The 144,179-nt window shown below is 43.2% G+C and overlaps 6 protein-coding genes across 10 annotated transcripts in view; 1 reads left to right on the plus strand and 5 right to left on the minus strand.

Moving 5' to 3' along the window:
• Positions 1 to 8,689: 8,689 nt before the first annotated feature.
• Positions 8,690 to 20,742, minus strand: LOC112264126 (jupiter microtubule associated homolog 1). Its single transcript, XM_024440713.2, has 5 exons — positions 20,563 to 20,742; positions 18,982 to 19,124; positions 10,636 to 10,736; positions 10,423 to 10,450; positions 8,690 to 10,120 (listed from the first exon to the last, which is right to left on the minus strand). The coding sequence occupies exons 1-5, from the start codon at positions 20,616 to 20,618 to the stop codon at positions 9,993 to 9,995; spliced, it is 456 nt and encodes a 151-aa protein (XP_024296481.1). The 5' UTR covers positions 20,619 to 20,742; the 3' UTR covers positions 8,690 to 9,992.
• Positions 20,743 to 22,358: 1,616 nt separating this feature from the next.
• LOC112264117 (small ubiquitin-related modifier 2) lies at positions 22,359 to 24,775 on the minus strand. The gene is made up of 4 exons (XM_024440706.2): positions 24,534 to 24,775; positions 23,798 to 23,929; positions 23,380 to 23,451; positions 22,359 to 23,024 (listed from the first exon to the last, which is right to left on the minus strand). The coding sequence occupies exons 1-4, from the start codon at positions 24,552 to 24,554 to the stop codon at positions 22,959 to 22,961; spliced, it is 291 nt and encodes a 96-aa protein (XP_024296474.1). The 5' UTR covers positions 24,555 to 24,775; the 3' UTR covers positions 22,359 to 22,958.
• A 187-nt stretch (positions 24,776 to 24,962) lies between these two features.
• LOC112264107 (ADP-ribosylation factor-binding protein GGA3) lies at positions 24,963 to 32,589 on the minus strand. Its single transcript, XM_024440703.2, has 17 exons — positions 32,475 to 32,589; positions 31,763 to 31,847; positions 31,486 to 31,561; positions 31,293 to 31,391; positions 31,057 to 31,180; positions 30,850 to 30,953; positions 30,396 to 30,476; positions 30,110 to 30,247; positions 29,795 to 29,876; positions 29,562 to 29,681; positions 29,132 to 29,368; positions 28,846 to 28,907; positions 28,459 to 28,694; positions 27,934 to 28,229; positions 27,623 to 27,792; positions 26,909 to 27,019; positions 24,963 to 26,563 (listed from the first exon to the last, which is right to left on the minus strand). Exons 1-17 carry the CDS (start codon positions 32,512 to 32,514, stop codon positions 26,453 to 26,455), a joined length of 2,172 nt encoding a protein of 723 aa, XP_024296471.1. The 5' UTR covers positions 32,515 to 32,589; the 3' UTR covers positions 24,963 to 26,452.
• Positions 32,590 to 42,283: 9,694 nt separating this feature from the next.
• On the minus strand, positions 42,284 to 89,361 carry LOC112264096 (growth factor receptor-bound protein 2). Its single transcript, XM_042303422.1, has 5 exons — positions 88,927 to 89,361; positions 55,928 to 56,025; positions 50,273 to 50,395; positions 48,829 to 48,997; positions 42,284 to 45,728 (listed from the first exon to the last, which is right to left on the minus strand). The coding sequence occupies exons 1-5, from the start codon at positions 89,002 to 89,004 to the stop codon at positions 45,543 to 45,545; spliced, it is 654 nt and encodes a 217-aa protein (XP_042159356.1). The 5' UTR covers positions 89,005 to 89,361; the 3' UTR covers positions 42,284 to 45,542.
• Positions 89,362 to 100,579: 11,218 nt separating this feature from the next.
• LOC112222308 (melanin-concentrating hormone receptor 1-like) lies at positions 100,580 to 108,529 on the plus strand. The gene is made up of 2 exons (XM_024385081.1): positions 100,580 to 100,595; positions 106,550 to 108,529. The coding sequence occupies exons 1-2, from the start codon at positions 100,580 to 100,582 to the stop codon at positions 107,572 to 107,574; spliced, it is 1,041 nt and encodes a 346-aa protein (XP_024240849.1). The 3' UTR covers positions 107,575 to 108,529.
• Positions 108,530 to 127,276: 18,747 nt separating this feature from the next.
• usp43a (ubiquitin specific peptidase 43a) overlaps positions 127,277 to 144,179 on the minus strand; it is a 116,112-nt gene continuing 99,209 nt past the window's right edge. The window contains exons 10-18 of one of the 5 annotated variants that reach the window (XR_006079596.1): positions 138,129 to 138,206; positions 137,830 to 137,959; positions 136,204 to 136,323; positions 135,831 to 136,089; positions 135,412 to 135,570; positions 134,826 to 135,032; positions 130,536 to 132,000; positions 127,909 to 127,994; positions 127,277 to 127,685 (exon numbers count right to left, since the gene is read on the minus strand). Coding sequence is in view for 1 of the 5 variants with exons in the window: in XM_042303430.1 (XP_042159364.1) it covers positions 130,781 to 132,000; positions 134,826 to 135,032; positions 135,412 to 135,570; positions 135,831 to 136,089; positions 136,204 to 136,323; positions 137,830 to 137,959; positions 138,129 to 138,206 (2,173 nt within the window). In the remaining 4 variants the exon portion in view is untranslated. Of the gene's footprint in view, positions 127,995 to 128,850; positions 132,001 to 134,825; positions 135,033 to 135,411; positions 135,571 to 135,830; positions 136,090 to 136,203; positions 136,324 to 137,829; positions 137,960 to 138,128; positions 138,207 to 144,179 lie in introns of those variants that run through there. The other 4 variants (XR_006079599.1, XR_006079597.1, XR_006079595.1 and 1 more) reach the window with 4 other exon arrangements.

Consider the following 144,179-nt stretch of genomic DNA (forward strand, 5'->3'; position numbering starts at 1 on the left):
TCAACTGTACTATCCACCACTGCGACCTGTATGCTCTCGTTGGCTGGCCCTCACTACATATCCGTCGCCAAATCCACTGGCTCCAGGTCATCTATAAGTCTTTGCTAGGTAAAGCTCCACCTTATCTCAGCTTACTGGTCACCATAGCAACACCCACCCGTAGCACGCGCTCCAGCAGGTATATTGCACTGGTCATCCCCAAAGCCAACACTTCCTCTAGCCGCCTTTCCTTCCAGTACTCTGCTGCCAATGACTGGAACGAATTGCAAAAATCTCTGAAGCTGGAGTCTTATATCTCCCTCTCTAACTTTAAGCATCAGCTGTCTGACTAGCTTACTGAGAACTGTACCTGTACACAACCAATCTGTAAATAGCACACCCGACTACCTCATCCTCATAGTATTACTTACCCTCTTGCTCTTCTGCACCCCAGTATCTCTACTTGCACATCATCATTTGCTCATCTATCACTCCAGTATTAATGCTAAATTGTAATTATTTTTGCCTCTATGGCCAATTTTTAGCCTACCTACCTACTCTTTTTGCACACACTGTACATAGCTTTTTCTATTTATTTATATTTTTCTTTTCTCTTGTGTTATAGACTGTACCTTTGTTTATGTGTAACTGTGTTGTTCTTTTTGTCGCACTGCTTTAACTTGGCCAGGTCGCAGTTGTAAATGACAACTTGTTCTCAACTGGCCTACCTGGTTAAATAAACTTGAAATAAATAAATAAAATGTGGTAATAACATAGACAGAAACAAGCCTATATACACATACACTAAATATTCAACAGTTCAACATAGCCGCAGGAAGTAAGGAGCAGCACTCCCTGATAAATAAATACAAATATTTTTTATTGAAAATGACTGCACTAGGCCTTTATTATTCCTCTATGAGAGGAGAACAATACTAATCAGCAAGAACACATCAAAAATACATTAAACTGTCCTCACCAGCCCTCCCCATGTCAAGAGGAGATTGTTTAATTTTATTTAACCTTTATTTACCTAGCCAAGCCAGTTAAGAACAAATTCTTATTTACAATGACGGCCTACCCCGGCGAAATCCAGACGACACTGGGCCAATTGTGCGCTGCCCTATGGGACTCCCAATCACGGCCGGATGTGATACAGAAATTAAGGGAAAAAGGGTAAGTGAAAACACAACAAAGGATTATTACAACTAAATAAAAGCAAAGTGAAAGTGAAAATCCTCAACAAGGAATGCCCATTGTTTAACTTTGAGGAAATGTCAACATGGGAAATTCCAGATTTATCACCCACCCACACACACACACACACACACACACACACACAGTCTGAAGCCATCATTTCCCCCTGGCGTTGGATTCTTCGTGGCTGTTGGAGGAGGACTGGGCAGCACCTCAGTGGGGCAAAGGGCTCTCCACCAGTTTGATTCTCATTTATTGCCAGCGAATTGTCTGGCTAATCACCAAGTGATAGAGAGCTACATTCTAATCTACGGACGTCTATTGTCAAACGTGATAACGTTTAAGATGCTTGATAGTGTTATAAACAGCCAAATACCGCATCTAATGAAGGAGAATGAAACTAAAACTGCTTAGCTTGGCTATTTCATGGATTGACCCTCACATGGGGTTGAAAGTTATGACCTAGAAAGGAAAGTTTGGAGGAAGAGTGAGAGTTGAATTGGAATCACTCCAATTCAACACCCAGCCTGGGGACAAGCCAAAAACCACTCAGTCTCCCCACCTGACCTTTCAGACAGCATGCCGAACTCCCCTACTCAACAGCTGCTAATCAGACAAGTCAGTTGAATTTATTGTATCATACATCATCGTATTACTTATCATACGCAATCAATATCACTATCAACGGAAAACAAAGAGACAAGCAGCATCAATAGGTTTCAGATAAAGAGTCCATTGATGTCTATAGAGCAGTCAGTGTAATGTAATGAACTGATTTAATGACTCCACCACAATGAGATCCTCTTGAAAGCTGTTTTTAAGGACTCAAAGCACCGACTGGGTTGGTGCAGGGTGCTTTGACTGCTTTTGTTCCACATCTGGCAAACAGAGACAACGTTAAGGCACAAGCACCCCAAATTTAAAAAAAAACACAGCATTGTGGATGTCTGAGGGAATCACTTCCCCCAAAAAAGTATATTTTGAGGACATTTGTGGCAGTTGTGGTACGGCACCCGGTAGTTCTGCTAGCTTATTATCCCCCACACAACTAGCTCGCCAAAACTCGCTGGAGCAATTATAAGTCTTCAAACATTTACAGGCCGGGTGGACTCAATGACAACTGATCATAGGGATGGACGAACAGCTCTGCTCCCACAAGGATGTGGCTGTGGTCTCCCGTCCTCCCACTTCACCAGGTACACAAGGCCTCATTAGTGGTGCGTGGGTAAAACCACCGGGGAAGACAAGCCAGGAAATAAAATAACCATTTTACAACCTGTGTTGTGATAATTGTGTTGTTTGCTCTATAACCACGGCTAAGGGCTGTTCATATGCCTTGACACCATGATATATAGGCCTAAAGGCCGAGACAATGAGAAGGCACAGTGGCAGAATAAATTCAACCACACCTTTGTTTCATCACAAAACCGGAGAGCAAAGACCTGTCTGGTGAAGTCCACAATGCATTTTGCATGTAAACAAACATTTAGGAGGGCCGGGTGTCTCCGGGTTTTCGCACCTCCCTTGTACTTGATGAATTAAGGTCACTAATTAGTAAGGAACTCCCCTCACCTGGTTGTCTTGGTCTTGACTGAAAGAAAAAAAGAAAAACCTGCAGACACTGGGCCCTCCATGGATTTAGTTTTACACCCCTGACTTAGCATGGTCAAGCAAGTTAATGCTTCTGATATTTTCCAACTACTAAACTACCATTGATTTAGAACCACGGAGAGTTACTGCAAATCGAAACGAAAGCAGGGACTGCCTCCACTATTCCAGCATAATTTCAACTTCAACATTTCAATATATGTGTGTGTGTGTGTATGTGTGTGTGTGTGTGTGTGTGTGTGTGTGTGTGTGTGTGTGTGTGTGTGTGAGAGAGTGCGTGCATGCAAGTAGAAAAAAAACGTATCTACTCACCCGATTTGTAGAGCAGGGGTGTCGAACTCATTCCATGGAGGGCCTAGTGCCTGCAGGTCATGTTTTATTCCTTTTAATTAACACTTAGACATCCAGGTGAGGGGAGTTCTTTACTATTTAGCTAGGACAACTAGATGCAGAAATGTATTTGTTTTCTGTAAATGACGTTCTGCTTTTGATGTGATGTGATTGGTGTGAAGCCAAATGACACTTTTGTAGGTGCGCCAGGACAATTCACAGCTGAGCTCACTCAGTTTAGCTCAACGCTGATTGGCTATTATTATAATATTTTTTTATTATCAAGGGAGGCCATATGCTCGCTGGATTCCCTTGCATTCAATGCTAAGGGTGGCAACAATGGATTTATATATTTTCTTTTTGAAAATATTCCACTTTCTTTCCTGCTCGAGGGACACAATCTCTCTACCGGTCCCCCATCGCCACCGTCTATTCTAAGACTGCCATCGTTGAAGTTGTTTGTGGTGAGGTCAAAATAAGGGTTATTGTACAAAACAAAGTCATTAACGATTGGATCATCTCTAACCAATCAGATTATCAAAGCCAAGGATGAATTTCTGGCTCTTGCCCAACCTACCGGTTTCTGGGACCAATCAGAACCGTTAGAATGTGTTTGTGTTCTAGAAATAGTTGGGGAGGTACTCAGCTCCAAACTCATGGTGAAGCGTTTGGCCGAAGCAAGGAGTTTTGGTCGCCAGGCAAATCAATCTAGTCTGATGAAGCTAGTCATTTCCATTGAGGGCAACCTCACCCCCAGGCTATTTGGGGAGGAAGTCTGTGTCTGTTGTGCAAGACTACATTACAGTTTTTCCCAATTGCTGAAACACAATTTTGCAAACTAGGCTGGTTTTATCAAAATACTTAACACAATTCACAAAACCACACACCCAAACTGCAAAATACCTCATATATCCTGCAAAATGAAGCACTGCAACCAAAACTACATATAGCATTATCAAAATCAAACATTTGCATGAAATGGCACACACTTCATTCATATAACCAGATTCATATAACCAGAGCCACAACGCCTCGTCCACATCACAGCTGGGTCTGGCCACAACGCCTCGTCCACATCACAGGCAATATCTGCCCTTGCCAGACATTGAGGGAAGAAGTGCCTCGAGTGCCTTATCGATCCCTGAATCGCACCCACATCCATCTCATCACATGCCTCTTCCATAGCCTGCACAAGAGGCATGCTCACAAAGGGCTGCCGGTTGTATACCTTCCACCGCCGTGCCGAAAATAACTCTTCTATGGGGTTCAGAAATGGTGAGTATGGTGGGAGGTATTGCACGAGAAATGGTGGGTGGTCAGCAAACCAGTTTTGGACTGGGGCTGCACGATGAAAGCTCACGTTGTACAACGTACCGGGTTCTTTGATGATCTGCATCATTCATACGCTCTGGTGGTATGAGAATGTTGTGGAGTCTGTCCAGAAACGTGAGAATATGGGCTGTGTTGTATGGTCCAAGGTTGGCATGACAGTGGAGGACACCATGCGTATTGGAGATGGCAGCGCACATTGTGATGTTCCCTCCACGTTGGCCAGGAACATCTATAATGGCTCTGTGGCCAATGACGTTTCTCCCCTTTCTTCTGGTCTTTGCTAGGTTGAACCCAGCCTCATCTATAAAGATGAACTCATGTGGGATTGAGCATCCATTTCCAGTACTCCCTGAAAACAAAGAACAAAAGCAGTCAATATGGTGTTATCCAGTACACTGGGAAACAATGTTGCGTGTAGTGTACTGCAGTCAATATTGTACTTACATCCACATATGCTCGTCTGACCTCTTTGTTTCTTTGAGAGTTTCTCTCAAACGGCACCTTATAAAGTTGTTTCATTCTGATTTGGTTTCGCGTGAGAATGCGAGCCAATGTGGACAGACTGACTCGTTGAATGTTGTTGAATATGGTGTTGTCTTGGATGATGTGGCTTTGAATTTCTCGTAATCTGTTTTCATTATTTTCCAAAACCAAGTTTACAATGTTAGCTTCCTGTACCCCGGTGAACATTTGGCCCCTTCCTCCACCATGGTTGCGTCTCTCAGTCCTTTAGAAAAACAAAAAAACAAAAATATAGGGCTTGGACAATGCAGCCTAAAGATATTTCCCACACAGTAGAGTAAATTCTACAGGAAATTTGTGCAGTTAGTGTATGACATCAGCAATTCATGAAGTAAACAGGTGTCACCCAACTGATACACTATGACATGGGGTGTACTACATAGTGTGAAAGGAATTTTGGTTACATACCTGTACTCCAGTCTAAATGTCCAGATGACACAGGCGACAGTAAAACGGCTCAAGTTGGGCTGCACTCTCTGTCCAGCCTCTCGCATTGTGAGCCCATGGTTGATGACATGATCAACTAAGGTTGCTCTGATTTCATTTGAAAGTTGTCTTCTTTGGCCATGAACTCCTTTAGCAGCTCTACCCCTACCTCTCACTCTTCCTCCCCCTCTCATTCTCAACCTCCCTCTTCCTCTTCCTCTCTCTGTAACGGCTTCCATTGTTGTTGTAAAACAAAAGGTGCTCACCTGTGGTCTTTTCATAGTGCTTACTTCCTGATTGAAGTGGTAACATTGAACCATTGAGGTATTTGGCCAGGTGGCACATGTATTGGCCAATTAGCTCATGTCGTGTCATTTTGAATGGCTGTGTTTTGAAATGGCAAACATGTGACTTTATGTCATATTGTTGTGTCTTATGCAGAGAACTGTGTGAAGTGCATTTAAAAAGTGCCATTTTGTATTGCAAAATGTGTGTAAAGCAGAAAATGTGTTTCGACTTTTGGAGCCTTGAGAAGAGGTTTTGCTCTCTGTGTCAGTTTAAATAATTGTGCTATCTATGCATGTCATTTTAGTGTGTTAGCAATTGGAAAAAACTGTAAGACCACTCCCTTTCAATGCCCTCTTGACCCCTGTCATTATGATGGTCTGGTTAGCGGACACACCGACTGACTGGAGCTAATCTATGCTGACACACTAAATGCTTTGAAATCATGTTAGAGATGTGCTCCAGCTGGCTTCACTAGCTCTTCCGGCAGTGAGTGAAACCACCTTTAAAGGAAAAAATCTGATGGTTACCATAGAGACCAAGCATGAGGATTTTTATACCACAAAATAATCTTTGAACTGGAAGCTTCTCTGCTCTTAAGAGATTACCCTCCAAGATTTTTTACCCACTGTGTTTGCATAAATGTAACCCAGGTTGCAGACTCACTTAATCGACTGTCACCAGAAGACATTTTAGGTTCCCCAGCCTACACAAGCTCATTGGCCAGCAGGACTATGACCACAGCACTAGATGCCAGGGGCTTGATCAGACACAAAGTGATTCTGTCAACAACAAAAAGGGGAGAGAAAAAGGGGAAAGGAAAGGGAGATGCCTAGTCAGTTGTACAAGTGAGTGCCTTCAACTGAAATGGGTATCAGAACAATGGAGTCGGAGAGGGAGGAAGAGGAGGACGGTATGGAACAAACGGGTGGTAGGCTATTCAAAACATTTGAGGCAGTCCGACCATGACTGAAAAGGAATGTTGCAAAGACATGCCACCACTTTCACTTGTCATTTTGCAGTCAATACATACAGTAGTATCAAAGTCAACGTAATTAAGCAATCATTTTTTAAATTTTACCTTTATTTAACTAGGCAAGTCAGTTAAGAACAAATTCTTATTTACAATTACAACCTAGGAACAGTGGGTTAACTGCCTTGTTCAGGGGCAGAATGACAGATTTTTACCTTGTCAGCTTGTGTTTTCGATCTAGCAACCTTTCGGTTACTGGACTAACGCTCAAACCACTAGGCTACCTGCCGCCCCGTGGCGGCTAGGGGGTGTGGTATATAGCCGATATACCACGGCTAAGGGCTGTTCTTAAGCACAACGCACTGCAGAGTGCCTGGATATAGCCCGTAGCCATGGAATATCGGCTATATAGTGCATTCAGAGCCCTGGACTTTTTCCACATTTTGTTAGGTTACAATCTTGATTAAATTGTCCCCCCCTCATCAATCTACACACAATTATACCCCATAATGACAAAACAAAAACAGTTGACATATTTTCTAACTTATAAAAAATAAACAAATATCACATTTATATAAGTATTCAGACCCTTTACTCTGTACTTTGTTGAAGCACCTTTGGCAGCGATTACAGCCTTGAGTCTTCTTGGGTATGACGCTACAAGCTTGGCACACCTGTATTTGGGGAGTTTCTCCCATTCTTCTCTGCAGATCCTCTCAAGCTCTGTCAGGCTGGATGGGGTGCGTTGCTGCACAGCTATTTTCAGCTCTGTCCAGAGATGTTCGATTGGGTTCAAGTCCTGGCTCTGGCTGGGCCACACAAGGACATTGAGACTTGTCCCGAAGCCACCCCTGCATTATTTTGACTGTGTGCTTAGGGTCGTTGTCCTGTTGGAAGGTAAACCATCGCCCCAGTCTGAGGTCCTGAACAGGTTCTCTCTGTACTTTGCTACATTCATCTTTGCCTCAATCCTGACTAGTCTCCCAGTTTCTGCCTCTGAAGAACAGCATTCTGCCACCACCATTCTTCACCGTAGGGGATGGTGCCAGGTTTCCTCCAGACGTGAAGCTTGGCATTCAGGCCAAAGAGTTGAATCTTGGCTTCATCAGAACAGAGTCTTGTTTCTCATGGTCAGTCTTTAGGTGCCTTTTGGCAAACGCCAAGCAGGCTGTCATGTCTTTTACTGCCCACTCTACCATAAAGGCCTGATGGGGGGAGTGCCGCAGAGATGGGAAAACCTTCCAGAAGAACAACCATCTCCACAGAGGAACTCTTGAGCGCTGTCAGAGTGACCATCGGGTTCTTAGTCCCTCCCTGACCAAGGCCCTTCTCCCCCGATTGCTGTTTGGACAGTCGGCCAGCTCTAGGAAGAGTCTTGGTGGTTCCAAACTTCCATTTAAGAATATTGGAGACCACTGTGTTCTTGGGGACATTCTATGCTGCAGAAATTTGGTACCCTTCCCCAGATCTGTGCCTCGACACATTCCTGTCTCGGAGCTCTACAGACAATTCCATCGACCTAATGCCTTAGTGCATGTCAGAGCAAAAACTGTCAACTGTGGGATCTTATGTAGACCGGTGTGTGCCTTTCCAACTCATGTCCAATCAATTGACTTTACCTGCACCTGAGATACATTTCAAGTCTCTGAATATGTAAATAGAAAAAAGGTACTTCTGTATTTTAAATACATTTGCAGAAATGTATAAAACCTATTTTTGCTGTGTCATTATTGGATGTTGTGTGTAGATTGAAGAGGATTTTTTTATTTACCCCTTTGAGAATAAGGCTGTAACAATTTCGGAAAAAAATCTAAATGTCTGAATACTTTCCGAAGGCACTGTACCACAAACCCCGAAGTGCCTTATGGCGGTTACTGTATAAACTGGTTACAAATGTAATTAGAGCAGTAAAAATATGTTTGCTGTCAGCCAATCAGTATTCAGGGCTCGAACCACCCAGTTCAAAAATGTATATAGGTCATTGAATAACGACACAGCCAACTGCGCCATTACCTTCAGAAATAAAAGACAGCCATGTATGGTCAAAAGTGACATTTAATTTGCGCCAATATTCATTGCGACTTTTACAGTGATAAAACAAACCTGCATGAATTTGGATGAACAAGTAACGGTCATGTAGCCCAGCTGACCGTTCAACATCTGCAGAACAGCACTTCAACATGAATTCACTAAAGCCATGTGTGCAATTTCATTTAAATTACATTTGAACAAAATTGACCTGTGTGTTATATATGTATGTATGCATGCATGTATGTGTAAATACATAGAACCACAGGTTTTCCCTGTACAAGGCAGACAGTAAAATAGGCATCAGACCTGTAAGAGAGACCATGACAGAAGTTTGAACAAGAACTGAGCAATTTGCTTACCGTACCAAATTGTCCAACATTGAGAATTTAAAAAAAAAAAAAAGAAAAGTAAAATGAGAACTAGGCAGAGCTGTCATAAGGTCACTTGTCATTCTATCAGATGGAGTACCACACACAAACAGGCATACTTTAGCTGTTGAGAAAGTTTCCCTTCCAAAAAATAAATAAAATCAGATACAATAAAATGTCATCTTGTTCTCCATTTCATGACATTAGAAAGCCCATTTTCTGGACATATTCACTGAATTTAGTCTTCAGAAATAATGACACCGGGGTTTGAGTAAACTGTTTGGATCCCCTGTGTGGATTTGAGTTTCCATAGAAATGTTCAAGTCCCAAACTTCATGCAACACTAGATCATGTACCCCAACAATGAATTAATATGACTCAATAAAGTCCAGTATAACCTTCAATTAAAATGAAACGTTCACAGTAAAACTTTTAGTTCCTTTTTTAATAGATTTTTATTTTTTTTAAACAAAAGGCTTCACCAAAATGTTTTGGTTGAGTCGGACTTGGAACAAACCAGGCGTGCATGCAGTTTTTACCAGACAATGAACACGGTGCAAAAGCAACAACTTCATATTAAATCCATTTGAGTATTTTTTGTTTTTTGTTTAAACCTTATCGATCGCGCATCAGAACTTTGCCATTGACACCGGATGGAGTGAGGGACAACTTAAACCTCATGCCCTTTGGCCAGAGGGCCTGTGACTACAGCACTACATATGCCAAGGGCTTGGATCAGGTACATAAAGTGCTTCTGTCAAAAAAAACATACAAAAATTAAAAAAGAGGGGGTATCAAAACAATGGACTCAGGGAGGGAGGAGAGGAAGAGGACGGGACGAAATTCCTGGACTCACAGATGAACAGGTGGAGATTCTTCTTTTAAAAAAGAGAAAAGGACAGCAGAGTTCTGAGAAAGAGAGATAGAGAAGGAGAGGGACCTCAACCGAGGATGAGGCTGGACTTTCCCCCTGGGGGGTTCCTGCGGCCTGATGTCATCCCAGCGGCGGGCTGAGAGGCCTCATTCCTCTGCTCTGGGGCAGGAATGACCTCAACCTCCACAGCGTTATCTAAACATGGGTAAGGAGACAGGATAACATGCCTGCCACTCAAACATTTAAAGATGTAATACTGCCACTTGAAGCTTTTAAAAACATCTGGTAATAAAAACAAAATCGATAGACAGAAACTACAAATGTTCAACATTTCAACACTACATACCATACTAAAAATCATATTTTTCCCTATAATTTAACTAGCATTGTGAATAAAATGAACCTTCTTAGAAGTTTACAGACATGAATATGTAGTCTTAATCTGGACAACTTGTTTAACAGTGGAAGTTAGCAAGAATCATTAAAATAGTCCTTACCAGCATTTCCCACGTCATTGTCTCCAGTCTAAGAGGAGATGAAGGGACAAAAAGGTAAGTGATTAGAAAACACAACAGAAAGGAGTAGGCCAAATACATGAAAGTGAAAGAAAATCCTCAATAAGGAATGCCCATTGTTTAACTTTGAGGAAACGTCAACATGGGAAATTCCAGATTTATCACCCCCACACACACAGCGTTGCGCCATCTCACCCCGGCGTTGGAGTCCTCGTGGTTGTTGGAGGAAGATTGGGCAGCACATCTCCTCAGTGGGGCTGAGGGCTCTCCACACAGCACTCCGGTGGGCTTCCCACCTGTAGATACACAGAATTGACACAGTTTGAGTCTCAATCCCTGGGAATTGCCTGGCTAATCACCAAGTGATTGAGGGCTTACATTCTAATTTAAGAACATCTCATGCCAGAAGTGATAACGTTTCAGATACTTGATAGAGTTATAAGCAGCCAAACACCTAATCAAGTAGAATGAAACTAAAACTGCTTAGCTCTGCCATTTCATGGATTGTTTTTAATTGCTAAATCACAAGGGGTTGTAAGTTATGACCTAGAAAGGAAAGTTTGGAGGAAGAGTGAGAGTTGAATTGGAAACACTCCAATTCAACACCCAGCCTGGGGACAAGCCAAAAACCATTCAGTCTCCCCACCTGACCTTTCAGACAGCATGCCGAACTCCCCTACTCAACAGCTGCTAATCAGACAAGTCAGTTGGATTTATACACTGAACAAAAATATCAAACGGCAAGAGATTTTACTGAGTCGGAGTTAAGAAAATCCATCAATTGAAATAAATTCATTAGGCTCTAATCTATGGATTTCACATGACTGGGAATACAGATACGAGTGTTGGTCACAGATATCTTTGTTAAAAAAAAAAGAATTAAAAAAAAAAAAGGTTAGGGGCATGGATCAGAAAACCAGTCAGTATATGTTGCGACCACCATTTGCCTCATGCAGTACGACATCAGTCGCATAGCGTTGACCAGGCTGTTGATTGTGACCTGAAACGGGAGCATTCACTGCAGGCAACGCAGAGATCCTCATGAATATTCCAGAATGGCTCAGACTCAGCCCTGCTGGGATTCAGTGTAGGAAGGAAGATCAATAGTGGAAGAGCTAATGTAATGACTATGGATTGGAGTTAAATTGGCCATTTCCTACACACGGTGACAGCTTTTCTTATAAGCTGTGTGAAGCGAACATGAATCACAGCATCATACATGAACACAATCTGCCCTCTTGTGGAGGAAGTTGCAACTTGCATCTCCATAGATTGTCTCCAGGTTCGATGAAGTTGAATTTAAGACCTTCTTAAAATGCCACTTGGAATGAAATTTAATATCAATTGTGAGGTCTGCGCACACCTGCTGATATTCCACTCCAGAAATGAGCCAGTTGGCAAAAAGTTGTATATTTAGGGCTGGCTCTTAAAGTGGAACTGACAGAGTTAACTCATTTACAAATGTGACTAGACAACCATAATTTACATTAAAAAAATATCAAATACCCAGGTCATGCTACAAAACCAAACTGAGGTTTTAAAAATAGGTTATATTTTACCCCCCAAAAAATACATGATGCAAAGTGAGGCATTGTTGACAATAGATGGGATGCAGTTGAATGCATGGTTAATATAATTCACCAATACATTTCTTGGTAGTCCAAATAATTCCATCAGGTTGTAAATACCATCAGGTACCTTGCTTGTTTCAGTGACTATTTTTGGGGGGGAAAACCCCCCCAAAAAACTGACAGACAATGTAACTAATACTGGGAATGTTAAAACAAATCAAACTAGCAAGGGCAATGATCAAGTCAGTCATATCCATCAAATGTATTTATAAAGCCTCTTTTACATCAGCCGATGTCACAAAGTGCTGTACAGAAACCCAGCATAAAATCCCAAACAGCAAGCAATGCAGAAGCACAGTGGATGAAACCTAGAGGAAGAAGGCTATGAGGGGTGGCCAGTCCTCTTCTGACTGTGCCGGGTAGAGATTATAACAGTACATGGGCAAGATGTTCAAACAGTCAGATGACCAGCAGGGTCAAATAATAATCAGTGGTTGTAGAGGGCGCAACAGGTTTCATCTGTGAGCGTTGCAAAATAAAATGTACATGTTATTCAATAATTTCATCCAAACTCCTCAAGCGCATCAGACTCCTGCATAGCCAGGTGTTAAAATAGAAGAACTTGGTTCTATTTTAGCCATTTGACGCGCTGCATGTCCCGCCTCTCCCATCTACTCATTGGTTATTACGAGCATTTACCCACGTGTCATTGAAAGATGGAGGTCCACACTCCAGTCGGTGATGGTAATGCACCTTAAAGTTGGTTGCCAACCACCATCAAAATTCTATAAATACAAATAAAATGTTTTTAATCAAACCTATGCATTTCAGGTAAAATAACAACCCATGTTAATCTCCCAGGACAAATTAGCAAGCAAGTTCAGGGATGCAAACTAGTGAGGGCCCAAAAAGGATACCTTTTGGCAAAAAAAAAAAAAAAAAAAAAAAAGTGACTAGTTTGCATCCCCGAGCAACAGCTAGCTAAAATGTTTAATATGCATTTCAACCCCAAAATAAATATACTTGGTTTTGGCATTTTAACCTGGGTGTCATGAACGCATTTGGTAGGGATAGACAATCAACATGCACGAGCGGAGCCAGTTTGGTCATCCAGACAGAAAGTCAGGCAACCAGTAGGCCTAGGTTACAGAAAAACAAACATTAAAAAGCAATCGCGAAAGTTGGTTCCATACTGCAATTAGCTGGAAACAAAGTTGTCAAAAACTAGCAGTTTCATGTGAGATGAAAATAGCTGTTCAAAATTTTGAAAAAGGGTAGATCTAATATGCATCTAGCATTGGTTGGTAATATGACTAGGATTGTGCCTTTGGCCAGAAGACAATGAAAGAAAGTTAACAAAATAATTGCCTCCACAGATAGTCTGATTTTGGCAAGGCTACTTTGGAGCAAGGCAAAGCGCGTAGTAAAACTGTTCAGGTGTGCAACAACTATGATTTCAAAATGCATACTGCCTCCAGCTCATTGCAAAGTGGTGTGTGACACACTGATGAAGACTGCCTTCAGTTGCCTTTATACACTGCTCAAAAAAATTAAGGGAACACTAAAATAACACATCCTAGATCTGAATGAATGAAATATTCTTATTAAATACTTTTTTCTTTACATAGTTGAATGTGCTGACAACAAAATCACACAAAAATGATCAATGGAAATCAAATGTATCAACCCATGGAGGTCTGGATTTGGAGTGACACTCAAAATTAAAGTGGAAAACCACACTACAGGCTGATCCAACTTTGATATAATGTCCTTAAAACAAGTCAAAATGAGGCTCAATAGTGTGTGTGGCCTCCACGTGCCTGTATGACCTCCCTACAACGCCTGGGCATGCTCCTGATGAGGTGGCGGATGGTCTCCTGAGGGATCTCCTCCCAGACCTGGACTAAAGCATCCGCCAACTCCTGGACAGTCTGTGGTGCAACGTGGCGTTGGTGGATGGGGCGAGACATGATGTCCCAGATGTGCTCAATTGGATTCAGGTCTGGGGAACGGGCGGGCCAGTCCATAGCAGCAATGTCTTCCTATTGCAGGAACTGCTGACACACTCCAGCCACATGAGATCTAGCATTGTCTTGCATTAGGAGGGGTCTCAAGGGGTCTGAGGATCTCATCTCGGTACCTAATGGCAGTCAGGCTACCACTGGCGAGCACATGGAGGGCTGTGCGGCCCCCCAAAGAAATGCCACCCCACACCATGACTGACCCACCGCCAAACCGGTCATGCTGGAGGATGTTGCAGGCAGCAGAACGTTCTCCACGGCGTCTCCGGACGTCTCACGTCTGTCACATGTGCTCAGTGTGAACCTGCTTTCACCTGTGAAGAGCACAGGGCGCCAGTGGCGAATTTGCCAATCTTGGTGTTCTCTGGCAAATGCCAAACGTCCTGCACGGTGTTGGGCTGTCTTGCTAATTGCCTATAATTTCTACCTGTTGTCTATTCCATTTGCACAACAGCATGTGATATTTATTGTCAATCAGTGTTGCTTCCTAAGTGGACATTTTGATTACACAGAAGTGTGATTGACTTGGAGTTACATTGTGTTTAAGTGTTCCCTTTACACTGCTCAAAAAAATATATATTTACGCTCAGTGTGTCGTCTTGATCGCTGGTGAAAAGTTTGTTTCTGTTGGAGTTTCGTCCACTCTAACTTGGTTAGAGGGGATGGTTCAGAGTGACATTCATTCATTTGTTATAGAATGGATGTTTCGGCGGTTGCCGTTCTTCGCATTCAATGATACCGAATTCATAGCTGCAGACTAGTAATTTATATCAAACACTTGTTCTTATTCTGTCAGTATTGATAGTCTAGGAGTTTAACCACGTGGTATGGTTAAAAGATTCAGCAATGGTCTACAACCTTAGTCCTCTCCTAATGGAGAAAAACATGGTCTGGTGATATTTTCACGAAGTTGGGTTTTATTCGGAATTGCAGAAAAGGGGCTGTCCCAGGATGCCTGACCCTAACTGGGCTCAGGGGCGGTCCTCTGATTTAGTTCAAATCAAAAAGGAATTGTATTTTCCTTCATTAAACAGTCCAAAATCATGTTACACAATTTTACAAACAGTATTATGCTCACTCATTCATCTTATACAACAATTAGATGTAAACCTCATATCTGAGGCTATTATATAACAGCGTTATGGTAATGTGGCCACACAGTCTCCCATGAGCTTCCCCAAGTTGTAACAAACGGGCCAGTTTGTTTGAGCTAAGCTGGATTCTTCACCGATCTTTTAAACTTTCTCCGGAACATGAAATTTGGTCGTACCTCAAGTTCTGTGAGGTGGAAGAAATTCCTTTGTTCTCTATGAAAATTTCCTCTGCCTCTTATACTGTGTGGCAGGGTCTTCTCAGGAATTTACGACCTCTCTGACCACAGCAGCCTAGTTGAAGGAGGCAGGGAGAGGGGGATGGGGCTTGCTGTACCCAAAGAGGGCAACGTCATCACACGACATGCGTGTGATAGACACATAACGAAAACACACGCACCAATTGAATTCACTAAATTATGCAAATTAACCTATAGACTGATAAGCATGACAAGTCAAATGCATTTACATTGACTGGTATTTTTTCCTCTCCCAGACTATTGGCCAGTGCTAATTTTATGCATTAATTAATGTCTACATTCCTTTTTGCCACATTTATTCTTAGACAACTTAATGCACACTTTTAAATTGTATTATGTGAGCTAAACAAATAAAATGTATAATATATACATTTATTAATAATGTTACCGTCCCCACGACATCCATGCCACCACCACAGAAAAATATTGGCAGTAGAACGGCCTTACAGAACAGCTCAGTGACTTACGTGGCACATTTCCAACAAGTCAGTTCATCAAATTTCTGCCCTGGTCAACTGTATGTGCTGTTATTGTGAAGTGGAACCGTCTAGGAGCAATAGCGGCTCAGCCGCAAAGTGGTAGGCCACACAAGCTCACAGATCCAGACTTTTGAAGTGCATACAAATCTTCTGTCCTCGGTTGCTTCACTATAGAGTTCCAAACTGCCTCTGAAAGCAACGTCAGCACAAGAACTGTTCATCGGGGCTTCATGAAATGGGTTCCCATGGCCAAGCAGCCGCACACAAGCCAAAGATCACCATGCACAATACCAAGGTTCTGCTGGAGTGGTGTAAAGCTCTCCGCCATCAGACTCTGGAGCAGTGGAAACGCGTTCTTTGGAGTGATAAATCAAGCTTCACCATCTGGCAGTCCGACAGAAGAATCTGGGTTTGGCAGATGCCAGGAGAACGCAACCTGCCCGAATGCATAGTGCCAACTGTAAAGTTTGGTGGAGGAGGAATAATGATCTGAGGCTGTTTTTCATGGTTCGGGCTCGGCTCCTTAGTTCCAGTGAAGGGAAATCTTAATGCTATAGCATACAATGACATTCTAGAAGATTCTGTGTTTCCAACTTTGTGGCCACAGTTTGCGGAAGGTCTTTCCCTGTTTCAGCATGACAATGCGCCCATGCACAAAGCAAGGTCCATACAGAACGAGATCCGTGTGGAAGAACTTGACTGGCCTGCACAGAGCCCTGACCTCAATCCCATCGAACACCTTTAGGATGAATTGGAATGCCGACGGTGAGCCAGGCCTAATCGGCCAGCTTCAGTGACCGACCTGACGAATGCTTGTGGCTGAATGGAAGCAAGTCCCCGAAGCAATGTTCCAACATGTAGTGGAAAGCCTTCCCAGCAAAAGGGGGGGGACCAACTCCACATTAATGCCAATGAGTTAGGAAAAAGCAGTTTGACGAGCAGGTGTCCACATACTTTTGGTCATCTGTACTTTCATTGCAGGAAGAAGGTTAATGCGCATCACTGTTGACCAAATATTGGCTCTAACCAGGATAGAAAGAGGAGTGGAAGACAACTGAGCAAGAGGACAGGTACATTAGAGCATCTAGTTTGAGAAATAGACATCTCACAAGTCCTCAACTGGCAGCCTCATTAAATAGTACCCGCAAAACACCAGTCTCAATGTCAACAGGGATGCTGGGGTCACCGCTTGACAATTTCTAACATGGAATAGCCTTCATTACTCAGGACAAGAATAGACTGACGAGTTTCAGAAGAAAGGTCTTTGTTTCTGGACATTTTGAGCCTGTAATCAAACCCACAAATACTGATGCTCCAGATACTCAACTAGCCTAAAGGCGGCCAGTTTTATTGCTTCTTTAAATCAGAACAGTTTTCAGCTGTGCTAAAATAATTGCAAAAGGGTTTTCTAATAAAATTAGCCTTAAAATTATAAAAACTTGGATTAGCTAACAACGTGCCTTTGGATCACAGGAGTGATGGTTGCTGATAATGGGCCTCTGTACGCCTATGTAGATATTCCATTACATTTTTTTTTTACGTTTCCAGCTACAATATTCATTTACAACATTAACAATGTCTACAGTATTTCTGATCAATTTGTTATTTTAAAATGGACAACAAGTTGTTTTTTCTTTTTTAATTAGCTTTTCTTTCAAACAAAGACATTTCTAAGTGACCGCAAACTTTTTAATGGTGGCGTAAATGTTATGGCTTTTCAATCTCTGCCATACTCTGGATTCAGAGCCATTTAATAGAAAGAGGGTTTTCTTTAATAGCTTCTCTAAATGTCAAACAAGTAAAGTGTGGTGTACCGCAGGGCAGCTCTTTAGGCCCTCTACTCTTTTCTATTTTTACCAATGACCTGCCACTGGCATTAAAACAAAGCATGTTTGTCCATGTATATCTATATGGTTGAATCATAAGTGTCAGCAGCCACAGCTAACGAAGTACTGAAACCCTTAACAGAGTTGTGACAGTTTTGGAAAGGGTGGCCAGTAATAAACTGGTCCTGAACATCTAAAACTAAGAGCATTGTATTTGGTACAAATGATTCCCTAAGTTCTAGACCTCAGCTGAATCTGGTAATGAATGGTGTGGCTGTTGAACAAGTTGAGACTAAATTACTTTGCGTTACCTTTCATTGTAAACGGTCATGGTCAAAACATATAGATTCAAATGGTTATAAAGATGGGGAGAGGGTTGGCCGTAATAAAGAGATGCTCTGCTTTTTTCACACCGCACTCCAAAAAGCAAGTCCTGCAGGCTCTAGTTTTGTCTCATCTTGATTATTGTCGTCGAGTGATGCAAGGAAAGACCTAGTTAAGCGGCACGTCTTGCTCTTCATTATAGTCGAAGGTATAATTCTTATGAGAAACATTGTGTTGAAAATCCCAAATTGTTTGCATAGTCAGCTCTGACACACACTTACCCCACTAGACATGCCACCAGGGGTATTTTCACAGTCCCCAAAATCAGAACAAATGCAAGAAAAGTCACAGTATTACATAGAGCCATTTTATTGCATTGAACTCTATTCCATCTCATATTGCTCAAATGTACAGCAAACCTGGTTTAAAAAAACTGATAAAGCAACACCTCACAGCACCTCTTCCATATTTTACCTAGATAGTGTGTATGTATTGATATGTACGCTACACGTGCCTTTTAAAAAATATTGATGAAGTTCTGTCCATGAGCTGTTCTTGTCTATTAATGTTCTGTATTGTCATATTTCATGTGGACCCAGGATAAGTAGCTGCGGATTTTGCAACAGCTAATGGGGATCCTAAAAAAATAACAAAAAATGTATAGGAAATCTTGTTCTCTGGCAACGGCCCGACTCGCACATGACGTGCACACATGGTTGGATAGCTTTAGAAAAAGTGCACCTCCAGTATTATTTGATAAAATAGTAATAACTGCAACAATTAAGCAGTGGCACTATAATGGAAACACTGTAGTCATCTCAGTTGCATTTAAGAATCTGAGATAAATGAATTTAAGATTTAAAGACTAAGGACCCGCACTGAGAAGTTTTGATAAATTACATAGGCTACATACAGCTAGAGGCACAGTATAAGTATTACACAAGAGGCTGAGGTAGGGTGATGGGTTACCAGGTGGGTTGTTCCTCCGATGAGCGTGTGGGTCATCTGGTTCAGCGAAGATGTTGGAGGCCATCTTGTTTTTGCGATTGGGGGGCTTTTCCTCATCATTGCCAAAAGAGATGTTGGAGGCTCCTCCAGGGGGGCGCAGGACCCTAAGAGACAAAGCAATGAGAAAAGTATTGAGAAAAATAAAATAACTAGCCTAACTTGTATACTTCTTACTGGTATAGCCTTAAACTAGGATTTGTACCCTCTAAGAGTTCCTACTGAAGAAAAAATAATAATAAATACACACCTGTCTGAAATTTCGCACAGGACAAAGGGCATCATCCCCAGGCTATTTTGGGAGGAAGTCTGTGTCTGGTGCGCAACACTACATTAGAGCCTTCCTGACTACTGTCATTATGGTGGTCTGGTTAGCTGACACATTGACTAGAGCTAATCTATGCTGACACACAAAATGCTTTGAATTCATGTTAGAGATGGGCTCCTGCTGGCGCCACTATCTCTTCCTGCAGTGAGTGAACCCACCTTTAAGCCGAGGACTTAGAAGAGGATGAAAAATGGGTGTGACAAAACCATGGAGACCAAATGTGAGGATTTTTAAAGCATGAAAGAATCTTTGAAATGGCAGCTTCTCTGCATTGAGATAATGATTTTAAAAAAACAATACCTTCTGCTATGATTAACAATTAAATATATATTTTTGATTTACATGCCTTGTGCTTGCATAAATGTAAACCAGGTGAAAGCTCACTTGATCGATTTTTACGATAACAGACATTTTAGGTTCCCCCATCCCACTTGCCCCAGAGGCACACTACAACCAGCGGGTCATAAAATATCCAGATGTCATTGTAGCCAGTTGTCTCTGTATGTGGGGCAGCTGCTTCGGCCTGATATCAACCTTAATCAAGCCGGCTAAACCAACCAGATGTAAAATAATTTAAGTCTGATTAGCATAGTTGGTTTTGCAAATCAGTAACTAGCTAGCCGAATAGCTGGTTAGTGAATATTTAATTTGAGCAAATCTGGTTATGGAAGAGGGCTGCATGGTCGTGATTGGCAAAGTGGATACTACTAACGTTAGTCGGATAGAAAAATCATCTTCCACAGGGGGCCCCACCCAACCATAAAATGAACTGTTATTGATTTGCTAGCCAACGACAAGTTTCATGCTAGCAGTCTGGCTCTAGTGTCATGCACCCTGCATTGAATAAAAGAAGCAAATGTTGATTCCTTTGAAGGCAATCAGTTAGAACCATTAGCATGCTTTTACACACCTACGAGTACGTCGTTAGCTAGCTACATTCACTAGCTAAATGCTAGCAAGCTAACGTTAGTTAGCCTGTTCCACATACAAAGAGGCAAATGTCAACGGTGGTTGTGTCCACAGACGCATTTAACGTGAAATACATCCGCTCACAAATAATTTAAAAAGCCATTAATACGAACAGGTTAAGAAAGGTGTCTATTGTTTGACAACTAGCTAGTTAAAGGTTAGCTAGCTAACTTAGCTGTCTAGAGGAGGGCTGCATCATTTGACATTTGGCTGAAAATGCAAGGCTCTTGACATGTCATGAGGCTTACCTGGAGCTGCTTTTTGCTCCGGCTTCCATGCCTGAATATATAGTTGTCGTCGTCATTTTGTGAGAGGCTGGTAGGAGTTAATAAGCTATTGCAAATAACAAGACGATTTTAGACCAATATTTCACCACCTCAGACTCGTTTTACTCCACCCGGTACAAGCAAAATGATCAATCGGATTTAAAAAAAAAAAACGTGAAGAGGGCGTTTCCATGGTTGAATTGCCACCCACAAAAGGACGATTCGTTCTTCTGATTGGTTCCTGACTCATAAATCATGCATTTGATTGGAGAATCGGTGTACGACCTGCGCGCTCAAGGAAAAGCAAACCGTCCTTAGCAACAAACAAAAAATAATCCATATGATGTCTGAATCTAGAGATTTTATAACCCTCCTTTCTGTACAATCAAACATTTTGAGATAAATATTTTCCTGACAAATACTTCTGTTTTTACCCCCCATACAGAATCAGTCAGTTGATACAACAGAGAACAATAATGAAAAATCTGACTATATGATTCAGACAGGTCACCTAGAATGCATTTACACAGGCAGCCCAATTCTGATCTATATTCCACTAATTGGTATTTTGACCAATCATATCAGATCTTTTTCAGAACTGATCTGATTGGTCAAAATACCAATTAGCAAAAAAATATATCAGAATTGGGCTTCCTGTGTAAACGGATGGTTGATCATCATCATTATGTCGCAACTTGGATTTTTGCACATTTATTAAAAATAAAAAACATAAATATCTCTTTTACATAAGTATTCAGACCCTTACTATGAGACTCAAAATTGAGCTCAGGTGCATCCTGTTTCCATTGATCATCCTTGAGCTGTTTCTACAACTTGATTGGAGTCCAACTGGGGTAAATGCAATTTATTGGACATGATTTGGAAAGGCACTCACCTGTCTGAGGTCCCACAGTTGACAGTGCATGTCAGAGCAAAAACCAAGCCATGAGGTCAAAGGAATTGTCCGTAAAGCTCAGAGACTGGATTGTGTCGAGGTACAGATCTGGGGAAGGGTACCAAAATATTTTTGCAGCATTGAAGGTCCCCAAGAACACAGTGGCCTACATCATTCTTCAATGGAAGAAGTTTGGAACCACCAAGACTCTTCCTAGAGCTAGTTGCCTGTCCAAACTGAGCAATTGGGGAAGAAGTGCCTTGGTCAGGGAGGTGACCAAGAATTTGATGGTAACTCTGATAGAGCTCCAGAGTACCTCTGTGGAGATAAGAGAATGTTCTAGGACAACCATCTCTGCAGCACTCCACCAATCAGGCAGTTATGGTAGAATGCCAGATGGAAGCCACTCCTCAGTAAAAGGCACATGATAGCCTGCTTGGAGTTTGTCTAAAAGGCACCTGAAGACTGACCATAAGAAATTATTCTCTGGTCGGATGAAACCAAGATTGAACTCTTTGGCCCAAATGCCATGCGTCATGTCTGGAGGAAATCAGACAGAGCTTGAGAGGATCTGCAGAGAATGGGAGAAACTCCCCAAATGCAGTTGTGCCAAGCTTGTAGCGTCATACCCAAGAAGGCTCGAGGCTGTAATTGCTACTAAAGGTGCTTCAACAAAGTAAAGGATCTGAATACTTATGTAAATGTAATCAGTGTTTATATAAACTTGCAAAAATGTCAAACTATTTTTGCGTCATCATTATGGGGTATTGTGTGTAGCTTGAGGGGGGATAGCCTTATTCTAAAATGTATAAAATTAACAAAATGTGGATAAAGTTAAGGGGTCTTAACTTTCCAAAGGCACTGTATATATGACAGAGACATATTTAAAAAAGAATCAATTTATTTAACAATAACATGTGAGTCGATTTAAATGCAGGCTTATTGGAGAACATCAATACAAGTTGCATCGCAAACAACTTCTACAATTATTAAAAAGAAAGAATCCATCTCTGAAAACAGAAGTCTGACCAGCAATTGTCAAAACGGGTGAATTAGATGTAAAGAACTTACACACCTTCCAAAAGACATTGTCCAGAATTGTAGGCTTTGATTGCTGGATTAGTTCAGCACATGAAACAGGATCTGACAATGGGTACTCTCACTCAGATGTTTTTGTACAGAATAAACTCAATAATATACAACCGTATGTTATGTGAATGTCAGAATGAATGGTATTGACGTGTAGAACTAGGTATGCTGAACCCCAAATTGACCCAACTCCTGTATACCTGAAAGGATTGGAAGTACGGCTATAACACAGCAAGTCATATTAACATATTGGTCAAACCTATCCAATCTTTTCAGATTGGCATTAAGTGCCTAGGGATAGGAGTTAGAAGCAGAGTTTCAGAAAATACATTATTAGGGAACGTAGAGGCGAGCTGACAGGGGAGGTAGGGGTGTTGGTGGGGAACATAGGCCCCTAGTGAAGAAAACCTCCCGTTTGCTGCTGGAACACATCAATTGTGTCTTCATCTTCCATTTCCAACTGACAAAACAAAAGTCATAGTCAAGATCAGTTATAGCATCAGCAATTTATGTTTTTTTCTACCCGTGTAAACATTCTTCGTGGGCAGAATAAAACATGTTTTTCAAATATATTTTGGGGGGGTATTTTGAAGTTTTATTGACAGGTTCAGATCAGAATGTTAAATGGAGAGCCAGATGAGAGGATTATAGGAGAGGAAGTAAGGGATTGAACCTCTGCCTCCAGGGGCCCTATGTGGTCCTGGAGGCAGACCCCGCCACAGGATAAATCCATTTGCCAATGAACAGTCAACTCAAACATATAAGAGGAACCAAGGATTTGATCCAACAATAACAAACCTTGTCGACCAACTTACTTGTGCTGGTGTGTCTGTCTCGTTGATGGGTTGACCATCAAACCGGAACCGGATTTGCCTAATCGTCAGGCCCTGTGGAAAGGCATCACAAGACACAAAAATTTGAACTGCAAATACGCAATTCTTCAATCAAGGGAACTTGTGCATGGCAATAAAACCCTCAGTCTGAGTGCATGTATACAGGTCGTCAGGTAGCGAGTACCACTTCCTCCCGATTCGGCTTATACCTTGCGCGAACTCGGGAGCTCTGCCTTGTTAGCACACGTGACCTCCCTCCTGAAGCGTATTACCAGACCGCGCCACATGGAAAGCTAGCTACTCCCTATCGCAAGTGGGGATACTTCAGGCTGAGGAGTAAGTTTCACACATCCCCATGTCCTACACATGCATGTTTGTTAGTCAATGGATGTTGCCTTACCTGTCTTTCGCAATATGCTTTCATGAGTTTGCTGAGAGGTGTGTGCCTTTTGATCTTGAACTGCACCACTGAGCCGTCTTGTCCTGCCACCTTCAAGTTGATGTGGTCATTGTTCTCCGTCTTTACTCCTTCCTAAAAACAAATAAAACATTATATGATTAGAGAAGGGAGTGGATATTTGGTACATTCTCTAGTAACTAAACTATCCCTCACATTAAACTAAGTTTCAAATCACGGATTATGATATTTGGATAGACATTATTGTGAAGTGCAATGTTCTGCACGGAATACTCCCGATTCATAACAATTACAACAAGCTAATTGATCATGTTAGCATGCTAACAACTGTATGTAGCTAGCTGCCATACTGTTATTTGGGCACGGGCCCTCGACGTTAGCTAGCTAGCCATCTAGGTTGCATCCGCGCATCATGACAAGAAAACACATGAATATGAATTACATTTAAATTAGAAAATTAAACTGATTTTGACTGACAAAACATGAATAAATCACAAAAGCCACATTGTTACTGATATTATTCGCTAGCTAACTACACGCTAGCAGTTAGCCTAGGCAAGCGGTCCAGACCGATTCAGAAATATTTCCTACTAAATCAACCGGTTAAGTAAATTAGCTGCTCTAAACCCCAAACCTTTTCAGAATATCATACAGGCCAACATAACGAGAATACAACTTCACTGTCTATATTGCGAATAAAATACGTTTCATTGCTCACCTTGGGTTTTTCGTCTGCCATGGCTGCTACACTTCAGCGACTTTGCGCTTTCTCCACGAAGCTTGGGCAGGAGCGCGACTTCCATCTGCGCCAGTTTGGAGAGCAGTCTGTGCTGCTCTTTTTCCATGACGATACATTTCTGAGCACTCACAGTGTGTGCACAGTGTTACATTTCTGAGCACTCACAGTGTGTGCACAGTGTTACATTTCTGAGCATTCACAGTGTGTGTGCAGTGTTACATTTCTGAGCATGCACAGTGTGTGTGCCCAGTGTTGCTTGTTGGTGTGAAACTAAACTTAAAAATACAAAAGTAAAATGACATGTTCCAGGAGGTTTGATTATTTATAGGCGTTTCCTCGCCGGAAATCAACGTCTGTATGGGCGCAAGTGGGTTAGGGCAGGCATATGAACATACCATACAGCATGTGGCAATTCTTTAAAATTAAGACTTTAATTCTTCATGCGGTAAAACAGTTCTTCGAAAATACATATACAGTACTCACTTCTGTTCAATCCCATTAAATAACCACACATTTAATGCACATTAATTAATTTGCCAATCTCTAAAATGGACAATAAATAGAACAACAATTTATATTAAAGTTTGGAAGAGTACTCCTCTCATTGTAACACTGGTACTGATAACAGAAAATGGCTTCATAACGCAGACAGGCAGAATAGATATAGATAGTCAGACACTCCTGTTACATACAAGTACATTGCAAGGGACAACCATAAGCCCTATTTTGAGATACCGATTCATGTCCTATTGTACCACTGCAGGCAAAGCACCTTCCCCATAGGCTGTTTGAATGGGGATGCAAGGGTTAAGCTGTCGCAGATAGAAATGTAATGTATAGAGCTGACAAGCTTCCCTATTCAAACAAGCTTCCCTATTCTACTCAATACAGGTCTATCTGAAAGTGCTGCGATATTTCACCCTCCTGGATAAGCCCCAGGTTTCTACAAACTAATATTAAATTGTTACCAAGCCATTCAAAGTTAAGTATGCAGGGAAGAATTTCAGCAGTAAACTGATCTCAAAACAGAAGACAGAGCTTGCTTAACTAACACCATCTCTGGAAACCAATACTTTCATGACAAGCACCTAAAAATAAATAAATAAATAAATACTTAAAGATTCACAGTCACACAACTTGGCAGGCCACCACCTCCCATAACTGAAACATGTCAAAATAGCACTAATAGAAATATATAGGTAGAAATAGAAAATTCTCACCTGACCAGATAAATAGCACTCCCAAAATACAAATAATTATTTTGAATATATTCAAAGACCTTCTCAACAACATTATGCAAGTGTTCAGCATTTAGCTGTCTGTACTGTCAGTTATCTGCTCCATCATTTTCTACTTGAGGTATCGTATTTGGAATAAAGTGAAAGGGGGCAGGTGGAAAAGAGATACATGTATGCTACTAGTCTATGGCTTCTTTTCCATTAACTGTGACAATCGGGAGATTTTCCCTGTCCAATTACTGGTAGTTCATTGTAAAAGTCTTGTGTAAGTGCCAGATATATATCATGTGATAACTTCCACTCTTATCACATGCTAGGCTGGCTCTTCTTGACCGTTTAAAGTTAAATTTCCAAGTGTATATGACTGCTCTAAAATCAAACATTGTAAGTCTGTATGGCATTTCTAAAGTGCAGCAATTCTGTAACAATTCCATTCAGAGAAGATTGGGTTTGAAGTATATATAAATAAACATGACACCTAACAGAAGGACAATGTAACGAATGGCATAATGATAATAGCGCTTAATAACTTACTAGTATATGAAACATTCGCAAATACATTGATTCTCCCCCAAATAGTCTTTGTAGCGTCAACTGACTCAAGCTGTCCCCACCATGTGTTGCTGTATTGTCCCTGGCACCATTTTGGGGTTAGGGGGGCTATAGAGCCCCCCATATCTCGGCTGGGGGGAACTGGTCCACCTCCCCAGTCTCTGTGCACTGCTGCTCTCCCAGTGTGAACGTCAGCTTGTATCTCATCCGGACCTTCTCCTGAGAGAGAGAGAGAGAGAGACACACACACACACACACACACACACACACAGGCACAGAGTAAGCATGCCAGTTTAGCTTGCTGGTTAGCATTGTAGCATAATTTTGACTTCAAACTAAAGCACACAAATGATCCAGGTGATATGAGACATGGGTAGGTGATGTAAGGAATCATAAAGACCAAGTAACAAAGGATGGAATAATGGATCCTGAACCTTAGCAGGGATCACACAGACAAAAAACACATCTGCTAAGTGGAATATCTTATTATACCATAACCACATTTTCAACTCATGCAAATATCAGATTAATAACTCTCATTGACTACACTAGGAGGACTCTCACCATTAGTGGGTTGGCCAGCAGCATGACTTGAGTGATGGCGGCGGGGGGAAAGATGGGGTTAAAAGGCGCCAGGTCAGTTCCCGAGGGCGGTTGTAGTCTCACCTTCATCGACTGGCAAGGGGGAAGGAATGAATGGGGGGGGTTTATCAGTGACAGTTTGAAGACGGGCTTCGGTTCATATATATTAACTCACAAATATTATAGTTTGAACAAACTTCACTGCCTGTCTGAAGCAGTACCTCACTGAACATATCTCACTTGTCAGGAGTGTGAGGATTCAAGTATGCTACAAGAATGATGCTCATGAGTTCTTTTAATCAACTACAGCAGGCAGCGTTGGTTTTAATTGGCCCCCCAGGTTCTGAGCAAACTTTTTTTTCTCCATTGTTGGACATAAAATACTGTCAAAACACCAGGAAATCAGCTCCAAGTGATTTTAATGTTGGGAATCTGTTCCTCATTATTCCCACACACAAGAGAGATATGTGATCATAAACAAATGTAAGCAAGGTTTTAAAATATATCTTCTTGCAGTCAATTTGCAGTCTACAAATGATTTGTAATTATGTCCTGGCTCTGACCATCCGCTCGAGATAATAATTAGTCCACGGCTGAATCTAGTTGATTATCCCTGTACTACAGTGTAAGTACAGACCACAGTGTAATTGAATAGGTTGCAACAGCGCGAGTGTCCACTGTCCAAGTCAACCTTACCTTGGGTACAGCAGCCTGTAGGACCATGTTCCTGACGGGAAGAGGTGCCGTGTTCAGCATGGACACCACCATCACCAGCACGTCCGGCCGGCCCGGCGGACAGTCGGTGGCAAAGTGCAGGAGAACGCGGACCCCGTCTTTATCATAGGCCGTCACAGGACACAGCTTGCCTTAAACATCACAGAATGACAGAGAGAGGAAGAAAACACTCAGTATCTGCACTTCCAGCCACTGTACTGAGCCATCTGTGTTGACCAGACTACAATACCCAGAAACTCCTGAAGGCAGGCTAAGGTCTTCCTGGGACTCACTTGGCTTGATGGCTTCTAGGGGGACGTGGACGTTACTTAGGGAGATCTCAGGGAACTTGGCTGGGCTGGCCTGCCCCAGCGGGAGAATCAGGATGGGGGACAGGGAGCGGAGAAGGGGGCTGTCATCAGCTTGGGTCTTAGGGGACAAGGTAGGGGCTGCAGCAGCAGCAGCCGGTAGGATACCCAGAGGGAGAGGGCTGGATCTGGAGGCGGGGATCCCAATTCTCGGGGAGGCAGTGGCACCCATAGCCTCACCCATCCCAAACAGGTCGCCAGTGTTGATCACACCAGGCATGCTATGGTAGATGATGACAGATGGATGGACATTAGACCTGCACTCTGTACCGCCCATCCCTACTGCATACACTCAAAAGAATAGATCAAGCAATAACGCCATTTGGTGGCATTTAAATATTACTTCAGTTATCCACTTTCAAGCCTCCACAGTTACATGGTGTGGTACATGCTAGCTAGCATCTAGCCTTCACAGGAACATAAAGTATGATTGGTAGTAGAGATGAGCACCTCTTGGGGCTACCCAAATCCAACATGTCCAGGTCCTGCAGACTGTGGTTCAGGGAGGCGGAGACTGCCTGGGCAGCAGCACTGGGGTAGGGGAAGGAGGCCGCCACTGAGGATTGTGGGGCGGCTGTCTTAGAAACAGGCTCTGTTGTAGAAGCTCCTAACTGGTCCGTAGAAGCTGCAGAGAATACAGTAGCTGGGAGGGCGCTGCCAAACAGGTCCAAAACTGGGTTGGGAGCCTGGAAGAGAAGGGGTTTAACATCACATTAAACAATGTGTGTCAAGCTGACATAGTTAAGATCAATATTTCCAGGAAGGATAAATATTTCTACCAGATAAATGCTTCTGAAAGTACTGACTGGTTAGGACACTTGAAAATGGCCATTTTACCTGCAAAAATGTCCTCCACGGATTATTCAAGTCATCTTTTGCAGGAACTGGGTCATTAAGTCCTGAAACAAACAAACAGTCAATATATCAGTCAATTTATTCTCCTATTCTATTAAGAAAACCCACATTTCCCGGAAGAGGGAGAGACTTTGGCAATATATGTGGGGATTAGGTGAGTCTACTATGTGAATTCAATGTCAAAAACATGAATCACAAAGACATACACAAGTCTAATGCTTTCTTATCAGATCCAATACAAAAGGTGTTGATACAGGATGTGCTGTACCTAGAGAGAGGAGCTCCTTGTCCAGTAGAGACAGTGCAGCAGAGGGTTTTCTGGGACTGGGGTCCTCCATGGCAGGGCAGGCCTGAAGATCCTGGAGGGGGGCAGACCCGTACAGCAGGTCGGCTGGGATGAAGTCTGCGTGCTGGGCTAGAGGAGGATCCTCTGGTGGGGAGGGGCTCTGGAGGTCCAGACCAGCCAGGTCTACCAGGATCTCAGAATGGTTGCTGTCTTTGGTACCTGGCCAGGGATGGAAAGAGACAAAGATTAGGGTGAAACAGTCCAAGATGGTAAATACAATAATACACCAATGTGATCTCAGATGAAGGGGGGGTTTATTATTTTGTAAAGAATCCCCAGACCTGGGCCCCAGAAAGGAAAAAATGGATAATCCCTGGTAGAAAATCAAATCTGTGAACCGTCATGTTCTTACATTGTGTAGTAGTTGACAGTCCAAGTGGCTCCATCTCTCCATTGACAGTCTGTCCCTCCACAATCCTCTTATAGGAGTTGATGACACGGGACAGGTCATCACTGGCCTGCAATATGTCACCTGGGGGTCACGAGAGGTCAAAGGTCACAAAGGATCAATCAATATGACCAATGATGGGAGGGATTTGACTATTTTGGACAATAAGATGGCAGGCCTCATGGAGTGTTGGTTACCTAAGCTGCTGTCATTGTCCTCTGTCTCTGTGGCCAGCTTGAACACAGTCCCCCTCAACTTGTCACAGTCACCGTAAAGCTCCTGAAATGAAAAAACAACACCAATAATAATATTATGTGATGACAACACATTTCATATATGCTTCCAAAGTGTATTAATGTGCTTTTAACAACAAAATATTTTAAAGAAAACTTTCATTGTCCTGGAAGCAATTTCGTTTTATTTTCCAAAGTTAGACACTTTTTATAGATTATCTCCAATTTTATGAAGGGAAGAGTCTACAATAGTGATAGTGAAGTAAGATGTGGACCAACTTTGATAAGCTCCTTGTCTCCGTCCGTTGATTGGTCCCTGCTGAAGTGACTGAGCATCTCGTTGAGCAGTTTAACACTGTTGTTGACCTCCTCCAGGGTGCTGCTGCGCTTCGACGCTCTCTGCAGCCTCACCTCATCCTGAAACACAGCACACACCTGCCTTAAACCCACTGGGATACAGTGACTGACAGAGGGCCGGATTCAATCACTTGTCATCATTATGGTCGTCGTCATGTTTGTGTAGCAGCTCTGTTTACACAACTACTGCCTAACAACTACTGCTAACCTCTTTGACCATGTTTTTGATGAGGCGGTTGGCCTCCTGTAGATCCTCAGGCTTTTTGCTCTTCAGAAGCTCGGCCAGTCGCTACAGAGAGAGATAATAATAAGTCAGTCTCTAGTACTCTAGTCTGTTTCCCACAGTAGGGTCCAGTCACAGCAGCCAATCCCTGTGACAGATCCCAGGGCTTGAGAAAACATCTTTGATCATAGATCAACTTGAAGCTCAGAAATGCAAACATGCCAGGACCAATGAGAGAGGGTGAGATAGTCAGCTGGGTTTTATAGTGTAATTGTTATAGATTATGGCTATGTCATTACAATCTAGCCTATGCTATTTACATCCCAAAGACAGAAATCAAACATTTTTTTGAAAGATTAACACGTTCTTCACAAAGTGAATTTATAGCGACCGTATACAAAGATCTTCCATCAAACATCATAAGAAGGAAGGATCTCACCTTGCTCTTCTCCTCGTTCTCAAACACAGGGTTCTTGGGCCGGGAGGAGGGCGACGGCATCAGTGTCTTATCCAGAGGAAGCTCAGGGTCAACTGTGACAATACCTGAAAAAAGGCAACAGTTAGAAGTGACATGGCGACTTTACAGTATTGGCTAAAAACCAATGAAAACCTGAAATAGGGTCATTTTAAAATGCTGAAATCCTACCTTGTTTCTTCAGCATTTGATAAGCATCACTGATCTTGGCCTCATTGGGTAAAGAGAGTGTCCAGCTGAAGAGCATATCTACCACTCTCTTCTTCACCACCTCTGACACTCTGTCACCTAGATACTGGAACAGGAACAGGGTTAATCTGGATGGATTTCATTTTAACAAAGCAACAAATTACATACAGAACTATGGGATTAAAGAAAATAGAAAACATCTGATATTATCTACATACTTTAGGTGACACCACTTTGATGAGTTCATTTAGAAACCTAAATTTCCCAACTTCATTGTGGAACCTTTTCCCGCAGTTCTTCATGCAAGCTTCTAAAACCTGCAACAGTGAGAAGTCAATGTTAAAGCTCCAAGAATTATAGGCCTAGTGATAAATGACAAATACTCAATGTAAGAGTGGGATGTTTACGCACCATCAAAGCCTGTATCGCCTCCCATTCTTGTGGGGACTGGATTTTATGGGCTAACAATCTCACAGCAATCTGTGGGCTGAAATTAAAATCATATACTATCAGAACAAATCTCAAACAATTTAAGGATTCAACAGTTCCAAATGAGCCTGATTTGAGGTTATGCTGTTGACAACAGTAAAAAGTTACAACCATTGTTACATCTTCAGAAAACCTTATTACAATGAAATTAATACCTTAACATTACGTTACTTGAAGAGCATAGAAAAAGCATCCATACCCTTCCAATTCCTTGTTGATTTGGTCACAGAATCCTATAATGTACTCCCAGTCTTCCTGCCTGTTGGATGGGTTGGTGGCTTTGTCTGTAGGGGGTCACATGAATATCTATCTCTGACTGAGTTTTCAGAGGCTCCTTTATAAAAACTGCTGATGGCTGACATCTGAATGTGATGAATGTCAAACATGTCATGAAAGTTACAGCACATTCGTCTTGACGCAAGTACAGCAAGATCTAGTCGAATGCAGGCAGCCCTTGCAGTAAATTAGGTAGCTAGGTTGGCAGTTAGCTAGTCACAGAGTTGTGTAGTCTGCTGGTGAGTGATTTGTAAACAACTACAGTAGTTGCTAAGTTATCTAGCTAGCAAACTAACTCCAAAAATCTTGACAACTAGCAAAAAAAAAAAAGCTTAGTTAGCTAGCTACCTAACAAGAGTCAAATGGTCGCATTCAGTGTACATTGTGAACATGAACTGTTGTTGCCAAAACATGTTGATAGCTGGCTAACGTTAGCTCATTGCAAGCCACCTTTCATGACCCAAACATTGACTCAAAACACGAATAAATGAACATAGCCATTGTTGCCCTTTGTATAAAATATACAATCTAGCTGGCACTGGTGATGTAGTTGTGAATTGCCAATTTGTGAATTGCCAATTTAAAACGACGCATGAAGAAGTACGTATAATTTAATTTCCAAGCATGTAACTCACTGAGCCACGACTCCAGCGACTCCCCTTCCGCATCCGCCATATTCACTGCGGAGACACCAATGGGCCAATTCGATTATGCTGAGCCGCGGGGCACCGGTCGTGAACGGGAAAAAGTGGTGAGGGAGGAGCACATTCTCAAATCGAACAGTAATCTGCTGCGATTGGTCACGTTATCTACGTCATGGTGCATACAACATCTTCTTTCCTTACAATGTTAGAATTTTCAAACGAGTTATTATTGGTAAGGCAGATAAAACGCTTTTATTGAAAGCAATCACCTTTGAATGTGAAAACAGAATCCTACTCATTACTCCACGTGCTTAATAATGACACTTTTGTTTTGAGCCCCTTTAGCTGGGGCTTTGAAAGGGGCACCTGGCTCAAACCCAGGAGGCAGCCCGATGTTATGATAATTTGTTGGTACAGATGGTTTGTTTAGCCTACATAGCAGGTTAGGATAATTAACGTAGCATGTTAGGAAAATGTACATAGCAGGTTGGGGGAATGAATGTAGCAGGTTAATAGAACTAAACTAGTGGATTACTTGTGATAATTAACATAGCAGGTTAGGAGAAATAAAGAAGCAGGTTAGGTGAATTAACCTGGCAGATTAGGAGAATACAATCAAATTGTATTCGTCACATACGCTGAATACAACATGAATTTACCGTGAAATGCTTACTTTTGAGCCCTTAACCAACAATGCAGTTTTTTAAAAGTAAGTAAGAAAATGCAACCGGTCAGGATGCTCTCGATGGTGCAGCTGTAGAACTTTTATAGGATCGGAGGTTCCATGCCAAATCTTTTCATCCTCCTGAGGGGGAATAGGCATTGTCATGCCATCTTCACAACTGTCTTGGTGTGTTTGGACCATGATAGGTCCTTAGTGATGTGGACACTAAGGAACTTGAAGCTCTCGACCCGCTCCACTACAGCCTCGTCGATGTGAATGGGGGTTTGCTCTGCCCTCCTTTTCCTGTAGTTCACGATCAGCTCCTTTGCCTTGCTCACATTGAGGGAGAGGTTTTTGTCCTGGCACCACATTGCCAGGTCTCTGACCTCCTCCCTACAGGCTGTCTCATCATCGTCTGTGATCAGGCCTACCACCGCCGTGTCCTCGGCAAAACTTAATACTGGTGTTGGAGTCGTGTGTGGCCACGCAGTCGTGGGTTAACAGGGAGTACAAGAAGAGACTAAATACGCACTCCTGAGGGGCCCCGTGTTAAGGGTCAGTGTGGCAGATGTGTTGCTGACTACCCTCACCACCTGGGGGTGACCTGTCAGGAAGTCCAGGATCCAGTTGCAGAGGGAGTTGTTCAGTCCCAGGGTCCTTAGTTTAGTGATGAGATTGGAGGGCACTATGGTGTTGAACGCTAAGCTGTAGTCAATGAACAGCATTCTCACATAGGTGTTCCTTTTGTCCATGTGGGAAAGGGCAGTGTGGTGTGCAAGAGATTGCGTCATCTGTTGATCTGGGGAGGTTATGTGAATTTAAGTGGGTTCAGGGTTTCTGGGATGATGATGTTGATGTGAGCCATGACCAGCCTTTCAAAGCATTTTATGGCTACAGATGTGAGTGTTTACGAGGCAGTTAGGTAAAAGGGTTAGGTTTAGCTACAATCAGGGGGTTTGTTTTATCTCGCCCGGGCGCCTGAGTAGGTGTGTTTTGCACCAGGTGAAAGTTGATTGCATTAGTTTTGGAACCAGGCTGCCTCCTGGGCAGTGAGCCATGTGCCCTGCTTAAAGCACATGGCAAAGTAATCTCAAAACCAAGTGATATATGGGCACGTGGAGCAATGAGTAGATTCTGTTTTTTCACATGCAAAAGTGATTGCTTTTGAGCTTTATCTACCTTCCCATTTAAAATGAGTTAGAAAATTCTGCCATTTATTTTATTGAAAAAATTGATGATGCACCATTCTTCATTGTTGACAAAATGACAGAGCGGCACATATTACTATTCTATTTGAGAAGGGCAGCCGCGCTCCTCCCTCCCCGCTTTCGCCCGATGACGTAACGGGCTTTTGCCTGATGCCCCGTGGCTCAGCATAATCGAATCCACCCAGTGACAGAACGACGAAGTAGTCAGAAGCCAATAGAAAGAGAAGCTAGAGAGGGATTTGGTTTCCCTGTCGGGCCGCCGTCAGACCCTTCTCCTTTTGGCCGCTGACGTCACGGCCATGGACTGGTGCACAATATAATAACTGTATATGATAACTGTATATGAGGAAAAAACCAAAGACCTGCGGAGACACCGCGTGACTGCGACGAAAATGACATGTCTTTGGACCAAATTTCTCACGCTTTCACCCACTGGGCTGTAGAATGACGATAAATCATTGAAGGGGTTCTATTGATCTGGTTTGGGCGCCTGAGTAGGCATAGTTAGCACCGGGTGAAAAGTGATTGTACTTTTCTGACCAATGGCAAAGTTGGCTCAAAACAAAAGTGAGATAGGTTAAGCACATGGAGTAATGCGTAGGATTGTGTGTTTTCACATGCAAAAAGCGATTCCTTTTGATAAAACGACTTATCTGCAATCCCAATGAAAAGTAATTTGAAAATGTACAAGAGATGTATGTTTCTGAACGATGGATCGTGCGGCAGATTGCTGTACGATTTGAGCAGCGTGCGCCTCCCTCACGGATTCGACCGGTCACGTGGACGGGTCATAGACCGGTGCACCCCGTGCCTGTTTAATAGACTCCCCTCATTATAATGAAATAGTGATAGAGACTATTGTTTTTATGTTATGTTGCACCTACCCCACATTTTCCAGGAATATTCTTATCATGTTACTGAATGTATCCAGAGTATTTTCAGATTTTGTTATCAACAAATGCGGCAAAAGGTACAGTAAATGTAAAATGCACATAAAAGCAACAGTGTAACGTTTGGATTCAGTCCTGTGTCAGGCGAACTGTTGTGTCTTCCAACTTTGGTCTAATAATTGTCCCATAATCTCCAAACTTCCCTTTCAATTGCTTCCATGCTTTTCATATTGTTTCTGTAAGAAACATTTCAATTTAGCCCTATCTATATAGGCCAACTCCTGCAGTTGTGAAAAGGGTTCATGGTTCCAAGACATTTGATGTGACATGTGCATTAATAGCATATAATCGAAGATGAAAAATGTGAATGACCACAGACCAAAAAACCTGTCAGTCAGAATAACCAGTACTATGCTTTAAATGTCCATAAACACTAAGATAGTTAGAACATTTAACATACAACAAAAAATACTTGCTTGCCCAGAAATCTTGCTCCCCTAAAAATGTGAGCTGTACCTAAATGATATACACATAAATTGTCTTCCATGTTGATGGTGGTTATATGTTCAAATACACACTTATAACAGACACCTTTTATATTTGAAATTAAAGGAAATGTAGGCTCAATTACATACTAATTATTAGACAGACAGTGCGAGAGAGACCGGAAAGCCAGGAGGAGTGTCCATGCCAGAAAGACAGCGGCCCGACTTGGATGCGACAACACAAAAACATGGGATCCCAGGGCCAGCATCCCAGACCGCCACACCACGCCAGGCCATTCAAACCAGGGGTGGGAAAAAGTTAGTCAGATGACAACATGTGTGCCAGATCTCATTCAGTTCTGGACACATGTTGATGGGAACTTGCTACTGGAGAATCCTGAAGTTTTTCACCCGTTCAATGGCACGTTCAACATGAATCTGTAGGTGAGCAATGCAACGGGTGTCACACACCTCTGGAGCAGTGAACTGAGACTTCCCCCTCACAAATGGTGCTACAGAGACACGGACTCCTTTGGAAACAAGTAAGTCCTGAATGCCAAAACTCCGATCCGCCAGTACCTTTTCCCCTGCTTTCAGCATGTCCAGTAAATCCACTTCGCTCAAAGACCCCCCCTCCCCCATACAGATCAGACATGTACACAACAGAGCCATGAGGTGCAATGCACACTAAGGCCTTGGTCATGTTAGGGTTCTTGTAGTTGAACCAGGTGCAGGACTATGCAGCAAGCCTGGATGGCTTTCAATGAAAACATCTGTGCAGTCTACTATGACTCGACAGTTCTGGTATGCTGTCTTGCCTGCGACAGGCATACGCTTCTGTACAAACCGCCGACTGGGCAGCTGCTTGAAACGATGATGCATGATATTGCACCAAAACGCCAAAGCAGTCAGCAATGGTCCCTCATTAAAAGTCTGACTCAGAGACGAATGAGGGCCAGGAACAGTTCATCCATGGGACTGAGCTTTCTGTGTCTCTCCAACTCTTGGCCATCTTTTGCCGGCTTCCCTTTGAAAAGAGAGCCCCAGTAGTGCAGCTGGCCATTTCGCTTTGGTCGGAGGAAGTCGTGTAAGGTCAGAAAGGTCATGTAATCCATCAGTCCGGTGTAAAACCATATATCACCAGCACTTCCCTGGAAGGAGAAGGTTTTCCTGTGCAGCTACCTCTGGAGATCTTTGATTTTGGCTTCAGCCTTCTCCAGCCTTCTCTAGCTCGGCAGTATCTATACAGTTTCCCTCCTCATTCTTCTCACGAGTTCCCTCATGGACGCAACCATCTCTGCTACCTGACAAATAACCAGAATTTGCAATTAGTCACCCGTATGTACTTTATTGTTTATGTATTACTGATAGAGCTGGAGGCAGATACCTTAACATCATTGGGAGGCTAGCTGCAGAAGCTTGCAAGGCAACTGCTAAGCCATCAGGTGATGTATCAGGAAAGGGATTGAAATATTGAGGAGTGGTGGGCCCTAGCTCCATCTGTGAGCTCCATAATATAGAAGGATATACAATTACCATAACACACACTACCCAGATGCATATTAGGAAGGAGCTCAACAGTCAGCAAGGTTCAGCTCTCAATGTGTCACTCCCTTTACTGGTGCATATTGGTCCACTGCACAACCCTAATATACAGTACCAGTCAAAAGTTTGGACACACCAACTCATTCAAGGGTTTTGTCTTTATTTTTTACTATTTTCTACATTGTATAATATTAGTGAATACATCAAAACTATGAAGTAATGGAATCATGTAGTAACCAAAAAAGTGTTAAATCCAAATATATTTATATTTGAGATTCTTAAAAGTAGCAACCCTTTGCCTTGATGACAGCTTTGCACACTCTTGGCATTCTCTCAACCAGCTTCACCTGAAATGCTTTTCCAACAGTCTTGAAGGAGTTCCCACATATGCTGAGCACTTGTTGGCTGCTTTTCCTTTACTCTGTGGTCCAACTCATCCCAAACCATCTCAATTGGGTTGAGGTCGGGTGATTGTGGAGGCCATGTCACTCCATCACTCTCCTTCTTGGTCAAAAATCCCTTACACAGCCTGGAGGTGTGTTGGGTCATTGTCCTGTTGAAAAACAAATGATAGTCCCACTAAGCGCAAACCTGATGGGATGGCGTATCGCTGCAGAATGCTGTGGTAGCCATGCTGGTTAAGTGTGCCTTGAATTCTAAATACATCACCTACAGTGTCACTAGCAAAGCACCCCCACACCATCACACCTCCTCCTCCATGCTTCACAGTGGGAACCACACACGCGGAGATCATCCGTTCACCTACTCAGCGTCTCACAAAGACACTGTGGTTGGAACCAAAAATCAAACATTTGGACTCATCAGACTAAAGGACAGATTTCCACCGGTCTAATGTCCATTGCTCGTATTTCTTAACCCCAGCAAATCTCTTCTTATTATTGGTGTCCTTTAGTAGTGGTTTCTTTGCAGCAATTTGACCATGAAGGCCTGATTTATTTGGGCTGCAATTTCTGAGGATGTTGACTCCAATGAACTTATCCTCTGCAGAAGAGGTAACAATGGGTCTTCCTTTTCTGTGGCAGTCCTCATGAGAGCCAGTTTCATCATAGCACTTCATGGTTTTTGCGACTGCACTTGAAGAAACTTTCAAAGTTATTGAAATGATCCGGATTGACTGACCATGTCTTAAAGTAACTATTATTCTACAATGTAGACTGTTGTTTCTCTTTGTTTATTTGAGCTGTTCTTGACATAATATTGACTTGGTCTTTTACCAATAGGGCTATCTTCTATTTACCACCCCTACCTTGTCACAACACAACTGATTGGCTCAAACGCATTAAGAAGTAAAGAAATTCCACAAATTAACTTTTAACAAGGCACACCTGTGTCACGTCCTGACCGTAGGTCCTTTTTTATGTCTCTATTTTAGTTTGGTCAGGGCGTGAGTTGGGGTGGGCATTCTGTTTTCTATTTCTATGTGTTTGGCCTGGTATGGTTCTCAATCAGAGGCAGCTGGCAATCGTTGTCTCTGATTGAGAACCATACTTAGGCAGCCTGTTTTCCCACTATGGGTGTGGGTAGTTATTTTCTGTTTAGTGTTTTTGTTGCACCTTACAGAACTGTTTCGTTTTTGTCGTGTTTTCTCCTTTGTTATTTTTGTGTTCAGTTTAATAAATATAACATGAACACTTACCACGCTGCGCATTGGTCCAATCCATCCTATTCCTCCTCAGAAGAGGAAGACAATCGTTATAACCTGTTAATTGAAATGCATTCCAGGTGACTACCTCATGAAGCTGGTTGAGAGAATGCCAAGCGTGTGCAAAGCTGTCATCAAAGCAAAGGGTGGCTTCTTTGAAGAATCTCAAATATAAAATATATTTTTATTTGTTTAACACTTTTTTGGTTACTACATGATTCCATATGTGTTATTTCATAGTCTTTATATCTTCACTCTTATTCTACAATGTAGAAAATAGAAAAAATATAGAAAAACCCTGCAATGAGTAGGTGTTTTTACCCGTACTGTATATATATTTGTATATATTTGTGTTATTCAGATTTTTTTCATGGGGTGCTACTGCACCCTCAGCACCCGTTCTTCCCGCCAATTGATGCTTGCGAGCATTGCACATGCGGTGTGTCTTCTCGAGAGATAGGGTGCAGTGTTTTTGGGGGGCGGGGGGGCGCACAAAAACACAACTGTTATCTTTTTACAGTTTTTAGAATAGGTTTCACTTTTTCTGTAGTCGCTGTGGTTGGTGTTCTGTTGTTTTTGTACTGTAATTATGTTGTACTGCCAGCAGATGGCGGGAATAACACAGTATATAATCTATAACCACCTGCCTCACTAGAAAGAGCCAGAGTACCAAAGCCTCACAAGAGCAAAACGCTAGATAGAGCCATTGGGTCATTCATTATGCAAGTATTACATGGGTGCAATGATGCAAGATAAACAGCATGTCACACTATAGTTGACTACTAGAGCACTGGGCTAGACCAGTTAACCTCTTCTTCTTCATTCACTTCTCTCCTGTCTAGGTGAGTAACCTCCCAGGGATCCTCCTCCCTGTGAACACTCTGATGGGAGTGTGTGAAAGAACAGCACAGTCTAACAGACACAGATCAAAACCTCAGATTAGAGCAGGCCGGGGTACAAGAAACCAGTGTGAGGCAGCGGAAGGGGTTTTGCATGTGTTTCAGACAGGAAGATCATGTCAGGGAGAAGTGGCTCCTTCACCCCACACACTGACTTTGATCTGGAGATGGGTCGTACATATGACAGACGGCAGGATGGGTATGAGACAACCCCTCCCAACCCAGAGAGAGACCATCTCTATTACATACACTCCAGGTAAAGGCAGTGGCGTGTATTCACGGATGCCAAGTGAAGCCAGGCTTCCCCCAATAAATGTACCAGGAAAAAAACATACAAAATAATGTATCTTTTGTCTCACTGTGTTTCATCAATTTCATTAAATTTTCAAAAGGCTAAATGTAATGTTTCTCACTGGAGAAAGCATCCAAACGAAAGAAACAGCACATCTCTGTCTCAGTATGTGTAGCGTATCTATCTGATGCTGTCTGGTCAAAAAGAGTATGCCATTTTTGCTGCCAGTAGAATTGAATTCAAGGGATGCCAGCGAGCATTTGGCCTCCCTTGATAATTTTTCAAAAGAATTACAGCCAATCAGCATTGAGCTAAACTGAGCGAGCTTAGCTGTGATTTGTCCTGATGCACCAAAAGAAAGTGTCAAGGAAAGCCAGTTTGGATTTGGATTCAGACCAATCACACCAGAAGCCAAACGTCATTGACAGAAAAAAACGAGAATTTTTGCATCTCGTGTTGTTTTCCCCCGGAAGCTAGCTAGCTAAAATCAGCCCTTTTCTAAACTAGCCATGGATGGAGGTAGGGATTTGGACTTGTGGTTTTACTTCTCGATACTGGCCAATGATTATAACGCGATTCTGTTCCAACCATAAATTACACCATTGTGCCCCTGGCCCGAGAGGATGGAAATTCAACAGGTAGCTAGATGTAGTAGGCTAATGTTAACGAGCTGACCTGGCGCATCATTGCCCATGAAAGGAAGTTAGGCTAGTGATCAAGCATTTTAGCCAGGTAGCCTCGGAAAACAAAAGCTAAAAGTGTGTACTGTATAACAGTCATAGACTTGTTTAGGCAACATGAAAAAGGATGGCGGAATTGGTGTTTCTCTACAAGCAGGGTGAGTCAACATGTTTTTATCTATTTGCATGCACACACACACATATACCAAACACACACAGAAATCAGTACCATGGACAGGCACATATTTAGCTTAAGTTGATTGGACTAAAAGTTTTGGGTATAGTTTAGTTGTCACTCGATTAGACTAAGCAGAGGTGATTAGATGATGTTGAAATGATGCTGCAATAGTGGAGGCAGTTCCTGTTTTCTTTGCGACTTGCGGTAACTCTGTGGTTCTAAATCAATAGTTGTTTAGTGGTCTGAAAATGTCGGAAACATAACCTTGGTTGACAATGCTGTAGGTCATGTAATGGTTTGTTACATGCAAAATGCATTGTGGACTTCACCAGACAGGTCTTTGCTCTCAGGTTTTGTGATGAAACAAAGGTGTGGTTGAATATATTCTGCCACTGTGCCTTCTCATTGTCTCGGCCTTTAGGCCTATATATCATGGTGTCAAGGCATATGAACAGCCCTTAGCCGTGGTTATAGAGCAAACAACACAATTATCACAACACATAGGTTGTAAAATGGTTATTTTATTTCCTGGCTTGGCTTCCCCGGTGATTTTATCTACGCACCGCTACTGGGTAGAGGTAGCCTATGGGCCTGTATTCATAAAGCGTCTCAGCATTGGAGTGTTGATCTAGGATCAGGTCCCCCCACTGTCCATATAATCACATAAATGATCTAAAAAGCTAAACTGATCCTATATCTGAGAGACTGTCTGGGTTGTAAGCACAGATCTAGGATAAGAATTAGCTTACACTCATTCCAATAGTAACCATTAATGGGTAAATGTCAAACTGACCTTAGATCAGGACTTGGGCATATCATCTGACCACCTATGTCACCCAGTTAATCAGCATCTTTCTGTTTTGAAACATTAGGTTACACTGTGTGGTGTTGAGTGTAACCCAAGCATGACCCATGATAAGGGCCCACACCCAATCTGCTACATTGCTCCTCCATGCTCTCTGTAGGAACTCTCTCTGTTGTGCAAAAGTGGTGAGGTAGTTAGTGGAGTAACCATAGAGATACAGGGCCAGTTTTCCGGATGAAGCCTAGCCCTGGACTAAAAAGCATTCTCAATGGAGAATCTACATTGAAAGAGTTTTGAACGTAATGGCTAGGCTTAATCTATGTGTAGAACTTCCTCCTAAAAACAATGTGGATTGTTCTAATGTGAAACATACAGTACCGGCGACAACAGGAAGTAACCAACGTCACAACAGTAGCTTCTTCATAGCGATTGTTTTATTATTCTGTCGTCGTCGATCTACGTTCAAAGGAAATCAAATGCTGTGACAGACATCAGGGGACATCATCATCCTCCCGTTTGAAAACGGAAACGTTTTTAATTCACGCACATCATGAAATGACGTCATAAAGCAACCATGTCAGATATACATACAAAGACTTTCCAGCATAAGGTAAACAATCACATCGTCTTAGGTGTCAACCACCGTATGATCCCACTCCGGAATAACGAGTCGGACGGCTGCAAATGGACGAGGAAATAAACCATAGAATGATACTGGTAGCAGACTGGAGACTATTGTCACCGAAGTGAAACAAATAGTGAGTGCCGAGTGCAGTGTTATGTCATATTTAACTAGGCTTAATGAATGGTACACTTGCTGGCGGCCTTCGCACTGTAATGAATGACTGACTGACCGAGGAGAGAGTAAATATTGACCATGGGAGAGTGCAAGGCTGTCCAGGAACCGAGAGACAGCGTCAATAGACAAAGTTTTGGACTGGGTCCTATTTATCAGGCCCCTTGAGAGCAGCGGAATCCACCGTCTGGTAGTGTCAACTAGCCTGGTAGAAGACACTGAATGCTGAATGCAGCGTTCAATCTGGTTCAACCAGGCTAAGAGTCAACCAATAGGATACCAGTCTCAACTCTATACCTGCTGAAACATTGACCCCTGTAATCACATAAGGTCTAGGGCCAGGAATTTTTCCTGAACACGTGACATGACTTGGAAATACTCCAGATCAGATGGTCAGGTGGTCAGGAAAACCTCAGGGTCATACATGTCATATGATTGGCTGAGAATACAGACACACCTGAAGAGGTAAATACATGTCACGTACAGAAAATACACACAGGCGTCACACTTTAGTGCTTTTTTTTTTTACATAGTGTGACATAGTGAACTTTGAATCGGGGGCTTTGCAACAACAGCAAGGCAACACATAGCCAGGCTACAGTTCATAGCAAAACCACATAAGCAAGGTTTCTCCTGCCCTTGCATTTTCAAACACCTGCAAGTCAATCGGACTATCAGGTCATTGGAATGGCTCATTGCAGTTCATTGCAGGCTAGAAATAACATTGAAAAACTTGCATGGTCCCCTCCCTGCATATTCCCTTCAGACCTGCCTCTTCGTGTATTTCAGCCATTTTACTTCAACAAACCATAAAGCATATTCGAGTAGTTTTCCAAATCAAAGAGTGTAGATAGGGAATAACAAGCAGAGTGGAGGAGAGATCATATGGAATTCCTTGCATTTGAAGTCCTCTTCAAGATTCTCAAAAGGTCCAAAGTAGAGAGTTGAGGACACAGCGTTCAATAGAGGTCATTGACCCACCCGTTGCGTTAGTCGTTCTGATCTAGAGTCAGTTTGTCAGCATCATTGGTCCTTTAATCTCTTTATCAAGATGGAGGATTCCATTCTGCCTCCTTCACAAGCAGACACTGACTGAAGGATAAATACTTAAGATGTTGCCCAGATCAAGCACTTACGTTGGTCTTTATGACAATTCATGCCCCCTCTTTCAGGTAACGCTAAATGACCTTTTTCTGTGACTTCTTTTCGCCCGCTGTCAAAAATGTCCCCCTTTAGACGCAACCAAACCAACAGATCATGTGTTTCTAATCGCATAGAATTCCAAAAGCCCTTTTGATACGTCCCATAATCAGACAAAACAAGACTTTGTCATATGCATGTCATTCTGTTGAAAACATAGATCCACACTGCACATTTACATCACACCATTTAGTCATTCCTCAAGGGAAACACTACATAACAACACTCTCTGGCACAAAACATTATGTTTCTCTTTCATCGAATGATCATACTTGAAAGTGAGACAGAAGAGACTGCAGAGCTGAGACGGGTTTAGAGATTCAGACTGGGTTTCCATAAGGTAGCTCCTAACCAATGGCCGGTATGTGTGGAGAATGGAGACATTGTATTGGTCACCGTATCTCTGCGGTCTGCTGCTTAAAAAGCACTCATTGGTCAACCTGGAGAGACAAAAAACACCAGAGATAGAAAAGGCACTACCCAACTTCCACAAACCCAGGGTGAAATCAGTGAGTGCAGCACTATTCAATACCTTCTTTCATAGAACTAATGATTATAAGGATACTGCCGTTTCAACCCAGTCAACCACTAGCAATCTCCATAAAGAACCCTTACGACCCAATTTAGCTACATTTAGGTCATATTGAATCAGCCCCATCATCAGTTAAGTCTATTGATTGCGGATGGACATAAAACTCTATACCATTGTCTATGATTTATTTGAGAACGATGGCTACATTTAAGAATGCAGAAAGCCACTAAATGCCTAAATGGGTAAAAAATGATACAATTTGTTCTAGCTGATAGCCGCGCTTCCGCTTTCAAACCAGAACAAAGTAGAAATCCTGACATTTTCCAAATTAGATTTCCACCTGAAATATTATTGAAATATAATTTCTGTCTTGAGAGTATTGCATAACTCCCAATCACATGAAAACCATTTAGCTTCTTGTCTCAGACTCTGTGCATGATCTGGGTCATATCAATTAGTGCACAGTTTCAAAACGCAACAAGACGTTTTGCAACGGAAAACAAAAATGAGTGTTTCTTATTCAGTTCAGGTAGATCCTCCCTGTCTATTTTCTTCCATTTGGTACTAAATGAATATGATCCTAGAAAATGACAATATGTAGGTCTACAAATAGGGAAGAAATCAGGTAAATGAATGAAAAAAACACACACACTAAAACAGGCTCAAACTACAAATATTTAGAGATACACATACACATCGATAACAATAGAATTTCTCTCCAGTCCATGGTCCTTCTCTCCCAAAGTTGGGTTGAGATCAATAACACACTAGACTAGAGTCTTTGGTCTCTGACATCTTCTTCATTGTCTTTGTCTAATAGACTGTAACATAGGATGGTGATGTTATGTATAATGAAAGAAAACAAAGAACGTATAAGAAGGGAGGCCGTTGCCGGAGTCGAGCTACAGCCGGATCCCTTGTGTTTGTTTTTTTACTTCAACTTAGGTTCCTTTGCAATGCTTCTCTGTTCCGTGTGTCTCCCTCATTGCATCAAAGAATCCACAGAGTCAACTGTAGAGTCTGAGTAATGAAATCTGCCTCTCGCTCTGTGTATTTGCAGGATTTTTGTTCCTCTTCCCATTCTTCCATTCCTCATTTAGGTCTGTTTCTGAAGTGTCCCTCAAAGTCCTGAGGGGGTGTAAATGGGCCAATGGGGGACGAGGGGGGCCATGTCATTATTCACTTAGCCAATCAAATGTTTTGGTTGACGGGCGTGACATGATCACATGTTTTGGTTGACTGGCGTGACGTAGTTGCGCGGGAACATGCCCGTCTGGCCGTGGCAAGCCCCTTTCCACCAGTTGGGGTCGGAGTTGTCCAGGACCTGGATGAAGTCGCCGCGTCGGAAACCCAGCTCGCCGTCCTCCTGAGGATCGAAGTCAAACAGCGCCTGCACGTACGTTGAATGCTGGAGAGACGAGAGGAGAAACACATGGGTTAGAATATGTGAGGAGTGTAGTCGGGCACTCCTGTGTTCATTAGGGCACTGTCACACCCTGACCTTAGAGCTTTTTATGTCTCTATTTTGGTTTGGTCAGGGTGTGATTTGGGTGGGCATTCTATGTTCTTTTTTCTATGTTTTTGTATTTCTTTGTTTTGGCCGGGTATGGTTCTCAATCAGGGACAGCTGTCTATCGTTGTCTCTGATTGGGAACCATACTTAGGTAGCTTTTTCCCACAGGGTTTTTGTGGGTAGTTATTTTCTGTTTAGTGTTTTGCACCTGACAGGACTGTTTCGGTTATTCTCGTTGTTATTTTGTTATAGTGTTCAGTTTCAATAAAAAAGCATGAACACTTACTACGCTGCGCTTTGGTCCGATTCCTCTTCTTCAGACGGCGAAAACCGTTACAGGCACGCAACGGATAATGTTTTAAAACGCTTTGCAATGGAATAGGAAATTAGTATTTCTTATTGGTCTGTGTACTAGACCCTCTGTTAAAATCATTCTTCTGTTTGGTGCCTAATGAACATTACCCTTTTTTCCAACTTCCAATTGTATTGTAGTTCTACTTGTATATTTGTCTCCTAACCAACATGAAGGCAACCATAGTGGATTTATCTATTTTTCTGCTAAATTGCTTAGTGAACTGCAGTTCACTGGTAATCGGTCATGTTTTTGCATGATTGCTTAGATGAGAATACGTGATGCAATCTCATTAAATGATTGTCAGAGATGAGGATTTCCCTAGTATTCTGTATGATGTGCAGCGCTGTGTATACATACATTACCTTCAGACAGTTTTTACACCCCTTGACTTTTTCCACATTTTGTTGTATTACAGCCTGCATTTAAAATTGATTAAATTGAAATGTTTTCTGTCCTTGGCCTACACACAATACCCCATAATGTTCAAGTGGAATTATGTTTTTGGATATTTTTACAAATTCATTAAAAAAAGAAAAGCTGAAATGTCTTGAGTCAATAAGTATTCAACCAATATGTTATGGCAAACCTAAATAAGTTCAGGAGTAAACATTTGCTTAACAAGTCACATGTACTCACTCTGGGTGCAGTAAAAGTGTTTTTTATGACTACCTCATCTCTGTACCTCTGTACCAATTATCTGTAAGGTCCCTCAGTCTAGTAGTACATTTCAAACACAGATTCAACCACAATGTCACGTTCTGACCTTTATTTCCTTTGTTTTGTCATTATTTAGTATGGTTAGGGCGTGAGTTGGGGTGGGCAGTCTATGTTTGTTTTTCTATGATTTGGGTATTTCTATGTTTCGGCCTAGTATGGTTCTCAATCAGAGGCAGGTGTCATTAGTTGTCTCTGATTGAGAATCATACTTAGGTAGCCTGGGTTGCACTGTTTGTTTGTGGGTGATTGTCTATGTTGATGGCTTGTTTCAGCGCAGCTCACATTAGCTTCACGGTTGTTATTTTGTATAGTGTTTCAGTGTTCAGTGTTTTCTTTATTAAAATTCATGATGAACACATATCACGCCGCATTTTGGTCCTCCGATCCTTCTAGCCTCTCCTCTTCAGATGAAGAGGAGGACGACCGTGACACACAAAGACCAGGGAGGTTTTCTATTGGTAGATGGGTAAAAAATAAAAGCAGACATTGAATATCCCTTTGAACACAGTGAAGTTATTAATTACACTTTGGATTGTGTATCAATACAACCAGTCATTACAAAGATACTGGCGTCCTTCCTAACTCAGTTGCCGGAGAGGAAGGAAACCGCTCAGGGATTTCACCATGAGGCCATAGTGACTAAAACAGTTCCAAAGTTTAATGGCTGTGATAGTTTTCTCCTAAGGATGGATCAACAACATTGTAGTTACTTCACAATTCTAACCTAATTAACAGTGAAAAGAAGGAAGCTTGTCCAGATTTTTTTTTTCTCCAAAACATGTATCCTGTTTGCAACAAGGTACTAAATACTCAACAAAAAAAATGTGGGAAAGCAATTAACTTTTTGTCCTGAATATAAAGTGTTATGTTTGGGGAAAATACAATACAACACATTACTGAGTACCAGTCTCCATATTTTCAAGCATAGTGGTGGCCGCATCATGTTATGGGTATGCTTGTAATCGTTAAGGACTGGGGAGTTTCAGGATAAAAAAATAAATGCAATGGAGTTAAGAACAGGAAAAATCCTAGCGATAAACCTGGTTCAGTCTGCTTTCCACCAGATACTGGGAGATGAATTCACCTTTCAGCAAAAAAAAACCTGAAACAAGGCCAAATCTACACTGTAGTTGCTTATCAAGAGGACAGTGAATGTTCCTGAGTGGCCGAGTTAAAGTTGACTTAAATCTACGGGAAGACTGGAAAATGGTTGTCTAGCAATGATCAACCACCAATTTAACAGAGCTTGAACAATTTTGAAAAGCATAATAGGCAAATATTGCACAATCAAAATGTTGACTTCCACAGAAAGACTCAGCTGTAATCGCTGCCAAAGGTGCTTCTACAAAGTATTGACTCAGGGGTGTGAATACTTATGTAAATGCGATACGTCTGTATTACATATTGAATACATTTGCAAACATTTCTAAAAACATGTTTTCACTTTGTCATGATGGGGTAGTGTGTGTAGATGGGTGAGGGAAAAAATTAATGTAATACACTTTTAATTCCGGCTGTAACAACAAAATGTGGAATAAGTCAAGGGGTGTGAATACCTTCTGAAGGCCCTGTATCTGTGTGTTTACATGTATTTGTGTGTGTGTTTCTGGGGGGCGGGGAGAAGGACGAGGATGAGCAGAAGAAGTAGAAGAGGAAAAAGATGAAGAAGCAGAAGAAGAGGGAGATGAGGATAGAATAAACAGAACATTAGTGATTACTGATAAGGTAAAAGGAGGAGTGATATTGGAGAAAAGTGGCTTCTCTAAAGTGTGTGTGTGTGTGTGTGTGTCCGTGTCCCTGTGTGTGTATCCCTGTGTGTATATCCCTGTGTGTGTGTGTGTGTGTGTGTCCATGTATGTGTGTGTGTGTCCCTGTGTGCGCGTGTGTGTCCCCCTGTGTGTGCGTGTGTCCCTCCCTCCTCACCTGTGGGACCTGCTCGATGTCCCTGAGGAAGATGGGCTGGTTGCGGGACACAGAGGTGGAACGGTGGTAGTCCACCAGGGAGTTGAGAGAGTTGAACTTGACCACCCACAGGAAGTACTTCCCAGCCCCGTCACGCAGGACCTTGAAGTGCTGCACGTCATTACCAAACCTGGGAAGAGGTAGCATAGATCTAGAAGTGACTGGTTAAGATTAAACAAGGTGACCGTCCTACTACTTCCATCAGTCCAACCGTTTCAGGTCTGTGATGATCAAACCTGGGGAGAGGTAGCATAGATCTAGAAGTGACTGGTTAAGATTAAACAAGGTGACCGTCCTACTACGTCCATCAGTCCAACCGTTTCAGATCTGTGATTACCAAACCTGTGGCAGAGGAGGAGGAGAAGGGGGAGATAAGTATAGAATAAACAGAACTGGTAACCATCTGAGGACAGCAGTCAAAACACTGGTAAGTCTACATCACGTGGGCACTAGTTTTATAACCATCTGTGTCAGCGCTTTCATGAATGATTTAAGCCTAGTTGGCCCACTTTCCTTCTCACTGCGTGATACCATGAGTTTGGGATTTTGACACAGAAGATATACTTCCATTAGATTGCATTACAAATGGATTAGACAGGGACAGTTGTTTGGTACACAGCTGTGACACTAGGACAGTGCAATTGAAGCAGTAGCGACAAGAATAATATTCTATTCTGTCACCTACTGTTAAGTGCTGAACTGGAGTATGTGTCCTACTGTGTCCTAGCTTGTGTACTACTTTTGGCTTGGACAAAGGGAATAAGGTTCCATTGCTCCCTCACACACACACACACACACACTCTCACTCACTCACTCACTCACTCACTCACTCACTCACTCACTCACTCACTCACTCACTCACTCACTCACTCACTCACTCACTCACTCACTCACTCACTCACTCACTCACTCACTCACTCACGACACAGCCTGGGACTAGGGAAAGTGCCAGCTTGTAAAGCTTTGATAAGAGGCAGCAGCGCCCACACTGGAGCCATCTGACAGAGACCAACATGCTTTATTAGCAGATAACTGTTGGTTAGCCCCAGGTGAGTCAGAGATGACACAGCCAATTAACTTGATATGGATCTGTAGATCTGCACAGCGACTTTACATGAAGACTAGAATGGGAACAGCGTGGCCAGTCACTGCTAGAACAGTCAGTACCTCCCAGGTTAAGCTGGCTAGACGCTCGCAAACCAACATGGGAGCTGTGCATGAGAAAGCAAGCTCTTAGCACAGAGTTGGAAAAAAAATATGTAAACAGAACTGATATTGGAGAAAAGTGTATTTTCTAAAGTAATAAAAAAAAAAAGGGAAAACAGATAATCGGTCGATCAGTTATACAATGATTGAACTGAAATGAAATAAAGGTTGAATAAAACAGTGTGTGCGTGCGACATACTTGACAGAGAGGGAGAAGTCTCCCGGTGCGCTCTCCGACTCTCGGATGAGGAAGGCCCCATCGTGCCTCTGTTTGTTCAGCATCTCCTCTGCCTTCGCCCGGGGGATCTTACCATAGAACCACCTGGGACAACAATAACAAATCAGAACAAAACACTTTAATAACTCATGAAAAATGATATAAAAACAAGTCGCAAGTAACAGTGATAAGTGCTGATTTACTGCAAATGAAGAAAGAAAAAATACCCTGCGGGCAAAACTGGTTGAAGTGACGTTATTACATGGTTGTAATGACGTTGTTTCAACCAGCCCTACCAAGCTGGGTGTTTTTCTTCTTCATTTGTAGGAAAAGCAGCACTTACCAGAATTTGATTGTGGTGTGGTTGTGACAGGTAGCTAGTTAGCGATGACCTTTGAGTAACCTCAAAGCGCAGGGTCATAGGCGTGACTCAATATCATGGGAACATGGCCTTTAGCAGAGCTTGAACTCAAACCTGACCCCTGTTGTTGACAGTTGTAGTGGTTGTTGTGTCTGTGGGGAACAGTAGTGGAACAGTAGTGGAGAGGGTAGTAAGTTTTAAGTTCCTCGGCGTACACATCACAGACAAACTGAATTGGTCCATCCACACAGACAGCATCGCGAAGAAGGCGCAGCAGCGCCTCTTCAACCTCAGGAGGCTGAAGAAATTCGGCTTGTCACCAAAAGCACTCACAAACTTCTACAGATGCACAATCGAGAGCATCCTGTCGGGCTGTATCACCGCCTGTTACGGCAACTGCTCCGCCCACAACCGTAAGGCTCTCCAGAGGGTAGTGAGGTCTGCACAGCGCATCACCGGGGGCAAACTACCTGCCCTCCAGGACACCTACATCACCCGATGTCACAGGAAGGCCATAAAGATCATCAAGGACAACAACCACCCGAGCCACTGCCTGTTCACCCCGCTATCATCCAGAAGGCGAGGTCAGTACAGGTGCATCAAGCAGGGACCGAGAGACTGAAAAACAGCTTCTATCTCAAGGCCATCAGACTGTTAAACAGCCACCACTAACATTGAGTGGCTGCTGCCAACACACTGACTCAACTCCAGCCACTTTAATAATGGGAATTGATGGGAAATGATTTAAAATATATCACTAGCCACTTTAAACAATGCTACCTAATATAATGTTTACATACCCTACATTATTCATCTCATATGTGTACGTATATACTGTACTCTATATAATCTACTGCATCTTTATGTAATACATGTATCACTAGCCATTTTAACTATGCCACTTTGTTTACATACTCATCTCATATGTATATACTGTACTCAATACCATCTACTGTATCTTGCCTATGCCGCTCTGTACCATCACTCACTCATATATCTTTATGTACATATTCTTTATCCCCCTACACTTGTGTCTATAAGGTAGTAGTTTTGGAATTGTTAGCTAGATTACTTGTTGGTTATTACTGCATTGTCGGAACTAGAAGCACAAGCATTTCGCTACACTCGCATTAACATCTGCTAACCATGTGTATGTGACAAATAAAATTTGATTTGATTTGAGGAGTGAGTGAAGTGCATAGCGACCAATAACACTACTAAACAATGATGTCAAAATCAGAATATCGCATCTAGTTTGCATGCCAAATAGAATGAAATCAATGCAGTAAGTGAGCACATGTGGGCCATTTAATTAGTCTTTTTGCATTTGTCCTAGTAGGTTGTAATTACAGGGAGGTTCCTGGTCTGATAAAAGAGCTGGTGGAGCCTTGGGCAGAGACAATGACAACTCTGTGTGGTGCCATGCCAACCTCACCTGCGACCTACTCCTCTGGCTCTGACTGGTGCCCAATACCAGCGGTCAGTCACCAACCCCCACGGATACTCCATACAGAGTGTGTGTGTGTGTCACTGTGTGTGTGTGTTTGTGCATGGGTGTACAGTGTGTGGGACCTCCATTTCCTTCTGTGACTAGTCAGGTGTGGAATTGTACTGTCCGGATAAAGGTGTTATGTCACAATGTGCCAACAAAGGTGTTGCAACACACAATGTTGGCCTCCTCTATCTCCAGTGAAAGCAAACCCTGAGCTTTATCCATATAGCTTAATTTAGCCATATAGCTTAGCCTTACCATATACTGTAGCTTATCCTAGTGATAGCATACCCTTGGCTTGGCCAATAGCCATAGCCTCTGCAGTAGAGCATGTCAATGCAGGTGAGCGCTAGCGCTATGCCGCTTAGCTTGTTCGTTTGTGAGCTCAGACAACATGACAAAGCCAGAGGACCTGATCAACTCCAGCTGTTCCTCATGAGGGAATGATAATCCAGCCAGGTTTCACATACAGTATCATCATCAGGGCAGAGTCCTCAAACAGTGTCACAAGCCGATAGTCACATATCCACCGGCTAGTTTTGCCTGCTGGGTAAAGACGACAGATATGAGTAGAACAAGCCTATTACATGTGTACACACTAGAGGTCGACCGATTAATCGGAATGGCCGATTAATTAGGGCCGATTTCAAGTTTTCATAACAATCGGAGATCGTTATTTTTTGGGGCGCCGATTTTATTTTATTTATTTTTAGACCTTTTATTTAACTAGGCAAGTCAGTTAAGAAAACATTCTTATTTTCAATGACGGCCTAGGAACTGTGGGTTAACTGCATTGGTCAGGGGCAGAACGACAGATTTTCACCTTGTCAGCTCGGTGGATCCAATCTTGCAACCTTACAGTTAACTAGTCCAAAGCAATAACGACCTGCCTCTCTCTCGTTGCACTCCACAAGGAGACTGCCTGTTACGCGAATGCAGTAAGCCAAGGTAAAGTTGCTAATTAGCATTAAACTTATCTTATAAAAACAATCAATCATAATCACTAGTTAACTACACATGGTTGATGATATTACTAGATATTATCTAGCGTGTCCTGCATTGCATATAATCTGACTGAGCATACAAGCATACAAGCATATGACTGAGCGGTGGTAGGCAGAAGCAGGCGCGTAAACATTCATTCAAACAGCTCTTCGTTGTGCGTCAAGCATTGCGCTGTTATGACTTCAAGCCTATCAACTCCCGAGATGAGGCTGGTGTAACCGAAGTGAAATGGCTAGCTAGTGCCTATAAGAACATACAATAGTCAAAGGTTAATGAAATACAAATGGTATAGTGGGAAATAGTCCTATAATTCCTATAATAACTACAACCTAAAACTTCTTACCTGGGAATATTGAAGACTCATGTTAAAAGGAACCACCAGCTTTCATATGTTCTCATGTTCTGAGCAAAGAACTGAAATGTTAGCTTTCTTACATGGCACATATTGCACTTTTACTTTCTTCTCCAACACTTTTTTTTGCATTATTTAAACCAAATTGAACATGTTTCATTATTTACTTGAGGCGACATTGATTTTTATTGATGTATTACATTAAATTAAAATAAGTGTTCATTCAGTATTGTTGTAATTGTCATTATTACAAATAAAATAAAATTGGGGGGAAAAAAATCGGCCGATTTAATCGGTATCAGCTTTTTTGGTCCTCCAATAATCGGTATCGGCGTTGAAAAATCATAATCGATCAACCTCTAGTACACACACATTGACCTGTCAGGTAGCACTAGCATCTCTGGGCCATAGGTTTCAACCCACAAGCCTTTAGCATTTAGCAATGCTATTCTTTGTGCCTGGTGTTCACACACAAACAGGCTTAGAGATGACAGAACTCCAACCCCCTCATCCACAGTGCTCTGATCTCCCCGAGGTAACACCCTGAGGTAACAGTAACCCTGTGTGTAGAGAGATACTGTGGATATCCTCCTATTATCCCGGTCCTTCCTGCTTTGTGGTGGGGGAGTGCTGCTCTTTGATGAGGTAACACTGACATCCACGGCTACCAGGCTTCCATAAGGGATTCAAAGCCCTTTACACACTATCGAGCCAAACCAAACCATGCTGTGGTGACTTGGCTTTCTTCTCCTCACATGATCCTTTCCACCATGGTAACAGCAACCATGGTGGATGTAACCAGGCCAAGGCCAGCCCTATAGTGAAGTGAGTACTGTTTTTTCATATCCAGCCCCACCATCTGCCTGCCTACTATCCTGGACCCTCCTCCACCAGCTGCTCCTCCATAGAGCAGGTGATTCCCTCCCTCCTGTATTTAGGCCCAGCTGACCAATCAGTCATAGGGTCCTTAAGGCTAATGGACAGTCTCTTCCTGACTGCTATAATAGGGCCCTCTGTATCTGATTGGTTGCGGTGTGAGAGCCCTCTCAGCCCTGAGAGCAGGTGGCGGTGGTGGGGAAGGCGTTCTCACACAGCTGACGACTACACAGGACAAAGTCCCTCTTTGCTACTGTGTGCGTCTGTAGAATATAAAGTACAATCCATCTCTATTTAGTGGCTATCTCAGAATAAGATCCATTTAGTAACCCTGAAGTTTATGTAGAAAGGGCTTCTGTAGGACAGTTACAGTACAATCCATCTCCTATCTGACAGTTACACAAAAGCCCTGTTGCTCGGCTGAAGTCATATTCTTTACTAAATATAGCATGTTGCCTAGAAGGCCAGCATCCCGGAGTCACCTCTTCACTGTGGACGTTGAGACTGGTGTTTTGCGGGTACAATTTAATGAAGCTGCCAGTTGAGGACTTGTGAGGCGTCTGTTTCTCAAACTAGACACTAATGTACTTGTCCCTTTGCTCAGGTGTGCACCGGGGCCTCCCACTCCTCTTTCTATTCTGGTTAGACTGACGAGTTTCAGAAGAAAGTTCTTTGTTTCTGGCCAATGTGTTTTAATGACTCCAACCTAAGTGTATGTAAACTTCTGACTTCAACTGTATGTATGTTCACACACACACAACAATTTCTAAAAACCTGTTTTTGCTTTTTCATTACGGTGTACCGTGTGTAGATTGATAAGGGGGAAAAACATTTTTTTATCCATTTTAGAATAAGGCTGTAACGTTACAAAATGTGGAAAAAGTCAAGGGGTCTGAATACTTTCCCAATGCACTGCATGTTAAGTAGAGAGTATGTAGAAAGATCCACACAGGCTATATTGGGCCAGAGGGCGATTGTGGGGGCAAACCTAATAGGCCTGACGCAGCAGAAACAGACTCTGGAATCAGGACTGACGACGCCACATGATGAGGGATTCTGGGATGCCAAACCGACAACACTGCGACCACATGGATCTCAGAGGCCTATAACCCACAAATGAGCTCTAGAAAGCCAGGTCACTTCCAGGCTAGCTTCCAGACCACAGCAGCAGCATGATGAGACCTTTCTCCCCCTTATCTTCAGACCAGAGGAGCATTTATCCTAGCCACAGGAGTTAGCTAGACTTTGTTTCAAGTGTCTTCCGAATGGTTCCAAACATGGGAACTAGAGCAGTAAATCTGTCTATGAAGTTACTTTTCCCCCCTGATATTTAGCACAAATAAATGCCCTTTGGAAAAAATAAGTTTCACAAACTAGTAGTGGAACCTTCCAACATTAGAACCTCACGTTTGATACCCCAATTTTGAGCTCCAGGTTAAACATGAGGTAATTTGGGGGAGGTGAACGCCGCCATTTTGGCTCTCCAGTTTCATGTGGACTTGTGGCAGGCTCAGATAGGGCAACTGGTATCTAAGGCTGGCTCATACTTACGGGTGTCCCTTCATTTCTATGTAGTTTTTGGGGATGAAGCCTTCTTTCCCATTCAGCTCTGCCTTGTACCAGTTCTGGTCGCATTCTTCATTCAAAACCTGAAGACACAAAACAGAGGGACGATAGTTTGGTCAAAGAGTCACAAATGGTTATAAGCATGGTCGTGACAAACGTAAGACCACAAGACTACATTACTTTTAAAAACTGACAAGAGTGGGTACATGAAAGCCAACATAATGGTGTGGAAACCATTGTATGAGCTAACCACAAATATTATTTAAAGAAATATCATGCAGATCCTCTATATTCATGTACTGCTATGTACATACACGGAGTGAACAAAACATTAGGAACTGCTGATAGACTGACCAGGTGAATCCAGCTGAAAGCTGGGATCCCTTATTGGTGTCACTTGTTAAATCCACTTCAAATCAGTATAAATGAAGGGAGAGAGACAGGTTAAAGAAGGATTTTTAAGCCTTGAGACATGAATTGTGTAAGACAAAAGTGCCTTTCAACAGGGTATGGTAGTAGGTGCCAGGCGAACCGGGTAGAGTCCATGCCCCAACGCATTGAGGCTGTTCTGAGGGCAAAAGGGTTTTGCAACTCAATATTAGGAAGGTGTTCCTAATATTTTGTACAGAGTATTCCCCCCATATGCTCCCAGACTCAGAGACGAAAAGCAAAACATTGCAATTCTAGGACAATACTGCTTAAAATACACCATGCATCCCATAACTGCCATGTACCGTACATATTTCCCCCCTAACCTCCCATACGTCCATTCACAAAGCCTAGCCAGGTGAAAAGACATTCCAGACAGACTGGCCCATCCCAGGCCCCATGAGACCTAGTCCAGGTCAGTCAACCTGACCGTGATCATCTGGAGGCTCCACAGTGGGACCTGACCAGACTGCCACCACGCCACCACTATACCAGACCCAGACCCCCTCCTGTCCCCACAGAGACACCATCTGTCACAACCACTCTGGCCCCGGATCCATCAGCATCAACGGCTGACACTAACACTCCGTAACCGGCCAAGAGAGCTCCCTGAGAGACAACGAGTTACATGGGTTTTTAGGGTTGGATGGAGGAGGATTCCGGTTGATAGAACACACATTGGATTTTAGGTGTGGGTGGGAGTAGTATGAATCTTGGTGGAATTGCTCTTTCTGGATGAGTTTGTTTTGGGAGTGAAAAATTGCTATTGTGTGTCTATAAAGGCAACTTCTACCTAGACAGACTAGTTCAAACAAATGGCCTTACACCTCCACTCTTTATTACCCTGTCCCTGTCGGATGCCAAACCAACTCCGCTTCGGCATGGGACTGTATCGTCTCCCACAAGCAAGACCATCATACCATCATACACTGATGTGACTGGGGAGTGGGGCCTTCAACGTCTCCCACGGTGTCTCCACACTCTACGGTGGATGACCCAGTCATCTTAGTGGAGAGAAATGGCCAGGCTCAGTCTCTTAGCCTTCGCTGGTCTCAGTAAACACCCATTCATCTTAGCTGTCTCTCTCGGCCTCTGCCATGGGGCGATGGCGCCACTCTTACCAGGCCACAAGTGAAATGGACTGCCACTGTAAACACAGAGGACAGGAAACAATGTGCACCAAGCAGGAAGAAACAGACATGGGTTATAGTTTAGGCTTACTAATGTAAATAATAGTGGGTTGTAAATGTATAGGCAGTTGTGATGTCACATATGGGCCAATTTTAAAATGGAGCTAACTGTGCCAGTGATTCCTAAAATGCTTTCTATTGTACCATGATCTTCATCATATCTACTACCGGACAATTCTACCCTAACAGGATGATGCCGAGAATCAGATTGTTCACTTTAAAATGCATGTCAAACAGAAACCAGTGACTGCAAAGTTAAACAAACCATACAACTCTACGCACGAGGACGACTTCTAGCAGTTGCTACTGAAAATGTTACAAAAACACGTTTAGTTGGACTGTGCAGATGCAAAGTTTGGTAACAGTTTGTGCCGTCATTCTGTTACCACATTTTTAATCGGCACCGTTCCTCATGTAAATGGGTTTTTGTAAAATGTTCTGTGGAAATTATTAAGGAAATTTAACGTGGAAAAAGTCATCCTTGTGCAAAGAGTTGACTGCTTTTGTTTGACATAGACATACGTCTCAGCATCATTCTGTAACCGTGGAATTGACCCACTGTTTACCAGAAATATTTGTTCCAAAAAATAACTATACATATGGAACCAGTGTGGTACTAGCTGACCTCCTTTTCCTGTGGAGAGATATCTGAATACATGCAAAATCTGCCCCAATTTCTGTTCAATTGAATTCAAATCTCCCATTGGCAGAGAAGACAGATAAGCAAGCATACAACGCACACACAGAAAGTGACAGATGAGGGGGTGGATACACTTATTTGTTCTGAGGGAGGCTGGTGTGTTTCTACTGTTGGCCTCTGACTGCTTCCCAATCTGCCAATCACACACAGCACCTCCTATAGCACGACCAGCGCAGTGTGTGTGTGGCCCATGCCTCTTTTGAACACTGGCCGGCTGTCCCTCTAAACTCTGCATGACCTCAGACTCCAAAACACGGTAATAACCACTCATGCAGGTTGAGAACGCAGGAGATAAACATACACAGAGAGAGAGAGAGAGAAAGAGAGGGGAGAGAGAGAGAGAGACACAGTGTGACACACAGTTCCACCCTCCACCTCCAGACACACACATCCAGCTGTTCAGTACTGGTGACTCACCCAGTGCACCGTCACAGCCCGTCTGTACCCTGGGGGCTGTGTTGGCCTGAGCAGGATTCTAAAGTGATAGCTACTGCTAGTGATGAAGAGAGGAGTGGTGCTGTAACCTTGTGAAGAGTCAGAGCCAATCCAGTCCTGACAGACACATGTAGGGCCTCTAGTATGACTGAATACTGCTCATACATGAATCTCTGAGGGAGAAGGAGAGGATGAGCTAATGTCTCTATGCCAGTGTAAGTGTGTGTGTGTACATCCATGTACGTGTGCCTGCCTGTGCACTCCCATGTCTGTGTGGAAATGTGCAACACTGTGTCTCTGCGTGTGTGTCTGTGTCTCTCTGTGTGTGTGTGTGTGTGTGTGTGAGCTGGAGGGAAGGAAATGAGGGAGATAATGACTCTCCTCTCCCTCCCCTGAGCGAGGCAAGAGCTCCGGCTGCTGATAAAACTAATTACACCAATGCTAGGAAACAAGGAGCTAGTGCACAGACAGACAGACACAGAGACAGAGACACAGACAGACAGACACACAGACAGACACAGAGACAGACAGACAGACACAGAGACAGAGACAGAGACACAGACAGACAGACAGACAGACAGACAGACAGACAGACAGACAGACAGACAGACAGACAGACAGAGACAGAGACAGAGACACAGACAGACAGACACACAGACAGACACACAGACAGACAGACAGACAGGAGACATGGGGGGGAGACATGTACACAGAAGTAGCGGACGTGTTCTGTACGTGAGCGTGTGTGGTTTGGAGGGCGATATGGGGGTCATAACAGAAGGGTACTGTGGACGTTCTCCACCTTGCTTGCTGACTAGTAAGAACTAGACAGCCCGTTCACATTAACCTTCCAACCCAGCCAGAAGAGTAAGACGTAAGAGAGAGAGTTTCTCTAAAAACATATCTAATCCATGGTTTGGAAGGCAATACCTTTGTTATCCCATTGTTTTTCATTCCTATAAAGACAAAATAAAGGCAATGCGGCCATGCATTTGGCACTACAGCAAAGTGAATTTGAGCCAGGGATTTGTAAAAGCCCAACAAAGACAAGCGCACTTCAAAGAAAGACACAAACAAAACAGACTAGTAAAACCCATCTGACACTGCAATGAAGACAGTGTCAGTCAGTCTTTCTTTTCTGGCTCCCATTAACAGTACATTTTGTTGAACAGTACATCGTTTCATCAGTGGCTGTCTAATTCAGTTTGTCCTTCCCATAAGAGAGGCCGGTAATGTGTTTTAAAGCTGGAAAAACATACATCTGTCTGTCGACTTCATGAAATGAGACCACACCACTCAGTGCTATAATACCATCTGCTAGTTTGATCGTATCAGGCCTAGGGACAGAAACAGAGGTAGCCTAGCTGTCACAATAGGCTGACTGGCCGGGGCAATGACATGCACACACATCTGTCTCTCCTAGCTCTTTCTTCCTGTCTCACACATTGATGCATTCTCTCTCTCTCTCCACATTTCTTGATACCTCTGTGTCCTGCTTCATCGCAATCTCTCCCTTTTCTCTCTCTGTACTACCCCCCTTCTGTCTCCACTTGTCTCTATTTTCTATACAGAAGCACAATGACACTGTGGTATGTATATGTCACCAGCAACCAGCGTGCGTTATAACGGAGGGTGAAGCTGTAAGCACCTGCTTCCCATTCAGCATCCAGAACCATAGTGGCTGTAGTGAATGATATATCTCAGTATGGTAATCTCCTCGCAGAGTGTTACTGGTCGTGGCTGAGGCACGGTCCTCTGGACCGATCTCGTTGCCTTGTTGTAAACCTCTGTAAGGGCGTTGATGCGGTTTCATTTACAAGATCAGGCCCCGGAGTAATCTCCTTCACAGCTGCCACACACACCATCATGATCATCCCAAATCCTCATTCTGCCATCTCCTAAACCAGACGTGATAGTCTTGTGATGGCCCCATTACTGCTGCAGCCGCCGTGCACTGAGGAACCAAGTGTTACAGTGTGTGTGTGTGTGTGTGTGTGTGTGTGAAGAACCACTGTGGTTTTTCAGGAGGAAGGACACCAGATAGGGCTGTGCGTGACATGAGATGAAATTACCTGGGAGGAACACGCTTCACCATGGGTGAACACGCCTATCAATGGCTGTGGGTGGCAAAACCACATGCATGCATGTACGCACACTAACTAAAATGCAGAGACACACACACACACCTTGCATGCCTATCCACATCTAAATATAGGATGCCAATGCAACTGCACCATGTTCTCTCATACTTTAAATAAAATATAAAGTTAATTCATTAAATAAGGTCCCATACAAGAGCATGATGGACGAGGAGTAGAAGGAAGAGAAGGATGGAGGAGAGGGGGGAGAGGGAGGTGGAAGAGGGGGAGAGGGAGGTGGAAGAGGGAGGTGGAAGAGGGGGAGAGGGGGTGGAAGAGGGGGAAGAGGGGGAGAGAGGGAGGTGGAAGAGGGAGGTGGAAGAGGGGGAGAGGGAGGTGGAAGAGGGGGAGAGGGAGGTGGAAGAGGGAGGTGGAAGAGGGGGAGAGGGGGTGGAAGAGGGGGAAGAGGGGGAGAGGGAGGTGGAAGAGGGAGGTGGAAGAGGGGGAGAGGGAGGTGGAAGAGGGAGGTGGAAGAGGGGGAGAGGGTGGAAGAGGGAGGTGGAAGAGGGGGAGAGGGGGTGGAAGAGGGGGTGGAAGAGGGGGAGAGGGAGGTGGAAGAGGGAGGTGGAAGAGGGGGAGAGGGAGGTGGAAGAGGGGGAGAGGGAGGTGGAAGAGGGGGAGAGGGAGGTGGAAGAGGGGGAGAGGGGGAGAGGGAGGTGGAAGAGGGAGAAGAGGGAGGTGGAAGAGGGGGAGAGGGAGGTGGAAGAGGGAGGTGGAAGAGGGGGAGAGGGAGGTGGAAGAGGGGGAGAGGGAGGTGGAAGAGGGAGGTGAAAGAGGGGGAGAGGGAGGTGGAAGAGGGGGAGAGGGAGGTGGAAGAGGGGGAGAGGGGGAGAGGGAGGTGGAAGAGGGAGGTGGAAGAGGGGGAGAGGGGGTGGAAGAGGGGGAAGAGGGAGGTGGAAGAGGGGGAGAGGGAGGTGGAAGAGGGAGGTGGAAGAGGGGGAGAGGGAGGTGGAAGAGGGGGAGAGGGGGAGAGGGAGGTGGAAGAGGGAGAAGAGGGAGGTGGAAGAGGGGGAGAGGGGGAGAGGGAGGTGGAAGAGGGAGGTGGAAGAGGGGGAGAGGGAGGTGGAAGAGGGGGAGAGGGAGGTGGAAGAGGGAGGTGGAAGAGGGGGAGAGGGAGGTGGAAGAGGGGGAGAGGGGGAGAGGGAGGTGGAAGAGGGAGAAGAGGGAGGTGGAAGAGGGGGAGAGGGAGGTGGAAGAGGGAGGTGGAAGAGGGGGAGAGGGAGGTGGAAGAGGGGGAGAGGGAGGTGGAAGAGGGAGGTGAAAGAGGGGGAGAGGGAGGTGGAAGAGGGGGAGAGGGAGGTGGAAGAGGGGGAGAGGGAGGGGAAAGAGGGAGGTGGAAGAGGGGGAGGGGGTGGAGGAGGGGGAAGAGGGAGGTGGAAGAGGGGGAGAGGGAGGTGGAAGAGGGAGGTGGAAGAGGGGGAGAGGGAGGTGGAAGAGGGGGAGAGGGAGGTGGAAGAGGGAGGTGGAAGAGGGGGAGAGGGAGGTGGAAGAGGGGGAGAGGGAGGTGGAAGAGGGAGGTGGAAGAGGGGGAGAGGGAGGTGGAAGAGGGAGATGGAAGAGGAGGGAGAGGGAGGTGGAAGAGGGGGAGAGGGAGGTGGAAGAGGAGGGAGAAGGAGGTGGAAGAGGGGGAGAGGGAGATGGAAAAGGGGGAGAGGGAGGTGGAAGAGGGAGGTGGAAGAGGGGGAAGAGGGAGGTGGAAGAGAGGGGGAGGGGGAAGAGGGGGAAAGGGAGGTGGAAGAGGGGGAGAGAGAGGATAGGGAGGTGGAAGAGGGGGAGAGTGAGGTGGAAGAGAGAGGATAGGGAGGTGGAAGAGGGGGAGAGTGAGGTGGAAGAGAGGGGAGAGTGAGGGGGAAGAGGGGGAGAGTGAGGGGGAAGAGGGGGAGAGTGAGGTGGAAGAGAGAGGAGAGGGAGGTGGAAGAGGGAGGTGGAAGAGGGGGTGGAAGAGGGAGAGAGTGAGGTGGAAGAGAGGGAGAGGGAGGTGGAAGAGGGGGGTTGGAAGAGAGGGAGTTGGAAGAGAGGGAGGTGGAAGTGGGGGAGGGGAGGTCGGAGGGAGTTGGAAGAGAGGGAGGGGAAGTGGAAGAGGGAGTTAGAAGAGAGGGAGGTGGAAGAGGGGGAGAGGGAGGTAGAAGAGAGAGAGAGGGAGGTGGAAGAGAGGGAGAGGGATTTGGAAGAGGGGGAGAGGGAGATGGAAAAGGGGGAGAGGGAGGTGGAAGAGGGGGAGAGGGAGGTGGAAGAGAGGGAGGTAGAAGAGGGGGAAGAGAGAATAGGTCGACCGATTAATTTGGGCCAATTTCAAATTTTCATAACAATCAGTAATCGGCATATTTGGACACCGATTATGGCCGATAACATTGCACTTCACGAGGAGACTGCATGGCAGGCTGACTACCTGTTATGCGAGTGCAGCAAGGAGCCACGGTAAGGTGCTAGCTAGCATTAAACGTATCTTGTAAAAAACAATCAATCTTAACATAATCACTAGTTAACTACACATGGTTGATGATATTACTAGTTTATCTAGCTTGTCCTGCATTGCATATAATCGATGCAGTGCCTGTTAATTTATCATTGAATCATAGCCTACTTCGCCAAAAGGGTGATTTAACAAGCGCATTCACGGAAAAAAGCACTGTCGTTGCACCAATGTGTACCTAACCATAAACATCAACGCCTTTCATAAAATCAATACACAAGTATATATTTTTAAACCTGCATATTTAGTTAATATTGCCTGCTAACATGAATTTCTTTCAACTAGGGAAATTGTGTCACTTCTCTTGCATTCTGTGCAACAGAGTCAGGGTTTATGCAGCAGTTTGGGCCGCCTGGCTCGTTGCGAACTGTGAAGAATATTTCTTCCTAACAAAGACAGCCAACTTCGCCAAATGGGGGATGTTTTCACAAAAGCGCATTTGCGACAAAAGCATAATCGTTGCACGAATGTACCTAAGCATAAATATCAATGCCTTTCAGTATTCAGTATTGTTGTAATTGTCGTTATTACAAATAAACACGCTTTTCAAAATTTAAATCGGCCGATGAATCGGTATCGGGGGTTTTTTTTTTAGTCCTCCAATAATCGGTATCGGCATTGAAAAAAATCATAATCGGTCGACCTCTAGAAGAGAGGGAGTTGGAAGAGAGGGAGTTGGAAGAGAGGGAGAGGGGGGTGAAAGAGAGGTAGAGGGAGGTGGAAGAGGAGGAGAGGGAGATGGAAGAGAGGGAGATGGAAGAGAGGGAGATGGAAGAGATGGAAGAGGGGGAGATGGAAGAGGGGGAGATGGAGATGGAAGAGAGGGAGATGGAAGAGGGGGAGATGGAAGAGAGGGAGAGGGGGTGAAAGAGAGGTAGAGGGAGATGGAAGAGGGGAAGATGGAGATGGAAGAGAGGGAGATGGAAGAGGGGGAGATGGAAGAGAGGGAGAGGGGGTGAAAGAGAGGTAGAGGGAGATGGAAGAGGGGGAGATGGAGATGGAAGAGAGGGAGATGGAAGAGGGGGAGATGGAAGAGGGGAGATGGAAGAGGGGGAGATGGAGATGGGAGATGGAAGAGGGGAGATGGAAGAGGGGGAGAGGGAGATGGAAGAGAGGGAGATGGAAGAGGGGGAGATGGAAGAGGGGGAGAGGGAGATGGAAGAGAGGGAGATGGAAGACGGGGAGAGGGAGATGGAAGAGAGGGAGATGGAAGAGGGGGAGAGGGAGATGGAAGAGAGGGAGATGGAAGAGGGGGAGAGGGAGATGGAAGAGGGGGGCATTTTGCCAATGCAGAGTGTAGTCCAGAGAGGATTGGGAAGGAATCAAACTGCAGGATTATAACCAGGGGTGTGAATTCAATCAGGGAAACAACTCAGCAGACAACAGACTTGCTCTTAAACCTAAATCATATCCACAGGGGTTTCTCTCTTCTATTCCTCTACACCTTCACACTTACTGCCTTCTGCCTCCTAATTGCCCACACTGAAAAAAATAAGAGAGACTTGTGTGTGGTGTTTGAGTGGGGGGAATGTGTGTGTATGTATTTATGTGTTTCAGTGTATGTGTGTGTGTGAGCGTGTTCAGTATGCACAACCAGCCAGGGAACAAGGCATTCAGGGTAAATACTGGTTTCTGGTGCATCATTAATATACATGAGATGGTAGAAGAGAGGGAAGGAGAGACATTTTTTTGCATAATGAAAGAAATATAGAGAGACAGAGAGACAGAGAGACAGAGAGAGAGAGAGAGAGCGAGAGAGAGAGAGAGAGAGAAAAAGAGAGACTTACACACAGAAGGTAAGCTTATCTTTCTCCCTGAGGGAAAAACAGCCAATGTGTCCGTAGAGGCGCGTGGAGAAAGACGGGCGATACCTGACAGAAAACTTAATGAACTATGTGAGGGGAATCAGAGTGTGTGTGTGTGTGTGTGTGTGTGTGTGTGTGTGTGTGTGTGTGTGTGTGTGTGTGTGTGTGTGTGTGTGCATGTTGGGAATCAGGGCAGACAAGAAAATTGATCAACTGCAGAGGGGAACGTGCAAAAGAAATACATTTATATCTACACTGAACAAAAATATAAAAAGCAACATGCAACAATTTCAAAGATTTTACTGAATTACAGTTTATATAAGGGAATCAGTCCATTTAAATAAATTAATTAGGCCCTAATCTATGGATTTCACAGGACTGGGAATACAGATATGCATCGGTTGGACACAGATACCTTTAAAAAAAGGTAGGGGCGTGGATCAGAAAAACAGACAGTATCTGGTAAACACCATTTGCCTCCTGCAGCACGACACATCTCCTTCGCATAGAGTTGTCCAGGCTGTCCATTGTGGCCTGTGTAATGGTGTCCTACTCCTCTTCAATGGCTTGTGAAGTTGCTGGATATTGTCAGGAACTGGAACCCGATCTTGTACACGTCAATCCAGAGCATCCCAAACATGCTTAATGGGTGACATGTCTGGTGAGTATGCAGGCCATGGAAGAACTGGGATATTCTCAGCTCCAGGAATTGTGTACAGACCCTTGCGACATGGGGCCGTGCATTATCATGCTGAAACATCAGGTGATGGCAGCGGATGAATGGCACGACAATGGGCCTCAGGATCTCATCACGGTATCTCTATGCATTCAAATTGCCATCGATAAAATGCAATTGTGTTTGTTGTCCGTAGCTTATGCCTGCCCATATCACAACCCCACTGCCACCATGGGGCACTCTGTTCACAAAGTTGACATCCGCAAACCGCTCGCTCACATGACGCCATCTGCCCGGCACAGCTGAAACAGGGATTCATCCGTGAAGAGCACAATTCTCCAGCGTGCCAGTGGCCATCGAAGGTGCGCATTTGCCTATTGAAGTTGGTTACTACGCTGAACTGCGGGCAGGTCAATACCCTGGTGAGGACGACGCACACACAGATGACCTTCCCTGAGAGAGCATGCAGATGAGCTTCCAACAGGTTTCTGCCAGTTTGTGCAGAAATACTTTGGTTGTGGAAACCCACAGTTTCAACAGCTGTCCGGGTGGCTGGTCTCATACGATCCCCCAGGTGAAGAAGCTGGATGTGGAGGTCCTGGGCTGGCGTGGTTACATGTGGTTTGCAGTTGTGAGGCCAGTTGGACGTACTGTCAAATTCTCTAAAACAACGTTGGAGGCGGCGTATGGTAGAGAAATTAACATTCAATTCTGTGACAACAGCTCTGATGGACATTCCTGTAGTCAGCATGCCAATTGCATGCTCCCCCAAAACTTGAGACAACTTGGCATTGTGTTGTGTGACAAAACTGCACATTTTAGAGTGGCCTTTTATTGTCCCCAAGGTGACCCATCATGCTGTTTAACAGGTTATTGATATGCCACACCTGTCAGGTGGATTGACTATCTTGGCAAAGGAGAAATACTCACTACCAGGGACGTAAACACAATGCTACACAACATTTGATAGAAATAAGCTTTTTGTGCATATGGAACATTTCTGGGATCTTTTATAACACTTTACATGTTGCGTTTATATTTTTGTTCGGTACATTTCTTTTCCACGAAGAGCCTCTACTTAAACTCATAAGAATCTGCTTTGTCTCCACAAAAACGTACAAATAGTGCTTTAGGCAGCGATTTACAGAAGCATACTGTGGGAATTGGTACAGTGAACAACGAGGTGCATTTCCATGTACAGCACAGTGATTTGCATCCGTTTAGATCTCTGAAAACAAACAACTATGACACGTCTACGACATTATCCAACCCACTGCTTTATGAAAATAGCAACATTAAGCATCGATGCATTCTTTGCATAGTAACATGGTACCTAGCGTGTCTACAACATCATCCAAACTACTGCTTTGTGGAAATAGCAACACTAAAACATTGATGCATAGTATAATAGCATGGTGTACAAAGCAGTGGTGTATTTATTTTATTTTTTATTTTTTATTTCACCTTTATTTAACCAGGTAGGCAAGTTGAGAACAAGTTCTCATTTACAATTGCGACCTGGCCAAGATAAAGCAAAGCAGTTCGACAGATACAACGACACAGAGTTACACATGGAGTAAAACAAACATACAGTCAATAATACAGTATAAACAAGTCTATATACAATGTGAGCAAATGAGGTGAGAAGGGAGGTAAAGGCAAAAAAGGCCATGGTGGCAAAGTAAATACAATATAGCAAGTAAAACACTGGAATGGTAGTTTTGCAATGGAAGAATGTGCAAAGTAGAAATAAAAATAATGGGGTGCAAAGGAGCAAAATAAATAAATTAATTAAATACAGTTGGGAAAGAGGTAGTTGTTTGGGCTAAATTATAGGTGGGTTATGTACAGGTGCAGTAATCTGTGAGCTGCTCTGACAGTTGGTGCTTAAAGCTAGTGAGGGAGATAAGTGTTTCCAGTTTCAGAGATTTTTGTAGTTCGTTCCAGTCATTGGCAGCAGAGAACTGGAAGGAGAGGCGGCCAAAGAAAGAATTGGTTTTGGGGGTGACTAGAGAGATATACTTGCTGGAGCGTGTGCTACAGGTGGGAGATGCTATGGTGACCAGCGAGCTGAGATAAGGGGGGACTTTACCTAGCAGGGTCTTGTAGATGACATGGAGCCAGTGGGTTTGGCGACGAGTATGAAGCGAGGGCCAGCCAACGAGAGCGTACAGGTCGCAATGGTGGGTAGTATATGGGGCTTTGGTGACAAAACGGATTGCACTGTGATAGACTGCATCCAATTTGTTGAGTAGGGTATTGGAGGCTATTTTGTAAATGACATCGCCAAAGTCGAGGATTGGTAGGATGGTTAGTTTTACAAGGGTATGTTTGGCAGCATGAGTGAAGGATGCTTTGTTGCGAAATAGGAAGCCAATTCTAGTTTTAACTTTGGATTGGAGATGTTTGATATGGGTCTGGAAGGAGAGTTTACAGTCTAACCAGACACCTAAGTATTTGTAGTTGTCCACGTATTCTAAGTCAGAGCCGTCCAGAGTAGTGATGTTGGACAGGCGGGTAGGTGCAGGTAGCGATCGGTTGAAGAGCATGCATTTAGTTTTACTTGTATTTAAGAGCAATTGGAGGCCACGGAAGGAGAGTTGTATGGCATTGAAGCTTGCCTGGAGGGTTGTTACCACAGTGTCCAAAGAAGGGACAGAAGTATACAGAATGGTGTCGTCTGCGTAGAGGTGGATCAGAGACTCACCAGCAGCAAGAGCGACCTCATTGATGTATACAGAGAAGAGAGTCGGTCCAAGAATTGAACCCTGTGGCACCCCCATAGAGACTGCCAGAGGTCCGGACAGCAGACCCTCCGATTTGACACACTGAACTCTATCAGAGAAGTAGTTGGTGAACCTGGCGAGGCAATCATTTGAGAAACCAAGGCTGTCGAGTCTGCCGATGAGGATGTGGTGATTGACAGAGTCGAGAGCCTTGGCCAGATCAATGAATACGGCTGCACAGTAATGTTTCTTATCGATGGCGGTTAAGATATCGTTTAGGACCTTGAGCGTGGCTGAGGTGCACCCATGACCAGCTCTGAAACCAGATTGCATAGCAGAGAAGGTATGGTGAGATTTGAAATGGTCGGTAATCTGTTTGTTGACTTGGCTTTCGAAGACCTTAGAAAGGCATGGTAGGATAGATATAGGTCTGTAGCAGTTTGGGTTTAGAGTGTCCCCCCCTTTGAAGAGGGGGATAACCGCAGCTGCTTTCCAATCTTTGGGAATCTCAGACGACACGAAAGAGAGGTTGAACAGGCTAGTAATAGGGGTGGCAACAATTTCGGCAGATCATTTTAGAAAGAAAGGGTCCAGATTGTCTAGCCCGGCTGATTTGTAGGGGTCCAGATTTTGCAGCTCTTTCAGAACATCAGCTGAACGGATTTGGGAGAAGGAGAAATGGGGAAGGCTTGAGCGAGTTGCTGTTGGGGGTGCAGTGCTGTTGACCGGGGTAGGAGTAGCCAGGTGGAAAGCATGGCCAGCCGTAGAAAAATGCTTATTGAAATTCTCAATTATGGTGGATTTATCAGTGGTGACAGTGTTTCCTATCTTCAGTGCAGTGGGCAGCTGGGAGGAGGTATTCTTATTCTCCATGGACTTTACAGTGTCCCAGAACTTTTTTGAGTTAGTGTTGCAGGAAGCAAATTTCTGCTTGAAAAAGCTAGCCTTGGCTTTTCTAACTGCCTGCGTATAATGGTTTCTAGCTTCCCTGAACAGCTGCATATCACGGGGGCTGTTCGATGCTAATGCAGAACGCCATAGGATGTTTTTGTGTTGGTTAAGGGCAGTCAGGTCTGGGGAGAACCAAGGGCTATATCTGTTCCTGGTTCTAAATTTCTTGAATGGGGCATGTTTATTTAAGATGGTTAGGAAGGCATTTAAAAAAAATATCCAGGCATCCTCTACTGACGGGATGAGATCAATATCCTTCCAGGATACCCCGGCCAGGTCGATTAGAAAGGCCTGCTCGCTGAAGTGTTTCAGGGAGCATTTTACAGTGATGAGTGGAGGTCGTTTGACCGCTGACCCATTACGGATGCAGGCAATGAGGCAGTGATCGCTGAGATCTTGGTTGAAGACAGCAGAGGTGTATTTAGAGGGCAAGTTGGTTAGGATGATATCTATGAGGGTGCCCGTGTTTAAGGCTTTGGGGAGGTACCTGGTAGGTTCATTGATAATTTGTGTGAGATTGAGGGCATCAAGTTTAGATTGTAGGATGGCTGGGATGTTAAGCATGTTCCAGTTTAGGTCACCTAGCAGCACGAGCTCTGAAGATAGATGGGGGGCAATCAGTTCACATATGGTGTCCAGAGCACAGCTGGGGGCAGAGGGTGGTCTATAGCAGGCGGCAACGGTGAGCGACTTGTTTTTAGAGAGGTGGATTTTTAAAAGTAGAAGTTCAAATTGTTTGGGTACAGACCTGGATAGTAGGACAGAACTCTGCAGGCTATCTTTGCAGTAGATTGCAACACCGCCCCCTTTGGCAGTTCTATCTTGTCTGAAAATGTTGTAGTTTGTAATTAAAATGTCAGAATTTTTGGTGGTCTTCCTAAGCCAGGATTCAGACACAGCTAGAACATCCGGGTTGGCAGAGTGTGCTAAAGCAGTGAATAGAACAAACTTAGGGAGGAGGCTTCTAATGTTAACATGCATGAAACCGAGGCTACTACTACAGAAGTCGTCAAAAGAGAGCGCCTGGGGAATAGGAGTGGAGCTAGGCACTGCAGGGCCTGGATTCACCTCTACATCGCCAGAGGAACATAGGAGGAGTAGAATAAGGGTGCGGCTAAAAGCAATAAGAATTGGTCGTCTAGAACGTCTGGAACAGAGAGTTAAAGGATGTTTCTTGGGGCGATAAAATAGCATCAAGGTATAATGTACAAAGGTATGGTAGGATGTGAATACAGTGGAGGTAAACCTAGGTATTGAGTGATGAAGAGAGAGATATTGTCTCTAGAAACATCCTTGAAACCAGGAGATGTCGTTGCATGTGTGGGTGGTGGAACTAATAGGTTGGATAAGGTATAGTGAGCAGGACTAGAGGCTCTACAGTGAAATAAGCCAATAAACACTAACCAGAACAGCAATGGACAAGGCATATTGACATTAAGGAGAGGCATGCTTAGTCGAGTGATCAAAAGGGTCCGATGAGTGGAGAGGTTGGTTGGGGGTCACGGCGATTTAGACAGCTAGCCAGGCCATCGGTAGCAAGCTAGCATAGGATGGAGGTCTGTTATTAGCCACCTCTTGCGTTCCGTCAGTAGATTAGTGGGGTTCCGTGTGGTAGAGGGGATTAATCCAAATCACACAACAACAACAAAAATAAAAACAATATATATAGTTATAGAGGCCCAAGAAGAAAACATAATAATAATAAAAATAAATAAATAAATAGTCCGATTGTCTATTCAGATAGCAGCCGATAAGACAGCTAACGGTTAGCAGGCCGCAGATGGGCGTTCAGGTAACGTCGCGACGGAGGAGCCAGCCGGATAACTCCTTCGGGTAGATAACGTCGGCAGTCCAGTTGTGAAGGCCCGGTGGGGCTCCGCGTAGGCAGTAAAACGGGTCCGGATAGGTGACTGCAGCCCACGAGTGATTGATGGAACTCAGGAGTGATTGACGGAGCTGGCTAGCTCCGGAATAATTGATGTTTGCTCCGGAATTGACGAAAGCCGATAGTCAAACGGATAGCAGCTAGCTAGCTGTGAGATCCAGGTATGAATGTCCAGAGAGCGGTTGAAATCCAGGGACGTGGAGAGAAACATTGGTCCGGTATGTTCCGTTCCGAGCCGCGCTGCGCCGTACAAAACTGGCGATAGATTTTCGAGCTAAAGGATAGCTGGAGACCACAAACCGTGGTTAGCTGAATACTAACGATTTGCCAGTAAAGAAGCTAACTAGCTTCTGATTAGCTTCTGGGCTAGCTTCTGGCTAGTTTCTGGCTAGCTTCTTGGAGTTTCTGGCAAGCTTCTTGGAGGATTACAGATTTGAGGTAAATAATACTTTTTTATAAATATAAATTGGTGAGGCGGGTTGCAGGAGAGTGTTTTGAAGATGAGTTGATGGAAAATTTAAATTTAAAAAATGTATGTGAAATAAGTTGTAAATATATATATATATACGGGACACGACAAGACGAGGACAAAAGACGTCTGAACTGCTATGCCATCTTGAAAATTTGCATGTATGCCCCTACATCACGACACAATCCTCTAGTTGGAATGAATATTGCATTGCCAGTTGACACACATCCAAGCCTTCACTTGGATAAAGTCAGTGGTAATCGAGGTTCATTACGCAACCGTATAGTTTTCTGGGATTTTGGATTGTGCCAAGAGCCTAGCCTGTAGCAGCTGTGGCCTTGCCTTCCTGGAGAGTTATGTGCTGCTGTGTCTCCCTCTGCCCCCTGTCCTGGTTCTGCCCGGTTGGCACCGGTCCCAGCCTCTGTTTTGGGGCTAATCCATGAGGTCTATTTATCCTATGTCGGTTGAGGGGATAAAGGGCGAGGAGCGACAGCTAAACCACTAATCCAGCTACAGCACTGGGACACTTTTAACGAGATCCCAGATTGGGGCTGTCTGGATTACAAAGAAAGAAAGAGTGACAGAGAGTGTGAAAGAGCAGACCCATTAGGTTCCGACAAGCAGTCCCAACAAGCTCACTCAGACTAGAGAGGCTCAGTGTAGGGGACAGGCCTCTGAATCTAGTCTGCCCAGATGGCCCCTCTCAGACACTCCCCCCCTGGGAGGGCTTTCTATCTATGTCTGCAAACTGTCAACAACAGTAGAGTTTCAGGGTCAGGACAGAGACAGAGAGAGAGAGAGGGAGAGACCTTTTGTTTATTATCTATTTCACTTGCTTTGGCAATATAAACATATGTTTTCCATGCCAATAAAGCCATTAACTTGAATTGAGAGAGAAAGCAGAATCGACAGGAGCTTTTAATGCAGGAGAAAGCACACACTAGAGGTCGACCGATTAATCTGAATGGCCGATTAATTAGGGCCGATTTCAAGTTTTCATAACAATCGGAAATCTGTATTTTTGGGCGCCGATTTTTATTTTTATACCTTTATTTAACTAGGCAAGTCAGTTAAGAACACATTCTTATTTTCAATGACGGCCTAGGAATGGTGGGTTAACTGCCTTGTTCAGGGGCAGAACAACATATTTTCACCTTGTCAGCTCGGGGGATCCAATCTTGCAGCATTACAGTTAACTAGTCCAACGCAATAACGACCTGCTTCTCTCTCGTTGCACTCCACAAGGAGACAAGGAGCCTGTTGCGCGAATGCATTAAGCCAAGGTAAGTTGCTAGCTAGCTAGCATTAAACTTATCTTATAAAAAACTGGTGTTGTGTTGCTGGTTCGAGCGAGGAGAGGGACGGAAGCTATTCTGTTACACTTGCAATACTAAAGTGCCTATAAGAACATCCAATAGTCAAAGGTTAATGAAATACAAATGGTATAGAGGGAAATAGTCCTATAATTCCTATAATAACTACAATCTAAAACGTCTTACCTGAGAATATTGAAGACTCATGTGAAAAAGGAACCAACAGCTTTCATATGTTCTCATGTTTCTTACATAGCACATATTGCACTTTTACTTTCTTCTCCAACACTTTGTTTTTGCATTATTTAAACCAAATTGAACATGTTTCATTATTTACTTGAGGCTAAATTGATTTTATTGATGTATTATATTAAGTTAAAATAAGTGTTCATTCAGTATTGTTGTAATTGTCATTATTACAAATACATGTTCTTTTTAAATCATCCGATTAATCGGCATCGGCTTTTTGGGCCCTCCAATAATCGGTATCGGCGCGGAAAAATCATAATCGGTCGACCTCTAGCACACACACACACACACACAAAACACATGCACGCCACAAGCTAACCCCTTTACCCTGCTCTCTGCCCTGCTCCACTGACTGGTGTAGTGAGTTGTATGACGTCTACCACTTGTGAAGGAGCTCAGGGGTTACTTAGGGGAGGAATGAGTCACTCTGGTGTACCTCTAATGACACAGCAGGCAGCCGGGCCTGGGTACGTTAGAGCTAGCGTAAACAAGTTAGCGGGGTAATGCTAACTGACTCACCCCAGGTGACAGACGAGCAGATGCTACAGGGGTAACTGCAACTGATCCTATTTTGAGGAGAACTATTGAACTAGGTTATGCTTTACAAAGGGAGCGATGACCGGGAACACTGACGGTTTGACAGTCTGCGGTCTTTCCCGTGTTTCGGTACGTGGGTGTGTGTGTGCTGTGTGTGCTGTGGTTGCAGTCACATTTCTTTACACGGTGGGATGGAGCATGAATTTGCACATCCAATAAAATGTGCTAACGATGAGTGCAAATCCATTTAGCCTATTGTCTTCTTTTAGTGGAAGTGATTTACAAAAGTAAACATTCTAGCAATATGCTGGCTACTGTCGATAGTCTGCAAAAAGAAAGCTACAAAAAGACACGTAGCATTAGTCTTGGCTAGACTACTGTAGCCATTTTGTTGATCCCTGCCTACAGACAGAAACTAAAACAAGAGGCTCCCACGCTGAGGTCTGTCCAACGCTGGTCCGACCAAGCTGACTCCACACTCCAAGACTGCTTCCATCACGTGGACTGGGATATGTTTCGTATTGCGTCAGATAACAACATTGACGAATACGCTGATTTGGTGTGCGAGTTCATTAGAACGTGCGTTGAAGATGTCGTTCCCATAGCAATGATTAAAACATTCCCTAACCAGAAACCGTGGATTGATGGCAGCATTCGCGTGAAACTGAAAGCGCGAACCACTGCTTTTAATCAGGGCAAGGTGTCTGGTAACATGACCGAATACAAACAGTGCAGCTATTCCCTCCGCAAGGCTATCAAACAAGCTAAGCGTCAGTACAGAGACAAAGTAGAATCTCAATTCTCTCCTTCACTGCAGCCGAGGTGTGTAAGACATTTAAACGTGTTAACCCTCGCAAGGCTGCAGGCCCAGACGGCATCCCCAGCCGCGCCCTCAGAGCATGCGCAGACCAGCTGGCCGGTGTGTTTACGGACATATTCAATCAATCCCTATACCAGTCTGCTGTTTCAAGAGGGCCACCAATGTTCCTGTTCCCAAGAAAGCTAAGGTAACTGAGCTAAACGACTACCGCCCCGTAGCACTCACTTCCGTCATCATGAAGTGCTTTGAGAGACTAGTCAAGGACCATATCACCTCCACCCTACCTGACACCCTAGACCCACTCCAATTTGCTTACCGCCCAAATAGGTCCACAGACAATGGAATCTCAACCACACTGCACACTGCCCTAACCCATTTGGACAAGAGGAATACCTATGTGAGAATGCTGTTCATCGACTACAGCTCGGCATTCAACACCATAGTACCCTCCAAGCTCGTCATCAAGCTCGAGACCCTGGGTCTCGACCCCGCCCTGTGCAACTGGGTACTGGACTTCCTGACGGGCCGCCCCCAGGTGGTGAGGGTAGGCAACAACATCTCCTCCCCGCTGATCCTCAACACTGGGGCCCCACAAGGGTGCGTTCTGAGCCCTCTCCTGTACTCCCTGTTCACCCACGACTACGTGGCCACGCACGCCTCCAACTCAATCATCAAGTTTGCGGACGACACAACAGTGGTAGGCTTGATTACCAACAACGACGAGACGGCCTACAGGGAGGAGGTGAGGGCCCTCTGAGTGTGGTGTCAGGAAAATAACCTCACACTCAACGTCAACAAAACTAAGGAGATGATTGTGGACTTCAGGAAACAGCAGAGGGAACACCCCCCTATCCACATCGATGGAACAGTAGTGGAGAGGGTAGCAAGTTAAGTTCCTCGGCATACACATCCCAGACAAACTGAATTGGTCCACTCACACAGACAGCATCGTGAAGAAGGCGCAGCAGCGCCTCTTCAACCTCTGGAAGCTGAAGAAATTCGGCTTGTCACCAAAAGCACTCACAAACTTCTACAGATGCACAATCGAGAGCATCCTGGCGGGCTGTATCACCGCCTGGTACGGAAACTGCTCCGCCCTCAACCGTAAGGCTCTCCAGAGGGTAGTGAGGTCTGCACAACGCATCACCGGGGGCAAACTACCTGCCCTCCAGGACACCTACACCACCCGATGTTACAGGAAGGCCATAAAGATCATCAAGGACATCAACCACCCGAGCCACTGCCTGTTCACTCCGCTATCATCCAGAAGGCGAGGTCAGTACAGGTGCATCAAAGCTGGGACCGAGAGACTGAAAAGCAGCTTCTATCTCAAGGCCATCAGACTGTTAAACAGCCACCACTAACATTGAGTGGCTGCTGCCAACAGTTTTGGAATTGTTAGTTTGATTACTTGTTGGTTATTACTGCATTGTCGGAACTAGAAGCACAAGCATTTCGCTACACTCGCATTAACATCTGCTAACCATGTGTATGTGACAAATAAAATTGGATTTGATTTGTCTTTTGGACTCTTAAAGAGGCAGCGTCTTATTTTCAAATCTCAAAAAGACATACTTTAGAAACAAAAATGTATACAATTAATACAATGCAATTCTAAAGAATAGGGTAATGACTTACATTGCCAAATTATATTACACAGCTTTTTAAAACATACAATAACCAAATGTAGCCTCTTAATAGCTGAATTTAGAGAAAGCATGCCAACCTATAGGCCCTGCATGACCCCAGTTCATTTAAAGGAATACTCCTGGGTTTTGGCAATGAAGGAAGTTGGTGTTAGTTTTTGCAAGCTAATGCTAGGTCTCTACTAGCATGCTAGCAGTTACCATAGTCTTCCAGCCATTGTGTAAATGTTAGTTAGCAATTGCGCTAATGCTAGTCATCAACTTCATTCAAACAGTCATTGCCAAAATATTGAATTATCCCTTTAAGAACTACACCACGTCCAGGCCAGTAGAAGTTCTGTTCATGCCAATAGATTTTTACCAGCGTCCAACATTAACTGGATGATTTTTACCAGTGAGAAAAAAGCTAACGTTGGACCCTGGCGTGTTTCTTAAACAGCCACGGAGTGGTGGCGCATTGGCTATTTACTGTGCTTTGATTGACGAACAGCAAGCTTAACTCGTCTATAAAAGGTGTGGAACTGACTGAATAAAGTCAATCTCAAAGACCATGTTTAACACCTGCGTCATTCTTCAATCATACCTGAAGCCTGTGGAAGTCAGACTCTTACAGGCGGACTACACCGCTTGTGTCGCAAAATACATTTAGAAATCTATGTTATTCAATTATTGCACCCACACTGCTCGCGAGTGCCAATGAGCATCTGCGTTGCCAAGGGCTAAAATGAAGTCAGTTCTATTTCTGATGCAGATCGCACTGCAAGTCCTGCCACTTCCATCTCCTCATTAGTTTATAGAAGCAGGTATCCACGTGCCATCTCCTCATTGGTTATACCCAAGTGGGTGACTGAAAGACGAACGAAGTCAGTGGCAGTAAATGCACGTAATTTATGAAAGTTGCCAATTGCAATATAAAGTCAAGAGAAGAAAAGGCCTGGAAGGAGGAGAGATGACTAGAAACGATTTGGTTGACTGTTTTATGTGTGGATTAATTGGCGGAGTAGAGGACCTTGTGCCTTTCAGGTAAAATAACAACTCAATGTTTATATCCCAGGACAAATTAGCTAGCAACAGCAAACTAGCTAAAAAATGAGCTTGCAAGTGCAAGCTAGCTAGCTAAATTGCCATAAATGTTTAATGCTTTCGACCTGTCCCCAAATTAATATAATTGATTCAGAGTTTGTTTTGATATTTTCAAATCAAATTAAATCAAATGTTATTTTAACCTGCGTGTCATGATTGCGTTTGGTGTGGGGGGACAAAATACATTTATGCATGACGGCACACGCGAGCAGCCGGTTTGGGTTCCGTGTTACAGGTTTTTTAAGGCCCAGTGCAGTCAGAATGAAGTTGTTCCTGTGTTTATATATTGCACAACAGCTGATGAAACCAGCAATGTAAAAGTGTGAACATTTTTGATCAGTGTTATATCCTGATTGTATTTTCAGCCAGAAAATATCTAGTATTAGAATGTACCAGAGGCCACCAAAATAGAGCTTGTTCAGCAAAAATGTCTTAACCCGAGCCTGGCTGGCTACTTTTCCGATTTGGCTGGCTACTCCATGTGCTTGTGGAAAACAATGTATGCTGTTTAGTGTGAAGGAGCGCAGGGATAACTTAGGGGTGGAATGAGTCACTCTGATCAGGAAGGTGAGCCCTGTATGTTGGGGCTGGTGCCTGCCTAGCATGTTAGCACTCTAATGCCAACTGACTTATCCACGGTGATGGGAGGCCAGCTGGGGATGAGTCAGCATGAGGCAACAGAGGGTGTACATAGTCTATCATCTTTTTGTCCCAACAAGGCAACAAACCTAACCAACTGAGCTAATTGATCAGTCAGTGATTGAATTTAACACGGCTGGTCTTCCAGGTCAGTTCAATCCAAAACATGGCATGCAAGGACTAGGGTTGAGAGTCCTGTACTGTATGTTGGTACTCAAGGACTAGGGTTGAGAGTCATGTACTGTATGTTGGTACTCAAGGACTAGGGTTGAGAGTCATGTACTGTATGTTGGTACTCAAGGACTAGGGTTGAGAGTCATGTACTGTATGTTGGTACTCAAGGACTAGGGTTGAGAGTCCTGTACTGTATGTTGGTACTCAAGGACTAGGGTTGAGAGTCATGTACTGTATGTTGGTACTCAAGGACTAGGGTTGAGAGTCCTGTACTGTATGTTGGTATTCAAGGACTAGGGTTGAGAGTCCTGTACTGTATGTTGGTACTCAAGGACTAGGGTTGAGAGTCATGTACTGTATGTTGGTACTCAAGGACTAGGGTTGAGAGTCCTGTACTGTATGTTGGTATTCAAGGACTAGGGTTGAGAGTCCTGTACTGTATGTTGGTACTCAAGGACTAGGGTTGAGAGTCCTGTACTGTATGTTGGTACCCAAGGACTACGCTTGAGAGTCCTGTACTGTATGTTGGTACTCAAGGACTAGGGTTGAGAGTCGTGTACTGTATGTTGGTACTCAAGGACTAGTGTTGAGAGTCCTGTACTGTATGTTGGTACTCAAGGACTAGTGTTGAAAGTCCTGTACTGTATGTTGGTACTCAAGGACTAGTGTTGAGAGTCCTGTACTGTATGTTGGCACACAACGACTAGTGTTGAGGGTCCTGTATTGTATGTTGGCACACAACGACTAGTGTTGAGAGTCCTGTATTGTATGTTGGCACACAACGACTAGTGTTGAGAGTCCTGTATTGTATGTTGGCATGCAAGGACTAGGGTTACACCAGAGAGGAAGGCTTATTCCCAATACCTCCCCTTAGCCCTCCCCCTCGTTTTAGAGGGTCGCTCGGTGGAGGAGTGGCACTCCAATGGAGCAACTAGTGGTAGGGAGAGGTAAATTAGGCCTAGGGAATGGGACATCACTCCATCAGTTGCGCACATCAGAAACTGACAACGGATATCACTCAATTCATTGACGACGAGCCTTGTGTTTTTCACAATGCCTGTACTGGTGGCAGTAATAGCTTTCCTTATATTTCTTGTGCAACAAATATGTACTTACCATATGAGCAACAAATGAGAACAGCAGAAAAACAATATGCCCGTAATATACCCATCCTCTGGTTGTGGTTCAAAGTGGAGGAGTACTGAAGCTGGACTTTCATTCCATAGCAGTTTAACAGTCGCATTTCCTTCACTCAGTCACTACCAGTGGAAGTACTGTTCTGAAGTCATCAAACCGGCACTAGGCTACAGTCATAGATAGATGCTCCGCTCCGTGTGGCAGATATCTAGGCTAGTCAATGGAATTAAAATGACAAAACTAAAAGTTAAATGAGAAAGACAGGCTACAACACCAAGAGCCAACAGGTAGGCTGCCACTTAATACTCTGAATGTAGTTGTTATTTGCTATAGAAAGGAATGGAAAGCACACAGCTAAAGTTATGTAGTCTCAATTAGCCTAGCTAACGTTAGCTAGCAAGCTAAGCTAGTTTCTCTCAGTTGATGCAGTCAAGACAGATACTATGTAATCAGATGAGTTGAATAACGAGCAAAAAGCCTACCACTTCAAGTCAACATGGTTGCCTTCTCTCTCCCCCGGTTACTCTCAGACACACACCACAAGGCCACATGACATACAGTTGAAGTCGGAAGTTTACATACACCTTAGCCAATACATTTAAACTCAGTTTTTCACAATTCCTGATATTTAATCCTAGTAAAAATTCTGTCTTAGGTCAGTTAAGATCACCAATTTATTTTAAGAATGTGAAATGTCATAATAATAGTAGAGAAAATTATTTATTTCAGCTTCTATTTCTTTCATCACATTCCCAGTGGGTCAGAAGTTTACATACACTCAATTAGTATTTGGTAGCATTGCCTTAAATTGTTTAACGTGGGTCAAACGTTTCAGGTAGCCTTCCACAAGCTTGCCACAATAAGTTGCATGAATTTTGGCCCATTCCTGACAGAGCTGGTGTAACTGAGTCAGGTTTGTAGGTCTCCTTGCTCGCACACCATTTTTCAGTTCTGCCCACACATTTTCTGTAGGATTGAGGTCAGGGCTTTGTGATGTCCACTCAAATACCTTGACTTTGTTGTCATTAGGTCATTTTGCCACAATTTTGGAAGGAAATTTGGGGTCATTGTCCATTTGGAAGACCCACTTGCGACCAAGCTTTAACTTCCTGATTGATGTCTTCATATATTACTTCAATATATCCACATAATTTTCCTTACCTCGTGATGTCATCTATTTTGTGAAGTGCACCAGTCACTCCTGCTGCAAAGCACCCCCACAACATGATGCTGCCACCCCCGTGCTTCATAGTTGGGATGGTGTTCTTCGGCTTGCAAGCCTCCCCCTTTCCCCTCCAAACATAACGATGGTCATTATGGCCAAACAGTTCTATTTATGTTTCATCAGACCAGAGGTAATTTCTCCAAAAAGTATGATCTTTGTCCCCATGTGAGTCTGGCTTTTTTATGGCGGTTTTGGAGCAGTGGCTCCTTCCTTGCTGAGCGGCCTTTCAGGTTATGTCGATATAGGACTCATTTTACTGTGGATATAGATACTTTTGTACCTGTTTCCTACAGCATCTTCACAAGGTCCTTTGCTGTTGTTCTGGGATTGATTTGCACTTTTCACACCAAAGTACGTTCATCTCTAGGAGACAGAACGTGTCTCCTTCCTGAGCAGAATGACGGCTGCGTGGTCCCATGGTGTTTAAACTTGCGCACTATTGTTTGTACAGATGAACATAGTACCTTCAGGCCAGAGCAGCTGCCCCTCTGTCCCGAGCAGCTGCCCCTCTGTCCCGAGCAGCTGTCCCTCTGTCCCGAGCAGCTGCCCCACCTCTGTCCCGAGCAGCTGCCCCACCTCTGTCCCGAGCAGCTGCCCCACCTCTGTCCCGAGCAGCTGCCCCACCTCTGTCCCGAGCAGCTGCCCCACCTCTGTCCCGAGCAGCTGCCCCACCTCTGTCCCGAGCAGCTGCCCCACCTCTGTCCCGAGCAGCTGTCCCACCTCTGTCCCGAGCAGCTGTCCCACCTCTGTCCCGAGCAGCTGTCCCACCTCTGTCCCGAGCAGCTGTCCCACCTCTGTCCCGAGCAGCTGTCCCACCTCTGTCCCGAGCAGCTGTCCCACCTCTGTCCCGAGCTGCCCCTCTGTCCAGTGGGGTCATTGAGAAGGGTGGCCATGGTGAGAAAGCCACGGAGGCGGACAATAAGGCGGACTAAGACAATGGTGAAGTGGGCTCCGCGTCCCGCGCCAGAGCCGCCACCGCGGACAGACACCCACAAAGACCCCCCCCTATAGGTCAAGGTTTTGCGGCCGGAGTCCGCACCTTTGGGGGGGGTACTGTCACGTTCTGACCTTTATTTTCTTTGTTTTGTATTTAGTTAGTATGGTCAGGGCGTGAGTTGGGTGGGCAGTCTATGTTTGATTTTCTATGATTTGGGGATTTCTATGTTTCGGCCTAGTATTGTTCTCAATCAGAGGCAGGTGTCATTAGTTGTCTCTGATTGAGAATCATACTTAGGTAGCCTGGGTTGCACTGTTTGTTTGTGGGTGATTGTCTATGTTGATGGCTTGTGTCAGCACAGGTCTGATTTGTAGCTTCACGGTCGTATTTGGTTTATTGTTTTTTGTTACTCTTTTGTATAGTGTTCAGTGTTCTCTTTATTAAAATTCACTATGAACACATACCACGCCGCATATTGGTCCTCTGATCCTTCTCGCCTCTCCTCTTCAGATGAAGAGGAGGAAGGCCGTGACACTGCCATTCCGCTCTGTGGATAACGAATCCCATTGTTAGGGGGTAGACGCGTAATCCCATCATTATATCCATTATCTCTGGTTATACCCAAACTCTAGTCTATACCCAGAGTTTCTGTTGAGGGTTTCTAATGAGTTTCCTCTGAGAAGTAATAGTTACGATATTGTAACGATCCCGTTACAACCGTTTCTGTGCCCATTCAAACAAAATAACCATATTTTGCAGTTCCAGAAGCCATACAACATGGAAATGACACTTTGGCAACCACATAAGCAAAAGTTATGGGTATTTTCATGCTCATCATGTTGATGGAATTGTGTTCCATCGCGACGACCAAATTACAGGATGGGAGAGAAGAGGGAGAGAGGAGATGGCTTCATTTATCTCCCTATCACACACACACGCGCGCACACACACGGTTCCTGAAACAATTACGCTTTTCCTGGAGTTGAAGCAAACCAGTAAATAATCCTGCAGTGAGAATTTAGCCTGTTCCCTCCAGTCCCCTGAACTATATAAATAGTGAGAATTTAGCCTGTTTAGGGGAGGGAGGGAAAACAAAGCTTCTAGTTAGGAAGCCATCCGTATTGAGCTAACAGGCCAGGGTATTGTATTCTATGGTCTGTCCACATGGGAGAAGGCAGGTTTAGGTTTAATCAATGGTTAAAGCATTTGACTGGGCTTAGAGATGGATCTTTGAAACAGCACTGGAGAGAGGGTGAGAGGCTGTGTGTGGTGTGAGAGAGAGGTGTGGGAGAGGGTTGTTTCCGAGGCATTAGACAGAGCGGTGTTAGGATCGCAGCTTTGACGAAAAACAATGTTGAACAGCCCAAGCTAGTCCTACTGCGGATTAGTTTAGTGTGTGTGTGTCTGTGTGCATGTGTTCTCTACACTGTTTCGGTGTGCTTTACACTGTTTCGTGTGTGTGTGTGTGTGTGTGTGTGTGTGTGTGTGTGTGTGTGTGTGTGTGTGTGTGTGTGTGTGTGTGTGTGTGTGTGTGTGTGTGTGTGTGTGTGTGTGTGTGTGTGTGTGCGTATCTACTTGCACTCCCCCTAGGCCAAGGGCGGGGTGGCAGGTAGCCTAGTGGTTAGATTCGTTGGGCCAGTAACCGAAAGGTTGCTAGATCGAATCCCTGAGCTGACAAGGTGAAAATCTGTCATTCTGCCCCTGAACGAGGCAGTTAACCCACAGTTCCTAGGCCGTCATTGTAAATAAGAATTTATTCTTAACTGACTTGCCTAATTAAATAAAACAAATAAAAAATATGGTTGTGAAGCTGAGAGTCAAGAACAGCATTAGATGTGACAGGAAACCATGTTTTGCTTTTCACACTGTCGGGCCCATGATCACACTCTTAGCTAAAGAGCAGTAGGGAGTGTGTTGTAGTGAGCCTCAACTACTGTAGCCCTGGACAGAATTACAACTGGGTGAAGTCAACCCGTGCAAAATGAAACTATCTGGCAAGTTGTGAGGCCTGGAAAGTTCTGAACACACCTGAGAAGATAGACACTCTTTTCTCTTCTCCTGAAAGTTTAAAATCCCTCGTTCCTTAGATTTAGTCATTCCCAACAGAAATGGAGCAAACTCGGCATCTACCCATCCCAAACCACGCAGGAGGACAAGCAGGAAAACAAGGAAGCAAGGCTCCAGGATGGCTTCAAAGCGAAGGTCCCTGAACACAGGGGTAATAAGAGCAGCCTTTGGCCTTACGACTGGGTCAGACAGTAGCAGTAAACTTTTCAAAGCTACAGTGTGACAACTCGGTGTGTGTGTCTCTCTCTCTGTGCATGTGTGCACTGCCAGCCCTCCAGTCAGACGATCTCATACTGTAATTAGGTCAGATTCACTTCCAAGGGTAATAAGCATCATCCATGCTGCAGTAGCCGCAGGTGGGGGGGGGCAAAAATGTTTGTACTGTATTTGCCATTGTACTGAGGGGATTGCACGATTTGTTAGAACATCCTAACTTAGCCTTGGGGGAGTGCACGATTTGTTAGAACATCCTAACTTAGCCTTGGGGGAGTGCACGATTTGTTAGAACACCCTAACTTAGCCTTGGGGGAGTGCACGATTTGTTAGAACATCCTAACTTATCCTTGGGGAGTGCACGATTTGTTAGAACATCCTAACTTATCCTTGGGGAGTGCACGATTTGTTAGAACATCCTAACTTATCCTTGGGGGAGTGCACGATTTGTTAGAACATCCTAACTTATCCTTGGGGGAGTGCACGATTTGTTAGAACATCCTAACTTAGCCTTGGGGGAGTGCACGATTTGTTAGAACATCCTAACTTAGCCTTGGGGGAGTGCACGATTTGTTAGAACACCCGGACATTAGTTCACAAACCTAACCTGGTTTAATTCTTGAAAAGACCCTTGTTCTACCAATTTAGGTCCGGTGTTTGGGTTGTTAAACTTGGGTCTATCGCGTAGTAAGGCAACACAAAGGTTTATAAACACTAGTCTACCTCTCCTTCTGCCATCCCACTCTCTCTTTCTTCGTCATGCTTTGTTTTCCTGCCCTGTAATTGATAAGTTAATATACTGTAACTCTGTACACGGTGACAGGAGGTGACGAGAGAGAAGCCCGGCACAGGATTGTGGGTTTACTTTAGGCCTGTTCTCCCTCTGTCTTCTTTAGCACCTCTAGCAGGTCACAAGCTGTGACATAGGACCTGCTAGTTTGTTTGTTTAGATTACTCTCGCTCCCTCTCCCTCCCTCCCCAATAGGCAGGATGAAGTGAACGAGGGATGAAGGGAACAGAGGAGAGATGGAGGAGTGCAGCCAGCCGCATCCCTCACCTCCATTTCCTCCTTCTGGAGGACAAAGAGAAGGACAAGATCTGTGACAGAGAAGAGCAGATGGATGAATGATTGTGCTGTTCTTCTCTCAATGGGGATAGTCAATGTGTGTCAATTATTGTCTTTCCTTCCATCGCCCTTGTCTTGACACTCATCTGCATCGGGTGGTGATTTCACCTTGTAATGGGAGAGTTGATACACTGTACATTTGATCCTGTCAAAGGAGTCAGTGTCACCCACACATGCAGGTGCACACGCAAGCATACACACTCATAAATAGACACAAAGAATGGCTATGGTCAAATGGCAGAAGAACCTATCATGCATATGACATAAGTGACCCATAGGACGCAGCTTCTGGTGTATAAGCTCCTAAGAAACCTAGCAGGTTAGCATCCACGATGGGAATGAGTTCAGTTCACTAGATAGCGTTGGCAGACGCTGTCTGTCCTTCACTGTACATTCACAGTACATCCCGTTTTAGACTCCCGCTGCCTCTGGCATTCTGGGAGAGCGGAGTGGAGTGCTTTCTTTCTCTCCCTCGCTCTCTCTTGGTTTATCCTTCTGTGCTTGACTGCCAGCTCGGAACACAGACTTCTGGTGTCCGTGGGTTGGCACCAAAAAGTCAAAGAGCCAAAGTGTGACCTTGCAGGCATGAGATCTGTGCTGTATAGCCTTAGCCAAATGGCATTGACAATGGCCACAGGATTTGGCTATACAGCAAAAAACTAATCTGGGACCAGGCTACGGTGCTGCTACTTCCCTAAAAACTATTTAGCCAGACACTTGAGACCAAAGCTGTTTGTTGTTTCCTTCTTCTCCTTTGTTTGACCAGAGTGATGCTCCATTCTCTTTGGGCTTCTCCGTCAGACACGCAGCCCTTGGCCAGGTTCCTGTCTCAGATGGTTTTTCTTTCCACTCCTTGCAGGCTAAATTTAGACCTGATGCTGCCCGGCTTTTGTGCTGCGGCCTCAGTTGACAGAAAAAAGAAAGAAAGAGAGAAATAGAGAACGAGAGAGAGAAAGAGAGATTGCGTGCCCCAGAGCCATTGAATGTCTATCCAACAAAAAAACTTCCCCAAATAAAAACGGAGGTCTCCTCTCCTGCCCTTCAAAATGCGAGAAAAACCGAGATGTCTTGATGTCGAGTAACACAAAAAACAAGACAAGACTTCTGTTCAGTAAGCGTTATTTATTTCTGACATGCTTCTCTTCCTGACAACTCAATACCAGAGAATAAACTCCTCCACCCTTTGTAAAGTGAGGGATGGGGGAGTTACCCTACATATTCAGAGGAAATAATCTCTCATCTTCACAGATCTCTAAAAATATCCATGAGGACTTAATGTCCCCTGTATTGTAAGGGGATCTCAAGAACCGAGCTAAATCGATCATGGACATGGCACGTCACGCATTGGCTGTATTCTAATTCTCAGCAATTCACCAAGACAGTAGGCTTATTCCATAAGAGCTCAGTTCATCAAGAGAGTAGACCTACTTCATAAGAGCCACTTGACTAAATACCCTGTAACAACACTTGTGTAATAGTACATGCTGGAACAGTACTGGAGCTAAAAACCCAGTGCCAGGCCAGAAGCTTTGAAGTGTGTGGTTAAGAAGAGGCCGCCCATGGGCCCTGAGAACAGTGCCAAAGAGCCCCATCCTCCCTCCATGGTCAGAATTCAATTAGGAAAGGAGGGATAGGATCACTGCCGACGTTCCTGAATCCCCTCCAGATTCTCCCTCTCTCCTTCCCTCCCTCTCTGAACTCAGAAGAGCCAAGACTGCATCAGCAGAGCAGTCCCAGGAAGTTGCAAGAACGGAACTCAACTCAACAGAACCCTTTCGCAACTCCGGGCGGAGTTCATGCATGCTGCGCTATGCAGAAAAAACCGAGCAGGGGGAAGGAAAAAAAATAATAGCCTCGGGTGTAGTAGTGTTTTTACCGGCAAGCTGTTGCCACACACCACACTCTTGGACGATTAATATTTATTATGTGGTGCCCGCTGAGCGAGCGAAGCCTAAAGCCCAGGGGGATGGAGTAAGCTGCCTGGCATACTCCCCCATCCCCTTCTACAGCGCTGTGATAAAGAAAGTTCGCTCTCCATTGAGCTTCATTTCTGTGAACAAATCAGCTAACACGAGAAAGAAATCTATTGACTTGGCTGTTAGAATATAGCCTGCTTCCAGATTGGTTTGTGCTGTCTTGCCAAATGCTATGGTCATTGTCAAGCCGGCTAAAAGCTTGGCTAATACAGGAGGGAGGGACATCCATTAGTTTGGATGACAGAATGTACTATACGGATAGTAAAAGTTACTTAGACTAGTGTATACTGTACGCAGTATAGCCTGCACTCACATGCCTCCTATCACTGATCGGCAATCGCACCAATCGTCCTTCAGATATTCCTCTTGGACAATTACAGACTTGTTAAGTCAGTAGGCAACAAATTGACTGATAACTTTGTTCACCGTTTCAACCGTGTTCACCGTTTTCACAGCTCGCGGCCATATTTCTCTTAAAGCCACATGATCAGATATGTTCCTGTCTAGTGTGAACATCTACAACTGATATTTCTCTTGAGGAGATATGAATGTGTATTCCTGTCCTGGTTCGCCAGATCTGTTTCTGCCTCTGAACGCGGCGTTGCCGGGGTACATTGCCGGAGTAGAGGAGAACAGGGGAGGGAGGGTGAGCCAAGACCAGGGCCAGACCGTTCTCAAAACACCAGTGGAGAGAGGGAGCTGGAAAGAAGACAAGATTGCACACAACCACAACCAGCCATTTACATCAGAGACACACACTTCACTCTCAATCTTCTCTTTACTGCTGTTTTTTTTTTTTTGCATATGGTTTTAACCCGAACTGACACCAGTATTATGATTGCAGTGCAGGCAGTCGTGTCAGCGTGCAGTTATGCCGCAAAAAAAGTTAAGCTATAATAGAGCTTTTATAACCATTATAGCATGTCTTGAAGCAGAGCTGTTAAAGTACTGTTCTGACACTGAAATGAAGGAGCTGTCATAATCTCAGCAAGGGAAGGGGTGTGGTTGTAAACATACTGCCAGCTCATCCTCTCTCTTTCACTCTCTCTCTGCTCTCTTTCCTTCTCCCTCTCCATTTCTGACTCTCTGAGTGAGGAAAAATGTATAGAAGTCAAGGATGATACTGGAGACTTCCTGTTTCAGCATTATCACATAGCCTACTTAACCACAGAAGAAGTCCAATATTGCTGAACTACTGAGGATAAATAAAGGATTTGATGGAAGAGCTTAAGCGTCGTTTTTAACCAACTATGGGTAGGGTTACTTACCATAGCATTCTGACTCCTCTTTTAGCATTTATTTGACTCTAAAAATGATTGTCATATAGGCTACGAAGACTAATTTTGGGGTTGCTCATTCTGGTTCTCCACACAAAATGATGACCGCGTGTAATATGTGGCATACAATATAGGATGCTTGTTATAGGATGTGAGAAAGACAGAATCGTGTCCTGCCAAAGGTTATCAGTGGTATCCTTTTCCATATCTGTACGGAAACAATCGCTGAACTTTTCCTTGAAAACGTGACACCGATTACCATATGACTTGCCATTGACAAAGACATTAGCTGCGCCTCATTCAAATGTGTTGGAACCAAAGGACAACACCCCTACAACATTTTTTTATTTATATTATATTCCGTTCTATTCCCTCTCCTTCTGTAGGCCTATCATAATAAATATACCTTTGAAATGACAAGGTAATATCTCTTGGAAAATACTTTGTTATTGAATATCGACCAATTAAAGTGAATTAGGGAACTTACTGTTTACACGTTTTTAGATCATGTCCTTAAGACCAGTTAACTGTGCAGGAGTGTCTAATATGAAGACACAAAATGACCAACAACAAAAAAGGTAACAGGCTATTACAAATAGTGTAATAACTAGGCCTTTAATCAGTTAGGAACATGCTGTCCCTGACACATTTCTTAAGAATATAAACAGTGAAACAATTGGCTGCTTACCTTCAACGTCTCTCCACGTTTAAAACTCAACTCATCATCTGCAGTGGCTTTGAAATCGTATTTGGCAATGGCCTCCATGGTGAGGATTGTTGGAACACTTGTATGCGGTGTTGAGGAACGCACAAGTACCCTTCTGAAGTATTTCAATGGAGTTTATTCCTCCAAGGAATTATGAAAATTATTAACAATGTCAGAAAAAAAACCCCAGAAAAGCTCCGGTCCCGTTTTCCCCCTGGTCTGACCAGTCACTCCGAGTAGCGCAAATACCCTCACTCGCTGCACGCCGCTACAAACCTGTGAATAAGAACGCAGATAGAGAACTTGAGACTATGTAGCAGTAAAGCAACATTAACCAACACCGAAAAACAACGCACTAATATGATAGCTTGTGATGTGATGCCGCGCCCACAGACAACACTAGCATTCTGAGGCTCGCACAATAAGAGGAGGAAGGATATAATCTGATTGACGTTTCCTCAGACCAACTACAGCACATCATCTCCACAATTTGACCAATCGGATGTGAGAATACTGTCATATCCAATAGGTGTACTGTAGCTGTGCAAAACCAATGGGATTGCTAATTTACACGCCTTGTAGAGGATGTTTGACAGGCAGATGTGGTTGATGACTCAACTCGAGCTAAATGTAGAATGTCTCATTTCGACTCAAAATCGTTTTGTGTCTGGTACAATGTTTTCTGCCCTCTTCCCTTGCCATTAGCCTACATCAATATTTTGTATAAATGTCCAGCTCATTCGAGTGAAACATTGGGGAATAAAAACAAAGACCTGCGATAGTTGTAACAATGCAATAAATTGATTGTTTCCAAGTTTGACAAGCAACAGTTTGTTACAAAGTTAAAAGTAACCTAGTTGTCACAATTGCTAAAACTTAGAAAGGAGACTTGTAGGCCTACTTTAGCTCCAACACAAGAAAGATGACGAAGATACGACTATTAGGCTATTGTTGTGCTAGTCCTACAATGTAGGCTAATTAAACAAGAATATAGGCTACATCATTTCAAAAAAGTGAACGACGGTACACCAGGACTTGCATGAAGCTAAAGTGAAACTATTCAGGTCTCCTAGGCCTAGTCCACCTACCTACATTTAATGTTACCTTGTTTCTACTTGCTATCCCTTGAAATTCTACAAACACGTGTTATTAGTAAGCTATCCACTTCCTAGAAAGTGAGCTCTGTATATAGGAAGCTTCCTATCGCGACATTTTGGGAATACTTAAATCTGCACAGAAATGATCCCACTCCCCTGTTCCACTTCTCTCTCTCACGCTCTCAATTAAATTACATTAAATTCAAGGGGCTTTATTGGCATGGGAAACATATGTTAACATTGCCAAAGCAAGTGAAGTAGATAATATACAAAAGTGAAATAAACAATAAAAACGAACAGTAAACATTACACTCCCAGAAGTTCCAAAGGAATCAGGACATTACAAATGTCATATTATGTATAAATACACAGTGTTGTAACAATGTACAAATGGTTAAAGTACAAAAGAGAAAATAAATAAGCATAAATATGGGTTCTATTTAAAATGGTGTTTGTTCTTCACTGGTTGCCCTTTTGTTGTGGCACCAGGTCACACATCTTGCTGCTGTGATGGCATACTGTGGTATTTCACCCAGTAGATATGGGAGTATATCAAAATCGGGTTTGTTTTCAAATTCTTTGTGGATCTGTGAAATCTGAGGGAAATATGTGTCTCTAATATGGTTATACATTGGGCAGGAGGTTAGGAAGTGCAGCTCAGTTTCCACTTCATTTTCTGGGCAGTGTGCACACAGCCTGTCTTCTCTTGAGAGCCAGGTCTGCCTACGGCGGCCTTTCTCAATAGAAAGGCTATGCTCACTGAGTCTGTTTTCCTTAAGTTTGGGTCAGTCACAGTGGTCAGGTATTCTGTGTTTCTGTTTCGGGCCAAATAGCATTCTAGTTTGCTCTGTTTTTTTGTAATTCTTTCCAATGTGTCAAGTAATTATCTTTTTGTTTTCTCATGATTTGGTTGGGTCTAATTGTGTTGCTGTCCTGGGGCTCTGTGAAGTGTGTTTGTGAACAGAGCCCTAGGACCAGCTTGCTTAGGGGATTCTTCTCCAGGTTCATCTCTCTGTAGGTGATGGCTTTGTCTCTCTCTCTATGCAATTCAAAGGGCTTTATTGGCATGGGTAACATGTTCAGATTGCCAATGCAAGTGGAATACATGATACACAAAAGTGAAATAAACAATCAGAACAGTAAACATTAAACTCTCAAAAGTTTCTTGAAGAATAGAGACATTTCAAATGTTATACATCTGGCTATGCACAGTGTTGTAACAATGCGAAAGTAGTTTAAGAACAAAATGGGAAATAAATAGACAGATGAGTATTGTTTGTATTTAAAATGGCTTTTTTGCTTCACTGGTTGCCCTTTTGTGGCAACTGGTCACAAATCTTGCTGCTGTGATGGCACACTGTGTGTGGTATTTAACCTTATAGATATGGGAGTTTATCAAAATAGGATTTGTTTTCAAATTCTTTGTGGGTCTGTGTAATCTGAGGGAAATGTGTCTCTAATTGGCATTGGCAATGCTCCTTATCACTGCACTCTAGACTCCTCTGTTAACTGGTCATCTCAAAGCACACACATCCCTGGGTCGCTCATCTTTTCAGTTCGCTGCAGCTAGCAACTGGAACGAGCTGCAACAAACACTCAAACTGGACAGTTTTATCTCAATCTCTTCATTCAAAGACTCAATCATGGACACTCTTACTGACAGTTGTGGCTGCTTTGCGTGATGTACTGTTGTCTCTACCTTCCTGCCCTTTATGCTGTTGTCAATGCCCAATAATGTTTGCACCATGTTTTGTGCTGGTACCATGTTGTGCTGCTGCCATGTGGTGTTGCTTCCATGTTGTTGTTATGTTGTGTTGCTACCATGCTGTGTTGTCATGTGTTGCTGCCTTGCTATGTTGTTGTCTTAGGTATCTCTTTATGTAGTGTAGTGTTGTCTCTCTTGTCGTGATGTGTGTTTTGTCCTATATTTTTATTGAATGTATTTTTAAACCCAGCCCCCGTCCCCGCAAGAGGCCTTTTGCCTTTTAGTAGGCTGTCATTGTAAATAAGAATTTGTTCTTTAACTGACTTGCCTTGTTAAATAAAGGTTAAACAAATAACAAAAATAAGACATACATTTGGCAAACGGTTAGAAAGTGCATCTCATTTTGTGGAAACTGAATATTCCTTCATTTTGAATATTCCTTCATTCAGTCACAGTGATCAGGTATTCTGCCACTGTGTACTACTCTTTGTTTAGGGTCAAATATCATTCCAGTTTGCTGTTTCTTTGGTTAGTGCTTTCCAATGTGTCAAGTAATTATATTTTTGTTTTCTAAAGATCTCTCTCTCTCACACACACACACACACACACACAAACACACACTTTTGTATGAATATGCATGTGTGAAGAGTAGAAGACAACATTTAGTTTGGCTCTAGACCTCACATGTTGTAGATGTGTCATAAGGTGTAGGGACTCCATAGCAGGGACTACTGGGCCATCTAGTGGTACAAAATTTGAATAAATTGTGAAATGATACAGGAGAAAAAATATGCTGATAATTTGATAGGCTCCATACAGATAATTGCCAAAATAATGGAAACACTTGAATAAATGAGGGATACAAAATATATTGAAAGCAGGTGCTTCCACACAGGTGTGGTTCCTGAGTGAATTAAGCAATTAACATCCCATCATGCTTACTACCCTGCAACACTACAGACATCGGACGTCCAGCATTGCCATCAGCAACCCCCACCCACCAGGGGGTTGCTGATGGCAATGCTGGACGTCCGATAAATGCTGGACGTCCTGATAAATTGAAATAAATGTGCCAACGTTATAGAGTTTCTGTGGCTGTTCAGAAATAAATGAAATAATTCAAAATAGCCTACTACACCACGAGATATTTAGCCACAGACAAATAGCTTATTTAAAAAAATAGCCTAACTGCTGAGTGCAGCCCAATAACAAGGCATAACCTATAGCCGGGAACACGCAGCAAATCTGTCAGTGAACAAAGAACATGCAGACAAAACTGGCCTTTCGCAATATTTCAAATTGTCTTCAATGTCACACCCTGGTCGAAGTATTTTGTGTTTATCTTCATGTATTGGGTCAGGCCAGGGTGTGGCATGGGTTTTTGTATGTGGTGTGTATATATCGGGATTGTAGCTAGTGGGGTGATCTAGCAAGGTCTATGGCTGTCTGGAGTGGTTCTCAATCAGAGGCAGGTGTTTATCGTTGTCTCTGATTGGGAACCATATTTAGGCAGCCATATTCTTTGAGTTTGTCGTGGGTGATTGTCCTTAGTGTCCTTGTTCCGGTCTCTGTGGTTTCACCAGATAGGGCTGTTTCGGTTTTCGTTACGTTTCCACGTTTGTTGTTTTTTTGTAGTTTTTGTATTGATTCGTGTTTTACGTTTTGTTGATTAAACATGGATCGCAATCTACACGCCGCATTTTGGTCCGACTCTCCTTCACCAAACGAGAACCGTTACATTCAATTGCAGGTTGGAAAGCTGTAAGGGTACCAAATATTGTTTTACAAAGTAAAGCGAGACAGAGAAAGGCTTTTGCCATGAGCTCATATGCCCTCACCAGCACGCGAGTTGTGCATCATTGGGTAAATCAGTGAAACTGGAATGCATTTTTAGGACTATAATTTTTTCCTCATATTGTAGCGAGTTGGATGAACGAATTTTTCCAGTAGGAAATCGTTTTTCCCTGCTTTCCCAGTTGTCTTGAACACACTGAAGTCGGAGATTTCCCAACTCCTAATTCCACGTTTTTTTTAAACGCGGAATTTTAAACAATTATGCCAAAGTCTCCAGTCAAGTAAGACGACGTGGAATTGCATGAAATGCGTTTATAAAAGGCACGACATTTATCGGACACTAGACCACAACATTTTTTCCCCATGTGTGTAACTTCGGTAAATTCCTCTACTACTACTGCTCTATGCCACTACGCAAATGTGATGACATGTATGCAATGCTTTATTATAAAGGTGATTTTGTTCAAATGCATTCCGGTACCTCAGATCTCCTAGTTTAAAAAAAATGATTGACGAGAAAAATACTGACCAACCCATTGGGTATCTCATCGCACCCTCATATGCCATGTCTTGAAATGGGCATATAGACGGACTAAAAGTACATTTATATTGTAAAACTTCTGACAGCCAACTTTCTAACTCCATAACTTTTGGCTATTATAGCACTGCAGAAGGCATTAATCATTGAGTCACTGTTAGTTTTGCACTTAAGACATGACTCTGCTTTTATGATGTACAATGTGCACATTTTGTCTTTTGTATATTCAATTCTGTACATTAGTTTAGTTACAGGCCGGCTCCAGGCATAAGCAATATTAACGGTCGCTTGTTTTGGAACTCAGTCGAGGATAGTAGAATTGCACAAGGTGCAAGTTTGTTTTGCCAGTCACTGACAATTAGCCATGTCAGCTAACAAGTTTTTAATTGTAGTAATCATGTCCGAATACCGACCGGGCATGCAGGACATGTGCCTGGGTCCCTGACCTCCAGGGGGCCCCCATTGATTTTGTTATTCACTGTCACGGTGTATAAATGATTGGAGACAGGCGCAGGAATACGTAATAGGGGGTTTTAATACTCCACCCAAAAATACAACATGCCATGAAAGGCATAGGGAAGAAGACCAAAACAAACACGTATACAAAAACACAGGGATGTAACCCAAACAACAGAGCCAGGTAATACCTCCAATAAATACACGGGACTAGACCTGTAATAACAAGTGCACAACAACACACGGAACTAGACCTGTAATAACAAGTGCACAACAACACACGGGACTAGACCCGTAATAACGAGTGCACAACAACACACGGGACTAGACCCGTAATAACGAGTGCACAACAACACACGGGACTAGACCCGTAATAACGAGTGCACAACAACACACGGGACTAGACCCGTAATAACGAGTGCACAACAACACACGGGACTAGACCCGTAATAACGAGTGCACAACAACACACGGGACTAGACCCGTAATAACGAGTGCACAACAACACACGGGACTAGACCCGTAATAACGAGTGCACAACAACACACGGGACTAGACCCGTAATAACGAGTGCACAACAACACACGGACTAGACCCGTAATAACGAGTGCACAACAACACACGGGACTAGACCCGTAATAACGAGTGCACAACAACACACGGGACTAGACCCGTAATAACGAGTGCACAACAACACACGGGACAAGACCCGTAATAACGAGTGCACAACAACACACGGGACAAGACCCGTAATAACGAGTGCACAACAACACACGGGACAAGACCCGTAATAACGAGTGCCCAACAACACACGGGACAAGACCCGTAATAACGAGTGCCCAACAACACACGGGACTAGACCCGTAATAACGAGTGCACAACAACACACGGGACTAGACCCGTAATAACGAGTGCACAACAACACACGGGACTAGACCCGTAATAACGAGTGCACAACAACACACGGGACAAGACCCGTAATAACGAGTGCACAACAACACACGGGACAAGACCCGTAATAACGAGTGCACAACAACACACGGGACAAGACCCGTAATAACGAGTGCACAACAACACACGGGACAAGACCCGTAATAACGAGTGCACAACAACACACGGGACAAGACCCGTAATAACAAGTGCCCAACAACACACGGGACAAGACCCGTAATAACGAGTGCCCAACAACACACGGGACAAGACCCGTAATAACGAGTGCCCAACAACACACGGGACAAGACCCCTAATAACGAGTGCCCAACAACACACGGGACAAGACCCCTAATAACAAGTACACAAAGCACAGGTACTCACAAGACCAACGGACATGGGAACAGTAACCGACAAGACAATGTGAACAGAGGGCACATATATACAATTACTAATGAGGGGGAATGGGAACCAGGTGTGCGTAATGAAACAGTTCAGTGACACCTAGAGGCCGGTGATATAGACCTCCGGAGCTGGTGCACGGAATGAGCAGCAGTACCGGCGGAATCCGTAACAGTCACTCTCACTCACATACCATTAACATGGCATAAGTCATGGCAAAATGTGTAGAATTGCATGAAATAATACAATTGTTTACATGTGCTCTCCGTCCTATGGCAAAAATGTGTAGAACTGCAGAAAACTTGCTTTAAAACTGTAAAATCTCTGCACCATGGCAAAATAGGTAGAATTGCATGAAATGTGTTATAGAACTGCAACATTTTCTCTACGCCCCATTGCAAAATGTGTAGAATTGCAGGAAAAAAACATAAAAAACGTGCATATTTCACACATTTTGTTTGCCCACTTGGTGAAAATGCCTCTCAACCAAATCTCGCTTAGGGCCCACAAAAGGCTACCGCTGTACCTAGTTATGTTCCAACACTCTTTTCATCTGTGCCAATATCAGTTATTTTTATGTCTTGGTTCCAATAGTTTATATTTTTTTCTAAGAGATAGGCTTTCTGCAGGGTTATGTATATCTTACCTATCATATGAGTATCATTTTCTGACTTAAATAGAAGTCCCTCACGTTGTTATAGTGTTCTTAACTGTGAAGTTGTTCATGTTCTCAGCTCCATCCTTTGAAAACAGACACATGAAACGATTCTGGGATGAGCATTCACATCTTCATCAGACCAGAGAATCTTGTTTTTCATGGTCTGAGGGTCTTTAGGTGCCTTTTGACAAACTCCAAGTGGGCTGTCATGTGCCTTTTACTGAGGACTGGCTTCCGTCTGGCGACTTTTCCATAAAGGCCTGATTGGTGGAATGCTGCAGAGATGATTGTCAATTCTGGAAGGTTCTCCCATCTCCACAGAGGAATTCTGGAGCTCTGTTAGTGTCCATAGGGTTCTTGGTCACCTCCCTGACCAAGGCCCTTCTCCTCCGATTGCTCAGTTTGGCCGGATGGCCAGCTCTAGGAAGAGTCTTGGTGGATCCAAACTTATTTCATTTAAGAATGATGAAGGCCACTGTGTTCTTGGGGACCTTCAATGCTGCAGAATTTTTGTTAGTACCTTTCACCAGATCTGTGCCTCAACACAATCCTGTCTCAGAGCTCTACAGACAATTTCTTCAACCTCATGGCTTGGTTTTTGCTCTGATATGCACTGTCAACTGTGGGACCTTATATTGACAGGTGTGTGCCTTTCCAAATCATGGCCAATCAATTGAATTTACCACAGGTGGACTCCAATCATGTTGTAAAAACATCTCAAGGATGATCAATGGAAACAGGATGCAGCTGAGCTCAATTTCGAGTCTCATAGCAAAGGGTCTGAATACTTATGTAAGGTTTTTCTGTTTTTTATTTTTAATACATTTGCTAAAATTCTAAACCTGTTTTCTCTTTGTCATTATGGGGGTATTGTGTGTATTTTTTTTGTATTTATTTAATACATTTTAGAATAAAGCTGTAATGTAACAAAATGTTAAATACTTTTGCCATTCTGTTATGAGTTTTGTTATTATTTTATTGTTGTAATTTATTACATTTATGGATCTGCAGGGGACTTTTCAGATTTTCCTCGTATTAATATAATCAAAATAACTACTTGATCCATGGAACTTGGAAGCACTGAATTGAGTGAAGTAGGGGAGTTACTTTCTCCCAGAATGTCAAATAAAATGATATCATCTCCACATAAATGTCTTAACAGTGTCTAATATTTATGTTCGGGTGATTTATGTTCGTATGTTGCATCCTAAGATGCTGGATTCTTCTGCTGAAGACTTATAATAAACGGAACAGATTTATTTCATGTTCACCATAACACATTCCAGTCGACCACTCTCTACAGTGTCTTCAGCCCAACTCACCAATCCATCATTGAACTTTACCCGCCCTTGTATCGCGTAATCCAATCACTTCAATGCCAGAACGGAAACCCCATTGTCATTTGTTAATTCAAATAACTGAATCCCTGCATGGAAATCCCATTGGCTATTTGCAACCATTTTAAATCTAAACTCATTAACACATAATACGTTTCTCAATACACCACATTCTATTTTTAGTGATCATTTTTCTGTTTGCTGATAGTTACTTTTTGAAGGGATTTGTTTGACAATAAGATGAAAATATCATGATTGGTTGTGTTCATGCCAAATGAAAAGGTAATATAAAAAAATATACAGTTAAATGACATGTCTTTACTATTAGTATAATTAGCACTATGTTCACCACCATCAACAAAACACCAAATGGAATTTGTGGAAGAATGGTGTTCCATCCATAGCAATTAGAACACTCGGGATCTCTATGGTTGCATCCTTCCAATAGAGTTCCAGACACTTTGCAGGCATTGTCTGACGTTTGATGGCGTCACTTCTACGACACACAATGATGCCAACCAAGGTGCATTGAAGCTGTTCTGGCTCTTGGTGGCCCAGCGTCCTATTAAGCTGCTTTATGTTGGTATTTCCTTTTATTTTGTCAGTTAGGCTACCTGTAAGTTCCCAATTCGTTTGAAATTATCATTAAAACGTCACAATGCTTGGAACATGTTTGCTTTCATTTTGTCACTAAAAAAAGAAGGATGGGGAGCAATAAATTCCGGGATTGGATATGCTAGAGCTTCAAAAATGTACAGTATGTTGGTGAAGGTATTCTTTCGGGCTAGGCTATTGGTCATCAAATAACAAGTAGGACCCCTCTTCGTGCTATTAAAATGTATTTATTGAGGTGCCATTGTGCCATGTTAGCATTAAAAAAGTACATTGGTCCTTGATCTTTGATGTGGCTGTCAAAATGTATTAAATACACATCGACTTGTGAGTCAAGACAATACAGCCACATCTCAGTCAGCTAGACTTCTCAACAGAAGAGTTATCCTCGAAACTTCATCCTCGGCCAATGAAAGACGTAGAGACTATACAGTAGCGCCGTGCAGCAGCAGGAGAGTTGTCAGTCTCCTAGTAAAATACTTGAAGACACTGGGCGCCTGTCTCCACTCCATCAAGCGCGTGCCAACGATACGCTACTAATCAGTAAAGTCCACTTACAAGAGCTGAAACGTTTATTATATTTTCATGGATCTCACAAATAATAGTAGTACTAGAATTTGTATGTGCAAGATGGAACTGTAAATATTATTTGTTTTATCAGTGAGTTCTAGCCACTACAATATTATTTATAAACAGCAAGACATTTGCGTTAACTACTTGATAATTTTCCCTGAGCATAAACACTTGATCTTTTTTTCCTTTACCCAGATTTTATTGAGATTAACATCGGAAGTTCTCAATGGATTTCTATAATGTGTCGGTATTGTATGATAACACCCCACCGGTTGCTGTGAACTCATCTGAATCTTCAACAGGTAAGCATTTATCACGGTTGAATATATTTGTACAGTAGGCTATTCAGTATAGCAATTAAACAACCAGATTGTAGAAACGTGTAATGGTCACTGCACTGAATGAAATCTTTGCTCGTTTAAAAAATAATTCATAGCCTACAATGATTTCACTTTATCTTATTATGGCACACATAATGTAGGCTATAATGAAAGCTACAGTCATCCTCTTTTTATTTTCGTTCGTTTTTCCTTGAAGACGTTAATGGTTGGTTTCCTTCACTGCTCTGTCTAACACTTGTTATTCAGAGGGAAATTAAAATCTGTCTAGTAGCTTCCTGAAGGCACAGCTAGTGCCAACCTTTTCCTTTTTGAGTGACTTGTTTTTCGTTGGAATGGCTCATTCTCTACCTTAATCTCAAAAGAGCCATGACAATTCCTGTGAACTTTTAGTCACCACACACATACAGTAGCAGCTATGTTATTGAGTTTTTTTGGGGTCAAAGATACTGTATATAGCACATACCAAGGGCACTAAAATATATATTACTGGGAACTGAAATATCTTCACAGGTTTGGTTTATGGATAGCCTATACTGTATACGATGCATCACGCTTTATTACAATGTTCCTCTGCTGCTCGTAAATTCTGGCGGATACCAAAGTCCTGACTTCAGTGTCTGGAAAGTCTGTTTTGATGTTGTCGGCAAGATGTGTTGGTAATGAGGGGGGCTGTTTTCAAATCCAAACAGTGAGAGATCTCAACAAGCCGCCTGATCCCGCGAGCTGACATGAATGTGGTATAGCAACACAGTGCCTTCAGAAAGTATACAAACCATTTGACTTTTCCACATTTTGTTGTGTTACAAAGTGGGATTAACAAGGATTTAATTGTCGTTTTTTGTAATCCATCTACACAAAACACTCTGTAATGTCAAAGTGGAAGAAAAACACTATTCAACTATTCAATCCCTTGAGTCAATACATGTTAGAATCATCTTTGGCAGCAATTACAGCTTTGAGTCTTTCTGGGTAAGTCTCTAAGAGCTTTCCACACCTGGATTGTGCAAGATTTACTCATTATTCTTTTCAAAATTCTTCAAGCACTGTCTGGTTGTTGATCATTGCTAGACAACCATTTTTAGGTCTTGCCATATTTTCATGTGGATTTAAGTCAAAACTGTAACTCGGCCCCTCATGAACATTCATTGTGTTCTTGGTAAGCAACTCCAGTGTAGACTTTGTGTTCTAGGTTATGGTCCTGCTGAAAGGTGAGTTCATCTCCCAGTGTCTGGTGGAAAACTGAACCAGGCTTTCCTCTAGGATTTTTCCTGTTCTTCGCTCCATTCCGTTTATTTTTTATCTTGAAAAACTCCCCAGTCCTTAATGATTACAAGCATACCCATAACATGATGCAGCCACCACTATGCTTGAAAATATGGAGAGTGGTACTCAGTAATGTGTTGTATTGGATTTGCCCCAAAAGTAACACTTTGTATTCAAGACAAGCCACATTTTTTGCAATATTGCTTTAGTGCCATGTTGCAAACAGAATGCATGTTTTGGAATATTTTTTTATTTTGTACAGGCTTCTTTCTTTTCAGTCTGTCAGTTAGGTTATTATTGTGGAGTAACTACAATGTTGATCCATCCTCAGTTATCTCCTATCACAGCCAATAAACTCTGTAACTGTTTTAAAGTCACCATTGGCCTCATGGTGAAATTGAGTTAGGAAGGACACCTGTATCTTTGTAGCGACTGGGTGTATTGATACACCATCCAAAGTGTAATTAATGCTCAATGGGATATCCAGTAGGTGCTCTTCTTTGTGAGGCATTGGAAAACTTCCCTGATCTTTGTCATTGAATCTGTGTTTGAAATTCACTGCTCGACTGATGGACCTTACAGTATGTCTGGTGTATGGAGATGAGATAGTCATTAAAAAATCATGTTGAACACAATTATTGCACACAGTGTGTCCATCCAACTTATCTGACTTGTTGAGCACATTTTTATTCCGCACTTATTTAGGCTTGCCATTAAAAAGGGGTTGAATACTTATTGACTCAAGACATTTCAGCTTTTCATTATTAATGAATTAGTAAACATTTTTAAAAACATAATTCCACTTTGACATCATTGGCTATTGTGTGTAGACCAGTGACAACACATCTCAATTGAATCCATTTTAAATTGCGGTTATAACACAACAAAATGTGGAAAAAGTCAAGGGGTGTGAATAGGGCTGTTGCGGTGACCGTATTAACGCCACACTGGCGATCACGATTCATGAAGGCAGTCAAATCCCATGTGACCGTATAGTCACGTAATTAGGCTTCTCCAAGCTCTGACGCTGCTGATGGTTATTAGTAGCCTACCACACTTGCTAACTGGTATTCAGCATTCCATTGTCCCTCTAATCACTCTGACTTAAATGCAAATGTGATCGAAAATCTAATCAAACACTTCATGAGAGCCCATGTTGCGCAACATTTCTATAGGCTATGCAATTGGGGGAGAAAATAAAGTGATGGCCTCTATTGAAAAGAGGACGATCCCATCAGCTTTCTTTAGGCTAAGCCTACTACATTTATTTCTCAACTTTCTTAATATTAACCACATTGCTTTACAACAGGAGTATAGCCTTCCTGGCTGGAATGAATATGAACCTCAGAAAAACACCCTCCATTCGCTATTTAAGTGCATAGAGGGGATGCCTCTGGGAAATTTGAGGCATTATCAAGTGCTTGTCAAATTGTGAATGAGAGACCTGATGAAGTGTGTACAGCCTGCGTAAAAAATTTTAAAAAGTAGAGCGCAAGCCTTTCAAGCAAATTTTTTCAAGTCATCATAAGAGTCACCTCATGCAGCCTTACAATGTATAAAAACTCTAAACACGTAGCCCAATGTTTATAGAACAACTAAAGTTACCTGAATAAATCTAAATTAAGCATATAGGAGTACCTATTTCTTTGTTAACCGCTCAGCACAGAATAGCAATATGTGCGCACTCCCTAAAAATGTTTGAAGAAAATATCATTTTTATTTTATTCAGCTTTGTTCAATTGTATTCTTCATACTACAAAGTAATATAAAATAAAGGCACAGAATTCTAAGCAAATCTTGTCTGCTAAATTAACTAGTGTAGCATACAGCCATTTGGCATAGCCAGATCAGGACCTAACATAAGTATACTCAGAGTATGCTATTCTGTTCTTCTGAAATAGACTACATTTTCTTCGTTTCTTTAGACCTGTCTAAAATAAATAATGGCTTTATTGTGAAGGTGTAGGCTATATTTCATGGATTTATTAGACTTTTTAAAATGTAGATGTTCCAAAAGGTCTGCATCAGGCTATGTGTACCAGGATATGCATCAATTACCGTGACACCAACAGTTATTTGCTTAACAATCACCAAAATGGTTTATATTTGCACCTTTGATTTTTTTTTTAGTTCATGGAGGAACCTATAATAGTTCAATTTAGCTACTGGTTCCTGGAGGAACTGTGGAGGTGTGGCTTTAAGTTATATATTTTTTTGGCCACCCCTTAGTGCAAATGTCATTCCTGTTCAACTGTTCTGTTGTATTGTCATCACATGTTAAAGTTGAACACTAACAGTTTTGTAGATTCAATGAAGAGGCGTCTGAGTTGCATTAAAGCCTATCCAAATCCCAAAGTTGGAACAGTTACCACTGTATGTAATCAGCAATGTTAATTTGAATATGTATATTGAACAGAAATATACGTGCAACTTGCATTGATTTCAAAGATTTCACTGAGTTACAGTTCATATTAGGACATCAGTAAACTGAAATAATTTTATTAGGCCCTAATATATGGATTTAACATGACTGGGCAGGGGTGCAGCCATGGGTGGGCCTGGGAGGGCATAGGCCCACCCACTGGGGAGCAAGGCACAGCACATCATTATTAGTTTTCCTCCACAGAAGCGCTTTATTATAGACAGAAGTACTCCTCAGCACGTGTAATGATCATGCTTTTTAAACATTTTATTGACATGCCAAGATTATCTTGGCAAAGGAGAAATGATCACTAACAGGGATGGAAACACATTTGTGCTTCAAATTTGAGAGAAATTAGCTTTTTGTGCACATGGAAACTTTGGGGATCTTTTATTTCAGCTCATTCAGCTCATTTCAGCTCATGTTGCGTTTAATTTTTTTGTTCATTATAGTATAATCTAATTTGTTCAAAACAGTGGCAGGAGGTGCAGCAGTGGTCATTCTATTTTTTACATGGAAAAGTCATATTGGTGTGTTTATGCATTTATTCAAATGCAAATACTGAAGAGCTCAGTGACTTTCAACATGGCACCGTCATAGGATGCCACATTTCCAACAAGTCAGTTCATCAAATTTCTGTCCTGCTAGAGCTACCACGGTCAACTGTAAGAGCTGTTATTGTGAAATGGAAACGTCTAGGAGAAACAACGGCTCAGCCGCAAAGTGGTAGGCCACACAAGCTCACAGAACGGGACCAGTGAGTGCTGAAGCTCGTAAGCACATAAAAATCGCCTGTCATTTGTTGCAACACTCACTACCGAGTTCCAAACTACCTTTGGAAGCAACGTCAGCACAATAACTGTTCATCGGGAGCTAAATGAAATGAGTTTCCATGGCCGAGGAGCCTCACCCAAGCCTAAGATCACCATGCACAATGCCAAGCGTAAGCTGGAGTGGTGTAAGGCTTGCTGCCATTGGATTCTGGAGCAGTGGAAATGCTCATTTGTCCTGGGATATAAACATTGAGTTGTTATTTTCCCTGAAATGCACAAGGTCCTCTACTCCGACAATGAATCCACATACAAAAGGGTAAAAGTTTGTTTTCAAGCAATCTCTCCTCCTCCAGGCTTCTTCTTCTTCTTTGGACTTTATATGGCGGTTGGCAACCAACTTTAATGTGCATTACCACTACCGACTGGCCTGGAGTCTGGACCTCAGTTAATCTTTCAGTCACCCACGTGGGTATATGCTCTTCAAAACCAATGAGGAAATGGCACATGGGTATAGGCTACTAAAAGCCAAAAAGGAGATGGGAAAGGCGTGACTTAAGCGTCACAAATAGAACCAAGTTCTATTTTAGCGCCTGGCCATGCAGGTGATCATTGACGGGCACGAGCAGTGTGGGTGCAATGATTGAATAACATGTACAGTTGAAGACGGAAGTTTACATACACTTCGGTTGGAGTCATTAAAACCTGTTTTTCAACCACTCCACAAATTTCTTGTGAACAAACTATAGTTTTGGCAAGTCGGTTAGGACATCTACTTTGTGCATGACACAAGTAATTTTTCCAACAATTGTTTACATACAGATGATTTCACTTATAATTCACTGTATCACAATTCCAGAGGGTCAGAAGTTTACATACACTAAGTTGACTGTGCCTTTTAAACAGCTTGGAAAATTCCAGAAAATGATGTCATGACTTTAGAAGCTTCTGATAGGCTAATTGACATCATTTGAGTAAATTGGAGGTGCACCTGTGGATGTATATGAAGGTCTACCTTCAAATTCAGTGCCTCTTTGCTTGACATCATGGGAAAATCAAAAGAAATCAGCCTAGACCTCAGGAAAGAAATTGTAGACCTCCACAAGTCTGGTTCATCCTTGGGAGCAATTTCCAAACACCTGAAGGTACCACGTTCATCTGTACAAACAATTGTACGCAAGTATAAACACCATGGGACCACGCAGCCGTCATACCGCTCGGGAAGGAGACGAGTTCTATCTCTTAGAGATGAACGTACTTTGAGCGAAAAGTGCAAATCAATCCCAGAACAGCAAATAGGTACAAAAGTATATATATCCACAGTAAAACGAGTCCTATATCAACATAACCTGAACGGCCGCTCAGCAAGGAAGAAGCCACCGCTCCAAGACCGCCATCAATAAGCCAGACTACGGTTTGCAACTGCACATGAGGACAAAGATCATACTTTTTGTAGAAATGTCCTCTGGTCTGATGAAACAAAAATAGAACTGTTTGGCCATAATGACCATCGTTATGTTTGGAGGAAAAAGGGGGAGGCTTGCAAGCCAAAGAACACCACCCCAACCTTTGCTGCAGTAGGGACTGGTGCCCTTCACAAAATAAATGGTATCATGAGGTAGGAAAATTATGTGGATATATTGAAGCAACAACTCAAGATATCAGTCAGGAAGTTAAAGCTTGGTCGCAAATGGGTCTTCCAAATGGACAATGACCCCATGCATACTTCCAAATTTGTGGCAAAATGCCTCAAGGACAACAAAGTCAAGGTATACAAAGCCCTGCTCTCAATCCCAAAGAAAATTGGTGGGCAGAATTGAAAAAGTGTGTGCGAGCAAGGAGGCCGACAAACCTGTCTCAGTTACACCAGCTCTGTCAGAAAGAATGGGACAAAATTCACACAACTTATTGTGGGAAGCATGTGGAAGGCTACCCGAAACGTTTGACCCAAGTTAAACAATATAAAGGCAATGCTACCAAATACTAATCGAATGTATGTAAACTTCCACCGAAGTCGGCTCCTCACCTTGTTCGGGCGGCGTTCGGCGATCGATGTCACCGGCTTTCTAGCCATCGCTGCTCCATTTTTCATATATCCATTTGTCTTGTCTTGTTTTCATACACACCTGGTTTTCATTTCCCCAATCAATCTAATTGTTTGGAAGTTTAATAAAGTGCACTTCATTTATCATACTCTGCTCTCCTGCACCTGACTTCGCCTTTAGACACACCTTGACACTTCTGACCCACTGGGAATGTGATGAAAGAAATAAAAGCTGAAATAAATCATTCTCTTTACTATTATTCTGACATTTCACATTCTTAAATAGTGGCGATCCTAACTGACCTTAGACGGAATTTTTACTGGGATTAAATGTCAGGAATTGTGAAAAACTGAGTTTAAATGTATTTGGCTAAGGTGTATGTAAACTTCTGACTTCAACTGTATATGTAGCAAAAAAGCTGTAAATAAAACTACAAGATATTTGTCCTCCGAAGACGGAGGTGGTGGAGGGGTTAATAATTTTAAAAAATAGTTTAAAAAAAGTTATATTATTAAATATATATATATATTTATAAAAAGAGTGTACCACTTGGGTCACAGCAGCCAGGCTATGTAAATTGCTGATTGACAGGTCTGGTTTCTATGATATTTCATACCGGTACTTTAATAACATTCTCTTCTGCTGCTCTTGTGTCCCTATAGGTGGGGGTCATGATGCCTACTACAACAACGCCATCTTGCCCACCATATTTGGCATCATCTGTTTCCTGGGCATTATGGGTAACTGCATGGTCATCTACACCATCCTGAAGAAGACCAAGTGCCGCTCCAAGCAGACCGTTCCCGACATCTTCATCTTAAATCTGTCCATCGTCGACCTCCTCTTCCTCGTCGGTATGCCCTTCCTCATCCACCAGTTGATGGGCAACGGCTCGTGGTGCTTCGGCGCCTCTATGTGCACAGTCATCACCGCGCTGGACTCCAACAGCCAGATCGTGAGCACCTACATCCTCACAGTCATGACTCTGGACCGCTACCTGGCCACTGTCCACCCCATCCGCTTCAACTACGTTCGGACACCGTGCGTGGCAACCGTGGTTATCGTTCTAGTATGGACGCTGTCGTTGCTGACCATCATCCCGGTGTGGATGTACACGGGCCTCATGCCTCTGCCTGGTGGCCTGGTGGGCTGTGCCCTGCTACTTCCCGATCCGTCTACCAACATCTACTGGTTCACACTCTACCAATTTGTCCTGGCTTTCGCTCTGCCTCTCCTCATCATCTGTGTGGTCTTTTTCAAGATCCTCAAGCACATGACCACCAGCGTGGCCCCCTTGCCCCCCAGGAGCCTGAGGGTGCGCACCAAGAAAGTAACCCGTACGGCAGTGGCCATCTGCCTGGCTTTCTTCATCTGCTGGACCCCTTACTACATCCTCCAGCTGGTTCACATTGGAATCCAGAACCCCAACCCAGCCTTCTCCTACGCCTACAACATAGCCATTAGCATGGGCTACATTAACAGCTGCATCAACCCGTTCCTCTACATTGTGTTGAGTGACACCTTCAAGAGGCAGCTCATCGTGGCCATGCGGCCGGTCCACAGGAAGTTCCGGGTCAACCCCACCAGCACCACGGAGGGTAGTGTTAGCCTGAGATTGACCACTGACAGACCCCAGCAGGATCAGAGCTCCAGGGAGCTGCTGCCTGCCAATATGGCTGACCACTGAGGCCTGTTGTATGACAATTTTAGTTTTGTTGAACCTTTATTGAACAAGACCTCTTTACCCAAGGAGACCTGGTGTGGCCAGTGGAAGAGGGTATGAGATCAGTGTACAAGAACGGTGTATGGGGACAATCTATGGACCAGTGTATAGGAAGAACTGTGTATGTCATCACTGCATTTGAATAGTGTACAGGAATGAACAGTGTATTAAATCAATGTATGGACCTGTGTACAGGGTAGGGTTGCAAACATCCGGTAACTTTCCCCAAATCCCCTGGTTTTCCAGATATCCGATTTGAAAGATTCCCTGAATCAGGAAGTAATAAGCAGGAAATCCAAAATCCTCCAACCAGGATATCTATAAAACTTTGTAATTTTGGGAAAGTTGGCAGATTTTTGCATCCCTAGTTTTCGCAAACCTAGTAAGTACAGTCCGAGACATTTTATAGGATCACTGTATGGGATCAATGATGTATGTCTACATGGGAACAGTTAATGGATCGATCAGAATAGAAGAATACAATATGTGTGGCATCAGTGAGTAGGATCAGGCAGAGCTTGAGAGGAGATGTTTAACATAGTCAGGATGAGATTATTGAGTACCGGCCAACACATGGTACTCAGTACAGTAAACATAGGTACTGAAACATAAGGACATTAAAAAAATGATTTTCTAATGATATTCAGTGGATAATGGAAAAGTGTGAGAGTCAAGATGATTCATAGCTAAATGTACGAATCAATGAATAAATACATATACAGTCATAAATTACCCGCATGAGGATGACTAGTTTGATATTGTATCAGGTATTGTAATTCCAATTCTTCATGGAAGGCAGGTTTTAGCACAATCCCTTACTGTAGTTTTGGTTTGGCAATCTAGCTAATGTATGTTAAATTTCATTTCAATGTACCATTTTCACATACCACTTATATTGTACAGTATGCTCAGTACCTAGTACCTACACTGCAATTGTACCATAAATACATGTTTCAGCTTCACTGAATGTTGCGTAGTACTTTTTATCCATACATTTGTACATTGTCTAAGAAGTAATCATGTATGACCATTCGGTGTGGATGTTTTGTAAATATATATGTTTATATTAATATATACATAGATACTGTATGTTTTGGTGTAATTGTATTTGTATATACAGAATCAGAGTTTTTTCATTTATTCGTATTTTAACGTCAAGTTAAAATAAATATGGTTCAAACTCAAACTTCTCATCACGGTATAGAGACAGGCAATACTAATTATAATTTCATACATAACCAGTGCAATCCTCATATTAATCATATATTTGCTTAATTAATTATGCAATGCCAATGAAATTAGGCATTGCGGATTCTCCTGTCTGAATTTCTTTGATAAATTGTTAGTCTTTGTTTCGCTTTGACACTTCAAATCTCACTTTGAATCTTAATCTGATTTAGAACCATACTTAGGCAGCCTGTTTTCCCACTATGATTTGTGGGTAGTTGTTTTCTGTCTTTGTTTTAGTTACCAGACGGAACTGTTTCGGTTGTTTTTTTTGTTACTTTGTATTTTTAGTGTTCAGTGCTATTGAATAAAATGATGAACACTTACCACGCTGCATATTGGTCCGATCCTTCCTACTCCTCCTCAGAAGAGGAGGAAAACCGTTACATACTGAGCATCAATTTATCGGAGCATGGACTCTACAAGGTGTTCAAAGCGTTCCACAGGGATACTGGCCTGATGTTGACTCCAATGCTTCCCACAGTTGTGTTGTCTGGATGTCCTTGGGTGATGGACCATTCTTGACACACACGGGAAACTGTTGAGCGTGAACAATCCAGCAGCGTTGCAGTTCTTGACTGAAACCGGTGCACCCGCCACCTACTACCATACCCCGTTTTAAAGGCACTTAAATATTTTGTCTTGCCCAAAAAACAACTAAATGGCACACATACACAATCCATGTCTCAATTGCCTCATGGCTAAGACATCCTTCTTTGACCTGTCTCCTCCCCTTCATCTACACTGATTTAAATGACAAATTTAACAAGTGACATCAATAAGGGATCATAGCTCTTACCTGGATTCATTTGGTCAGTCTATGTCATGGAAAGAGCAGGTGTCCTTAATGTTTTGTATACTCAGTACTTTTATAAAATGCATTTATTAAAGCAGAAAATGGGTGACAAAACAGGCAGTCCATGGTATTGTATTGGAAAAATATGTCACATTGAACTGTAATTTACAGAATATTTTTTAAAGATCATCACTTTAGAGAAGTCTGATGTATAACCGATTGTGAAAGACTCAGCATCTAAACCGTTCTTGGTACAAAATTTGTTTTGTTGAAAATATCAACAGATCTTTTCAAAGTGAACAATTACTTTGAGCTCAAAGGTGACATATCACTGTAAATTATTTTGTGCTTCAAGGGTGAAAGTGGGTGTATTGAAAAGTGTATTGAATCTACAAGATGTTTGGGTCGATCTTGGTATGTCAAAATTAATTAAAGTATTTCCAACTTGATGGTTGTGCTCTGACAAAGGGCCGTGCTACAAAACATTGCCCTTAAGTAGGCCTAACAATAAATATCATTAAACGGAATTATTGCTGTTACCATCCTGAACCTTTTAAGATGTCAGTTAAAGTCAATTGGGTGTTTACTAGTAATGCAACATGGTAAACTTATCACCTTTCAGGTAAGACCCAAATGCAGACTGTGTTGAAGTAACAATGTTTATTACAGCAACAAGGGCAGGTAAACGACAGGTCAAGGCAGGTAGGGGTCGATAATCTAGAGTGGTGGGGCAACAGTACAGGACGACAGGCAGGCTCAGGGTCAGGCAGAGGTTGGTAATCCAGAGTAGGGGCAAAGGTACAGGACGGCAGGCTCAGGGTCAGGGGCAGGCAGAGTGGTCAGGCAGGCAGGCTCAGAGTCAGGACAGGCAAGTGTCAAAACCAGGAGGGTGAGAAAAAGAAAGACTGGAGAAAAGCAGGAGCTGAGACAAAATGCTGGTTGACTTGATAAATAAGACAAACTGGCAACAGACAAGCAGAGAACACAGGTATAAGTACCCAGGAGATAATAGGGAAGATGGGCAAAACCTGGAGGGGGGTGGAGACAAGCACAAGGACAGGTGAAACATATCAGGGCATGACAGAATTTGAATATGGAAATTCACATCTTGACATATTTTATGTAGACTGGGAACTGACAGTAGCTAGCTATGGATACTCCTTTCTGAGAACCTTGTATTATGGTTATTCTTGTCAAGTAATACCTTGCCATCGCAACCACCTGTCTCTCATGGCAACATTCATTTTCTCCTGTTAAAACAGAATCAGGCATCGGTCATAGGTCATGGTTATACTATCACTGTCATTGTGGTTTTCAAAAAAAGATTTCCAGCAGGGTGCATTACAAAGATTCCCAGCAGGGCTCATTATAAAGATTCCCAGCAGGGTGCATTATAAAGATTCCCAGAGGGTGCATTATAAATATTCTCAGCAGGGTGCATTATAAAGATTCCCAGCAGGGTGCAATATAAAGTTTCCCAGCAGGGGGCATTATAAAGATTCCCAGCAGGGTGCCTCAGATGCAGCATGCAACAGATGAATGGCATCTACACTGAGTGTACAAAGCATTCAGAACACCTTCCTAATATTGAGTTGTACCCCCCCCTTTCCCTCAGAACACCTTCCTAATATTGAGTTGTACCCTGCCTTTCCCTCAGAACACCTTCCTAATATTGAGTTGTACCCCCCTTCCCTCAGAACACCTTCCTAATATTGAGTTGTACCCCCCTTTCCCTCAGAACACCTCCCTAATATTGAGTTGTACCCCCCTTTCCCTCAGAACACCTTCCTAATATTGAGTTGTACCCCCTTTCTCTCAGAACACCTTCCTAATATTGAGTTGTACCCCCCTTTCCCTCAGAACACCTTCCTAATATTGAGTTGTACCCCCTTTCCCTCAGAACACCTTCCTAATATTGAGTTGTACCCCCCCCTTTTCCCTCAGATCACCTTCCTAATATTGAGTTGTACCCACCCACGAGGCAGTTCTTGACACACTCAAACCGGTGCACCTGGCACCTACGACCATACCCCATTCAAAGACAATTACATATTTTGTCTTGCCCATTCACCCTCTGAATGGCACACATACACAATCCATGTCTCAATTGTATCAAGGCTTAAAAAGCATTCATTAACCTGTCTCCTCCCCTTCCTCTACATTGATTGAAGTGGATTTAACAAGTGACATCAATAAGGGATCATAGCTTTCAACTGGATTCAGCTGGTCCGTCAATGTCATGGGTGCTGGTCAAAAGTAATGCACTATATAGGGATGAAGGTGCCATTTGGGATGCAGCCAGTCTGTGTTCCTCTTCCTTTGTTGCTAGGCAGAAACTCTTCATTACAGCCGTTGTTTTAGAGAGGAGTTTGGAGAGAGGATAACTATGGTTCCATGGGCTTTAACAAATGGTCTGATCAGCGTGCTCACATTGCAGAATATAGTTCTCACAGGCAGGCTGAGTTTGTAATGGACCAATGCTTAACAGGAAGAGAGGGAAGCAGCTGACAATAACTCATCAATACACACCAGTTGCAGTACCTGTGTTGATTGGTGTTAGAGAGCCTCATGTTGCGATGTTGTTGATTGTACAGAGCCAAGTAGAGAGAGCCTATAGCAAGTTGTCCCATCTGAAGGCAACTATTAGATGAGGTTAGAGTTGTGTGTGTGCAACTACGTACCTCTCTTTCATGAGATGAAGGAGACACATAAGATTCTTAGAACTAATCCTTTCAAAAACCTTGCCTTGAGGCTCAGTCATAACATTAATCAACCACACAAAGGATGGAGGGTGAAAAGGTAGAACGGAAGAAAAGGAACAAAGTAGCATAGATCTGCAATTACTAAATAATACTACGAATTACTGTATACTTAGCGAAAGTGCTATCGCTTGGAGCAGTGTGCGGGTACTAGGAGTGAATACTAAAAGGAATTCACAAGAGATGATTCATTATGCATTTCCCCTTGCCCATGGTCAGCAACAGGAGGTAGTTCAGGCACACTTAAACCAATTATCAAGGCTTAATTGAGCTTTCATTAAGTATTCATAAGCACTACATAGATGGATCACCAATTATTTATAAGCAGACACATACTACATTAAAGGAGCTGTAGAAAGTCCTTTTATCTGGCCTTTGACAAAAGTAGCGTAACCCCTTTAAATAGCATAACATTTACTTGAATGAATTATTTCTGAAGCAGATACAATATATAGTCCTTTTGATTTATTGACAAGCAGCTCCATCATAATAGAACACAGACATAAAGCAGGCCTGCTAACTTAACCAGTGTGTTTACAATGGATTTTCAAATAGAGAGCATATTGTATTGAGTGTGACTCCTGGAGGTTATCATGCAGTGGTGCATCATTACATCCTGATTCCAGATCAGTCTGTGCTGTCTTGTCAATAGGATGTCAATGTTGTCAAGACAGTACAAACAGATCTGGGACCAGGCTAGAGCATCATTTAGGATGAATAGAATGGAGGCCTAGTTTCATGTCGTCTCCACAGAGAGAGGTCACAGTATGGGATCAATGTGTGATCTGATCAACGGATCTTCTTATATAACTGGCTCCCCAGGGGAGCATAGCATATATAGCTAGAGAGGTGTGTGTGTGTGTGTGTGTGTGTGTGTGTGTATGTGTGTGGGACAGTACATACAGATTGTTAAGTCTGGAGGGGAAAACTAAGACTAAGAAATACATTAATATGATTGAATATGGTTTCTTAATAATCCATCTTATTTTGTTTATGTGCTCACACTGCGTTAGATCTCAAATGGCTTCTCAATATCAATCACGCACAGCATGTTCAAAGAACATACATGTTTTTTTTATTGAATATGGTATACCCTTGGTAGTTTGCAACTGACATGGATAAAGTGATCACATTTGAAGTCTTAATTATGTCACATGTTGTTGTTTTTTAAAGATTGATGTTGTTTTTCTATGCAGATGAAAAAAACATGCAATTATTCCCAAGCATAAAGTTTTTTTCTGGTTATAATCAGGGAGCATATATTCTGGGTTGCATTGACAAATTCTGTGTACTTATGTTTCTAGAGAAAATAAAACAGACTGTAAATTCATTACAAGAAATATGTTTATGAATAAATAAAATTGAGTATGGTCTTCAAAGAATTCATTTCCTTAAATAATACTCAGAAATCAAACAAAGTTATATTTTACCTTGAGTGGGCTGGATTGAAAACGTGCTTGGCATCTGGAGAAAAGAAATTCAAGTGTAGGGTTCTCAAAGCCCTCAGGCACTAAAGGAGCCTTCAGAAGCCAACCCAGCGCAGAGCAGACACACTACAGGAGAGAGAGAACACACACATGACCTCTCTCTGGAGGGCATCATCTTTTTTGAAGTGTAGATTCTGAGAATGGCAGGTCAGTCAGTTTAATACTGCATGGGTGGGAGGTGTGTGTGTGTGTGTGTGTGTGTGTGTGTGTGTGTGTGTGTGTGATGAGCGTACCTCACAGTCACACAGATCTGAAGTCCTGATTTGACTGCAACCTCAATTGCGGTACTTGATGTCTCATCTTGCCCCAGGAACTATTCAATATTAAATTGTGTGTGATATGACGATATGCAGAAAATACAATGAATAGTACTGATTCTATTAAGAGCCATAGTTTTAACTTATAGGACCTAATGACTGTCAGCACGTGATTATTATTAAGTTTCCATTAAATGACGTCATCACCTGAAGACTGGAGGCGCTCGCTGAGAGTTGGATTAAGAGAAAAGCTCCAAAGTCATTAAAGCTCCATAGTCATTATAGTTCAATAGTCATTAAAGCTCCATAGTCATTAAAGCTCCATAGTCATTAAAGTTCAATAGTCATTAAAGCTCCATAGTCATTAAAGTTCAATAGTCATTAAAGCTCCATAGTCATTAAAGCTCCATAGTCATTAAAGCTTCATAGTCATTAAAGCTCCATAGTCACCATAGTCATTAAGCTCCATAGTCATTAAAGCTCCATAGTCATTAAGCTCCATAGTCATTAAAGCTCCATAGTCATTAAAGCTTCATAGTCATTAAAGCTCCATAGTCATTAAAGCTCCATAGTCACCATAGTCATTAAGCTCCATAGTTATTAAAGCTCCATAGTCACCATAGTCATTAAGCTCCATAGTCATTAAGCTCCATAGTCATTAAGCTCCATAGTCATTAAAGCTCCATAGTCATTAAGCTCCATAGTCATTAAAGCTCCATAGTCACCATAGTCATTAAGCTCCATAGTCATTAAAGCTCCATAGTCATTAAAGCTCCATAGTCATTAAAGCTTCATAGTCATTAAAGCTCCATAGTCATTAAGCTCCATAGTCATTAAAGCTCCATAGTCATTAAGCTCCATAGTCATTAAAGCTCCATAGTCATTAAGCTCCATAGTCACCATAGTCATTAAAGCTCCATAGTCACCATAGTCATTAAAGCTCCATAGTCATTAAGCTCCATAGTCACCATAGTCATTAAGCTCCATAGTCATTAAAGCTCCATAGTCATTAAGCTCCATAGTCATTAAAGCTCCATAGTCATTAAGCTCCATAGTCATTAAGCTCCATAGTCATTAAGCTCCATAGTCATTAAGCTCCATAGTCATTAAAGCTCCATAGTCATTAAAGCTCCATAGTCATTAAAGCTCCATAGTCATTAAGCTCCATAGTCATTAAAGTTCAATAGTCATTAAAGCTCCATAGTCATTAAAGTTCAATAGTCATTAAAGCTCCATAGTCATTAAAGCTCCATAGTCATTAAAGCTTCATAGTCATTAAAGCTCCATAGTCACCATAGTCATTAAGCTCCATAGTCATTAAAGCTCCATAGTCATTAAGCTCCATAGTCATTAAGCTCCATAGTCATTAAGCTCCATAGTCATTAAAGCTCCATAGTCATTAAGCTCCATAGTCATTAAAGCTCCATAGTCACCATAGTCATTAAGCTCCATAGTCATTAAAGCTCCATAGTCATTAAAGCTCCATAGTCATTAAAGCTTCATAGTCATTAAAGCTCCATAGTCATTAAGCTCCATAGTCATTAAAGCTCCATAGTCATTAAGCTCCATAGTCATTAAAGCTCCATAGTCATTAAGCTCCATAGTCATTAAAGCTCCATAGTCACCATAGTCATTAAGCTCCATAATCACCATAGTCATTAAAGCTCCATAGTCACCATAGTCATTAAAGCTCCATAGTCATTAAGCTCCATAGTCACCATAGTCATTAAAGCTCCATAGTCATTAAGCTCCATAGTCACCATAGTCATTAAGTTTCATAGTCATTAAAGCTCCATAGTCATTAAGCTCCATAGTCATTAAAGCTCCATAGTCATTAAGCTCCATAGTCATTAAGCTCCATAGTCATTAAGCTCCATAGTCATTAAGCTCCATAGTCATTAAAGCTCCATAGTCATTAAAGCTCCATAGTCATTAAAGCTCCATAGTCATTAAAGCTCCATAGTCATTAAGCTCCATAGTCATTAAAGCTCCATAGTCATTAAGCTCCATAGTCATTAAAGCTCCATAGTCATTAAAGCTCCATAGTCATTAAAGCTCCATAGTCATTAAATCTCCATAGTCATTACAGCTCAATAATCATTAAAGCTCAAAAGTCATTGAAGCTCAATAGTAATTAAAGCTCCATAGTCAATAAAGTTAAATAGTCATTAAAGCTACATAGTCATTAAAGCTACATAGTCATTAAAGCTCCATAGTCATTACAGCTCAATAATCATTAAAGCTCAAAAGTCATTAAAGCTCCATAGTCATTAAGCTCCATAGTCATTAAAGCTCCATAGTCATTAAGCTCCATAGTCATTAAAGCTCCATAGTCATTAAAGCTCCATAGTCACCATTGTCATTAAAGCTCCACAGCCTCCATTGTCATTAAAGCTCCATAGTCACCATAGTCATTTTTTATTTTTTATTTTTTATTTTATTTCACCTTTATTTAACCAGGTAGGCAAGTAGGCAAGTTGAGAACAAGTTCTCATTTACAATTGCGACCTGGCCAAGATAAAGCAAAGCAGTTCGACAGATACAACGACACAGAGTTACACATGGAGTAAAACAAACATACAGTCAATAATACAGTATAAACAAGTCTATATACAATGTGAGCAAATGAGGTGAGATAAGGGAGGTAAAGGCAAAAAAGGCCATGGTGGCAAAGTAAATACAATATAGCAAGTAAAACACTGGAATGGTAGATTTGAAATGGAAGAATGTGCAAAGTAGAAATAAAAATAATGGGGTGCAAAGGAGCAAAATAAACAAATTAAATACAGTAGGGAAAGAGGTAGTTGTTGGGCTAAATTATAGGTGGGCTATGTACAGGTGCAGTAATCTGTGAGCTGCTCTGACAGTTGGTGCTTAAAGCTAGTGAGGGAGATAAGTGTTTCCAGTTTCAGAGATTTTTGTAGTTCGTTCCAGTCATTGGCAGCAGAGAAATGGAAGGAGAGGCGGCCAAAGAAAGAATTGGTTTTGGGGGTGACTAGAGAGATATACCTGCTGGAGCGTGTGCTACAGGTGGGAGATGCTATGGTGACCAGCGAGCTGAGATAAGGGGGACTTTACCTAGCAGGGTCTTGTAGATGACATGGAGCCAGTGGGTTTGGCGACGAGTATGATGCGAGGGCCAGCCAACGAGAGCGTACAGGTCGCAATGGTGGGTAGTATATGGGGCTTTGGTGACAAAACGGATTTCACTGTGATAGACTGCATCCAATTTGTTGAGTAGGGTATTGGAGGCTATTTTGTAAATGACATCGCCAAAGTCGAGGATTGGTAGGATGGTCAGTTTTACAAGGGTATGTTTGGCAGCATGAGTGAAGGATGCTTTGTTGCGAAATAGGAAGCCAATTCTAGATTTAACTTTGGATTGGAGATGGTTGATATGGGTCTGGAAGGAGAGTTTACAGTCTAACCAGACACCTAAGTATTTGAAGTTGTCCACATATTCTAAGTCAGAGCCGTCCAGAGTAGTGATGTTGGACAGGCGGGTAGGTGCAGGTAGCGATCGGGTGAAGAGCATGCATTTAGTTTTACTTGTATTTAAGAGCAATTGGAGGCCACGGAAGGAGAGTTGTATGGCATTGAAGCTTGCCTGGAGGGTTGTTAACACAGTGTCCAAAGAAGGGCCAGAAGTATACAGAATGGTGTTGTCTGCGTAGAGGTGGATCAGAGACTCACCAGCAGCAAGAGCGACCTCATTGATGTATAGAGAGAAGAGAGTCGGTCCAAAATTGAACCCTGTGGCAACCCCATAGAGACTGCCAGAGGCCCGGACAGCAGACCCTCCGATTTGACACACTGAACTCTATTAGAGAAGTAGTTGGTGAACCAGGCGAGGCAATCATTTGAGAAACCAAGGCTGTCGAGTCTGCCGATGAGGATGTGGTGATTGACAGAGTCGAAAGCCTTGGCCAGATCAATGAATACGGCTGCACAGTAATGTTTCTTATCGATGGCGGTTAAGATATCGTTTAGGACCTTGAGCGTGGCTGAGGTGCACCCATGACCAGCTCTGAAACCAGATTGCATAGCAGAGAAGGTATGGTGAGATTCGAAATGGTCGGTAATCTGTTTGTTGACTTGGCTTTCGAAGACCTTAGAAAGGCATGGTAGGATAGATATAGGTCTGTAGCAGTTTGGGTCAAGAGTGTCCCCCCCCTTTGATGAGGGGGATGACCGCAGCTGCTTTCCAATCTTTGGGAATCTCAGACGACACGAAAGAGAGGTCGAACAGGCATTAAACATTAAACATTAAAGCTCCATAGTCACCATAGTCATTAAAGCTCCATAGTCATTAAAGATCAATAGTCATTAAAGATCAATAGTCATTAAAGCTAAATAGTCATTAAAGCTCAATAGTCATTAAAGCTCCACAGTCACCATAGTCATTAAAGCTCCATAGTCATTAAAGATCAATAGTCATTAAAGATCAATAGTCATTAAAGCTCCACAGTCACCATAGTCATTAAAGCTCCATAGTCACCATAGTCATTAAAGCTCCATAGTCGGCTTCCACTAGATGCCAACAGTCTTTAGAAAGAGTTTCAGGCTGTTTTTTGGAAAAATGAGCTAGAAGTTGTAGTTTTTCTAAGTGGCTCCCATTTTGGCTGTAGTGTTTCCATGCGCGTGGGTGAAAGTGCGTTCTTTGTTATTTATCTCCGGTAATGAACATACTATTCTCCGTCTTAAATTGTATAGTTTATTTATGTATTAGGGTACCTGATGTTTGATTATAAACATTGTTTGACTTGTTAGGATAAGTTTATTGTTAACGTTTGGGATTCATTTTGTGTGCATTTTGAAGGAGGGAAACTGGTGGCTATGGAGCTTTAATGACTATGGTGACTATGGAGCTTTAATGGTGAAGCTCGCCAGCTAAACTGAGTTTTTATGGATATAAAGAAGGACTTTATCAAACAAAAGGATCATTTGTGATGTAACTGGAGTGCCAACAGAAGATCTTCAAAGGTAATGCATTTATTATATCGCTATTTCTGACTTTCGTGTCGCTCCTGCCTGGTTGAAAAATGTTATTCATGTTTTTGTATGTGGGGCGCTGTCCTCAGATAATCACATGGTGTGCTTTCGCCGTAAAGCCTTTTTGAAATCTGACACAGCGGCTGAATTAATAAGAAGTTAAGCTTTATTTTGATGTATAATACTTGTATTTTCATGAATGTTAAATATTTATATTTCTGTAATTTGAAATTCGAGCTCTGCAATTTCACCGGATGTTGGCCAGGTTGGACGCTACTGTCCCACCTGCCCATAAGTTAAAGCTCCATAGTGGGCTGATTTTCTTTCCACTTTGATGTTTAATTGAGCAACAAGAGTGGCTATTAAAGGGCATCAGAAGTAATTATATTATTACATTAGCCACCTTCTAGGGACTGAAGTTGAGCCTTCCTCATTTAAAAATCAGAAAAGTCACCTAGAACTCAATAACTTTAAGTAAACCCTTAGGATGTGGGTAATATGGAAAGTACTGCACCACGAGTTAACGGCAAAGTCAAGTCAAACAAACCCAATGGCCCAGTGGCCTCATTGGCAAAGCTTAGGATGCTGTTCCTTCTCGTTTCCAAGAACAGGGCAATGTTCTGTCCGTTGTGTCCATTATCTGTGTTCTGTATAGTGGTCATTATCTCATTTAACCCCATTCATTCTACTGAGTCTGACAGTCCACTCTCCAGACCAGAACACAGCCATAAATCAAGCCAACATGATCACATACAAGAACACACTGGTTACATCCCAAACTACACCCTACTGCCTTGATAGTGCACTACATTTAACCAGAATTACTGGCCAAAACTAGTGCACTATATAGGGAATAGGATTCCATTTGGGACGTTTCCTCACATTGGTCAAAAATCACTGTGTGGTGTGTTTTCTTTCAGACGTAGTCATTAAAATTGAATGCATCAGATGTCTCAATGAGACTACAATCGAGAGAGCCTGTTAATTCACATCTAAATGGGTGATATCCGTTGGATTCGAAATTTTGAACATTGAGATATTAAAGACATAGGGTATATAAAGTATATAAAGACGCATAGTATATAAAGGAGTGAGATCTGTGGAATGACAGAGTGGCTGTGGAATGTGATGGGTGGATGGGAGGAGATCAAATGATTGCTATAGGGGAAGCAGATTAACATCTGTGGATTAGGCGAAGGAGGGGTTGAGGTCAGGAGGTCAGGTCAGATCCCCTGAAGGGAGTAATAAGGGTTTACTACCCACTTCCTGTTTAACCATAAGATGTAAGAATTGAAGAGAAGGAGGAGTGTCTTAACTTCTTCGATATAGGGGGCGCTCTTTTAATTTTTGGATGAACAACGTTCCCATTTTAAACAAGATATTTTGTCACGAAAAGATGCTTGACTATGCATATAATTGACAGCTTTGGAAAGAAAACACTCTGACGTTTCCAAAACTGCAAAGATATTGTCTGTGAGTGCCACAGAACTGATGTTACAGGCGAAACCCAGATAAAAATCCAATCAGGAAGTCCCGCATTTTTGAAACCGCCTCATTCCAATGACTCCTTATATGGCTGTGAAGGAGCTAGGAGTCAGCTTACATTTTCCACGTTTTCCCCAAGGTGTCTACAGCTTTGTGACGTATTTGTAGGCATATCATTGGAAGATTGACCATAAGAGACTACATCTACCAGGTGGTCGCTTGGTGTCGTCCGTTGCAATTATTGCGTAATCTCCAGCTGCAGTATTTTTCCGTTTGCTTCTGATGAGAAGCCAACTGCCACCACTGATAGATTATCGAATAGATATGTGAAAAACACCTTGAGGATTGATTCTAAACAACATTTGCCATGTTTCTGTCGATATTATGGAGCTAATTTTAGAAAAAAGTTCGGCGTTGTGTTGACTGCATTTTCCGGTCTTTTTCTTAGCCAAACGTGATGAACAAAACGGAGCTATTTCGTCTACACAAATAATCTTTTTGGAAAAAATGAACATTTGCAATCTAACTAAGAGTCTCGTCATTGAAAACATCCGAAGTTCTTCAAAGGTAAATTCTTTTATTTGAATGCTTTTCTTGTTTTTGTGAAAATGTTGCCTGCTGAATGCTAGGCTTAATGCTATGCTAGGCTATCAATACTCTTACACAAATACTTGTGTAGCTTTGGTTGAAAAGCATATTTCGAAAATCTGAGATGACAGTGTTGAGGCAAAAGGCTAAGCTTGTGTTTGAATATATTTATTTCATTTGCGATTTTCATGAATAGGAAACGTTGCGTTATGGTAATGAGCTTGAGGCTATGATTACGCTCCCGGATACGGGATTGCTCGTCGCTAGAGGTTAAGTGGGATATTTTTACCTGTGATGGTGAGAAATGTCTGGTGGTCTGAATTACAGCTGTAATGACCCTTTGGGGATAATTCAACTTGGTTAAGCTTCTCTAGTGTCCGTGAGTTATTTACTCTGATTAATAAGAACCTAACAGTTGGTGTTGTCGGCAGGATTCGTCACATTTTGTAGTCAAACCAAGGAGTCCAGATCAGTGGAGCAGAGCTGGCAACAAACAAGGTAGGCTAGTTCCTATATCTGTTTCCACTCATTTTGACATCTTGGGGAGATGAGAATCGTTTGCTGAACTAATTATGGGACACGGACCTGGAGAGCCTGAGTTTAATTCAGTAGGCCCATTGTATAACGACCGGTCGTAGCTAAATGGTAAGTCCCGGATGGGAAACTCGTACAGGCTAGTACCTGTAGAGTAATTCCTAGGAGGTAAATCCCTATTAGGTTGGTTCCAGCTAGTACTATAAAGCAAGTAGTAAATCCCAGTGGGTTAGTACCTGTGATTACTATAAAAAAAGGGTGAGGCCCTGCGCAGTTTAGAATCTGCAAAAGGTAAGTTCTAGGGGGTAAATTCCTAGTAGGTTGGTTTCTGCTAGTACTCTAAGTATAGGGTGAGTCCCGGAAGGTAAGCCCGTGCAGGGTGGAACCTGCGATGGGTAAATCCTAGGGGGTAAATGCCGGCGGGGTTGGTTCCCTGCATAACCTATAACGGGCGAGAGCCTAGTTGTAGTGGCCGTAAAAGTGTGAGTGTGAATGGCAAGTTAGTTTTTGCCCTGTTGGGGTGGTGAACTATGGCAGATTATGTGGAAATAGGAAGACAAGTGTGAATAAATTTGGTGATGTGTGTTACGGGACAAAACCATTGTCATGACGTTGGCCTGGGGGTAAAGTTTATGACATTTCCTCTCTCTACCCTACTGATATTACATTTGCAAAACCCTTGGTTAACATAGAGATTCTGGGAACATCAGAAGGTGGGGGGAAATGAACTATATTCTGGTAATCCGACCAATTGAACATATGCAGTGGTACTTAATGAATATGATGTCAGTTCGGTTGTCATCTGAGACATTCTCATCAATGATAAGACATAAGACATAAACTCTACAGTGGAAAGTCTACACATCAGAGTTATCAGATTCACATGGAATTGTTGTTCAATTTAAATGTTTGAATATGAAATTATTCGTGATGGGATGAAATGTGCTTTTGGCTTCTAAAGTTTGAGATTTGGGTTTTCATAAGGTAGGGCTCTGCTCAATCAGTGGCCCGCCCCTGTGAAGGGACATGGGCTATAAAACTTTTCAAATACGCCCGACTCTCCCTTCCTATATAAAGCCTTGATGACAATATAACCTCCTGTTGCGAGGATGTGAGGACGACGGTCCGATGTCAGAATGGTTCAGATAATAACTACAGAACGAAGCCAACATCAGCGTGAGCTTTGGTTGCGAATGGTATGAACTTTGAACTCTTATTCACTACAGAAGTGATACCTCCTAGCCATTGAGTTAGCAACAGCAGCTGCAAACGCAGGTTAGGAAGGAACAGACAGAGTATCCCGTCTACCACACAACGACATTACTACAACGTATCCAATTGACAACCAGAGACATTCTTCAAAGGACAAAGGACTCGGTTGGGCATCAAGGCCTTCCATCTACCACCAACCTACTGAAGCACAGCTCAGAGTAAATATTTATTGCATTTTCCTTTTCCAAATGGGTGGTAATTTAGAATGCATAAGATACTGCATTTACGATAGCACAGCTTCGCCCTTTGTTCCTCAGTCTTCCTGTTCTTTCACTCAAACCCAGCCCCTTTTCTTTTGTGTAACAAGCTGTCATATCTGTTCCGCCCGCTAGGGACGTTTTCCTTTATGAAGTTATGATTAATTATGTGTATATGTAATTCTGTGTGATTAGTTAGGTAGTTAGTAAATAAATAATTAAACCCAATTTTGCATTGCTGATTCAACTTGTTAGCCAGGGTTCGTGCAGATAACCAAGAATTTACAACTTTCAGATGAGACTGAATTAAGGTGACGATTAATATTGACTGCTATTGATGTAAAATATTACTAGGTCACGTTAATACTGTTATGGTTTGTGTGTGTTTTTGTTGCTTTCCAAGTCTTATGCTATCACTTTCTTAGGAACCAGAAGGAGAAAGTGGAGAAACAAAAAGTGTTCCAGCTGACATGGAACAAGACAGCAGATTCAGCTGGAATGGCATTTTATTGTGTGATGAGATGGAAATAAAATTGTGTATGGTGTGATTATAGAACATAAGTCTCTGAGTTTGTAAACCTCACGGTGAATGTTTGTTCCACTTGTTCGTTTTTAAATTAATGTTTTATTATCGTTTGTCCATTTAAGTAATTTCCAAGCTTATATAAATGTAACATTTGGATGCTTTTGTTCAAGAGGAGGGACTGTTTGTTTTCAAAAAGTTGAACATTGAGATATTGAAGATCAGACGCATTGTATATAAAGGAGTGAGATCTGTGGAATGACAGAGTGGCTGTGGAATGTGATGGGTGGATGGGAGGAGATCAAATGATTGCTATAGGGGAAGCAGATTAACATCTGTGGATTAGGCGAAGGAGGGGTTGAGGTCAGGAGGTCAGGTCAGATCCCCTGAAGGGAGTATTAAGGATTTACTAGCCACTTCCTGTTTAACCATAAGATGTAAGAATAGAAGTGAATCAAAAATCAAATCAATTTTTTTATTTTATATAGCCCTTCGTACATCAGCTGATATCTCAAAGTGCTGTACAGAAACCCAGCCTAAAACCCCAAACAGCAAGCAATGCAGCTGTAGAAGCACGGTGGCTAGGAAAAACTCCCTAGAAAGGCCAAAACCTAGGAAGAAACCTAGAGAGGAACCAGGCTATGTGGGATGACCAGTCCTCTTCTGGCTGTGCCGGGTGGAGATTATAACAGAACATGGCCAAGATGTTCAAATGTTCATAAATGACCAGCATGGTCCAATAATAATAAGGCAGAACAGTTGAAACTGGAGCAGCAGCACGGCCAGGTGGACTGGGGACAGCAAGGAGTCATCATGTCAGGTAGTCCTGAGGCATGGTCCTAGGGCTCAGGTCCTCCGAGAGAGAGAAAGAAAGAGAGAAAGAGAGAATTAGAGAGAGCACACTTAAATTCACACAGGACACTGAATAGGACAGGAGAAGTACTCCAGATATAACAAACTGACCCTAGACCCCCGACACATTAACTACTGCAGCATAAATACTGGAGGCTGAGACAGGAGGGGTCAGAAGACACTGTGGCCCCATCCGAGGACATCCCCGGACAGGGCCAAACAGGAAGGATATAACCCCACCCAATTGCCAAAGCACAGCCCCCACACCACTAGAGGGATATCTTCAACCACCAACTTACCATCCTGAGACAAGGCCGAGTATAGCCCACAAAGATCTCCGCCACGGTACAAACCCAAGTGGGGGGCACTAAACCCAGACAGGAAGATCACATCAGTGACTCAACCCACTCAGGGGACGCACCCCTCCCAGGGACGGTATGAAAGAGCCCCAGTAAGCCAGTGACTCAGCCCCTGTAATAGGGTTAGAGGCAGAGAATCCCAGTGGAAAGAGGGGAACCGGCCAGGCAGAGACAGCAAGGGAAGTCTTCAGGAAGGCAGTGAGTTGCTGCCTTTTCTAAAATTTTTGAGAGGAATGGAAGATTCGATATAGGCCGATAGTTTTTTATATTTTCTGGGTCAAGGTTTGGCTTTTTCAAGAGAGGCTTTATTACTGCCACTTTTAGTGAGTTTGGAACACATCCGGTGGTTAGAGAGCCGTTTATTATGTTCAACATAGGCGGGCCAAGCACAGGAAGCAGCTCTTTCAGTAGTTTAGTTGGAATAGGGGCCAGTATGCAGCTTGAAGGTTTAGAGGCCATGATTATTGCTTTTTAGTTAGCTTTGCGACAGTATCAAAAAGGAATTTCGGATTGTTCTTATTTTCCTCAATTAAGTTAGAAAAATAGGATGATCAAGCAGCAGTAAGGGCTCTTCGGTACTGTACGGTACTGTCTTTCCAAGCTAGTCAGAAGACTTCCAGTTTGAGAAAGAGGAGTGTCTTAAGTGGGATATATATACCTGTTATGGTGAGAAATATCTGGTGGTCTGAATTACAGCTGTAACGACCCGTTGGGGAGAATTAAACTTGGTTAAGCTTCTCTAGTGTCCGTGAGTTATTTAGTCTGATAAATAAGAACCTAACACATCTTTGTGAAGACTCAATAGGATACTTTTATCCTATTCATTCATCCCATCTCCTTTAGTTCACACACTGTGAATCTCTGTCTCACTGTGACTAAAGATAACAAGCCACATCTGTACATGTCTATGAATGGCTCTGAGCCATGCTGTCTGTTTCTCCATTGGAACAAAGGAGCTAATTGTATCGGCATCTCTACTCACCCTCAGGTGTCAGGGCAACGTAGTGTTGAATGTTCTACCTGTCGGTGCACTATGTATCCCATGATTCACTGGTATGAAATCAAATGGAAGGCTAATATACACAATTTCATATAGGCACAACTTCATTTCTCAAGATGTTCTTTCAGCATAAATTACATTAAAATGAATTTGTCTGGTCTCATTGCCTTCAATCTATGTCTCAGGGCAGGTTTGCTTTTCCAAATAGAACAAGAATGTGATGAACGTTGGAACTAAACCCTATATGATCAAATTATATAATCTGCACTCAACCACTAGACACCACCATACCAACTGCAATAGTGCCATCTAATGAGCAATTATTGACAACCATGTGAAATTGACTAATTGTCGAAATTATCTAAATTCTGGCATTAGGGTGATGAATGTATGATGCATCATAGTGATCAAGTGAATGATAGAATGTCAGCTCACATTAAAGTGAGTATGTCCGAACTTTTGTTAAGGAAATCTTATTGAATTTCAAGAGGCTAAATATTAAAATGAGAGTTTTGAAAGTAGAGTTTGAAAAATGAATTGTCCTGCTCAGTTGCATCTATTATTCATTGTTGTTTCAGTCACTCAATAGAATCAACCCTTTTGGTCTGTTTATTCTTTTTGAACTGTGAAAGTGCAGGTTTGCTTGGAATTGTTCAGCGCACTTATGTCCTTGGTACTTGGCCTTTAATTCAAAACATGCCAGTTCATTCTAAGTAATTGCATCAGGGCTGGGGTTTCAACTTGCATTGAAGGCAGTCAATTCGGAAAGTAAAGTTAATTTAAAAAAATTGCATCTATTCTCAATGACTTCTCAATAAACTGATTAGTAGAAGCTATTTACTTCAAAAGTGTTTCATTTTATAATTTTTAAAATCACCTCCTGAATTGAATGCCTTCAATTCGAATTGAGCCCAGCCCTGAAGTACAACAATGTGAACCTTTCAAAGAAATACTGGCATGGGTGGTGGGAGAGATGATGTTTATAGGTGTTCTTTATGTAGACGCTTGAAGAGTATGAAGACAGCTCCAACAATGGAACCAAGCACCATACTATACTCACATATACTATACTATACGCTGAGTGTAAAAAACATTAAGAACACGAAGCAATAAGGCCTGAGGGGGTGTTGTTTATGGCCATTATTGCCATTATAAACTGGTTACCAATGCAATTAGACCAGTAAAAAGTCATGCTTTGTCATTCCTGTGCTATATGGTCTGATATACCACGGCTGTCAGCCAATCAGCATTCGGGCTCGAACCACTCAGTTTAGAATATACAATACACATGTATCCAAGTGAGTGAATACAGAATACATAACTGCACACAAACCCAAGTGTGTTAAACAATGTGCTTTATTTGCAGTATAAACATATTAGGCAGATACAAACCCTCGTGGTCATTTTACAGTAATAGTTTTACAGTAATAACATATACCTTGTCATACTCTTGTGCATAGAAGAACAGTACACACCACAGTTGAGGCCTATACTTGTGCATCAGCCTTAACCTCATAGCCCTGCGATTTATACAAGGCTATACTACATCATGTCTCCCTTTATACATATATTATATAGAGCTATGTGTATTCATATATTTACAAAACTCTTATAAAATGTAGAAAAGTTGCATATAAATCATCTTTATCCCACATTTCACAAAATAATTGGAAAAAAACCTTCATTTGTAGTCTTCATTTTAATTTTGGTACAAGTAAACTTTGTGGTAGGTACATAGTGTCCTCATCTAGAACAAAAGAAAAACAAAATGTCAATGAACAATACAGACTTTGTGTCCCATCTGAACGCTCTTATTCCCACAGCAGACATAATATGTTTGTTTCTGTGACATACAGTATAACTAATGGTTAATATGGCACTATTTTGACATATTTTAATGAGACCATGTTGTCTATAGATAAGACATGCTATCTATCACCAAGCATAGCTCAGTCACAGAAAAGACCTACGGGCAACAGTGAAGTTTTAAGACGGTTGACTGCGAAGTACTGTAGCAACTCAAACTCAACACCCCTCTGTCCCCCAGGAATTCAAGCTGCAAAGACAAATGACAAAACTTCACAATTCAGGATTGTAATAGGCTTATTTATTTAACATGAAACTGATGTGATCCTCCATCTTCCCAATAGAGTCAATAGTGACTGGTGAGTTTGATACTGTAAAAAATTGCTCCAGGATAATACCAATGCTGTGGCTTGGTCCACTAATTATTGTGAGTGAAAACTGGCTATACTAACGAAAGGCTTAATTTGTTAAAGAAATGAGCTGAAAACTGCCCATGTGGATTTGGTACCTTATTGTTATCCATGCTTGGTGTACCAATGACAAACTGTTGAATTGCTGCCCACAATGCTTCCTTCAACTTACACTTCAGCAGTATATTCTATGTGCAAAACATGGACACGACGTGACCAGACATTCATTCAATCTTTATTGCTTAGAACTGTGCCCGAGTGGCACAGGCAGACGCTAAGTGTAAGGAGTTAATTAGTGTCAAGGACTAACTGGTGTGGGGTGTTGAAGTGTTTTTCTCACCCCTACGATAAAGTGTGGCATTGCTAGGTCCATTAAAAGTATAAACTGAAAGCTACATATACTGTAGCTGTACATATACTGTAGCTGTACATATACTGTAGCTGTACATATACTGTAGCTGTACATATACTGTAGCTGTACATATACTGTAGCTGTACATATACTGTAGCTGTGCATATACTACAGCTGTACATATACTGTAGCTGTACATATACTGCAGCTGTACATATACTGTAGCTGTACATATACTGCAGCTGTACATATACTGCAGCTGTACATATACTGTAGCTGTACATATACTGTAGCTGTACATATACTACAGCTGTACATATACTGTAGCTGTACATATACTGTAGCTGTACATATACTGTAGCTGTGCATATACTACAGCTGTACATATACTGTAGCTGTACATATACTGCAGCTGTACATATACTGTAGCTGTACATATACTGTAGCTTTCAGGAAGGAAAATGGATGACTAACAGGTAAAAAAAATGTAAAAGCTTCTCAGACTCAGACATTGCGTGACTGCCAGTAGCTACAGCCTCTTCCCACGGTGTACCTTAACGACTCTTAAGAAGGGATATTGTACCGTAGAGACTCGACCCAATTACACCGCTAATTTCAACCCAGTGAGAGCGAGGGTGTTTCAATCGAACGCCTACGCCGTTAACGCCAGGCGAGAGCTCTGCAGATTGGAGCAGAGGGGACCTTTAGTCAGTGGCCAAAGAGACTTGATGAGAGACACGATGGATGACAGGGAATGAAAAAAAGACGGATCGATGTGGAGGAGTGAAGGGAGAGAGGATGAGAAGTAAGACTGGATAAGGGGGGGCCAAAGAGCTCATCAAGGTGGATAAATAACACGTATGTGACATTCAGGGGTGATCGGACCAGTGCATCTACTGCCTACTGTAGTGGACAGTCTAATGATTCAAATAAATGACCTTACTGTTACAGTGACCTTACTGTTACAGTGACCTTACTGTTACAGTGCATGATCCTTCATAGAGAACTGCATAGTGATGCAATCCATCGACACCACTTGCCTCTCTAATACAGTACCGCATAGACCTACATACCAGAATGTCAGTGTATCAGCATCAGAAAGTTCCATTACCTACCGGTAGCAAGAATAGATCAATCTGAGGTCATTTTGTACTAATTTAAACCACGGTAATTTCCTTAGAATCATAAAGCCAGATTTCAGTGCTAAAAATGTCAAATTTCCATATAAATGTACTTGAATTTATAATAATGGATTGTGTGGTCAAACTGCATATTTTCACGAGCTTAAGAATGAAGGGGGACGTGTTGCGTAGGCCAAGATATATTGTTAGGAGGGTCCCCTTCTTACTGCATGAAAGGGAGAGTTCGGTACCATTGGCATTGTAGAAAGTGCAATATCATAACCTTCACTTGCAATGTGTGAATCTATATAGCAGCCAGTTTGCAGTGCAAGCAGCACGTACAGCCAGTTATTAAATCATTCATAGTTCAATCTAGGAGGAAATCACCTATTAAAGCTCTGATGTAGACTTTCAATGAATCAATGTTTTTGTCCAAATCTTCTAGAGCGTGTAGACATTAATAACGAAACGTATTGTCATGACACTGTCATAACATTCCTTTAGGTGCTATCATTGGACAAACCGATCGAGGAGGATAGTGATGAATGCCATTCATTTACTACGATTTTAAGACACGAGTGTAGATAATGTGTGTGCGTGCGTGTGCATGCCTGTGTGTGCATGTATGTGTGTGAATACAACATGTGCTTCCGGTGCTGACCAGGTGTCCACAAACTCATTGGTTAAAAACTGCATATCAGTTACTGAGGCACTTGTTAAGTCACAATAATTTTTACACATAAATAAAATCAAAACTGGAATAAGAAAATATTCATTCTGATATGACATTTTGTTTATGTTAGCAGTTGTACTTGTGTCACCTTTGATAAATATTCTCCTTGGCCCTGTGAATGGCTCTTTCACTGACGCTACACCCCTCCACGCCACCTTGTGTGGTTTTCACATACCTGTGCTTCTGTGCTACAGGAGTATCCTTCCAGTGGAGCTCCATTGCTTTGATCAGGGTCAGATTGATTAGTGCACAAAGTCACTGTAGCAAAATGTAGTAAAAACATTTTGCAATGGAAAACAAAAACATAGCATTTCTTACTCGACAAATGAAGATAATCCCTCCCTGTTCAGTCCATTTCTTCTGTTTGGTGCCTAGTGAAAACGACCCTGGTGTGTGTGTGTCAGGGTGTGTGTGTGTCAGCTAAAAGCTGGACTCGGGGACCGTCCTCTTGCGTCCCAGTGAGTTGGTACTATAGCGAGTCCTCTGCAGGGTACCGTAGGAGGGCGTCTCTGCTGTGAGGCTGCGAGGGGGCGGAGCCACGTCATGGGACATCCCTTTGCGGTGTAAAGAGGCGGTCCTTCGCATGCTAGACTCCTCCTTGCTGGGGATGTTGGATGAGCTCTGAGAGCGTTTGATATGGGCAGCAGCGGCGCGTCTGGCTTTACCGTTGGGCAGCTCGTCTCCGAGACGATTGGCACTCCCGTTGCGGGGGGCTCCGTTGGATTTCGCCTCCCCCGTCTTCGTGGCCCCGCCTGGGGCTCCACTGGACAGGGACAGCTGGGAGATGCTGGACCCGCCGACGTCGCCAACTTTTCCAGAGTCGGACTTGCGAGACGATGACGACTCCTTGTCCTTCTTCTTGAAGTTGCTTTTGAAGAAAGACAGCAGCCCCTCGTGGCTCTTGGAGGCCTCCTCTACCTTCTCACCCTTCCTTCTCTTTTCTCCCTCGGGTGGTACCATACAGTCCCTTGGTGGTGGGTCCTGGTGGCCCTTGGTCCCTCTCCTCAGGGTGCCTTCCCAGTCTCTGTCCCTGAGGCTGTGGGTGCTGGAGCTGGACTGGATGCCTGCACTAGACCCCCTCCTAGATGGGGCCTCTTGGGGCTTTCCCTGGTCCTTCTCCTTACTCTTCTTGGTGCTCCTCCTGGTCAGAGTGTTAGTACTACTACTACTGCCCATCCTACCCTCGTCCCTCTGGTCTCTCTGATCCCCCTGGTCTCTCTGCTGCTGATGGGACCCTTTGCTACTTCGTCTCAGACTCGTCTCAGTCTTGTCTGTGACTGGTCTTCTCTGGCCCTCTGGCATCTGCGGAGACTCTGATTGTCCCATGCAGTTCAGGCTGCTTCCCACATTGGGGGAGCTGATGGCAGGACTCTTCCGGCTCTCAGAGCCCGTCATTAAATTGACTATAGAGTCCTTGGTGCAACGAGGTCTTCTTCCAGACTCTAGGTACTCCACCAGTTCCACAGGGGCAGGGATGGGAGCAGGGGCGGCCTCGGCTGCAATATTTTGGCGGTCCTTGGAGCCGAACGACCAGCGTAGCGGGAAGACCTTGTTCAGTGTCTCTTTGTTCTTCGTGGGGGTCCTCATGCTGACGCTACGACCCTGGATGCCCCGTACGAACGGCCTGGTCTCAAAACCACCTGGTGGTGAAAGAGAGAGAGAAAAGAACACTTTACCATAGTGTCTCTGACATTTTAAGCTAGACTAACTTTACATTTTCAAACCCCTTTTATTAAATTGTAAATAACAAGCACAGCAATCACAATGAGCTTTTTTTCCGGCAACATTATATACAGTTGAAGTCAGAAGTTTACATACACCATAGCCAAATATATTTAAACTCAGTTTTTCACAATTCCTGACATTTAATCCTAGTAAAGAAATCCCTGTTTTAGGTCAGTTAGGATCACCACTTTATTTTAAGAATGTGAAATGTCATAATAATAGTAGAGAGAATGATTTATTTCATCACATTCCCAGTGGGTCAGAAGTTTACATACACTCAATTAGTATTTGGTAGCATTGCCTTTAAATTGTTTAACTTGGGTCAAATGTTTTGGGTAGCCTTCCACAAGCATCCCACAATAAGTTGGGTGACTTTTGACCCATTCCTCCTGACAGAGTTGGTGTAACTGAGTCAGGTTTGTAGGCCTCCTTGCTCGCACAACGTTTTTCAGTTCTGCCCACAAATTTTCTATGGGATTTAAGTCAGGGCTTTGTGATGGCCACTCCAAAACCTTGACTTTGTTGTCCTTAAGCTATTTTGCCACAACTTTGGAAGTATGCTTGTGGTCATTGTCCATTTGGAAGACCCATTTGCGACCAAGCTTTAACTTCCTGACTGATGTCTTGAGATGTTGCTTCAATACATCCACATAATTTTCCATCCTCATGATGCCATCTATTTTGTGAAGTGCACCAGTCCCTCCTGCAGCAAAGCACCCCAACACCATGTTGCTGCCACCCCGGTGCTTCACGGTTGGGATGGTGTTCTTCGGCTTGCAAGAATCCCCCTTTTTCCTCCAAACATAACGATGGTCATTATGGCCAAACAGTTCTATCTTGTTTCATCAGACATTGCTCCAAAAAGTAAGATCTTTGTCCCCATGTGCAGTTGCAAACCGTAGTCTGGCTTTTTTAAGGCAGTTCTGGAGCAGTGGCTTCTTCCTTGCTGAGTGGCCTTTCAGGTTATGTCGATATAGGACTCGTTTTACTGTGGGTATAGATACTTTTGTACCTGTTTCCTCCAGCATCTTCACAAGGTCCTTTGCTGTTGTTCTGGGATTGATATGCACTTTTCGTAACAAAGTATGTTCATCTCTAGGAGACAGAACGCGTCTCCTTCCTGAGCGGTATGACGGCTACGTGGTCCCATGGTGTTTATACTTGCATACTATTGTTTGTACAGATGAATGTGGTACCTTCAGGCATTTGGAAATTGCTCCCAAGGATGAACAAGACTTGTGGAGGTCTACCATTTCTTTTCTGAGGTCTTGGCTGATTTATTTTGATTTTCCCATGACGTCAAGCAAAGAGGCACTAAGTTGAAAGGTAGGCCTTGAAATACATCCACAGGTACACCTCCAATTGACTCAAATGATGTCAATTAGCATATCAGAAGCTTCTAAAACCATGACATCATTATCTGGAATTTCCCATGCTGTTTAAAGGCACAGTCAACTTAGTGTATGTAAACATCTGACCCACTGGAATTGCGATACAGTGAATTATAAGTGAAATAATCTGTCTGTAAACAATTTTTGGAAAAATGTCTTGTGTCATGCAGGAAGTAGATGTCCTAACCGACTTGCAAAAACTGTAGTTTGTTAACAAGAAATTTGTGGAGTGGTTGAAAAACGAGTTTTAATGACTCCAACTTAAGTATATGTAAACTTCTGACTTCAACTGTATGTAGGCATGGACTGTGCATGTATAGGAAGAGATTACGTAAATGCACATCCACAGTTAGAGTAGAATGTGTTCAGCTAAACATTAAAGAGGTGATGCACTCTATGCTCACGTGTGGCGTATTAGCAACAACATGGAATAATAATAACCACTGATTAGATTTAGTTTTTCCAGATGCTCAAAGTGCTTTAAATAGGGGAGAAGTTGAGCCAAAGGGGAAAGTTGAGCCACCCTCGTTTCTAGGAAACCATACACAATAATCATTTGACCAAATATTTAGGATGAGGTCATCCTTTTCTCGAGCCTGTCAAGGAAGAAACCACATGTAAAAAGTGGTAAGCAAGTTAGGTCCAAAAAATAGATTGTCACAAAGCAAAATTAATTTATTGTGAATTTTTATGATGCTTGTGTCTAAACCAAAGTAGATAATTTTAAGATTGTTCTATACATCAGTTGGGGTCTCTATAAGCTCAATATGTGGTCCTAAACCTAGCAGGAAAGTGCATCCTTGTATCTGTGTGGGATAGTATAGCCAAAATGTTTGTCTTAGGGTAATTTGAGCCAATGGCTACTTGAGCAAATGTAAGTGTTTTCTTCCCAGGTGTAAGGCATTATCGCTGGGATATGAGGTAACAACAGGGCCTCAACAGTTTCCCGTGTGTATCAAGAATGGTCCAACACCCAAAGGACATCCAGCCAACTTGACACAACTTTGGAAAGCATTGGAGTCAACATGGGCCAGTGTCCCTGTGGAACACTTTTGACACCTTGTAGAGTCCATGCCCTGACAAATTGAGGTTGTTCTGAGGGCAAAAGGGGGTAATTAAATATTAATAAGGTATTCCCAATGTTTGGTATACTCAGTGTATGTAAATATCTTTGTTAGAAATAATACTGTTTCCCTTGACGGAGTGATGTTGAATGTGTAAACCACTCAACTTACCCCACTCTCCCCTACTGTAGTAATGGGAAAACTCACCACCACCACCATCACCCTTCCACCACCAATGGAATGAAGACCGAAGAACGTTTTTGTTTTTTAAATATTTTCTTTTACCTTTCTTTGGTTTACCATGCACCTCATGTTTCCCAGGCCCCTCACCTTCCTCCTCTCTGGGCAGGTCATCAAGGAAGACGGGGGACTCCGGGGAGTCGTGGACAGAGGAGGGGCAGGTGGTGGAAGAGCGGGATACCAGACTACCCCTCTTACTGTCCCCATTCAGACGGACCAGCCAGTGGTCCGACATGGAGGAACTGGTGGAGCCTACAGAGTGGAGAGATACGTTTCTGTGACTATGGGCACTGGACAAGAAAGACACCTACACATGTCAGTTCCAATCCAGTCAATACAGAAAACACAGAAAAACTACACAGATAATTGCTATGTAGAATAAAGCATTTAGCAATTGAAATATCACATTGAGGTTTTGCTGGTTCAGGTGGTTGGAACATGGTGCTTGAGTGAAACCTGCAGTTATGAGTTAACCTTTAGTGGATAAAGGCTGAATGGTCTTGATGTATCTAATACTACCTCTGTACGGAGTTCAGCTGTAATGGAATTGAACCCTGAGTGAACTCTCTCCTGTGATGTGTGTGTGTCCATGCCTGTGTGTTTGTGTGTGTGTGTGTGGTACACTACCCACCTCTGATTGAGCTGCTGGCGGACCAGGGAGGGATGACGTTACGTCTCTGGTAGAACAGTATGTAGGCCCCCCTGGTACACACCTCCTCCTCAGGCACCAGGTCCACACTGCTGTCGTCATAGCTGTACCACTGACCGTCCACTGAGTTCCTGCAGTACGCTGCAAAACGCACACAGGACTGTAGAGACAGGCTGCACCACAATCATTATTTCCTGGGTATAGTAATGTAAGTTGATGTGACCACTATAGAGGAGGGCACTGCACTGTTATGCATGTCCTATGTATCATCATTATTTGGCAGTAGGCATCTCTCTCACTAACAATATTCTCTCCTCACTTCTCGATCAACAGCCAGTCAGTATGCCTCTCATCAACATCACGTCTCCTACATCAATGGTATATCAATGGCCAACCAGTACCTGTGTAATGTCCGCCGTGCATCCCACCATGGTGGTTACACACTGCATAGAGGTCATAGAGGAAGTCAGGAGGCAGGGCCATGTCTGGGTGACTAATATGATGACTGCTGCCTTCAGGCTGTTTCCATGTGGGGGGCCAGGGTCCCAGGTCCCCCAGGTTCCTCATGCTCTGGGACCTCTTCACCACGTGGGGGGCCATGTCCAACCCGGCCAGGGGGAAGCGCACCTGGGTGGACAGCTTGTTGCGCCGCTCGCCCACCTGATTCATTGAATTTTTAATCAACTATCAAGGTTAACACAATGAATGACTTATTTCCATTGTGGTGCTTTTGGGAAGAACGGCAATCCGCTACATGTGATCGGCTCCAGTTACCTGTCGGAAGCGTTTGAGGTGGAGGATGAGGATGTCGGGGAGGGTCCACAGTGACATCTTCACCATGCCCTGCTGGAGCTGCTTACAGTGGGGACACTTCCATGCGTCGTCTGGGGCCAGCTGGAGAGAACACACACGCACACACACGGTCAGTGGGGACACATCCATGCGTCGTCTGGGGCCAACTGGAGAGAACACACACACACACACGGTCAGTGGGGACACTTCCATGCATCGTCTGGGGCCAACTGGAGAGAACACACACACACACACACGGTCAGTGGGGACACTTCCATGCATCGTCTGGGGCCAGCTGGAGAGAACACGCACACACACACGGTCAGTGGGGACACATCCATGCATCGTCTGGGGCCAGCTGGAGAGAACACACACACGGTCAGTGGGGACACATCCATGCATCGTCTGGGGCCAACTGGAGAGAACACACACACACACACACGGTCAGTGGGGAAACTTCCATGCATCGTCTGGGGCCAGCTGGAGAGAACACACACACACACACGGTCAGTGGGGACACATCCATGCATCGTCTGGGGCCAGCTGGAGAGAACACGCACACACACACGGTCAGTGGGGACACATCCATGCATCGTCTGGGGCCAGCTGGAGAGAACACACACACGGTCAGTGGGGACACATCCATGCATCGTCTGGGGCCAACTGGAGAGAACACACACACACACACACGGTCAGTGGGGAAACTTCCATGCATCGTCTGGGGCCAGCTGGAGAGAACACACACACACACACGGTCAGTGGGGACACATCCATGCATCGTCTGGGGCCAGCTGGAGAGAACACACACACACGGTCAGTGGGGACACTTCCATGCGTCGTCTGGGGCCAGCTGGAGAGAACACACACACACGGTCAGTGGGGACACATCCATGCATCGTCTGGGGCCAGCTGGAGAGAACACACACACGGTCAGTGGGGACACATCCATGCATCGTCTGGGGCCAGCTGGAGAGAACACACACACGGTCAGAGGGGACACATCCATGCATCGTCTGGGGCCAGCTGGAGAGAACACACACATGGTCAGTGGGGACACATCCATGCATCGTCTGGGGCCAACTGGAGAGAACACACACACGGTCAGTGGGGACACATCCATGCATCGTCTGGGTCCAGCTGGAGAGAACACACACACGGTCAGTGGGGACACATCCATGCATCGTCTGGGGCCAGCTGGAGAGAACACACACACGGTCAGTGGGGACACATCCATGCATCATCTGGGGCCAGCTGGAGAGAACACACACACGGTCAGTGGTGAAGTCTCAGATAAAGTTATAGTCTTCATACACCACGTTTGTCCAAAACCATATAAAAATACTCAGGGAGTGAGAGTGAGTGAGTTAGTGAGTTAGTGAGTGAGTGAGTGAGTAAGTGAGAGAGAAATTAACTTATGAATCGACTAATGCAATATTAAAGCTGCTATATGTACTGTAACTTTTTGGTCGACTTGACCCAATTCACATAGAGATCTGTCATTCTCATTGAAAGGAGGTACAATTTCTGCATAGTGCATCTTTAATGTTCAGTACCCCAAGGGTAGGTTAAGACCAGTTGCATTGGGCGGTATTGTACAGTCCATGTTACCTGTTCCTCTTTGGTGTAGAGCTGAAAGCAGTCGTCCAGGGTACAGCTGTGCTGCTGCAGGTGCTGCTGCTGCTGGACTCTCACACTCTCTGAGTCCTTCACCACCTCCTCCTGGATGTTACCAAACAGACTGACACACACACACGCAAAAAGTTGGGGTATGAGTGTGTGTGTTTGTGAGAGAGTGAGCGAGATAAAGACAGAGTGAATCATTCTACACAATAAATAATGAATGTGTGTGTGTTTCTGAGTCAATTGATTTGGTGTGTGTACTGTACATGTGTATGTCCAGTGCTCACCATTCCTTGATCTTGTGTTCCCACTCAATCACCAGCTTCACGTGGGGTGGTCCTCCTGGGCCACATAACTTCAGGGCTCTGGAAAACATATTACATGATGAATACACACGATCTTCTGAGTACAAAGTCTACTAGACTACCACTGGGTACAATGTCTACTAGACTACCACTGGGTACAATGTCTACCAGACTACCACTGGGTACAATGTCTACTAGACTACCACTGGGTACAATGTCTACCAGACTACCACTGGGTACAATGTCTACTAGACTACCACTGGGTACAATGTCTACCAGACTACCACTGGGTACAATGTCTACTAGACTACCACTGGGTACAATGTCTACCAGACTACCACTGGGTACAATGTCTACTAGACTACCACTGGGTACAATGTCTACCAGACTACCACTGGGTACAATGTCTACCAGACTACCACTGGGTACAATGTCTAGACTACCAGACTACCTACCACTGGGTACAATGTCTACCAGACTACCACTGGGTACAATGTCTACCAGACTACCACTGGGTACAATGTCTACCAGACTACCACTGGGTACAATGTCTACCAGACTACCACTGGGTACAATGTCTACCAGACTACCACTGGGTACAATGTCTACTAGACTACCACTGGGTACAATGTCTACCAGACTACCACTGGGTACAATGTCTACCAGACTACCACTGGGTACAATGTCTACTAGACTACCACTGGGTACAATGTTTACCAGACTACCACTGGGTACAATGTCTACCAGACTACCACTGGGTACAATGTTTACCAGACTACCACTGGGTACAATGTCTACCAGACTACCACTGGGTACAATGTCTACCAGACTACCACTGGGTACAATGTCTACCAGACTACCACTGGGTACAATGTCTACCAGACTACCACTGGGTACAATGTCTACCAGACTACCACTGGGTACAATGTCTACCAGACTACCACTGGGTACAATGTTTACCAGACTACCACTGGGTACAATGTCTACCAGACTACCACTGGGTACAATGTCTACCAGACTACCACTGGGTACAATGTCTACCAGACTACCACTGGGTACAATGTCTACCAGACTACCACTGGGTACAATGTCTACCAGACTACCACTGGGTACAATGTCTACCAGACTACCACTGGGTACAATGTCTAGACCAGACTACCACTGGGTACAATGTCTACCAGACTACCACTGGGTACAATGTCTACCAGACTACCACTGGGTACAATGTCTACCAGACTACCACTGGGACTACAATGTCTACCAGACTACCACTGGGTACAATGTTTACCAGACTACCACTGGGTACAATGTTTACCAGACTACCACTGGGTACAATGTCTACCAGACTACCACTGGGTACAATGTCTACCAGACTACCACTGGGTACAATGTCTACCAGACTACCACTGGGTACAATGTCTACCAGACTACCACTGGGTACAATGTCTACCAGACTACCACTGGGTACAATGTCTACCAGACTACCACTGGGTACATACAATGTCTACCAGACTACCACTGGGTACAATGTTTACAGATACCACTGTTGTACCAGACTACCACTGGGTACAATGTCTACCAGACTACCACTGGGTACAATGTCTACCAGACTACCACTGGATACAATGTCTACCAGACTACCACTGGGTACAATGTCTACCAGACTACCACTGGGTACAATGTCTACCAGACTACCACTGGGTACAATGTCTACCAGACCAGACTACCACTGGATACAATGTCTACCAGACTACCACTGGATACAATGTCTACCAGACTACCACTGGACTACCACTGGGTACAATGTTTACCAGACTACCACTGGGTACAATGTCTACCAGACTACACTGGGTACAATGTCTACCAGACTACCACTGTCTACCAGACTACCACTGGGTACAATGTCTACCAGACTACCACTGGGTACAATGTCTACCAGACTACCACTGGGTACAATGTCTACCAGACTACCACTGGGTACAATGTCTACCAGACTACCACTGGGTACAATGTCTACCAGACTACCACTGGGTACAATGTCTACCAGACTACCACTGGATACAATGTCTACCAGACTACCACTGGATACAATGTTTACCAGACTACCACTGGGTACAATGTCTACCAGACTATCACTGGGTACAATGTCTACCAGACTACCACTGGATACAGTGTCTACTAGACTACCACTGGATACAGTGTCTACTAGACTACCACTGGATACAATGTTTACCAGACTACCACTGGGTACAATGTCTACCAGACTATCACTGGGTACAATGTCTACCAGACTACCACTGGGTACAATGTCTACCAGACTATCACTGGGTACAATGTCTACCAGACTACCACTGGATACAGTGTCTACTAGACTACCACTGGATACAGTGTCTACTAGACTACCACTGGATACAGTGTCTACTAGACTACCACTGGGATAGAGCTGGCCTAGGTATCCCATACAGTCATATTTTCACATAGACAAAGGTTTGTGTCTCATACCTCAAGGATTACTGTTTAAAATGCCATTACAAGTGGAGTTGTATTATGTGTCGTATTACACTGCATTTATTGAAGTCCATCTGTAACTTACACTGTAATACACATCAGTATTCTGCAGCATGATACTTGTAGTATTCCCAGTTTGTAAGCACAGTCATCAATCCTTCAGAATCCAAAAGTGTTAGACATTGTTTTGAGATGCCATCAGGTCCATGCTAACCTTTCCCTATTAGTTATGGTGTATATGTGTGTGTGTGTGTGTGTGTGTGTGTGTAAACAAACATCAGTATTCTGTATTCTAAGTCAAGCCATTGTTTACCTGAGACTTCCATCACGGTAAAACATTCCTGACTCAAATGTACAGGTAATCTTTGTAGTGAGTTTGATTGATGATAAGAGGTGCTGATGCAGTGGAATACAATGGGCACCGGTTAGTGGGCACAGTGGGAAGCTCTGAAATGCGCCACTAGGTGTCAGGCTTCCATAAGGTATTGACGTCAAGAGTAAACTCAAACCACATTGATCATAGTGTTGATTACTAAACCAGCATGAAATGAAAGTGATTGAAAAGACATCCATTTAATGAAAGAGACTGCTTTCTGTTATAACTGTGAACTGAGTGCTCTGTACTCTTCTCTGTGACTTTCAACGGTTGCCAAGCAGCTGCCACAAGAGACACGACACTGTTGTGTGACAAGGATCATTCATCTCCCTTTTGGTCTCATTGACACAAAGGGGTGCTATAAAAGGCAAACCTTCAATGTCTCTCTCTTCAACAATCCCTCTCCAGGAAACAGGGAGTTCTGAGGTAGAAACACAGACGGAGAAATACATCTGGGGAATCAACTTAGTGTCTGAAGCACTGCTGTCAGAAGAACTATACATTTGGTGTGTGAGCTTGTGTTTGCTTGTGTCCTTGAAAGTGTAAGTTGTAAAGGTAAGTTAGTCCTCGGTTGTGTCAGGGTGTGTGCTGCTGTCTGCCTTTGACTCAACCGAAGGTCACAGTCCCAGTGGCTACAGACAGACAGTGATGAGTGATGAATACTCACTGAGACAGATCTAACACCTCCTCTACCTGCAGGACACTGGGACATAAAGGACACTGGGACATAAAGGACACTGGGACATAAAGGACACTGCTTCAATAGTGGATGTAGTCTGACATTTCTCTGTGTGTGTGTGTTCATGGACCAGGGAGATCGCTTTAGTTTGAAGTCAAAGTAGCATCCAACCAGGTCCCAAGAACGTGTAGAATTGCCTTCAAAACCGGCCACTAGGGGGAAAAGTAAGCTGTTGGCTTGCTAGGGTGTTGTAGACAGGGATGGTGGATGGGTTTAAAAGCTGCAAAATCGCGTGCTGAGGGTTTCGTGTTCAATCCCAGTGCTGGGCAATGGTATAATGCCTTTCCTAAACTTTCACCCCCAGCAAGTGTTTGTATTTAACTTATGGGGAGTTAGGTAACAGTGTCTCAATTTAAATGTCAATAAACGACGTTTACCATGACTTCACGCATAGACGTTTAGAAAAACCTCTAATTTCAAAGTGAAACTGATACCTTGTTAGCATGGACAGGCGTGTGCACACACTGTATGAGAACAAAGGACTGAATCTGTGACTCTTTATAATGTAAAGGATGTTCTTTGTGTGTGTGTGTGTGTGTGTGTGTGTGTGTGTGTGTGTGTGTGTGTGTGTGTGTGTAATCATGTCTGGATGCATGTTTATTGTGTTCATCAATATCACCTCAGAATTAAAAGCCAGCTTCGCTCCACAGAAGACCACGGCCCCATTAATTCCTTTCACGTTCACACATTAATCCAACCCGCCTTCAAATCCACACAGAAACAATTCCAATTAAGGAAGAGAGGCTGCTTGTCAAAATGAATCTGACTGTGTAATTCAGAGCTGAAAAGTCTGCCACGGTATGAACCCAACATCTTAAATGCTTACTTATGACTTTACTAACTGGGGGGCAAAGAGCAGGCACTTAGGCACTATAGCAGAGCTGCTTATAGGATTTGTTTTTGTCTCTGTCATGGAAGAGATTAAAATAAGAGTTACAGAGATGGGGAGAGAGACAGAGTATGATGTCACTGTTATTCTTTTGCCTGGATAAAAATGCTAATCCCACAAAAGGAAATCCAGGAAGACAACCTAGTTCCCTCCCCCCCTCTGAATTCCAATTGTGTTGACTGTATTTTCAGTACAGAATGACCATGTCAAGAGGCACTTGTGTCACAACTCTTTACAATGGATCTTTGTCATGTACTCGGACTTGGAATCCAGCCTCATTACACTCAGCCAACAATGCCCTTTGATTCAAAGCACTATTGTGGTTCCAATGGCTCCTTCATACACATGCATGTGTGTCACACACACACACGCTCCTTCAATGGCCATGCCTGTGTCTTATCCCTTGTCCGTCACACGCCATTCTAATTGAACAGTCCTACTTCTCAAACCTCCCCCTCCTCTTCACCTTTCCTTTCCCTGCCGATCAATACCACTTCCTTTTATAATACCAGACCTCCTTATACCCTGAAGGAGCGGTTGAAATTAGCACCAGGGGAAAGAGTGAGAGAGAGAGAGACATGCATGCACACACTCCCAGAGAGGGTGGTAAGCCTGTCGGGCCCTTTCTTAGTGCCCTTGACCTTTCCCAGTGCCCTTTTCCAGTGCCCAAGGGCCACATCTTTGACCTTCAGAGCATCACTCATTCATGGGAGAGCGAAGCTCAGAACCCGTGAAGAGTGGCTGATGATGACACCATGCCCCCCTGCTGTACAGAGCTGTCCACCTACTCAGTCCTCAGGCAACCAGCTACTTGTCAGTCAGCTGCTATTCTCTCTGTCTCTCTCTCCTCCTGTCTGTATACTTGATATATGAGGAGAAAGTCTCCTGTCTCCCTGTGTTTATGGCTCACCTTCCCCTCTGCCTCTAGCAGAAAACCTTCCTGACCACACACATCCCCAATGTGGTTCTTTCCTAAAGAGACTCTTTTCTCTTTAATCGAATCTTGTTCATACCTGAAATTGTTGCCTCAGGCTATGTACTGTTTCTAAGGAACATGATGTTCGACATTGGCCAGGGAAAAGTCTATGAAATAACTTCCATATGACATGTTTGTAAAGCCAACGCTGTACAGAAGTCAATCCTCCCAAGTCTCCTTGCATGTCCGTTTATGAAAAATGAGTTGGTGCAATTACATTGTAAGAGGAATACAGTAATGCTGTGTTTTGATGAAAATAGGATTTTTTTCAACATAAAGACCAGACAGAATGGCTCCTCTCTAGCTTTAGGGAAGAACACAGTTGAAATAACAACGGAACCATGTTTTTGTTTATAACCGCATTGTAATTCAAGGACTTTGAGAACTGAATGGTCATGCTCTTGAGTGAGATGAATTGCCAGAACAAAGGATAACGGATAGTCAGCTAGGATACCACTTATTCATTCTGGTCAATTCAACTCAAAGATGATTCAGATCAAGACGTTTTTCTGATCTATCTATGTATCTCTGTATATAATGGTCAG

The sequence above is a fragment of the Oncorhynchus tshawytscha genome, linkage group LG02, assembly GCF_018296145.1.
Source record: "Oncorhynchus tshawytscha isolate Ot180627B linkage group LG02, Otsh_v2.0, whole genome shotgun sequence".
NCBI lineage: Eukaryota > Metazoa > Chordata > Actinopteri > Salmoniformes > Salmonidae > Oncorhynchus > Oncorhynchus tshawytscha.

Bases quoted from the DNA above. Each gene is read 5' to 3' on its own strand.
- LOC112264126 (XM_024440713.2), bottom strand. From the start codon at position 20,618: ATGACGACGACAACTATATATTCAGGCATGGAAGCCGGAGCAAAAAGC. The intron at 19,125-20,562 runs GTAAGCCTCATG...TTTGTCTCTTAG, and splicing joins GGAGCAAAAAGCAGCTCCAG to GGTCCTGCGCCCCCCTGGAG. The intron at 10,737-18,981 runs GTAACCCATCAC...GTGTATCTACAG, and splicing joins TCGGAGGAACAACCCACCTG to GTGGGAAGCCCACCGGAGTG.
- LOC112264117 (XM_024440706.2), bottom strand. From the start codon at position 24,554: ATGGCAGACGAAAAACCCAAG. The intron at 23,452-23,797 runs GTAAGGCAACAT...GCCTTTCCACAG, and splicing joins AAGCATATTGCGAAAGACAG to GGCCTGACGATTAGGCAAAT. The intron at 23,025-23,379 runs GTAAGTTGGTCG...TTGTTTTGTCAG, and splicing joins AGACAGACACACCAGCACAA to TTGGAAATGGAAGATGAAGA.
- LOC112264107 (XM_024440703.2), bottom strand. From the start codon at position 32,514: ATGGCGGATGCGGAAGGGGAGTCGCTGGAGTCGTGGCTCA. The intron at 31,181-31,292 runs GTATGTAGATAA...TTCCTGTTCCAG, and splicing joins TCAAAGTGGTGTCACCTAAA to TATCTAGGTGACAGAGTGTC. The intron at 28,695-28,845 runs GTAAAATGGCCA...CTTCTCTTCCAG, and splicing joins CGTGGAGGACATTTTTGCAG to GCTCCCAACCCAGTTTTGGA.
- LOC112264096 (XM_042303422.1), bottom strand. From the start codon at position 89,004: ATGGAGGCCATTGCCAAATACGATTTCAAAGCCACTGCAGATGATGAG. The intron at 50,396-55,927 runs GTAAGTATGAGC...TTGTTGTCCCAG, and splicing joins ATAGAAATGAAGGGACACCC to GTGGTTCTATGGTAAGATCC. The intron at 45,729-48,828 runs GTGAGGAGGGAG...TCGTCTCTCCAG, and splicing joins ACATCGAGCAGGTCCCACAG to CATTCAACGTACGTGCAGGC.